Genomic DNA, 144,179 nt, shown 5'->3' with positions numbered 1-144,179 from the left:
CCCATCTTTGTTTACAGTTACAATCCTTCATTCATGCTTCCTTCCCTGCAGGGGCCCTGGAGGCTCAAGGAGAGGTGGTGAGATGGCAGGAGCAGCAGCAGCTCTGGTTGGCAGGAGCACCGGGAAGTCTCCAGCAGAGTAAAGAGTTGGGATGGGTTTTGGAAGTGTGGAGCATGGCCATGTGAGTGGAAAGTAAGAAGACCTCACAGAGGCAGCTCTGGGTAGTAAAGTATGAGAGGATGGAGCAGGCAGAAAGTGACTGAAGACTTGGAACTCTGACCCATGCTGTCATGGATAAATGTGGGGTAGACTGGAAGCACTGATGCGTGCAGATCCAGAGGGTCCTGGAAACCCTGAGGCTGTGGAGCAAGGCATAGAGCGACGGGGGTGGCGTTTTCTATGTATGACACCCTTGCCCCCACCGCCGTCTTTACAGGGTATGGCTGGTGAGCACTAGGGGCTGAGGTGCTAAAGTGGGAGAAGCCAAGGAGGGATGCCCAGTGTGCAAGGGGCCAGGAGGGATGCCCAGTGTGCAGGGGCCAGGAGGGATGCCCAGTGTGCAGGGGCCAGGAGGGATGCCCAGTGTGCAAGGGGCCAGGAGGGATGCCCAGTGTGCAAGGGGCCAGGAGGGATGCCCAGTGTGCAGGGGCCAGGAGTCCACAGCAGGCACGCCCTTCAGGTGTGGTATTCACCTCCTCCTCCCCACAGAAACTCCGTAACAGGTGCTCGAGTCCCACACGGAGATGAGGACGCAGACAGTTATCAAAGTCAAGGAATTTGCCAGAAAATGCACAGGTAACACACCAGGACGTGTGCTTGGGTCTGACTCCAAAGACCGTGTGTGTCCATTACTTCATAGGGAGGTCTTAGAAATTAAAAACACACACACATGTACATACAACTTGGTGGCTGATTAATTGAAGTGGCAAAGAAAGAAAAGAAAAATGTCTTAAAATGGAATAATCACTCAGTGTATAAAGCTCGGGAAGTTCAGGGTGGGCATTTATTTGGGGAGAAGGTCGTGACCTGGATAGTAAGCATGTGGGCTTCATGACAGAAGAGCAGCATTTATCTGAAATGGACGGATCAGGATGAAGGTAAGGGCACATCTCGGCAGCTTAGGAAATAAATCACATCAGCTCAGGGGCTACACTTTGGAGACGGGGACACAGAGGTTAAGTTCACAGATCTGTGCCTAACAGGTCTTCCAGGGTCAAGGTCACAGGGGAGTTTCTGAAAAGAGGAACTGGTGCATTGTATCAAATGTCTCAGAGTTCAGGAAGATTTTAAAAGAATGTCCTTAACTGATGATTTTTCCTCTTTCTGAGTAGAAAGAATTCGTGACCACCCAAAGTATTTCTTTTAAAACAGATTTGTGGATCACAGAGAAAATCAACAAAGCCGACATGGGTTTCCAAAATTCCACCTGCAAATACTCCTCCTCCAGGAGTGGGTCTCAGGCCTGCCACCCCAAAGTGCCTTCCTGAGTGTGGGCTGCACCTCCAAAGACAGAGGATGGGCAGGGAGAGATCAGGTGTGGCGCCCTCCATGCCTTTGTCTTTGGGGAGGTCTCCATTCCACAACTGAGGCAGCAGTGGCCATGTTTGGTGGGTGGGCTGAGGCCCCATGGCTGTTTTGCGTGGGACCTGTTTATTACAGTAACTCATTCCTTCCCTCAACCCAAGGTCTCTGGATTACCTCCTTGGGCCAGGTGTCTCCGGGTGTCTGATTGACCCACGGAACAACCCCAGTTTCACTGAGCTATGACCAACCCAACAAGTACCTTCCGATAAAAACACAGATGACCAAAAAGTGATGTTCAGCACTGGGGAGCCTTTCTGACCCCCAAGAGAGTCAAAGCAGGTACGTCTCGGCAGCATCCCCATTGTGCAAAGAAATCCCATCTCCTGCTGGACCGGAGCTTCATTTCATCCTGCATCCTGCCACGGTCCACTGCGATGACATTAGGAAATGACAATAAGTGCCCTCCTCACCTCCACTTCCATCCTGTCTCCAGCTTTTTAACTTGACTGATACTGAGTTCAACTCTACAAATTCCAGGGACCCTTGAATGAATGGCTATAAGATGCTTAATCCACAACTGAGCAGAAGCCTTCCTTTCTGAATGTTCCATATCATCTGAGCATCCTACATGTGGAGGCACAAACGGTGCCCCAGCCTGACTCCCCAGACCTCTGTTTCTCTCTGCCTGGACAAGGGGACTTGTGGGTGGGTAGGCTTCCATCGGGCAGAGTGAGCTGGACGGTCAGCAGGCTTCTCAGGGTGGCGGTCTCAGGTCGGCACGCTTGCCCATGTCTGTGTCAGAAACGACACCCTGCAGACGCCCCTTCCTGATGCCACTTGTTCACCAAAGAAGAAATCAAAGAAAGCGATGTTCTGAGTTCTTCCAGCTTCTCCACTTCTTTGGGCGTGCAGCAGAGTCTACAAGAGGCATGGCTGGAAACAAAATCTTTAGTCCAAGGGGTCCCGGGAAGGAAGGATCTGGAGAAAGCTGAGACAGAAGACGGTGCTTCAGTAGGTTCCTCACCCACCACAGAAGTCCTCCAGAAGCAGCAGCTTCTAAGGTTCTAAAACAGCTTGCTACTTACACTGTCCATTTAAGGAAACTTTTCCTAGACTGGTCTCATCGTGAAAATCTCCTGGGAAAGTTCACAAATTCAGAATCCCAGGCTGTCTCATGAAAGATGCTGATTCAGTCTTCAGTCATCATGCGAAGCCATGTAGTCACATGAGGCTGGAAATTTAAGTCATGGCCCTCGTGTTTGGAAGGACACTGCTCAGACTGAAGATTTCATTTTGGGTTATTTTCCATATTCTTCCTGATATCGACTATATACTGTCAACTTAAAAAATAGTCATAACCTGAAAGTTGAGAGTTATGTTTTATTCAGTGGGATCTTTTAAGACCTCATGCCTGGAATGTCACATCTCAGGTGACCCTAGGAGAACTGCTCCAAAGCGACGGTGGGGAGGAATCAGGTTATCTAGAAGTTTTGTAACAAGGGGCAGGTAGTCTGAACATCAAAAGATTACTGTTGATTAAGGAAAACCAGATATCTTATTAAGTTACGGAATTTAGCGTTTTTCTGGGTTGGGGACGATGCAAGGGTCTGGGCTCAGTGAAATCATTCCTTCCGTGTGCATCTCAGCAATCCTCGGCCAGTATCCTGAGTTTTTATACATCCTGAGTTCCTCGGGGCTCAGTGTGGCGGGTGGCTGCAGCCTGATGGCTCTGAGATCATAGGTATCATTCTCCTCCATGGTTGCCCTGGAGGGCTGGAATCACTGATGACTGTAACATCTTTGTTTACTGAGATGCCAGGGAATACTCCACTTTTCAATACAAAGTAACAAAGGAAAAGGCAGAATCACATCCCTTCCTGTCATTCTCTGTGTGTGAAAGACTCTGCCTGGCCATGCACAGGCACCAGCGGGTGTGGGGGATGTCCACCGGGAAAGCAGGGACTGAGAAAGCAGGTCTGAGGAAGCAGGGACGCACCAACGGCCAGAGTGGAAAGGAGAGGCGGGCAAAAGCATAGAAGCGTCAGAAAAGGGGCCTGTGTCCCCTGAAAGGGCTGCGGGTGCCCTGACTGCCCACCCACAGCACCACGCTGACCCACCACCCGCTGAAATTCTCAGGTCTTCTTTGTGAGGAATGGTCTAAGAGCATCAGTGACTCAGAAGCCTATTGCCTAGCAATGGTTACCCAGCTAGCTCCATCTCATCCTCCTTCATTCAAATATGCCCATCCACTGCTCCTCTGTGCTGAGCCAGAAACTGGGGGAAAACTGTGAACAACTTGTCTGTTGAGCTTGAGCTCATGGAGCTTCTATTTCAACAGAGGAGGATTCATTGAGCAAAACTCAGTATCCATTTGAGCAAACTCCAGGAGATAGTGAAGGACAGGGAAGCTTGACGTGCTGCAGCCCATGGGGGTCACAAGAGTCGGACACGACTGAGCGACTGAACTACAACAATATATAACTAAGACCCTAATGAAAGCTGAGAGGGTCAGTGCTCCAGGGGTCCTAACTAAGGAGGCTTTGAAATGCCAGCAAGGGCACTTCACTTGCGGTCCAGGGACTGAGACTTTGAGCTCCCGATGCTGCGGGCCCGGGTTTGATCCCTGGTCAGGGAACTAGATCCCACGTGCTTCAACTAAGGGTTCTCAGGCTCAACTAAAAAGACTCCACATGCCACACCAAGATTCAAAATCCCGAACGCCGCAACTAAGACCCGGAGCAGCCAAATAAGTTAATAATTTTTTTTTCTAATTTTATTTTATTTTTAAACTTTACATAATTGTATTAGTTTTGCCAAATATCAAAATGAATCCGCCACAGGTATACATGTGTTCCCCATCCTGAACCCTCCTCCCTCCTCCCTCCCCATACCATCCCTCTGGGTCATCCCAGTGCACTAGCCCCAAGCATCCAGTATCATGCATCGAACCTGGACTGGCAACTCGTTTCTTACATGATATTTTACATGTTTCAATGCCATTCTCCCAAATCTTCCCACCCTCTCCCTCTCCCACAGAGTCCATAAGACTGTTCTATACATCAGTGTCTCTTTTGCTGTCTCGTACACCGGGTTATTGTTACCATCTTTCTAAATTCCATATATATGCGTTAGTATACTGTATTTATGTTTTTCCTTCTGGCTTACTTCACTCTGTATAATAGGCTCCAGTTTCATCCACCTCATTAGAACTGATTCAAATGTATTCTTTTTAATGGCTGAGTAATACTCCATTGTGTATATGTACCACAGCTTTCTTATCCATTCATCTGCTGATGGACATCTAGGTTGCTTCCATGAATAATTTTTTAAAAAAGAAATGAATTATTAAAATATCCCAGCATGAACCTGAGGGTTGTGGTGGAGCCTTCCAGACAAGGAAACCCCACTGGAAAGTCATTACTCTACAGCCATTATTTTTTAAGATTCAGCAGTAACTGCACATCTGCACTAACTCTCGTGTGTGGTGGGGAGGATTGGCACAAGCCTTGTTTTATGGTTCACTTCCTTATATCACACCAGCTCTGACACCCTTTCCCTCACTTAAGATCACCCCAGTGCCCCAACTTTGCAGGGCTGAGGGCTCCCAGCAAAACTTGTTGAAGAGACTACTTTTTCCCACATCGAATGGTCTCAGCTGCCCTAGTCGCTCAGCCGTGTCTGACTCTGGGTGACCCCATTGACTGTAGCCTGCCAGGCTCCCCTTGTCCATGGGGATTCTCCCGGTAAGAATACTGGAGTGTGTTGCCATGCCCTCCTCCAGGGGATCTTCCCAACCCAGGGGTTGAACCCAGGTCTCCTGCATTAGCAGGTGGATTCTTTACCACTGAGCCACCAGGGAAGCCCAACGAATGAAACAACCTACTATTAAACCATCTAAACCCACTATTAAACCTACTAAAAAACCTGTTATTTCTCAGAACAACGTACTAGTAGTGGAATCACTGGGTACAAAGATATGCAAAATTCCCAAACTTTGAGTAGAGATTACCAAATTCCATTCCAGCTCAGTTTCTGTATTCCACTCTCTTTTGGCCCCAGAGACCCCAAGGACAGGGATCTCATCTTCCCTCTCCAATTTTGTTGAATATCAACTCTCCTTCATCTCAGTTTTTAAACTAATTTCAAATTTGAAAGTGTAACACTCCCTTTTTCCTTCTTTGGTCCAGAGATTGAAAAGACGAGCTCCCTTGAAAAAGCCTGAAAACCCCATTCCTCATGTGATGATCCAGCAAGAAATGACCTGATTGTCTCTTGCCTATCGACTCCACTGAATGCAGCTGAGATGATGGTTGGCATCCTTTATCTCAACTGAGTGATCTCATTGCTCAGTAACAGCCTGAGAAGAGAGATAATAGATTGGTAATGAATGGTCAAAGCTATTCAGCATAAATACAATGACTCACCTCAACTGAATTGTGCTGGTAAACAAGACCGTGCAAGCCCACAGGGCAGGGACGGCAGGACAGAGAAGAAAGCCTCATTGCACACAGGAGCCTGCCCTGCCTCTGTACACTCCGAGGAAAAACAATTCTGGAAATTCCCGCTCTGTGGCTTCACAGCATCAGAGTCACATAGGCTGTGAAGTTTTACTGAGACGGAAACAGCTTTCTTTGCCAAAGAACTCAGATTTGTGGTTGCTGACAAGCACGCAGAGAAAAAGAAAAGCGACCAGGACAGCTGCTGGGCAGCATGTGAAAGGCAGTCAAACGTCGAAGCTTTAAATATCTGATTCTGAGATGCATGCTGCAACTCAGAGGGTGCCAACAATGTTTCCTAACTGAGGTCTTTTCACTGACTGGAAACACTTTAAAGTATTCTTTTTAAGCATTAAGAGACAAAAGAATAAATGTCCCAGGAAGCTTCTTATGTAATTGAATCATGAACAACTCCAAAGAGGAAATTAACTAAGGTTGGCTTGAGTGTGGAGACTAGAATTCTAGCGCGCATGCCCCCACCCCCAGCTCAACACGTGCTCAGACATCACTGATTAGTAAGCAAACGCCTCCTGAGCGAACCAGTGTTTCTCCGTGGTGCTCCAGGAAGCCAGAGCCACCATTCTGAGTGGGCACAGGAGTCCACTTGGCCATGTCAAGACCAGACACTGCCCACTCCAGGTCGCACAGGACTGAGACACTGCCCACTCCAGGTCACACAGGACTGAGTCTCTCCTTTCCTTCCTGTCTCTATCTCTCTCTGCTCATATCCATTCCCTGTTGTCTGTTCACTTGCTAAGTTGTGTCCAACTTTGCAGAACCCCGTGGACTGGAGCCCACCAGGCTCCTTTCTCCATGGGATTTCCCAGGCAAGAATACTAGAATGGGTTGCTGTTTTCTTCTCCGAAAGATGTTCTTGGACCAGGGATGGAACCCATGTCTTCTGTATTGGCAGGCCGATTCTTTACCACTGAGCCACCTGGGAAGCCCATCCATCCCCCTAGAAAAGGAATATAGGAAAATGAGAGCAAAAAAGACGAGGGCAGAGGCAGACAGCTTACTATATTTTCTTGGTGTGATCATCCTGCCAGGTGTCCAGGTGAGCTGTATCTGAAGGGAAGCTTTCCATGCCAAAGAAGGACCATCCATTTCAGTCACATGGGCACTTTTGTGTTCAAGCCATAAATACCAGGGGCATCAGTCGGTAGCAGGGACATTCCAGGGTGCAGAGTTTCTGGAGTTTGCATTTACTTCCACGCACCTTAAAGAATGTCACGCAGAAGAGAAATTGGAAATAAGCAGAAATGTAAAAGACACCAGAAGCAAGAAAGATAATGAAAAGGTGCTCAGTTCAGTTCAGTTCAGTCTCTCAGTCGTGTCCGACTCTTTTTGACCCCATGAACCACAGCAAGCCAGGCCTCCCTGTCCATAGCCAACTACCAGAGTTCACTCAAACTCACGTCCATCGAGTCGGTGATGTCATCCAACCATCTCATCCTCTGTCATCCCCTTCTCCTCCTGCCCTCAATCTTTCCCAGCATCAGGGTCTTTTCAAATGAGTCAGCTCTTCTCATCAGGTGGCCAAAGTATTGGAGTTTCAGCGTCAGCATCAGTCCTTCCAATGAATATTCAGGACTGATTTCCTAGACAGAGTAACAGGAGAAGTGGTCTGTGATGAGCTCAGGGAGCAAGGTAAGTACACAGAAATATAGATCGACTCTGTTTTGTACTTTCACTTCACAAAACACTTTAACAGTCATCTCACATTCTCCCGTGATGCCTTGGGGTCAGGTAGCGTCCGTCCTCCATGTCAGCTGAATCAGTGTGGTCTGAGCAAAAGTCACAGAGCTCAGAGCTCAGAGTTCAGTAGTGGCAGGTCTCTGACTTCCGTCGGCTCATCAGCTAAAAAGACAAAAGTACAAGGAAGCACCCAAATTGGAAGCAGAGCAGAAGGGAGTAGGTAGAACGGCTTGGGGTAGAGGCAATGTTTAAACATGGAAAGAAGCAATGTGGAAAGAATCTCTGGGCAAAGGGGGAAAAAGAGAAGGTCGGGACAGAAGCAGGTCTTCATTCTGTAAGTGAATGACACAGTTATCCTGCGGATGTCAGGAAAATGGCAGCTGGGGGATGGGAAGAGTTTAGAGTGAGCTGGTTTAAGCCACAGAAGCCCAGACTCAGAAGGAACATGACAAACTCAACCAGTGATGAGGAAACTTCCAAGGGACACATGAAAAACGCAGCTTTACAGAGGAGAACCATGCTGACTCAACACGGAAAACGAGTCAGAGGTGACTCACACATCCAGGACTTTGATGGCACTTTCTAATCCTATGGGTTAAAAGAGTTTGCTGGTATCCCTTATTTATCCTCCAAAGACATTTTGAGTCAAGGACATGAAAGTTAATCCAAAGTGAAAGTGAAAGTCTCTCAGTCGTGTCCAACTCTGAGGACTTCCTTAAAGAACCAACTGATTGGCCACAACCAACCACTTCTAGTATCTGTATTTTAGGGGATTGCATTCACAAAACATGGCGATTCATTTTCCTTGGAGAAATACCAGAACAGAGTGGCTTTTAGTAGCCATTAATCTTTGTGACCTCATTCACTAGTCTCTTCAGAGAGGGCAGAAAACAGAAACAGATTTCAAATGGGAGCTGTTGTAATGAGCAGTGACAGAGGGGCGATTTGGGAGCAATGATCCCTGAGTCTGTGATCAGGCGCTCCGTTAAAAAGTGTCCCCTGATAAGACGGCCCTTGGAATCCAAACAATCTGCCCTGGCTTGGCTTCCTCTCTCCAGATAACCCTTCCCTTTGCCTGTAATTTCCTGCACCCCTCTCTGTCCCTTCCTTCCCTCCAAGAAAAAGGCCTGGAGGTCTTGGGAATAATGAGTCTGTTTATTTGCTCTGACCCAGTGGTTCTCAAGCAGAATGATCTTGCCTCCCCGGGAACATTTAGCAACGTCTGGAGATGCTTCCCATGATCACGATGGCAGAGGCAGCCTGGTGCTCTTTGCATCTAATGGGCAGAGGCCGGGATGCAGCTGATCATCCTTCAGTGCTTGGACCCTCGGACAACAATCTGGGCCACAAAGCCGGCAGAGCAGAGGCTGAGAAGCCATGACTAACTGGAAGATATGTAAAAAATCAGAGCCATCCTCTGCCACCTCTGAGACAGGAGCTGGTTCACAGTCAGATCCTGGGGTCTGCCTTCTTTCCCTCAAATACTCGAGTGTGCAAACAGGGATGTGTGTGGGTGATGCCCGGTTGCTGTCTTCATCTACTGCTGAGGCACTGTCTTCAGTGTTCAAGGCTGTAATTACACAGGGATGTGAAGCAGGGCGGGCTCCAGAATGTGTAAACGGTAGGGGGTGGGAGGAGGGGTCGCACTGCGGAGAGTAACCTGCAGCAGAGTCGCGAGTGTCCATTTTTCAGCGGGAATCCCAAAGGCTGACATTCTTACCTACATCCTACTTTCCAGAGGCCTAAAGTCTTGCAGGACATCACAGAAGCCTGTGACCTTCTGGAAGTCTTATCTAGTCCTGACTGTCGGAAAGGAAAATGAAGGCCACTCTTTAACTCCAGACACCAGGCTATAGAGAAAGTGGAGTCCAGTATGAACCTAGAATAAGAATGAGTTATGTATTTTTTTAAAAATCTGTAGCAAAAACAACAAAGAAAAAAGTCTTAGAAAAAAAAAAAAAACTTGCTTTTGCTTACCACAAAGCCAAAAAGTGGAAACAAACTCAAGAATTCATCAACTAATTGATGGATGGATAAACAAACTCAGTAAACCCATATAATTTTGGCCATGAAAAGGAATGAAGTACTAACATACACTCCAACATGGAAGAGTTTGAAAATATTATGCTAAATGAAAGAAACCATACACAGAAGGGCACATGTTACATATAATTTTGCTTATGTGAGATGTCTAGAATAAGCAAATGAATTGCAGTGGAAATATCTCAGTGATTGCCGTTTGAGGTGATGAAAACGTGGCACTAGGTAGGGTGCTGACGGCACAGCACTTTGAATGTGCTATAATGTTTACCTTCAAGTTTGTTAAAAGTGAATTTCATATTATATCAACTTTATCACAAATTCAAAAAATATTTTGAAGGACTTTCACTTGGGAAATCTGATGAAATGTATTCTTTTGAGTCGAAAGGAAGTTAAGTATGAAAAGACATTCAAAATCTAATGACTTACAAAAAAATAAAGCCAAGCAAACAGCAAAAATTATCACCCCGCCAGGTGTCTGTGGATGGTAAATTAAATAGTGCGTTCCCGTGGGCGCTGGGCTGCACGACTCTGGGACAGGATAAATGAATACACGACACAGAACATAAGTCATCCCCTGCTCATTAGTCAGGCGCATTGTTCTGCCATCCCCATATTTAATTGTTCCATGCAGTTTCATTTCTCTGTGACTCAGAGAGAGTTGAATGCAATTATGGTCAACACCAGCCTTTGGCACAGGCTTCCTGTCCATCAGGGCACTGAGATCTTCCTCCCAAAGCCGAGCTCCACCACTAGCATCTATGTGTCCCCAACCCTGGAGTCAAACCTTGTGGTCCTGGGGAGAAGACAGAGGGTCACGAGATGTCATCTGTGAAGTCTGCACAACACTTGGCAAAGAGAACGAGATCTGGGATGAGAGACCAGTTACCTAAATTGCAGTGTGCTTCCTACACAGGCTGAAATCACGCTGGGGACCCCTGAGGGCGTGCAGACTGAGGACAAGAAGGAGAAAAGCACGACCATTCTAAAAGGAGGAGATTCTAAACAAAAGAAGGCTGAAGTGGGCTAGGAGTTTCCCATGAGGGGTGGTGCAGCTCCTACCATTGCTTCATTTGTTCCACGTGAGCTCAGCCCCCACCCTCCTGTGATTGACCGTGACCTTCACCTTCACCCACACACTCCAGAATCTCCTTTCTTTTCTGATGCCACTTAGAAGTGCCGACTTCAGCCTTCCAGAATGTTCCAGCTACTTGTCAATCCCACAATCAAATTCACAGGGTCAGAGACACTGCAGGGCTGGAAGTGTCCAGCCCAAGGTGCTCTTTGCAAAGGAGGACAGGTTCTCCCACACGGTCAGACTTTGGACAGTGTTGCTCCTGCTCATTTCTGTCCCTCAGTTGCATGCGGACATGTTCTTGGCATTTGGCAGTGTTAAAAGATCAACTGGAGCGTCTTAAAATTGTTGAAAGTTTGAGAAAAATTGATTTGAATCAGGAAGCCTCCAACTGAGCAGGAAGGCAGGAGCTCTGAGGAGCTGTACAGAATGAAACACTTTCATAGGTGGAAGAAATGGAAACAAAGATGTTATTCTGGGGGAAAAAGAAAGAGAAAGCAAGTGGGTTGTTGCCAGGTTACTTTCCTTGAGGGGATGTCAGGCTCCACCAGGCGGATTCCCTAACCAGCGCTGATCAGGAGACGCCTGCTTTAAGCTTCCATTTCTGGGAGAGACAAAACTGTAATTAAATTGTCTCTGTTTAGGGCTCAGCTTACGCAACTCCCTTTGGGGCCTGTTGTCTTGTTTTTAACAGCAGACTTGGGTGTTTCCTCCCCTGATTTGTATCAGGGTTTAAAAATCACCATGGCCAACCTGAAGCTTTCCAACCATGAAGAAAAAAAACGATTTCCATCTTAGGATTATTTTAGGTGCTGAGATGGGTTTTGTTTTCAGTGTTCAAACAACAGCATAAGGCTTCAATAAAATTGAAAACAAAAACAAACTGACTAATTGATAAAGTTCTGAAAACTATGAATTGATTTCTAGGCTCCCAAGGTGTGGACCCCATACTTGTCTGGAGACACGTGGAGGGGATACGGAGGGGATACGGAGGGCCATCTGCCCCTCGGGGTCGTTCGGTGGTCACATAAGCAAAGCTGTGGGCCTTCGATGTATTGAGTGCCTGGGTCTCTGTGCTTGAGAGTGAGCAGTCGTCCTGCACGCGCCCTCCGCTGTCTGTCCACACCCACACGGCCGCAGGGAACTTCTCCCCAAGTCTGCTACCTCCCCCTTAGAAGCCTCATCTGTTTGGTGTTTTACACTGAGTTGTTACTTTATATTGGGGTATGGTTGTTTTACAGAGTCCAGGCAGCACTAGTGGTAAAGAACCCGCCCGCCAGTGCAGGAAACAGAGGAGACACAGTTTCGGGCCCTGGGTCGGGAAGATTCCCCTGGAGGAGAATTCCACTTCAGCATTCTTGCCTGCAGAAGGCCATGCACAGAGGAGCCTGGCGGCTACAGTCCACGGGGTTGCGAAGAGCTGGACACGGCTGCAGTGACTCAGCACACACAGCCGTTTTACTCTGTTGTGTTAGCTTCAGGTGTACAGTGAAATGGTTCATATGTATATATTTGCAGATTTTTTTCCCATAAAGGTTATTGTAAAGTATTGAGTAGGGTCTCTTATGCTACACAGTATGTGCTTCTTGACTACCTATTTTATATATAATAATGTGTGTATCTTAATCCCAAACTCCTAATTTGTCCCTCTCCCTCTTCCCCTTTCTAACCGTAAGTTTGTATCCATGTCTGCAGGTCTATTTCTGTTTTGTATGTAAGTTCCTTTGTGTCGTTCTTTCAGGCTCCACATATAAGGGATATAATATTTGTCTTTCTGTGTTTGACTTATTTCACTCAGTGTGATAATATCTAGGTCCATGTTGCTGCAAATCGCATAATTTCATTCTTTTTATGGCTGAATAATATTCCCTCATCATATGTACCATGGGTTCTTTATCCATCCATCTATCGATGGACAGTGAGGTTATATGTCCTGGCTATCATGAACGGCTTCAGTGAACACCCAGCTCTCTCCTGGCAGAGCTGGAGTCAGAGGATTTCCTCCAGGGAGAGGATAGGACCACAGCAATGCCCTCAAGGAGGCCCTTGCTGGGGGCATGGTCAGCCCTGCAGGACTCTCATCACACTCGAGTCTGTTGGGACGGTGCATGCGAGGCAGACACTGGAGGAGGGCGGGGTTGTGCGAAGGCTGGGGCTGCCTAGGAATCCAAGGTTGCTGCTCTGCCTCGGGGAGGGAGAGCAAGAGGACCGCCAGGACTTGGGGTGTGGGGGGCACTGTGGGACTTTTCTGTGTTGGAAGACTCCCTCAACACGTCTGCATATGTGTGCGGCTCTCGTGCATGACATATTTGAATACGTATAAACATGTACACATGTAAATCAAAAGACACTTGCTCCTGGGAAGAAAAGCTATAACAAACCTAGAAACATCACTTTGCTGACAAAGGTTCCTATAGCCAAAGCTATGGTTTTCCCAGTAGTCACATATGGACGTGAGAGCTGGTCCATAAAGAAGGCTGAGAACTGAAGAATTGATGCTTTTGAACTGTGGTGCTGGAGAAGACTCTTGAGAGTCCTTTAGACTGCAAGGAGACCAAACCAGTCAATCCTAGAGGAACTCAACCCTGAATATTCATTCAAAGGACTGATGTTGAAGCTGAAGCTCCAATACTTTGACCCCGTGATGCAAAAAGCCAACTCATTGGAAAAGACCCTGATGCTGGGAAAGATTGAAGGCAGGAGGAGAAGGGGATGACAGAGAATGAGATGGTTGGATGGCATCACCGACTCAATAGACATGAGTTTGAGCAAACTCTGGGAGACGGTGAAGGACAGGGAAGCCTGGTGTGCCGCAGTCCATGGGGTTGCAAAGAGTCGGACAGGACTGAGTGACTGAACAGCAGCAAACACGTCCAAAGACGGATGCGTGTCTAAGATGCATAGTGTGCCTGCCCTAGTCAGCTAGGACTGCCACACAGAGAGCCGCAAGCTGGGCAGCTCCAACAGCAGAAGTGTGTTCTCTCACAGCCTGGAGGCTGGACGTCCACGATCCAGGTGTCAGGGGCGCTGGTTCCTGTCTTCTGAGGCTGTGTGGAAGGATCTGCTCCAGACCTCTTCTCTGGCTTCTGAGGGTTTGCTGGACGTCTTTGTTGTTTCCTGGCTTCTAGAGGCATCTTCCCGATCTCTGCTTTCATCTTCACACAGCCTTCTCCCTGGGTGCCTATCTGTGTGCAAACAAGGACAGCAGTCATATTGGATTCAGGGCCCTCCCACTCCAGGGGGACCGTTCGTATGTGCGTTAGTCGCTCAATCGTGTCCAACTCTTTGCGACCCCATGGATTGTAACCTGTCTAACTCCTCTGTCCAAGGGATTCTTCAGGCAAGAATACTGGAGTGGGTAGCCATGCCCTCCTCCAGGAGATCTTCCTGACCATTTCAGGCAGATTCTTTACCATCTGAGCCACCAGAGAACCCCCAGAGGGACCTTATCCTCACTAAATACATCTGCAAGGATGGTATTTCCAAACAAGGGCACATTCTGAGCTCTGTAGGTTAGGTCAGAAGCTCATGAATTCAGAAGGGATGTAATTCAACCCCCTGACTATAAACACACACGTGAGTGCAACACATACTCAGACACATTCAGCCCACATCCTGCCTGCTTTCTTTCTAAAGAGCACGTACCAAATCCCACTCTGGGCACATTACCCTTCTTGGCCCTGTGGGGTCTCCGTGCCATGTGGCTACAGATACAAATGTCACAGCGATGACAAGCCTACACAAATCCAGAGCACACAGCTCACTCCTTGCTTTCTCCTTCACTTTTACATGTGTGTGAGTAAAACTGCCTCCTTGACTCAACCACCAATCCTGGGGTTTCAGCCACCCCAACAATTCTTTGATTCCATGGTGATGGGGAGTTAAGGGAGGCAACTTGCAGCATTGGAGGGGGCCCAGACACACACTCTAACTCTATTATTAATTAACGTAAAGAGTCACATTCCAACGTTGTGCCTTGATTTCTTCACCTATTTATGCATTGAATGGAATTCATTCATTCTGTTAAACGCTCAAAAAGCTCTGATGCACTCACTACATGCCAGTTACTGGGCAAAACCCTGGACGACAGACAGAAAGGAGAGGCATCCTGGGGGCATCAGCCCTCCACGGTTCTCCGTCTTCCAGGTCCAGTAATTCTGAGCTGGCGAAGTGGGAAGAATGGGTTTCAAACAGTCTCGTCGTTTGGTGGATGTGGCCACAGGCATCCTCCAAGCTCTGCTGCTTTAAAGGCTGCAGATGTTTCTTTCAATGCCGGAACTGAGCTACGGCTCACACCCTCCCCGGGACCTGGCAGAGAGACCGGGTTCGTGGGTTGCCGAGAGGAAGAGCAGAAGGACACGTGTTCCAGGCCTCTGGCCAGCTGGAACCTAACGGCCTCACCTGTGCTGGTCTCCCCTTGCTCCCCCATCGCCAGACCCTCTGGGCTGCTTCGATGGGGCCCCCTGGTGGCCTGGCTTCCTCTCTGGGTGCGGCCATCGTGTGGCACCAGCAGGGGACTGGAGCCGGCAGAGGGAGAGGGCAAGCTGACTCTTTACTCTCTGTTCTCGGCCCGTGTTCTGGCAGGGACTGCAGTCCTTCCTTCACCACTCCTGCTCAGATTGGATAAAACCCCTTCCTTCCTCCCTCTTATTAAGGAAACATTTATTCAAGGCACTGTTAGGCAGACTGTGCTCAGAGGGACTGTGGCAGTAGCAGTAGAAACCACCCAGCGGGATTTTGCAGTAACGGAGGGGCTGGGCGGGGGTGGGGGGGAAGGTCAGGCTCAACTCTGAATATGATGGGGAAAAGTGGGAATTTATAGCCAAGGAGTTGTTGTTGTTGCTATTATTGAGTCGTGTCTGACTCCTGTGACTCTGCCAGACTCCTCTGTCTGTAGGATTTTCCAGGCACGAATACTGAAATAGCTTGCCATTTCCTTCTCTAGGAGATCTTCCCAACCCAGGGATCGAACCCATGTCCCCTGCCTTGGCAGGCCGATTCTTTACCACTGAGCTACTGGGGAAATCCCATAGCCAAGGAGGGGTTCTGGCTAAACTGAGCTGATTGGATTCCTGCTAAAGGCAGGCGGGGGGCTCACTCATCACTTTGGAGTGAGGAGCCTGATCAGACACACACCATGATCAGACAGTGGGGTGAGCCATTCCAGATAAACCAACCTAGCAGAATTGCTACTAAACTTGGGTGATGTTCAGGTGGACACGAAGGTCCAAAGGTCAGGGTTCAGTTGGAAAAAGGGCTCTGAGAACCCTAAGCAGAGTCTGATGAAAGAGAAACACTCTACCACGCTGGCCCTCTGGGTCTGGGAGAGAAACAGTAATCTTTTTCTGTTTCCTTCCTGTAAGCCCACACTTCTGAGATCAGACCTTTCCTTAAAGTCTCTTGAACCATCTGAGTCTGATTTTCATCTTCTGTTAAGACCCCGGCAGACACAAGCCTTGAGTCTGGTCCCAGACTGTGTGCATCATCAAAATTCTTGCATCTCCCAACACGAGTTAAACTGTTTTGCTTCTGATGTCACCCTTCTACAGAGATCTCTCCAAGATCTCCTAACAAGACACAGATCCCACCTTCAAACTGGGGCACGTGAAAGGCACAAGTTCCACTCTGCAAGGTGCTTGCAAAGCCTCTCAGATGAGCCGCATGTCAGTCAGAAGGCTGTGTCACTGCCAGTCCTGCCGTGGAAACAACGCTGCACCTCGCATCAGAGAGCCCCAGAGAACAAAGTCGGATGAAACCGGATCATCAAGACAGCTGGAAAGGTGCACCTCGCATCAGAGAGCCCCAGAGAACAAAGTCAGATGAAACCGGATCGTGAAGACAGCTGGAAAGGCGGTGCCCAGCCGGAGTGAGGGCTGCATGCGCTCCTCCTCTGATGAATGCTGATTGCTTTCAGAGACGGCCTCTCTGTTCCACACAGCGGTGCCCACACTCCCATTCTAAGCCTCTTTTTGTCGCTGAGAACAATGCAACATGAGCTCACTGCAAGCAGTGACCCATCTTTTCTTGCTGAAAGGGCCCATCAGGACACGCGCATTAGGTAAATCTGAATTGGGAAAAAATGTGAAGTTAGATGCTTGCTGGTTCTCTCACACCCAGAAAGTAAAATAACATTTTTCTTCTATTAATCTCTTTCTTCATTGACTCCTACAGCTAAACTAGGTTAAATACTTTTCATTATGTTTGTTCAAAAGCCACCAAATGTGCCTGAAATTTCATTATATTTGTTCAAAAGCCACCTAAGGTGCCACCTGTATTTCACAGCCTGATATGAACCCTGAAGTTTACTTTTTTTAAGAGGAGCAGATGAGGATCCAGTGTTTTTTGTCTCTCTGGCCCTTCCAACGCCCCTTCTGTCCCTGACACTCATGTCCCCTGGGTGGTCTGTCTCATTTTGCTTCATTTTCTGTAACTCAGAGTCAGGTGTCTCCTTCTCGTGATGGCAGCTGTTGTGGTTGCCAGACGAGAAGGCACTTAGCCCTCACCCTCTCTCTGCTGCTAAGTCACTTCAGTCGTGTCTGACTCTGTGCGACCCCTTAGATGGCAGCCCACCAGGCTCCACCATCCCTGGGATTCTCCAGGCAAGAACACTGGAGTGGGTTGCCATTTCCTTCTCCAATGCATGAAAGTGAAAAGTGAAAGTGAAGTCGCTCAGTTGTGTCCGACTCTTCACGACCCCATGGACTGCAGCCCACCAGGCTCCTCTGTCCATGGGATTTTCCAGGCAAGAGTACTGGAGTGGGTTGCCATTGCCTTCTCCAACCCTCTCTCTATGTAGTAAGAATTTATGCTGAGCATCTGATAGACCAATCACCTTTAAAATAAGGACACTTGGAACCCTACTGAAGTTATTTTGTGTTCTAGAATTCAAAAGCAAGGCTGAACAAGGCCTCTATTAAGGAAAAACATGTTTGCTCCAAGGAAGATTTAAGTGAATAAGCCTGGCGCTCTGAAGCCTATGCACGGTGTTGGCTGGATATTAAATATCTATCTGTGTTCTGGAGTTTAGCCTGCATTCATGTGTATATAATGTGTATTCCTACAGTAAGGAGAGGAAAGTATGCCAGCTCACGTCAACCATCCTCCAGAATGAGGTGCTAGATCAGGGATCAGCTAATTATGGCCCCTGAACTAGCCCGCCTCCCCCCTGTTCTTGCAAATAAAGTTTTATTGGAACACAGCTACTCCCCTGGGTCTATGTATCGTCTGTGGCTGCTTTCCCACTCCAGCAGTGGTGTTAAATGGTTGTAATAGTTGTATCTGAGCTTCAAGGAAGCAAGGAGGATGTGGTGGGGGCAGAGCCTGCAGAGTTTACAGGGCAGGTGGGGACACGGGAGGGGCAGCCGGGGGTCCATGCTGCATTTACGGAGCCACCATCTCCATGCTGACTCCACAGACAATTAACACAAAACCCAGCTAAGGTGGCGGGACATCCAAGTGCCCTGAACACTTCAGAGCAAAGGGGCTGCAGTGCTGAGAAAGGAACTGTCTTTTTTTTAAACGTAATCACAGCAGTGGAGAAGAGGTTGGTGAGAAAGGATATTAGCTTGGTGGGTAGATTTAATTACTTTCTCACACATTGCGTGCAAAATTCCTGTGAAACAGATCTCTCTAATATATGGTGAGGATACTGCTCTATGGGCAAGCTCCAGCTCCACTGGAACCAGACTAATCCTTCCCAGTGAAAACCCCCGGAAGATCTGAGAAAGTATTGCTGAGATGTAGTTAAAGATGTCAGGAAATTAATACAGCAATAAAAAAATTACAGAACCGAGGTTTTATGAAAAAATCAAAAAGTGCATCTGGCATTTGTGCCCGTTTTACCCCCGACGCTCTTCTTCAGCTGAAAGGGGCTGTGGAACAGGCAGAGGTGGGCAGAACCTTTGCCAGCTGCCCAGAGTGGACACAGAAGCCAGAGCTCAGGGCAGCCCAGCAGGGAGGCAGTTCTGCTAAACTGAGTCCAAACATCAGAGGGGGTGAACCAAGGAATAAGGAGGGACCAGAAGAAGACAGACCCTCGGAGACAAACTGCAGTCAAGGTCTGGGCCATGCTCGTCCCTCTCAGAGACAAGGTAACCCCAGCTTTCTAACCCCCCGGTCTAGTCACCTTCCAGAAGTAGACAAACAGCCTGTGTAGGAGGCGAGGTCATCCAGAGCGTTAAATTACCTCTGAAAGTGAAAGCATTAGTTGCTCAGTCGTGTCCGACTCTTTCCAGCCCCATGGACTCTTGCCACCAGGCTCCTCTGTCCATGGGATTCTCCAGGCAAGAATACTGGAGTGGGTAGCCATGCCCTCCTCCAGGGGATCTTCCCGATCCATGGGATTCTCCAGGCAAGAATACTGGAGTGGGTAGCCATGCCCTCCTCCAGGGGATCTTCCCGATCCATGGGATTCTCCAGGCAAGAATACTGGAGTGGGTTGCCATGCCCTCCTCCAGGGGATCTTTCCGACCCAGGGATTGAAGCTGTGTCTCCTGCATTGCTGGCAGATTCTTTACCCCTGAGCCACCAGGGAAGTCCTATGACTTTTCACATACAACCATGCAGCCAGTGAAAAAGGACCATTCATGGGGAGTAAGGAAAGCACGCTTTAAAACAAAGAGGAACAGTTGACTTATAAGGGATTCAGACACAGGCTTTAAAATAACAAGGCTTAAGATGTTTAGGGGGGAAAAAAGGCCAGACAAAATTTTTGTAAAGAACTGGGAAAGATTTTGGTCCAGAACCTTGTAAAGAACTAGAAATTATTTTTAAAAGCCCAGCTGGGCATTCTAGAACTGGAAAACCACAATGATGCCATGGTAATGGATTTGACACAAAGTCATAGAAAGTTGAAGATGGAATTAGTAAACTGAAAGATAGGCCATAAAGGATTATCCAGACAACGTAACGAAAATAGGAGAAAGAACATAAGACACACAGGGGTGTGGGAATACGGTCTGAATTGCCTACAACTGAAATTCCAGAAACACAAGAAGAGAGCAAGGAGCAGAAGAAATAACGGCCATCTCCCAAAACCGATAAAAGAGCTAAAGCCACATATTCCATAAGCTGTACAGATTCAAAGAGGGTAAACGCAAAAACACCACAGCTAGGCACAAAACAGAAAAATAGTAAAAGCAAACAAGAAAGCAGACAGAGAAAAGACAAATTACTTCCAAAGTGATGTCATATGAGTTAAAAGACACGTGCTCCTTGGAAGAAGAACAAGGGGCAGACCTAGACAACACATTAAAAAGCAGAGATATGACTTTGCCAACAAAGGTCTGTATAGTCAAAGCTATGAGTTTTCCAGTAGTCATGTATGAATGTGAGAATTGGACCATAAAGAAGACTGAGTGCTGAAGAACTGATACTTTCGAACTGTGGTGCTGGAGAAGACTCTTGAGAATCCCCTGGACAGCAAGGAGATCAAATCAGTCAATCCTAAAGTAAATAAACCCTGACTATTCACTGGAAGAACTGATGCTGAAGTTCCAATTCTTTGGTCACCTGATATGAAGAGTTGACTCATTGGAAAAGACCCTAATGCTGGGAAAGATTGCAGGCAGGAAGAGAAGGGAGTGACAGAGAATGAGATGGTTGGATGGCATCACCAACTCAATGGACTCAGAGCTTTGAGCAAGCTCTGGGAGATGGTGAAGGACAGGGCAGCCTGGTGTGCTGCAGCCCATGGGGTCGCAAAGAGTCAGACACGACCTAGTGACTGAACAACGACAAGAATTAAAGCTGACTGCTTGCTGGAAGTTATGAAATCCAGGAGGAAATAAAATTACGTCTTCAAATAACAACAACAAATACAAGAATTTTAGTTTCTTTTAATTCTAGAAAAGTGTATCTCAAAAATGAAATAGAAGTGGAAACATCTTAGATCAAAATGAAGAGAATATTCAACGTAAGAACCACAATAGTGGAGATGCTAAGGGCAGTTCTTCAGGTGGAAAAAGACTCCAGATGAAAACGGAAAGAAGCAAGAGTGCAAGCTTAAACATGTGAATAAATCTAAGAGAATAATCTGTAAAAAATAACAATAATGTAGAATGCAAACCAGTGACTACAACTCATGTGGTTTATTGTTGTTTAGTCATTCGGTCGTGTCCAAATCTTTGTGACGCCATGAACTGCATTCCACCAGGCTCCTCTGTCCATGGGATTTCCCAAGCAAGAACACTGGCATGGGTTGCCATTTCCTTCTCCAGGGGTTTTCCCAACCCAGGGATCAAACCCACATCTCCTGCATTGGCAGGAGGATTCTTAACTGCTGAGCCACCAGGGAAGCCCAAACGCATACAGCAGGAGGAGACTACATAGAGTGAAGGCGTTCTAGATTTCCTGCATTGGGTAGAAATAGGTAAAAGGGCTGATTTCTATTAGACTTTGTAAATCAAGACTGCCTGCTGCATTCCCTAGGGTAATCACAAGCTTAAAAAGATTACATACCTATGAAGATAATATGGGCAGGGAATAGAATGATTTATAAATATTTAACCAGCCCAATAAAAAAGACACTCTTAAGAAGGAAAACAAGAAAGGAAACTTTCTCTTCCAGACATCAGGACTTACTGTAAAATGATCATAATAAGACGCACTGGTATTGACAGAAGGATAAACAAATTTTTAGAAAATGGAGTAACTATCTTTGGAAAATCATTTCACATTGGCAGCTAAGTAGGTTCATTTTCTGGATAGCAGAATGGTACCAAGAGTAGCGGCAGGGAGAATAACGGTCTTTTCAGTAAATGAGTCCATTGGGTGGACACACATGAAAAATAGTGAATTTTAAGTCCTGCCTGACACAGTACAATAAAATCAATTCCACGTGATTACAGTCATAGCTGTGAAATACAAAGCAATAAAGGTTTTGGAAAATAACATAGAAGAAAGTAGGAAAAAATAAAAAGAAAAAGGGTGATAAAAAGAGATGTTAGCTTAGGAAAATGTTTCATCAAAAAAGATACGACTAAGGGCGTAAATGAAACAGGAGGGAGGGACCAGGGCATAACCTTCTAAAGAACGACATAGCCACGGGACACGACAAAAACTGGTCAGAACTAGCTAGGTCCCAGATGGCAGAGGACCCAACCTCCAGGGGACCTTGAGCCTCATTGTAATATATTAGAGGAATGACATACCCACAGGTGCCAAGACAGTTCTGAGACCAATCATAAAATGTCAAAAAGTGGGCGGCGGCCCAGTTCCCAGAAATCTCTGTCCCTGCCCTCAAGTAGTCGAATAAACCTCCCACACATCTACCTATGACTTTGCCCAGCCCATAAAAACTAACCACACCATATTTCAGAGCCCTTGCCTCCTGAGGTGGCCCACACTCTGTCTGTGGAGTGTGTTTCTCTCTAAATAATTCTTACCTTTCACTTTGTCTCTCACTGAATCATTTCTATGATGAGACATGAAAACCTGAGCTTCATGACATCCTAAGATCAGGTATGTGATCTCAGTTAAAAGTCCATGAGTTTGAGTCCCAATCCGGGTTTTGGCTGGGTTCAAGTCCTGGCACGTGGGTTCAAGCTCCAATCTGAGTTGCATGGTTTCAGTTTCAATAAGGCTGGAGCATTATCATTGTTGTTGCTGTTCAGTCACTCAGCCGTGTCCAACTCTTTGCAACCCCATGGACTGTAGCATGCCAGGCTTCCCTGTCCTTCACCATCTTCCAGAACTTGCTCAAACTCACGTCCGTTGAGTCGTGATGCCATCCAATCATCTCATCCTCTGTCGTCCCCTTCTCCTCCTGCCTTCAACCTTTCCCAGCATCAGAGTCTTTTCCAATGAGTTAGTTCTTCAAATCAGGTGGCCAAAGTATTGGAGTTTCAGTTTCAGCATCAGTCCTTCCAATGAATATTTAGGATTTATTTCCTTTTAAGGACTGACTGGTTTGATCTGTCAATCCTAAAGGAAGTATTATCACATAAGCGCCTCATTGTATTATATCACATATACCGTTTATAGCCTAACTGCTAATGACCTTCATCCTGCACTCCTAGAGGATAACAAGGAAAACCCCCATAGGAAAAAAAAAAAAAAACAGAGGAGAGATTTGAACAGGCAATGTCACACAACAGCATACGGAAAGGGTTAGTAAACACATGAGAATGCATTTAATCTCACTGCTGCTGCTGCTGCTAAGTCGAGTCAGTCGTGTCCAACTCTGTGCGACCCCATAGACTGCAGCCCACCAGGCTCCCCGTCCCTGGGATTCTCCAGGCAAGAACACTGGAGTGGGTTGCCATTTCCTTCTCCAATTCATGAAAGTGAAAAGTGAAAGTGAAGTCGCTCAGTCGTGTCCGACTCTTAGCGACCCCATGGACTGCAGCCTACCAGGCTCCTCCGTCCACGGGATTTTCCAGGCAAGAGTACTAGACATCTACAAAAATGTATATTTTAATACCACAATGGAACACCATGATACACCCTCCAAAACAAATTCCTGGATTGACAGTGACAAGCACGTTGCTTGGAAATGCTTTTGCATCTTTTGAACAAATGCTTGTCCTATGTCCCAGCCGCGGTATTCTTTGGTTTGTATCCAAAGGCAGGAATGATAATACTTGTGCAGCCTTGTTCATAAAAGCCCCAAACTGGAAAAAACTCTAATAGCCATCAATAGCAATAGTATAAATAAATGGTAGAATACTAATACAATGAAACTTCACAAAGCAATGAAAATGAGCAAACTGCATCCACAGGCCGCAACACAGCTGAATCTCGCAAATGTAAGTTAAATGGAGGGGAAAAGTAATAAAACAATTACACTGTGTGATTCCACTTACATAAACTCAAAAACAGGCAAAATGATCTGAGATATCAAAGTCTCATGGTGGTTGGTTGTGATCAAGCGGTAACGTGAATGGTGCTTTTGCATGCCTGGCAGTGTTCCCTATCTTGACCTGGATATTAACGACATGGGGGTATTCAACTGGTAACAATTCATTGGCTGCACATCTGTGACTTGTACATTTCATGGACATGTCTTATCTTTTATTTAAAAGGGGGAATTGTGTGCTTTCAAATGTCAAACTTGAAAGCACAAGAACTTTAAAATTTGATAGTTGGAGCTGGCAATGTTTCTTGGAAGCCTCTAACTTACCCTTTTGATCAGATTTTGATATGTGATTCAAAACAGGTTCTGTTTACAGTTACCAGCATTTGGTACTCTAAAAGACACAAAGGTTTATGCCATAAATAAATGGAACCTTGAACATTTAATGAAAGCAAAAGAGAATATAGCTATTCTTTGGGAGTAGAAGGCAGATCCACACCAGGGAAGCCTCTGAAAAAAAACAGGTCCTTTATTAAATCGGCCACTAGAACTAATATTGAGCAGGACCCTGTGGGGCTCCTGGGCACAAAGCCTTTCTGTGTCCCTGATTTCTTGGTTACAGGAAATAGGCTTCATTCAGCCTCCGTGATCTTCCTTGAGTTCCAATGGGCAGGTTCAGACAGTTGCTAATTGGAGAAGGGAGGGGCTGCAGAGACAAGGGAGGGGTAGTCAAAGCAAACACCAGCGCATCCTTCAGGTCGGGTCCTGGGCCTCCCTCAAGGGGCATATCTAATAATGTCTTTGAGTTATTTTGCAGATACCGAAATCTCCACCAGATGGCAAGTTAATCGTGTGCTGCCCACAAGCCTGCGGACCCCAGACCAGTTGGAACCAGAAGATTGATGCTGACACCCACTTACCTCACCACCAACCAATCAGAAGAACGTCCATGAGCTGATCACAGCCTCTGAGAACCACCACTATGAAACCTCTCACTACCCCCTCCAGGTGGGGACACAGTTTTGACGGCATTAGACCACTGTGGCCCTCTGTGTCGGACAAAGCAGTATAGCTATTCTTCTCTACTTCACCCGAAACTCTGTCTCTGAGTTGTAATTTGGTGTTGGGGTACAGAAGCCGGATTCAGCTACAGGACCTTGTGGACTGCCGAACAGGTGTGTCTTATGGCCTCAAGGCCAGCATCTGGTAAGAGGATCCCAGCTCCCTCATAAAGTTGGACTTCTTATCTTGACCTCTGCTAGAGAAGGGTCATCTTGAACTATGATATGAATATATATAAGAGGCAGATTTTATTTTCATGGGCTCCAAAATCACTGTGGACAGTGACTGCAGCCATGAAATTAAAAGTCGCTTGCTCCTTGGAAGGAAACTTCCAATCCTTTGGCCACCTGATGCTAAGAGCTGACTCACTGGAAAAGACTCTGATGCTGGGAAAGATTGAAGGCAGGAGCAGAAGGGGACAACAGAGGATGAGATGGTTGGATGGCATCACCAACTCTATGGACTTAAGTTTGAGCAAGCTCTGGGAGAAGGACAAGGAAGCCTGGAATGCTGCCGTCCATGGGCTCACAAAGAGCTGGACACGACCTAGTGACTGAACAAATGTGAATGTATTTATTTTTTTCATGAATTAGACAAAAGAATATGGAATTTTAAATCAAAACACCTACAGTTTAGTTTCAATGCAGACATTAAACTAAGTTTTTTAGAAGACCTAGAAGGTAAAATATAGATCATTATATTATTCTATAAAGTAAGCATGAAACAATACAATTCCAAGGCTTTTTTCACATAGATTTTAAATGAAGTGTAGATGGTTGTTTCATCAGAACTCCCACTGGTGTTGGGAGTGAATGAACCACAGAACTCAAATCTGATAAAGAATCAGGTGTGTCAAATGTCCTTCAGAGTTTGCTCCAGATGAGGCATTGCTGAGATCTAGAGTGATTGAGAGGTCTTCAGAGAGACCATAAGGGGTCCCAGTGCATCTTACAGCTCCAGACTTCTCAGAATAAGGATGTAAACCTGGCTCTGCTGGTATATTCTGGAGAATAAGTGCCCTGAGCTCGGACCTCTCCCTGTGGTCTGTCAGGAGAAGCTCTGTCCAATTCAGGTAACATTAAAATCATGATCAGCAATGATTCCTGCATCAGTCCACACCCTCACCATAACTCTGAACGGGCCCATCTAATCTTGGATGGCATAAAGCACTGTGATATTCTGGCAAAGGCTGGTGTACTAAGCCCTTTTCATCCATCCTCAACCTCCTCTTAAGATTTTGTCTTTAGTCTCAACCTCTGTAACTCACAGGGTTAGTGACAGGAGCAGTAGTGAGGGCCCTTCCAAAAACGCACATCATGGCTTTTCCAAGAGAATCATCCCAAACAGGAGGAGTAAGACTTCATTAAGGAGAATTTCCAAGCCAACCAAACCAGGCTAATAATAGGAACTCTGCCCTAGGGCTTGAGGCTTAAGTTAGATTAATTTAGAGGTAGGTGACTGAAACAGAGTATTCCCTATTAAGATAGGCCTCACCACCAGCATCCCTGACATCACTGTCCTCATCACCATCGATACCACCATCACCGTTGTCATCACATCACTGTTATCCTCACGTCATCACCACCACCATCACCACCGACACCATCATCGTTATTGTTATCACCACCATCATCATCACTCTCATTGTCATTGCAGACATCACCATCAGCGCCCCACCATCATCATCACCATCGCTGTCAGTGTTATCCCCGCCATCAACACCGTCTTCATTATTGTCGGCAGCAGCAGCACCATCATCACCATCACCGTTACCCTCACCGTCACCACTGACACCATCATCACCACCATCACCACCACCATCACCACTGACACCATCACCACCACCATCATCATCGCTCTCATTGTCACTGCTGTCATCACCATCAACGCCCCCATCATCATCATCACCATCGCTGTCAGTGTTATCCCCGCCATCAACACTATCTTCATTATTGTCGGCAGCAGCAGCACCATCATCACCATCACTGTTACCCTCACCGTCACCACCACCACCACCATCACCACCATCACCACCACCATCACCACCACCATCACCACTGACACCATCACCACCACCATCATCATCGCTCTCATTGTCACTGCTGTCATCACCATCAACGCCCCCATCATCCTCATCACCATCGCTGTCAGTGTTATCCCCGCCATCAACACCGTCTTCATTATTGTCAGAAGCAGCAGCACCACCATCATCACCATCACCTTCGCTACCATTGTCATCAACATTAATGCCATCATCACCACCACCAGCTTCATCCCGGAGCTGGTAGACTGCCTCTGCCTTCTTTGTGTGCCACGCCCCATACTCCTGGTGCTCCACTGCAGACGTGGATCTAAATGCCCCGACCACGCCCATCACAGAGGCACTGGTGAAGTAGTGTGTTCTCCCTTTCTGACCACGTAAAAATGGCAGGGATACATGTCAACAGCCGGCTCTGCAGTGTGTGGGACAGAAACCAGGAAGCGTGGCTTTGAGCTCAGTGGACACAGAGCACAGGGGCCCCGGTCCCGGGAGGCAGTGTGACTGGAAGGCTGAAAATAAAGATATTAGGAAACTGGCTGCCTGTGAGCTTGAAGGTGCAGTGACTTGTGGCCTCAGGGAGCCTTTCGGAGACTCTTCTGCCCTGATGCTTTGAATGAAGCTCATTGTGATGTATGCCTGTTCCGCTTATTTATAGCGATGAGATGAAACCCAGGTGAGTTATTTGGCAGCAGGGAATGCTGCTGTTTTTAATCAAAGCACCTAAAAAGACAATTTCTTTATTGAAAAGATGTATCCTCAAGGCCTTTTACAGATGGCAGATGTGTGCACCTTAATCTAACATTCCTTTGAAAAGACTACTCTCCTGAAAAGCAATCTATATGTTCCTAATGTCATGATAAAACACTCGAATAGGCCTGTCTTTCTGAATCAGGAAAGAAAAGAAAGAAAAAGAATAATTTCTTTGTGAGTCAGGAGCCACTGAAAAACACAGGCCCTTGGAATTGGTGATGTTGGTGTTCAAGGGTCAGAGTTGAACTCTCCAGAGTTTAAGACCACCAAGTCTGACACTGCTAAGAGGCAAATTTGATTTCCCAACTTAGACATGAGAAGCCAAGACAATGAATAAGACATGAAGGCACAAAAAGATGAATAGAGGAGCAGAGCCCAACGTGTCTGAGAAAGTGCAAGTGTCCATTTACTCAATGTCAGAAGACCTCACACCACGATTAAAGGAGAAGTCGCCCGCCAGCTGGTGTATCCCATGCAGCCACAATGGCGAGTCGAGGCAAGTCTTGAAGACCAGTGAGAAACACGTCCACCTCAGTGATTTCTTACGAAGAAATCTGAGACAACAATGCCAGAGAACAGCTCCTTCCCAGGCTGGAGTGGACAGGAACCAGTAAAACTTTTCATACCAACCAGCGAAGAGGGATGATCTGTTTGGTGACATTGCTAAAGAAAAACATTTGTGTTCTTAAAATATTCAGGTCGCATGATTTTATAGAAGACAGATAATGTATGGAAAACATACATTGTCTCTGGATTTCTAATAAGGTTTTTTCAACCAACTAGGTGAGGAAAAATAAAACATTTGCAAATTACTCTTTATTTTCTTTAAAACAAAGAGTTTTAAAACTCTTTTATTTAACAAGTTTTACAACTCTTTTGTTTAACAAAGGTTGTTTTGTTTAAAACTGGTTTGTATGAGTGCAGACATAACTTTGCCTTCTTCAATTGTTCTACTATTTTCAAATGACTCATGCCATAAAACCTATTAATATCTCAAGGAAGTATTCAAGACAAAAAGAATAATTCAGTCAGAGAAGAACATAGCTGAGAGGCATCAGAACCTGGGGTCTGAGCTTAAGAAGATAAATATTTATAAGGTATAGACGGGGTAGAAAAATGTCTCCCTAAGACCCCTGTCTACCCTAAATCTCCTACTGTGACTTTATTTGAGAAAGGGGGCCTCTGCAGATAGAGTGAGCTAAGAAGTCATTCTGGATTAGGCTGGGTTCTAGCTCAATAACTACTGTCCTTGTTGACTTAAAAATCAGTCACAACCTGGAAGTAGAGAGTTATTTTATTTAGTAAGAATGTTAAGGACTCTGAGTCCCAGAGACAGCGTCTCAGTAGCTCTGAGAAAACTGATCCAAAGAGGCAGGAAAGGAAGTCAGATTACATACAAGTTTGCAACAAAGGGGGCAGGCAGTCTGAACACCATCTGTATGCAGGTCAGGAAGTAACAGTTAGAACTGGACATGGAACAACAGACTGGTTCCAAATAGGAAAAGGAGTACGTCAAGGCTGTATATTGTCACCCTGCTTATCTAACTTATATGCAGAGTACATCATGAGAAACGCTGGACTGGAAGAAACATAAGCTGGAATCAAGATTGCCGGGAGAAATATGAATAACCTCAAATATGCAGATGACACCACCCTTATGGCAGAAAGTGAAGAGGAACTCAAAAGCCTCTTGATGAAAGTGAAAGTGGAGAGTGAAAAAGTTGGCTTAAAGCTCAACATTCAGAAAACAAAGATCATGGCATCTGGTCCCATCACTTCATGGCAAATAGATGGGGAAACAGTGTCAGACTTTATTTTTTTGGGCTCCAAAATCACTGCAGATGGTGACTGCAGCCATGAAATTAAAAGACGCTTCCTCCTTGGAAGGAAAGTTATGACCAACCTAGATAGCATATTCAAAAGTAGAGACATTACTTTGCCAACGAAGGTCCTTCTAGTCAAGGCTATGGTTTTTCCTGTGATCATGTATGGCTGTGAGAGTTGGGCTGTGAAGAAGGCTGAGAGCCGAAGAATTGATGCTTTTGAACTGTGGTGTTGGAGAAGACTCTTGAGAGTCCCTTGGACTGCAAGGAGATCCAACCAGTCCATTCTGAAGGAGATCAGCCCTGGGATTTCTTTGGAAGGAATGATGCTAAAGCTGAAACTCCAGTACTTTGGCCACCTCATGAGAAGAGTTGACTCATTGGAAAAGACTCTGATGCTGGGAGGGATTGGGGGCAGGAGGAGAAGGGGACGACAGAGGGTGAGATGGCTGGATGGCATCACTGACTTGATGGACGTGAGTCTGAGTGAACTCCGGGAGTTGGTGATAGACAGGGAGGCCTGGTGTGCTGCGATTCATGGGGTCACAAAGAGTTGGACACGACTGAGCGACTGAACTAACTAACTAACTAGTAAGGAAAACTGACAGAGGATGAGATGGTTGGATGGCATCACCAACTCAATGGACATGAGTTTGAGCAAGCTCCAGGAGGTGATAAAGGACAAGGAAGCCTGGTATACTGCAGTTCATGGTCACGAAGAGTCGGACGTGACTTGGGGACTGAACAACAAGGAAAACCAGATATCAAGCTAAGGAATTTAGTGAAGATACAAGGCTCTGGCTTCACTGAAGTCATTCCTTTCACACGCATCTCAGAATTGACTGGTTTGATCCTCTTGCAGTCCAAGGGACTCTCAAGAGCCTTCTCTATCACCACAGTTCAAAAGAATCAATTCTTCAACTCTCAGCCTTCTTTATGGTCCAGCTCTCACGTCCAGACATGATTACTGGACAAACCACGGCTTTGACTAGACAGACCTTGTGAACCCAATGACCAGTCTGAAAAGGCAAAGCAATAAAGCTCTTGTGTTCTACTCCATCCAAAACTCTGTCTCTGAGATTTAATTCTGTGTTGGGGTTCAGAGATGGATGTGGCCCAACACCGGAGTGTTCTTTATGTGTAGCAAGGGCAGAAGCTCCCAGAGTAGATTAAGCACTGCTGGCCTGAAGTGACCCCACTAAGGCGTGGGGTTCCGATGGACGCCGATTCCTTCTGTGCGCTCTGTCCCTCTTCCACGTGGGATGCGTTTCTTTTACTCTTGAGCAGGCTTAGAGAAAAACACTCTCTCTTTCATCATCCAACCTGCATTTTCAAAGGCCTGGGATGTCTTTCAGTTGACAGTGCAGGGTTTTCAGCTGAGAGTCTGGAAGTTCCGCCTGGTGTTTGAGGCTGCCCCAGCCATCCTCTGCTCCCTGCATCCCCTTCCTCCCCAGCCCTCCTCAGGCTCTGCCTGAGCTTCACCGAGGCTCCTCCCACATACACAAGGCCTCCTTCATCCTCGCGCCTTCTACCGTGAATATCCCTCCTTTACCTCTTCAGAGTGGGTGTGCCGGGTCCCTAGGGCTGCAGTAATGGTGCTGCAGACTTGGTGGCTTAAATCAGCAGAATGGTCTTCCCTTGTAGCTCTGGAGGCCAGAAGTCTGGAACCAGGGGGGTCAGCCGGTCCCCGGAGGCTCAGGGGGAGAATGCAATGCCTGCCCCTGGTTTCTGGAGTTGCCTACTGCTCCCAGCATCCCTTGGCTTGTAGCTGCATCCCAGTGACCTTTTCCTGTCACCATGGAGTCCTCCTGGTATGCCTCTCCATCCCTGTCTCTCTCCCCTCCTCAGGCAATGGGTTAGGGCCATCCTGTACCTATGTCTGGACCTCACCCTCCCTTCCACAGGTCCCCTATGACCTGAGCTCTCCACGGATCCCCAGGCCCTCCCTCCTTCCGGTCGGTCACTTGTCTGGGCATCACCACCAGGGGCCATCTCTCCAGACAGAGACCTGCTGACCACCTGCACCTGCTGGGCCTCCACTGACTCCTGCAGACTCTACAGAAAGCCCCCGAGTTTCTGAGCCCAGTTGGAACTGTTCTTCCAAATCTGGACCCTTCCTCCTGGCCCTTTCTCTTACTTTGCTCAGCACCCAAAATTTGCATCAGTCATTCAGGACAGCATGGGGACTGTGGCCCAGAGTGACATGTTTCATTGGACACTTTGACTTTTCATTTTTCTTCCCTTCTCACTAGGGGGAGAATGGTAGAGTTCTTCTTTCTGCCTTATCTCCTGGCTAACTGTTTATACTCTGCAGGGCCCAGTGGGGCTCCCAGGCACAAGGGCTTTCTGTCTCCCCGTTTCTTTGATTATAGGAAATAGTCTTCATTTAGCCTCCATGACCTTCCTTGAGTTCCAATTGACAGATTCAAGCAGTTGTTAATTAGGGAAGGGGAAGTCGAAGTGTTAGTCGCTCAGTCATGTCCAACTCTGTGAACCCATGGACAGTAGTCCACCAGGCTCCTCTGTCATGGGATTCTCCAGGCAAGACTACTGGAGTGGGTTGCCATTCCCTTCTCCAGGCAATCTTTCTGACCCAGGGATCAAACCTGGGTCTCCTGCATTGCAAGCAGATTCTTTACTGTCTGAGTCACCAGGGAAGCCCAGTTAGGGAAGGAAGGGAAAGTGAAACCAGGGAGGAACAGTCAAGAGCAGCCTTTAGGCAGGGTCCTATTTCCCCATCAGTGGATACACACACAACAAAATATTTGAGCTGTTTTGCGGATAAAGAAAACCCTTCCAGTGGGAGAAGTCAGTGATTAACGATGACATGCTGCCCACAAGCAGGCAGGCTCCAGAGCAGTTAAACTTGAAGGTTGATGATGCTGACCCTACTTACCTCACCACCAACCATCAAAAGAATGTTCACAAGCTGATCACACCCCCGTTCACTGTTAATACAAAACTTATCACTATCTTGGTTCTGAGGGCATTAGCCCTCTGTGTCCCCCCTTCACCTGACAAAGTAATAAAGCTCTCCTTTTCTACTTCACCCAAAACTCTGTCTCTGAGATTCGGTTCAGCACTGGTGCGCAGAGAAGCTGAGCTTTCAGCATCAATTTCATCATTCAAGCATTGAAGACCAAGTGCAAGGCCAGTCAGCAGGAAGCCCTCTTAGCTCTTCCCCCAACCCAAACTGGCAGCAGAGCTGTCTCTGGGCTCCAAGAACCCAGTGAGCATGGTCAGCTCTAAATGCCTGCCCGCCCACCCATCTCCCTCCTTTGTCTGGGGTGCCTTGTGGTTCCCAGGTGGGCAGACGCAGCCCCTCAGTGTGTGGACACTGGGCAAGGTGAGCTGAAGGACAGCCTATTTCTCCTCGCCCCCCATCCCCCACCGCCAGGCCAGGGCAGTGCACACAGCCTCCTCTGCTTGATGCCAGGCTCTGCTCCTCCTGGGGGCCTATACTTGTCTTCCAAATGAGGACTGCGATTATCAGCTCCTTCACAACAGTGGAGGGAACCCAGACCTCCCTCGCCACACTCGGCTCTCAGCCCCTTGGCCCCTCAGAAGACACAGGTGCCTGTCTTCATCAGGGGCCCACCTCCTGGGAGGTCAGAGTTCACCAGAGCCCTCAGCTTAAAGAGAAAGCACAGTGGGACTTTAATAGGATCGGGCCACAGGCTACACAGACCCAGCTTTAGACTTCTGGGAGTGAATATCCGTATCCATAAACAAAAGTCAGTCATCTGGAATGCTGACAGCCCCCCAGGGCCTCTCTGGGTGACAGCCGTCCCAGACCCCACGTGTCCCCAGCCTGAGCTGGTGCGGCCAGCATGAGGTGTTCAGGCCAGAATGGGAGCGGAGCTGGGTCAGCAGCAAAGTCGGAGCCAAGCCATGAGGACTTTCCATATGCTCCATATTCCTCCTTAGAGATCGTCCACCTCTCATTAAGGCATTGGCTTCCCAGGTGGCTCAGTGGTAAAGAATCCGCCTGCAAATCTAGGAGATGCAGGCAACATGGGTTGGATCCTTGGGAAGATCCAGGAAGATCCCCTGGAGAAGGACATGGCAGCCCACTCCAGTATTCCTGCCTGGAGAATCCCATGGACAGAGGAGCCTGGTGGGCTACAGCCCATGGGGTGGCAAAGAGTCAGACACGACTGAGCGTGCACACACACACACATACATTAAAACAAACTTATTTAAGTTTCAAGCAGTGATTGGGGCAGAATGAGGTATTTCAAGATGTACCTAACCTCAAACTTAAAGTGAAGTTGCTCAGTCGTGTCTGACTCTTAGCAACCCCAGGGACTGTAGCCCACCAGGCTCCTCCGTCCATGGGATTTTCCAGGCAAGAGTACTGGAGTGGGGTGCCATTGCCTTCTCCAATACCTCATATACCTTATACCTAATAATGTGTTTTCGGTAGGGGGGGAAACCTTTAATTAAGAAAGTAAGATGACAGATGACAGAAATGCAATCAAGCAAGTCACCCTTCAGAGCCTCATTACCATGTCCTCTCCAGATCCAACCTGGAGCATAGAGTTGCTGATAGGTGTGAATGGAAGGCTTGCTCGGGATTGACCAGCGCACAGCACCCAGCCCCAGCCTGGTCACTTTCTGGACCCCATCAAGCAACCTCCTCAAAGGGCAAAGAGGTGAAGAAGGGCAGCTGGCTGTCCGAAGTGGAGGGGCGGGGCCGGGAGCCGCCCCGTATGAACAAACAGAGATGTGCTCACAGACGCGGAAGAGCGGCAAGCTCTGTGCCCGGGGAGTAGCTCTGCTCACTCAGAAGCCACACTCCCTAAGACAAGTTTATCTCAGGGGCCGCCGGCACCGTGTTGCGAAAGATCCTGAGGCTGAATCAAGACCGATGACGACGGCCCGACTGTAAGGAGAGGTACCAGCCAGAGTGCGGGGTAGGGCGAGCAGCCTGGCAGGTGCTGTGTGCTTGCGCCCTCTCTTATTACAGAGTGTGCGCAATGACAGCTATTCCATACATTTCCCCGCATGTCAGGGAACATCAGCGTTTTCTCACTTGTTCCTAAAACAACCTCATGATGGAGGCAAGACAGGCAGTACCAATCCCATTGTTCAGGTGAGAAAGCAGCATTTTAGAAGGTAACAGGATCCGACACATCGCTCCCATTTTTATGTAATTTTCTCTCTCCTGCTAGGAAGACAGTTGAGCGTCTGGTGAGCAGGTTAAGATGTGGGTGATGCGACAATATTTATAGCATTGCTCTCGGAAAGCACAATCAATACTCCCTAAAGAACAGCAAGCTCTCCTGTCCATTCGTGTTAAGACGTGAGGCAAAACATAATTAAGGGGTAAAACTTATGAATGATCATGAGTATGAACTTCTTTGCAAATGAAATAGTATTTGAACTTATACACAGATTTTTTTTTCAGTAAATATGGACTGCAGTACTACACAACCCACGGTTGGCTGAATTCACTGATGTAGAACTGTATATACAGAGGGCCAACTGCAAAGTTATATGTGAATTGTTTACTGCACTGGGGGCCGATGCCCCAACCCCCATGTTATTCAAATGTCAACTGTAGGGCTCATTTATGTTGACGTTTGACAGAAAATTCTGTAAAGCAATTACCCTTCAATTAAATAAATAAATAAAGGTCAACTGAAGCTGATGCCCCAACATGAAAGGAAATATAAAAGAGATTGAAAATCCTGACTGCTAATTTCTGTGCATGCCCAAAAACAAGGCTGGAAAAGAGCAGTTAAACTAAATTAAGGGTATATATTTGAGTCACATGCTAAATGCATAGAATATGCTAGAACATAATCTAGTATGTGTTAGATTAATGTATGCATGCGTATGTGCTAAGTCACTTCAGTCACGTCCGACTCTTTGTGATCCTATGGGCTTCATCCTGCCAGGTTCCTCTGTCCATAGGATTCAGGCAAGAACACTGGAATAGGTGGCCATGCCCTCCTCCAGGGGATCTTCCCATCCCAGGGATTGAACCTACATCTCCTGCGGCTCCTAAATTGTAGGTGGACTCTTTACCACTGAGCCTCCAGGGAAGCCCATTAGATTAATGTATAAATAACTAAAATCCAAGACAGGATATGATACTTGCCATTGGAGAGACACAGAGAAAATACAATGGGAGATCATTGAGTCAGGAGATATGGATGTAAACATTCAGCATGATTACTGAATGAATTTTTATAAGTATATAAACTTTACTTTCAAATTTAAGAAACCAAAAAGAGCGTCTCTCTGAGTTTTATGGATTAACTCTGACTCTCTGTGGTTTTCTTTTTCCTGGATGAGGAGGTGGGTATGAACAAACCCAGTCTATAATGTATTCAAGTCCATTTCCTGAAACCTTTCTAGGATCATATATAATGAGCATTTGATAATAAACCAATTTAGCTTGGGACTCGTGACATGGATTTCAATTTCCGCTTATAAATTTTGAAAGGTTAGTAAAAGAGCAAATAGAGCTTCTACAAATGAACACAGAAATCAAGAATTTGATGTAATTCCTTTCACCATTAAATAGAAATGTTTTTAAACTATCCAACAGGGGCTATGACCCGTCCTATTCCTTAACTCTCCTGGAAATGAGAGACCCTCTGCTTATCTGGAGGCTGAGCTAGTCCACTCCAGGCAGAGGGTGAGGGTCTTCTATGTTATTAATTCCTAAAATCTCTGATCATGGACACTCTTAGGAGTGACATCTCCTCTATCTGCTATGCCTTGGTGCTCAGGTCCTTGTGGGCAAAAGAAAAAAGGTCCCAACTTCTTTGACTTTTGCCCCATCAAGGGACTGAGACTGTGTCCTCTCCCCTCAAGTCAGGGCAGGCTTGAGATAGCTTCGGTCAAGCAGTATGGTGGAAGGGACCCTGTGTCTTCTGGAACAAGGTCTTAAAAGTCATACTGCCTCTATGTGGTCCCCTGAAGCCAGTTCCATGCAGTGAGAAGCCCAAGCAGGGGGGAAGCCACATGTGGACACACCGCTCAACCGTCCCGGGGAGCCCGTGCTTCAAGCCGTCCAGCCCAGGTAACACATGTCTGGGTGAGGAAGCAACCAGATGGTTCCAGCCCCCAGCCTCGGGCCAGCCCAGCCATTCAAATCTTTCCAAATGAGACCCAAGATCTCCTTTCTGTGTTCCATACTGTTTCCTGACCCACAGTATTTGTGAACATAATAACATGATTGCTATCTTACCCCCACAAAGCCTGGGGTCATTTGTTACGCAGCATTCAACCAGAACGCCCACCATTACTTCTGCCCATGTGGCTCAAACTTGTCCTGAGTTCACCTCTCAATCTACTTCTATCCTGACTACGGGCTTCCCCAGTGGCTCAGTGGTAAAGAATCCCCCTGCCAGTGCAGGAGACACAGGAGACGTGGGTTCGATTCCTCGGTCAGGAAGATTCCCCTGGAGGAGGAAATGGCAACCCATTCCAGTGTTCTTGTCTGGAGAATCCCATGGAGCCTGGCAGGGTACAGTCTGTAGGGTTGCAAAGAGTCAGACATGACTGAGTACACATGCATACATACATACATACACACAACCCAACTATGAATTCTCTGCCAGTCCTAATACAAACTTTCCATCTTAACACTCACCCAACTTTACACTAATATTCTTCTCATCATAATTTTTTTTTGTATTTATTTCCAAAACATATTTGTAAAACCATTTTACTATCATGGGATGTTTTCATTCTTTTCCATTATAAATATGCCATCATAAACATCTTTGTATGTGATTTTATGCTTGAGTTTCAGATTTGTTTTGAAGGGTAAATTTTCAGAAGTTCAATTACTGGGTTAAAGAGGATTAACGACTTTAGGCTCTGGAGACATACTGGCAAATTTATTTTCAGAGTTATAACAGTTTAGAGTGACACCAATAATCTATGAGCATGTCTGTGCTGCTCTGCCCTCTCCAGTTAAATTAGGCTTTATAATTAAGAAAACACTAATTTGAAGTGTAAAATTCACGGTTTTGTTATCTCACAAATTTATTTAGAGGTGGGATGACAAGGGCAGCTAGAATCATAGGTATGTCACAGCACGAGATACAAAAACAGACAGAATATGGTTTAGAAGAGAAAAAGCAAAAGGAATGATTGCTGAGCCCAAGGTGGGGCAGAGAGAGAAAAAGATGGTACAAGAGGAGACGGAAGAAGGTAGCAGAAGGGACCCTCAGACCATGGCAAGACCAGATGCATGAAGAAAGAGGAAACCAAAAAGAAAGATGAATTCCAAGCAGCTGTGTGGGTCACTTTGTGGGTCAGAGCTCCCTGGGGGTCAGGTAGTAGACAGGTCTCCAGGGGTTTTCAGCTGTGTCTGAGAATCAGACCAAGGTATTGGAGAGACCCAGATGCAGACTCTTTTAGAGAATAAGAAAAAAAATTCTGATCAGCAGGGTCGTTATGATAAAATGTCCACTTGTTTATCACCGCACACTTTCATCAGAGAGAAGCAAGAGGATAGAACACTAGCTTTAGATAAACAGCAATAGGAAAAATGTTTCAATACTCAAAATATTCCAAATAATATTTGGAATGGGAGTGAATTTAATTCAAATACCCTTACTGTTATTTTCTGAAACAACTAACAATCCATCTTCTCCCAGTTAAATGCAGTTCCTTAAACTAAGAAATGTATAAGAAAATTCCAAACAGTCTTTTCAAAGAGTGTATTTTTTGAAATCGTGCTGTTTAATGGTCAGCTTGTTGCACAGTTTTATTTATTTCTTCCCAGATACCAAGGCTGGTGATAAAAGCGTCTGGTCTGTGAGCCTGTTTTTGGCAGCAGCATATTATGTAAATAAATATCTGCTTAAAAATGCATCACACAATTGCAACTGATATCATCAGCTATCCAGTTTTCTAAGAACAATATGAGATAAACCACAATTAAGTCTTCTAAACAAGGAGAGTGACAGTTAAAATAGTCGGTTTCATTTAAGCTCTGCTCTGGACTGGCATTAGGACCTGTGTAACTCAGGACACTGCAGGCTGCTGGACTTGCAGAAAGAAACATCTTTCCCCCAGACCACACTCAAGGGCTTGGCACAGACACCTCACATGTGCAAGCAAATCAATATTTTATTTCCTGCTGAGCCAGGAAATAGGTAAACTGAACACTACTTCATAGTATAAGTGATATTTACATGTCAGGTGTGATCGCTTATATTTGTACACTGACCTACAACACGCTAAGGTGATCCCCTTGTTATATCCCATTACATTATCACAACAATTCTAACAAAAAGCTATTAGTATCCCCACTTTTTTTCAAAAACTGGTGCTAAATAAATCCGGCCGCTTCCCTACATGTGGGGAGCTCAGTGCTGAGGGGAGAAACTATACAACTGCCATTTGATGCAACTTAAAACCAATGTTTCCTGTTGTACCTGGGCCCGCAGACCCACCACACCCGGGTGTTCAGACCCCATCACACCTGGGCCCTCAGACCCCCACACACCTGGGTGTTCAGACCCCACCACACCTGGGCCCTCAGACCCCCACACCTGGGTGTTCAGACCCACCACACCTGGGCCCTCAGACCCCACACACCTGGGCCCTCAGACCCCACCATACCTGGACCCTCAGATCCCACCACACCTGAATCCCCAGATCCCACCTCACCTGGGCCCTCAGATCCTAATCACACTTGAACACACCACATCTGGATCCTCAAAACCCACCACACCTGGGCCCTCATACCACCAGCCCATGCCGACCTCACCTCCCACCTCACAGCGGGGTCTGGGCCCTGCCTGAGGACCCACCAGGTGCCAGCTGCCCTGCCCTGCTCCGCACGGCAAGCTCTGCGTGACTCTGCGTGACTCCACGTGACTCATGTCCGACTCTGTGTGACCCCACGGACTGTGACCCGCCAGGCTCCTCTGTCCAGGAGATTCTCCAGGCATGAACCCTGGAGGGGGCTGCCGTTTCCCTCTCACAGTGTCCACTACAGTTACCAGGCGCCCCTCCCCATGAGCTCTACCACCTGCCTTTCCAGGAGCAGACCTACCACAGGCCAGTGACAGGCAGAAGGCCCTGTGTCTGCAGGGCCTCCGGGTCCAGGGACCACCTGCCTTTCCAGGAGCGGACATACTGCAGGCCAGTGACGGGCAGAAGGCCCTGTGTCTGCAGGGCCTCTGGGTCCAGGGACCACCTGCCTTTCCAGGAGCGGACATACTGCAGGCCAGTGACGAGCAGAAGGCCCTGTGTCTGCAGGGCCTCCAGGTCTGGGGACCGCCTGGAACACCACTTTCTGGAGAAGCCCCTCCTGCTTACACCAGCACTCCACAGGAGCAGCAGGCCTCCCTCTCATGTCCAGAGGCTCTTTGAAGAGAGGCCTGCTGTTCTCCAACCTGCTTTCCCGCCACGCGGCTGACACCCCCTCTTGGGAAACGAGGATTTCTCCTGAGGGCCTTGGGAAAGCACAGCAGGTGGCTTTTCTCACAGCTGTAGGGTGCTGCTTATGAGGCGGGGGCCCGGGGCGGCCCCCAGGGGTCCTGCAGTGGGTCCCAGTCTCTGCAGCTCAGTCAGTCTTCACAGACGAGGCTGGGAAATGCGATGTGGCAGGAGGGGGAGCTGGACTCAGGCCAGCAGGCAGGGTGGGTCCATCCTGGGGTCTCGGCTGGGAGCCCAAGGGCTTCAGTGATGCTCTCGGTCAGCAGGGTCCGTAGAAGCAGACCCAAGATGAGGGACAGAGGCATGTGATGGGATGGGGTGTGGGCGGGAAATGAATGGTGTGAGGTCCCGGCTGGAGGAGAAGTAGGAAGCCATGAGGCGGGCGCGGCTCTGGCCTGATCCTGAGGGGCCCCAGGTGTGAGTTATCCCCCAGCACAGTTGCAGCCCAGAGCCAGGAAGCTTCAGACCCAGAACCTGGCCACGTCTCCAGGGTTGTGGTGGTGGGGGGCAGGATGGCAGGACCTAACCTCTGGGCACTTTCTGTCTGTGCAGGTGAAGGAGGGGTCAAGGTCAGCGCCCCACAGAAGAGCCACAGCTCCACTGGGGAGGTGGGTGCAAAGGCAGGAGGGACCTGAGGGCTTTTGAATCAAGCACCAACATCGACCTCCTCAGGTAACAGGTATTTAATTGCTTAATACTCGGGCTTCCCTGGTGGCTCAGGCGGTAAAGAATCCACCTGCGATGCAGGAGACCTGGGTTCAATCCCTGGGCTGGGAAGATTACCCTGGAGGAGGGCATGGCAACCCACTCCAGTGTTCTTGCCTGGAGAATCCCAAGGACAGAGGAGCCTGGCGGGCTACAGTTCATAGGGTCGCAATGAGTGGGACACGACTGAGTGGCTAACACTAACATTTGCTGCCAGCACTGTTCCTGAGTGGATTCCCTTTGCCCTCCTGACAATCCCCACTGTCCTGACTTCACAGAGGGGCAACCTGTGCATAGAGAGGTGGTCATACTGCCGGTGACAGAGCCTGGCCCTGGATTATTAGGCCGGTATTAGGGCCTGTGTCTGCACGTCTCTTGCACAAGAGCCTGTTTCCTCCTCTAAAATACAGGAGCAGCTAGCCGGGAGGATTGGAGACAATCCTTATTGATTATGACACGGCCCTGCCTTATGCCGGGGCGGGAGCAGGGAGAACCAGGAAGGGGAGCAGATACCTGCAGCCTGGTCAGCTCCGTGTGGGGTGAGCCTCTGGCGCCCGCGTTCACTCTGATACTGGCTCACAGACAGAAGGGGCTCTCCAGGTGTCTCAGTGGTAAAGAACTCGCATGCCAATGCAGGAGATATGAGTTCAATCCCTGGGTTGGGAAGATCCCTTGGAGGAGGGCATGGCCACCCAATCCCGTATTCTTGCCTGGAGAATCCCATGGACAGAGGAGTCTGGCGGGCTAGAGTCCTCGGGCTCACAAAGAGTCAGACACGGCTGAAGCGAACTGCACATGCACTCATAGGTGGGAGCGACCACGTGCATTTAACGCCATTCTTTGAAGACCTCGGTACGAGGGCACCTACTCTATCCTGTTTCACAGGATGTAACCGACCACTCCCGTATTACATTTGTGCATTAAGTCACCTCAGTCGTGTTCGACTCTGCAACCCCATGGACTGCAGTGCATGCTCTATGCTGACTGGGCCCAGTAGCCCAGTTCAGCAAGCCCTGGTCCAGGCAATGATATCCTTGGTGCTCTGGTTTGTGTTTGAACCCCGGGTTCATGCCAGGTCAGTGCACCTGAGGAAATACATGGCCAGGTCCTGAGAGCCTCTCACCAACACGACTTTGTCAGCAGATCAAAACCGAACCTGTATTGTGTGTGTTTCTGTTTAAAGACACTTATTTAACATATGGTTGAGTTATGAGCATTGAATTCAAGCCACCATCTCTGGAGCTTGTGTCTGAGTGAAGCTCATCTAGCACGTGTATTTTCAGAACCTCTTGTTCTTAGGATCCTGGGCAGTGTTTCAGCATGATGCTTGAGGGAAATTTTAAACAATAAAGTCACCAACCAGAAGCCTAAAAATGGGGAAAATGTGTCACTAAATAGACTGTGAAAAGGCCGCTTGTTTAGTATGGGAGCCGAGACCAGGAGGCAGAGTGCCTTGGATCCCCCTCTGCTGGGACTGTGTGTGTGTCAGGAACTCAAATTCCCCACTGCTCTGGGGTTAGACGGATAAACGCATGAAAGCACCAAGACAATTGACCTGGGGCCACAGATGAATGTTAGCAAGTGGGTGAATGCACAAACACAGAATCTGCAGCTACCGAGGACAGGCTGTGTGTGAGGTTGGCCACCAGGTCACCTTCACGACGAGAGATGTCGTATTGGAAAAGCTCCGTGACTGTAATGCAGACATCACCAATGAGAACGGATGCAGGTCCTACAGAACCGATGCTCTGGCCCTGAATTGCTGCAGGAAACACCAGTGCTTCTACCAGCCGAGTGCCAGCTTCCAGCTGGAGAAGGGCTGGTGGACGACTGGTGCTGGCCAGGCCCTGCCCGCAGCCTCTGCCAGCATTGCTGGTGGGGATCCACAGTTCTGCAGACCAGAGGTTTATGACACGCTGCTCAGAGGAGCAGCATGTAAGTAGCTGTATTATCCACAGAACTGGGATCCTAAAAGCCCTGCCCAGGGCCCCAGGGGGAAACCTCATATACGTCAACACAGTGAGTGACCAAGCCTGGGCCCCTGAGGCCTAGTGTCCTGGGTAAGTGACCGTGGTTTTAGGGTGATGTGGCCTCTGGCAGGCTACTTAGCCACCCTGTGCCTCAATTTCCTGACCTCAGGCACCCATCCCAGGAGCGGAAGGGGAGAACCAGAGACCCCCAGCCTCCGAGCGTTGTGTGGCTGGTGCTGTCTGCCACCTTTGCTGTGACGGCCCAAGTGCTTCCTCTCTTCTCATCCTGTAAAATCCTGATTAAATGAGCTGTGTCTGCCATTCCTGATCTCCGTCCTGTTCCATTTCACACTCGGAAACCAAACATGCAGCACTTTGTCCAGTTATAGAACGCAAGCTGAGGAGATGCCGTTCGCGACAATACGCGTGCACCCAGAGGACATTACATTCAATGCAATAAGGCAGGCACAGAAAAACAAGTATCATGTGGTATCACTGATATTGAGAACCTAAAGAGGTCAAATTCATCGAGACAGAGAGTAGGTAGCTGGTTGCCAGGGGCTGGGAGAAGTGAGAAATGGAGAGAAATTGATCAAAAGGTACAAAGTTTCAGTTATAAGATGAATGAGTCCCAGTGATGTACTGTACGGCATAGCTGGCTAGAGTTAGCCCTACTGTACTATGTACTTAGAAATTTGCCAGAAGGATAGATCTCATGTTAAGTGCTCTTATCACACACATACAAATTATGTTAGGAAGGAGGAGGAGGAGGAGGGGAAGAGGCAAGGAGAAGAGCAAACTCTGGGAGGCGATGGCTATCTTTACACACAGATGGCGATGATGGCTCCATGGGTGTTTGTATACTCCAAACTCATCAAGTTGTGCACACTAAGTATGTACAGCTGTTTTCACGTCAATTGAAGTTGTTCAGTTGCTCAGTCGTGTCCGACTCCTTGTGACCCCATGGACTGCAGCACACTAGGCTCCTCTGTCCTCCACTATCTCCCAGAACTTGCTCAAATTCATGTCCATTGAGTCGATGATGCCATCCAGCCATCTCATCCTCTGCTCCTCCTTCTCCTTTTGCCTTCAGTCTTTCCCAGCATCCAGGTCTTTGCGATGGGGTTAGTGTCCTTCAAAGAAGAGACCCCAGACCTCGCTTCCTGTCTCTCTCACTTTCTCTGCCACGTGAGGACACAGCGAGAAGACCACCATCTGCAAACCAGGAAGGAAGTTGCCCTTGCCCAGTCTGCAGACACTTTGATCTCCAGAACTGTGAGAAATTAAGGTCTGTGCTTAAGCTGCCCGGGCTGTGGTGTAAAGGAGCAAAAGGCAGCCCTGGGGCCTTGCGCCCCATATAGCACCAGCATGTGATCCTTTCCCCAGGCTCTGATTTCGGGAGGATGGAGTGTTGGTTTCAAGTGTTCAGTTTTTAAGATGGAGATTGAAAGATCTATTTCGCACGCTTGTTGTGAGCACAAAATCAAACATATGGAGAGTGAAATTACACCACCTGCATAGTCATTGATTGGGCATTAACCGTTGACAGAGACTGTGCTAAGACTTTCACAGGCACAACCTCTGGTCTTCAAACGACCTATGAGAGAAGCCCTGTGGTCACCTGTTACCCAGATGAGGAGAGGGAGACAGAGTGATTTGAAGAGGTTTATCCAAGGTCAACATTGCAGTGAGGTCAGGAACTGTGAGGGACTTCGTACTTGGAGATCCAGCCTGGGGGTGGCACCTCCTTACCCGCTCCGCATGGTTAGTGACACTAGGAAGACAGACCAGCACAGGGAAGGGGTTTACAGACGGCAGCCTCTCTTTCCCTCCGTCTGTCTTTATAATCAGCGTGTAACATAAATGTCATTATTTCAGCATAGTTTTGTAACATGCTGCTGCTGCTGTTGCTAAGTCGCTTCAGTCGTGTCCGACTCTGTGCGACCCCATAGACAGCAGCCCACCAGGCTCCCCCGTCCCTGGGATTCTCCAGGCAAGAATACTGGAGTGGGTTGCCATTTCCTTCTCCAATGCGTGAAAGTGAAAAATGAAAATGAAGTCGCTCAGTCGTGTCCGACTCTTAGCGACCCCATGGACTGCAGTCCACCAGGCTCCTCCATCCATGGGATTTTCCAGGCAAGAGTACTGGAGTGGAGTGCCATTGCTGGTAACCCCAAAATGCATGTTTCCAGCTGTGGGGAGAATTAGTCCTATGACATCCCCTACAAGCACTGGGAACTGAGGTTCAGAAACAACAAAATGAATGGACTGTAGAGCATACACCGTAACGTTGTCCTGCAAGATCCTTAAAAATGCATGAGCACCCATCCTGATAATCACTTATCCTTGGAAGCTGGTGGCTGTTTCTGAAACACTTGCAGTGTTTTGATTTGTGATACAATACTGAAAAGTTATTCAACTGTATTATATTAGGTTCTTTGTGATGGTGATTGTGCAAGCAACTTTCTGATCCGCCTTCCCCCCTCACCAAAAAAAAAAAAAAAAAAAACCAGATGAAAGCTGGCTCTGGGTTTGGCACAAACCACACTTGAGTTTGGAGCCCCTCACCTTGTCTCCCCATAAGGTTCACGTGCAGCAGAAGTGCCGCACGAGGTGTGCAGTCCACCGACCACTTTCTTTTTTGGCATTAGAGGATGTCATCTTCTCTGAAAGGAAGCCAGCCATGGTGCGCATCTTGCAGAAAATTTGGAACCGTTATTGGAGAAAGCAGTGCTCTACTCAGGTCCTGGGCCTGCTCAGGTGCACACCTGGTGCACAGTCCAGCTGAGGCTGCAGGAGAGCAGCAGGTCCGGGAGGGGAGCAGGTGAGCCCTCCAGGCCAGAGCTGGGGGCCCAAGTGCAGGGTCTGGGGCAGGGCAGGAGACAGCCTCCTCGGGGCAGGGAGAGAAGAAAGCAGCAAAGAGGGCACATTTCAGCAGTGGATGGGGAAATCTTAGTGCTTGTCCGAGAGACAGAGGGGGAAGGGACTCCCTGGGTGATAAATCCGGTTGGAGCACACCCAGCAGGGTGTTTAGGACAGGTGAGTGGGGATGGGAGCTGGAAGGACAAGGCTGGGGATGTAATGGGCAAGTGACATAGCCTTCCCCTGGGCCTTTCAGTCATCCAGAATGACAGGTAAGACAGAGCAGGTGATGGTGGAGGCAGCCAACTAAACACAGTTATCCAGGTCCAGAATGAGGCTGCGGGCTCCCTGAACAGCAGCTCTGAGGCCAGGGTGTCAGTCCCACTTGGGTCCCTCCATGCCTGTGAAGAGGGAGGAGAGAGAAGAGGTGGCAGGGGGGCACAGGGCAGGAGCACTGGCGCCTCTGCCTAGTGGTCAGCAGTGGAGGTGAGAGCGGAGAGTGGACATCAAAGTCTGCAGGAGTGTCCTGATGAGGGCAGCCTCCTCCTCAAGCCCCCGCCTCAGGCTTCTGCTCTGCAGCCTGCATCCTATCCTAGCTTGGAAGCCGCCCCCTCTGATACACTGAGGATCACAGACTGCCGCTGAGACCCAAGGTGGGGTCCTAGGGTCTGCACCGCACACCACATACGAGACGGAGGGTGCCATGGTTTCAAAATTACATGGTTAGGTGACTACAGAAGGAAGCTGATCCTGGGACAGAGAAGCAAAGGGCTTAGTACACCCCAAGCAGTGGGTGGGGTGGGGATGCCTCCTTCCAGCATTGTGTGGTCCTATGGGTATGGTCCAGGAGGGGTGGACAAAGCCCCCTGCCCCCTCACCGCCTTCACTCTGGGGTCCCAGTCACACTCAAGCAGTTAATCCCACAGTGACTCTGAGAAGCTGACCTTCACCCACTGCTGAGTTCATGGTGGAGCCCTCAACAGCGTAACAGTCAGCAGAAAGAGGCACGTTTTGATTAAAAAGCCCACAAACCCCTGGAGAATAGATTGTGGTGTAACAATTTTGCACCTGACCACTATTTTTCATGGGGGAAATAATGAACAGGTACATCAGGAAGAATTATGTGATGAGCACTCAGCACCCCGTTCTAGGGAATCTGGATTCAGAAATATGAATGTCCTTGCCCCCAAACATGCCAGCTGGCAGACACCCTCATCCATCACTCCAGTAATGTTTTCTTCTAAATAAACGACCTTTCACCCTGGGCCACCTGCTTCCTCTGACTCAGGTTGTGGGGCTGGTATGGAGGGAAATACAGCCAGGAGTTAGTCTGGGTTCTCCAGGGACACTCAGTATAGGACACATTTGTCATGGAATGTGGTTCTGAGTCTCTGGAAGACCATGCTATGGTGATGGATGGATGGTGGATGGATGATGGATGATGGATCGATGGATGGATGATGGATGGATGGATGATGGATGGATGATGGATGGATGGATGGATGGATGGATGGATGATGGATGAATGGATGGATGATGGATGGATGATGGATGATGGGTGGGTGATGGGTGGATGATGGATGGATGATGGGTGGATGATGGGTGGATGCTGGATGGATGATGGATGGATGATGGATGATGGATGGATGATGGATGGATGGTGGATGGATGGATGGATGATGGATGGATGATGGATGGATGATGGATGGATGATGGATGATGGATAGATGATGGGTGGATGATGGGTGGATGATGGGTGGATGATGGATGATGGATGGATGATGGATGATGGATGGATGATGGATGGATGGTGGATGGATGGATGGATGATGGATGAATGGATGGATGATGGATGGATGATGGATGAATGGATGGATGATGGATGATGGATGGATGATGGGTGGATGATGGGTGGATGATGGATGGATGATGGATGATGGGTGGATGATGGATGGATGATGGATGATGGATGGATGGATGATGGATGGATGGATGATGGATGATGGATGGATGGATGATGGATGATGGATGGATGGATGGACAGATTGATAAGTAGGATTATAAATATGATCTCTCTCTCTTTATATTTATATATATATTTCTGGATACATAGATATATGTATAGATCTCTATATCAAATATCTATATATGCATGCACATGTGCTAAGTTGCTTCACTCATGTCCGACTCCTTGCAAACCTTTAGATGTAACCCACCAGGCTCCTCTGTGCATGGGATTCACCAGGCAAGAATAGTGGAGTGGGTTCCCATGCCCTCCTCCAGGGGCTCTTCCCAAATCAAGGATTGAACCTGTATCTCTTATGTCTCTTATGCCTGCATTGGCAGGCAGGTGTTTGTTTGTTTGCTTTTTTACCACTAGCACCGCCTGGGAAGCCCCTATCCACATATGTCTATATAATCTATGGGAATCTCTGGTGGCTCAATGGTAAAGAATCCACCTGCAATGCAGGAGCTGCAGGTTTGATCCCTGGGTCAGGAAGATCCCTTGCAGAAGGAGATGGCAACCCACTCCAGTATCTTGCCTAGAGAATATCGGGGACAGAGGAGACTGACAGGCTATAGTCCTTGGGGTTGCACGAGTCAGACACGACTAGGCGACCAAACCACCACCATGTGTGATCTATGCCTCTCTGTGTGTATGTGATCTCTGCTATTGGTTTCTTCTTTTTCATTTATTCCAGCTCTAATCTTTATGATTCCTTTCCTTCTACTAACTTTCGGCGCTTTTTGTCGCTGTTGCTGTCTTTTTATAAATTGCTCTATGTGTAAAGTTAGGTTGTTTATTTCAGGATTTTCTTGTTTCTTGAGGTAGGGTTGTATTGCTGCAAATTTGCTTTCTTAGAGCTGCTTTTGCTATGTCCCCCAGTTTCTGGGTCGCCATGTTTTCATTGCCATTTGTTTCTAGGCATTTTTTAAATTTCCTCTTTGATTTCTTCAGTGATCTCTTGGTTATTTATAACTCATTGCTTAGCCTCCATGTCTATGTGTTTTTTAGTTGTTTTTTTTCCCTTAATTGATTAATTGATACTTAATCTCTTAGTGCTGTGGTCAGCAAAGATGCTTGATACAGATTCAGTTCTCTTCATCTCTGGGTATAGATATAGCTATATAGAAACAGGGATTTATTTTAAGCAATTGTCTCACGTGATTATGTGGCCAGGAAGTCTGAAGCCCATGGAGCAGGCTGGGAGTTCAGGGAAGAGCTAACACTGCAACCTCCAGGCTGAGTCCCGCAGGGCCACCAGCTGGAACGTAAGGAAGAGTTTCTAAGGCTGTCTTGAGGCAGAATTGCTTCTTCTTTGGGAAATTTCAGCCTTTGGCCTTGGGAACTTCAACTGATTGGATGAGGCCTACTCACACTATTAAGTGTAACCAGCTTTAAAGTCAATTAATTGCAGATATTAATCACATCTAGAAAGGACTTTCACAGCAACACGTGGACTGATGGTTGATCAAAGAACAGGGCAGCACAGCAGAGCCACATTGACCCCTAAAGCGAACCACCCCAGATGGTATCAGCTTCCTTCTTTCTGGAACTCCCTTGGGATGAACAGTCATCTTTTCCCAGAGGCCAGCTGTGCTCTTGGATCAGCTACCTGGCCGTCCAGGGACCAGAGAGAACTAGGGTGACAGGAGATCACACAGGGAGGAGCAGAAGGAGTTGGGTGCTCTGTGATGCTCTCAAGATCAGCTTTTGTCCCCCTCTAGAGAGAATCCCAGGGACAGAGGTGCCTAGTGGGCTGCTGTCTATGGGTCGCACAGAGTTGGACATGACTGAAGCGACTTAGCAGCAGCAGCAGCAGCAGCAGCAGCAGCAGCAATTTCCTTGTGAAGGCAACTTCAGGCACCAGGTCTGCTCTCTCTAGGCATGGCAAAATGCCCCAAAGTCACACAAGTAAAATGCTTTTGAATATAATTTACACACATTGATGTGCTCAGACATCAGGTGAACTATTTGACAAGATTTCTATGAATATTATGAAGGCACATAACACTTTCACCAGCACCCACACTCCCTTCTCAGCGCCTCCCTCCCACCCAGAAACCGTGGGTCTCTGTTGCTTATTCTTGACTTTTTACCTATTGAATTATATAATATGTATGTCTGTGTTTGGTTTATTCCAGTCAGCCTATTATTCTGAGACTTGTATCTATTGTTTGTCTATCAGTAATTGATTCCTTTTTTTTTTTTTTTGTATGAACAAGCACAGTTCAATTCAGTTCAGCCACTCAGTCGTGTCCAACTCTTTGTCACCCAGTGGACTTCAGCACGCCAGGCTTCCCTGTCCATCACCAACTCCCAGAACTTGCTCAAACTCATGTCCATCGAGTCTGTGATGCTATCCAACCATCTCATCCTCTGTCTGTCGTCCCCTTCTCTTCCCACCTTCAATCTTTCCCAGCATCAGGGTCTTTTCAAATGAGTCAGCTCTTCGCATCAGTTGGCCAAAGTATTGGAGTTTCAGCTTCAGCATCAGTACATCCAATGAATATTCGGGACTCATTTCCTTTAGGATGGACTGATTGGATCTCCTTCAAGTCCAAGGGACTCTCAAGAGTCTTCCCGAGCACCACAGTTCAAAACTATTAATACTTTGGCACTCAGCTTTCTTTATAGTCCAACTTTCACATCCATACATGACTATTGGAAAACCATAGCTTTGACTAGACAGACCTCCATTGGCAAAGTAATCTCTCTGCTTTATAATATGCTGTCTAGGTTGGTCATAGTTTTTCTTCCAAGGAGTAAGCATCTTTTAATTTCATGGCTGAAGTCACCATCTCCAGTGATTTTGGAGCCCAAGGAATAAATTCTCTCACCATTTCCATTGTTTCCTCATCTATTTGCCATGAAGTAATGGGACCAGATGCCATGATCTTAGTTTTTTGAATGTTGAGATTTAGGCTAGCTTTTTCACTCTCCTCTTTCACTTTCATCAAGATGCTCTTCAGTTCCTCTTTGCTTTCTGCCATAAGGGTGGTGTCATCTGGGTATCTGAGGTTATAGATATTTCTCCCAGCAATCTTGATTCCAGCTTGTCCTTCATTCAGCCTGGGATTTTGCATGACGTACTCTGCATATATGTTAAATAAGCAGGGTGACAGTATACAGCCTTGATTTACTCATTTCCCAATTTGGAACCAGTCCATTGTTCCCTGTCCCATTCTAACTGTTGCTTCTTGACCTGCATACAGGTTTCTCAGGAGGCAGGTAAGGTGGTCTGTTATTCCCATCTCTTTAAGAATTTTCCAGTTTGTTGTGATCCACAAAGTCAAAGGCTTTGGTGTAATCAATAAAACAGAAGTAGATGTTTTTCTGGAGCTCTCTTGCTTTTCCTATGATCCAATGGATGTTGTAATTTGACTTCTGGTCCCTCTGCCTTTTCTAAGTCCAGCTTGAACATCTGGAAGTTCATGGTTTATATACTGTTGAAGCCTGGTTTGGAGAATTTTGAGCATTACATTGCTGGTGTGTGAGATGAGTGCAATTGTACAGTCGTTTGAACATCCTTTGGCATGGCCCTTCTTTGGGATTGGAATGAAAACTGATCTTTCCCAGTCCTGTGGCTACTGCTGAGTTTTCCATGTTTGCTGGCATATTGAGTGCAGCACTTTCACAGCATCATCTTTTAGGGTTTGAAATGGCTCAACTAGAATCCCATCACCTTCACCAGCTTTGTTCGTCCAGCTTTGTTCATAGAGATCCTTCCTATGGCCCACTTGCCTTTGCATTCCAGGATGTCTGGCTCTAGGTGAGTGATCACACCATTGTGGTTATCACACCATTGTGGTTATCACACCATCGTGGTTATGAAGATCTTTTTTGTATAGTTCCTCTGTGTATTCTTGCCACCTCTTCTTAATATCTTCTGCTTCTGTTACGTCTATACCATTTCTGTCCTTTATTGTGCCCATCTTTGCATGAGATGTTCCCTAGGTATCTCTAATTTTCTTGAAGAGATCTCTAGTCTTTCCCATTCTATTGTTTTCCTCTATTTCTTTGCATTGATCACTGAGGAAGGATTTCTTATCTCTCCTTGCTGTTCTTTGGAACTCTGCATTCAAATGGGTATATCTTTCCTTTTCTCCTTTGCCTTTTGCTTCTCTTCTTTTCTCAGCTATTTGTAAGCCCTCCTCAGACAGCCATTTTGCCTTTTTGCATTTCTTTTTCTTGGGGATGGTCTTGATCACTGCCTCCCGTTGCAGTGCCATGAACCTCCACCCATAGTTCTTCAGGCACTCTATCAGATCTAGTCCCTTGAATCTATTTCTCGCTTCCACTGAATAATTGTAAGGGATTTGATTTAGGTCATATCTGAATGGTCTAGTGGTTTTCCCTACTTTCTTCAATTTAAATCTATCTGGTTTATAGGAGTTCATGATGTGAGCCATAGTCAGCTCCTTGTCTTGTTTTTGCTGTCTATATAGAACTTCTCCATCTTTGGTGGCAAAGAATATAATCAATCTGATTTCAGTGTCGACTCTCTGGTGATGTCCACGTGTAGAGTCTTCTCTTGTGTTGTTGGAACATGGTGTTTGCTATGACCAGTGAGTTCTCTTAGCAAAACTCTGCTAGCCTTTGTCCTGCTTCATTTTGAACAAGCACAGCTTATCCATTAAAAGATGCTTTCTCTTGGGACAAAAAGCTATGACAAACCTAGACAACATAGTAAAAAGCAGAGACATCACTTTGCCGACTAAGGACTGTATATTCAAACCTATGGTTTTTCCAGTAGTCATGTAGGGGTGTGAGAGTTGGACCATAAAGGAGGCTGAGTGCTGAAGAATTGATGCTTTTGAACCGTGGTGCTGGAGAAGACTCTTGAGTGTCCCTTGGATAGCAAGGATATCAAACCAGTTAATCCTAAAAGAAATTAATCCTGAATATTCATTGGAAGCAATATCGCTGAAGCTGAAACTCTAATACTCTGGCCACCTGATGCAAAGTGCAAGTCCATTGGAAAAGACTCTGATGCATTTCTATCAGATGGAGGGCAAGAGGAGAAGGGGACGACAGAGGGTGCGATGATTGGATGGCATCACCAACTCAATGGACATGAGTTTGAGCTAACTCTAGGAGATAGTGGAGGACAGAAGAGCCAGGTGTGCTGCAGTCCACGGGGTCACAAAGAGTCGGACACGACTGAGCAACTGAACAACAACAATTCATTGTGTTGATCAATAGTGAAGATTTCACTATTATAAAAGTCTGATAAAGTGCTTTGCATGGACACACACACACATTTCTTTTGCACACACACCTCGGAGTGGAGTTACTGGGGAGGCTTCCCAGGTGCTGCTCGTGGCATTCTTGCCCGAAGAATCCCGTGGACAGAGAAGCCTCGTGGGCTACAGTTCATAGGGTCACAAAGAGCTGCACGTGACTGAGGAGACTTAGCACACACACGCGCGCACACACACAGTAGATTGAACACTTCAAGAAACTGACACTTTGCCAAAGTGGCTGTACTGTCTCACTCTTCTGCCAACAGCGTATGCAGGTTCCGGCTTCCTCAGAGTTCTTTCAGATTTGCTATGGCCAATCTCCTGTGTCTTAGACTTCCTAGCAGAGCATGTATAACGTCTCACTGGGTTCTTAGTGTGCACTGTCCTGGTAAATAATGAAGCTGAAGAGTTTTTCATGTGCTTATTGACAACTTCATATTTTCTTTCATGAGGTGTCTACATGCCTTTGCCTCTTAAAATTGAGCTGTCTTCTCGTTATTGATTTTCAGGAGGAACACATCCTCATGTGTTCATAAAACAAAATATTTCTATCCAGCACCTACAAAGAACTCCTGAAAATCAATAAGAAGAAGACAGCTGAGCCACAAGGGAAGCCCAAGAATACTGGAGTGGGTGGTCTATCTCTTCTCCAGCAGATCTTCCTGACCCAGGAATCAAACCTGGGTTTCCTGCATTGCAGGCAGATTCTTTACCAACTGAGCTATCAGGGAAGCCTAATAAGTGAAAGTCGCTCAGTCATGTCCAACTCTTTGCAACCTCATGGACTATATAGTCCGTGGCCAGAATACTGGAGTGGGTAGCTGTTCCCCTCCCCAGGGGATGTTCTCAATCCAGGAATCAAACCCAGATCTGCTTTACAGGCAGATTCTTTACCAGCTGAGCCACCAGAGAAGCCCAGTTTGAGACTGATTTACCTTTATTTTTAAGGCTATTTTTGTAAGATATGGACTTCTAGGTTGACATTTGTTCGTGTATGAGTGAGGGGAATGTGTGTGTGTCTGCTTTATTTTTCCTGATTGGTGTTTTCTGAGCTCTTTGGATGTGTGGGTTGACATCATCAACAATTTCATACCATTCTCAGCAAATATTAAATATTTCTTCTTGTTCTTTTTTCTCTTTCTTGGGCTCCAATTATGGATATGTTGGACCAATTGATCAGTTCAGTTCAGTCGCTCAGTCGTGTCCGATTCTTTGCAACCCCATGAATCGCAGCACACCAGGCTTCCCTGTCCATCACCAACTCCTGGAGTTCACTCAGACTCACGTCCATTGAGTCAGTGATGCCATCCAGCCATCTCATCCTCTGTTGTCCCCTTCTCCTCCTGTCCCCAATCTCTCCAAGCATCAGAGTCTTTTCCAATGAGTCAGCTCTTCACATGAGGTGGCCAAAGTACTGGAGTAATTGATATTGTCCCATAAATTAAGAGACTCTTATTTATTCTGGTTTTTTGTTTTGTTATGTTTTCTTTTGTTCATTTATTTTTGATTTGCTATTTTTTTCTGAATTCACCTGTCCTCAGGTTCACTCATTATTTCCTCTGCTGAATCATTATGCTATTAAAACAAATTTAATTTTTTATTTCTTATAGTGCATATCTCATTTCTAGCATTTCTACTTGATTCATTTTTGTAGTTTCTTTGTGTTTGCTGAAATTATGAACTACATTCCATTACTACAAACTTACTGTTTTAAATTTCAAACAAGACTGTATGTTTTAAAGAACAATGCTTAACAACTATTTCTAATTTTACATTACTTGTTGGGCAGAAATATACACTTAAATAATGACTAGACATTGTCTGGTGTTAACTGTGCTTGCATATTTTTTGTAAAAGGTTGAATAAGTCTGTGCAAGCTTAACTTAGAAGGGAAGCATATAATCAAGCTGGAATTACACAGAAATGTTTTGAGATAGTCTGGGGTAAAATGTATCTGATAAAGTGGAAGTAACTGTGACATTCTTAAAACGTTCTGTTTTCCATTTCTGCAGATAAGTAATCTCACATGTTGTTCAGTCGCTCAGTCATGTCTGACTCTTTGAGATCCCAGGGACTGCAGCACTCCTGGCTCCTCTGTCCTCCACGATCTCCCAGTTTGCTCAAATTCATGTCCATCAAGTCAGTGATGTCACTCAGTCATCTCATCCTCTGCTGCCCCCTTCTCCTTTTGCCTTCTATCCTTCCCAGCACCAGGGTCTTTTCCAATGAGTCAGCTCTTCGCATCAGGTGGCCAAAGTATTGGAGCTTCAGCTTCAGCATCAGTCCTTCCAATGAATATTCAGGGTTGATCTCTTTTAGGATTGACTGTTTTAACCTCCTTGCAGTCCAAGAGACTCTTACGAGTCTTCTCCAGCACCACAGTTCGAAAGCATCAGTTCTTTGGCTTTTGGCCTCCATTACAGTCCAACTCCTACATCCGGACAAGACTACTGGAAAAACCTAGCTTTGATTAGACTCACTCCGGGGCAGTGAAGCCAGGCAGGCTCTAGATTGAAGCCAGAGACTGGTTTGCACCCTCCTGCTGCTGCCATCAGCTCTGTCCTGCAGGGTCCCCGACGCTGTGGACCAGGTGAGACGGGTCATGGAGAAGCCACTGCAGAGGGCCGCTGAGGGGACGGTGCCCTGGCCTGGCTCTTGCTGCCCTGGCTCCTCTGCCTCGTGTGGTTGGTCAGCTGGCTGTCTTGCTGTAATGGCAGGGGCTATGCCAGCCTCCTTCTTCTCTAGCCAAGAGACAGTGAAGTGCCTTTACACCAGTTCTAACCTTTCTGCCATCTTTCGTCAAATCTGCTCTCTGCTCAAGGTGAAATGCTCGATCGGGGATGTGGAAAACACACTTCATCCCTGGACGTTAGAGACCTCCCGGGATGCGAAGAGCAGCCTCGGGTTTCTAGGGTCCCACTCAGGGCTCCCTGCAAGCCCATACCCTATGGTGCTGAGGTCGCCGTGCCCTCCTGTGCCTAGGTATGCAGCACTGCCTGAGTTTCAAGCAGGCTCCCAGGAAGACAGAGATAGAGCATGCCTCTCTGGTAGAAGTTTTTCTTGACAAACTACCAAGTAAAACTTTTAAAGCTAGCCAGGTGAAGTTAGCAGCCCATCATTGCTTCGATAGTTAACAAAGAGTATTGTGATATTTGTGTAGGAACTTGAACACTTAAAGCAAATTCCTTCTCTCCCCTCACTCTAGCTAAAAAATACCCTTCAGAAACAAGAACATAATAAAGGTGAAAGAAAGGGATCAAAATGATTTTACTTCAAAGGTGAGCTTCGGTGTCAACCAAGAGAGCAGCAGGGCCACTACTGAATTACTGAGTGGAACGCGCTCTCAGCTAAGATGTCTCCACAGGCTTATGTCTCCTGAGCTCAGATCCTCATCACCTGCGTGGGCATTCATGCTGCAGGAAGGGGGACCCATCCCTTCCGGCCTGAGAGTGGGCTCTTGTCTAACACTCAGGAATGAATTAAAAGAGGAGACACATGAGCTGACAAAGCAAGAGGCTCTATCGGGAAGGGGCGCCGGGGCAGAGAGCAGCTGGCGAAGGGGACCCAGGAGGACGGCTCTGCCACGTGGCTCGCTGCCTCGGATTTTATGCCTAGGGGGTTAGTTTCTGGCCTGTCTCTGGCCAATCATTCCGACTTGGGGTCCTTCCTGGTGGCGCAGGCATCGCTCAGCCAAGATGGCTGCCAGCGAGGAGGATTCTGGGCGGCGGTAGGACGTGTGGACCGGCAACGACTCTCTTCTTTTGACCTTCCCTGGCTTCTTCCGGATGGTGGTAGCTCGTTGGTTCTGTGTTCCTTACCAGGACCTCCCCTTTAAGATAACTCACGCAAGTGGTAACTACGGTGCCTGGTCAGGGCAGGCAATTTCAATCAGTGGTTCCGCTAGCATTCCTAGGGGCATCTGTCTGTATTTTCTATAGGGGAAAAAAAAAAAAAAAAGTTTTGAAACCTCACCGACATTTCTTGGTTGACTTTAAAATACCATCTATGGGATACCTGGCTTGTTTCATCACTGCTACCCTGAGACAGGAGACAAGGCCCAGGGGTGCAAGGAGCCACGCGAAGCCACAAAAGGAAGGCAGATGTTCCCCACTCAGCCTCCACCCGAGAGACTCCGGGTCAGCGATCCCGGGTGAGCTGCCCTGCGATCGGGTAACAGGCGAGGGTGGACTTGCCCAGTGCTCCCCTAAAACCTGGGAGCTGGGGACCCCTTCCAAGGCCCCTCGGAAGCCTGGCCACCACCAACAGATGCAGCCTTTGCCTCGTGGAAACTTCTTCCTTGCAAGACACCGGGAGCATGTGAAATATGCCTTGATACCCTCCGGGTTTTTTCCTCTCCTAAACCTGTGTTTCTGTGTCTGAGTGGATGCGTGGGTGGTTCTGAGCTCAAGACCAAGGTGTAGAGCGCCACCTGCTGGGAAGGTTAGGCGGATGCAGACCCCAGCTTGAAGTAGAGCAAGGGAACCGATAAGGTCAACGTGTTTTCCATTGAAAACTCTGGCATGGAATGAAAAAGAAAAATAGGTATGTATCAACTCGAGCCGGGCACAAGGGTTTTATTATCTTTAGGTTCAGTTCTCTCTCTCCTTTCTCTCCCCTTGGTCAGATTGTGGAATTTGAATGGGAAGGAACGCCAGGTAAGGACAAAATGCAACACTCGACCTGTGAAAAAAAAAATCATTCATGATAACATGTCCCTTTTCTTAAGTTCATTGAAAGGGGGATATGCACAGTGCTATATTTAACATGGATCACCAACAAGGACCTACTGTACAGCACAGGGAACTCTGCTCAATGTTACGTGGCAGCCTGGATGGGAGGGGAGTTTGGGGGACAATGGATACAAGGATACCTGTGTCTGCTGTCCACCTGAAACTATCACAACATCGTTAATCAGTGATGTTGCTATTTAGTCCCTCAGTCATGTCTGACTCTGTGCAACCCCATGGACTGGTGCCCACCAGGCTCCTCTGTCCATGGAATTTCCCAGGCAAGAATACTGGAGTGGGTTGCCATTTCCTTCTCCAGGGGATCTTCCTGACCCAGGGATCAAACCTGTGTCTCTTGCATTGCAGGTGGATTCTTTACCACTGAGCCATCAGGGAAGTCCTATTAACCAGCTATTGTTGTTTTTCAGTCGCTAAATTATATCCAACTCTTTTTGACCCCATGGACTGCTGCATGCCAGGTTCCTTTGTCCTTTATTATTTCCCGGTGTTTGCTCAGATTCATGTCCATTGAGTCAGTGATGCCCTCTAACCATTTCATCCTCTGCCACCCCCTTCTCCTTTTGCTTTCAATCTTTCTCAGCATTTGGGTCTTTTCCAATGAGTCCGCTCTTTGAAATAGGTAGACAAAGTATTGGAGCTACAGCTTCACCATCAGTCCTTCCAATGAATATTCAGGGTTGATTTCCTTTAGGATTGACTGGTTTGTTCTTCTTGAAGTCCAAGGGACTTTCAAGAGTCCTCCAGCACCACAGTTCAAAAGCATCAATTCTTCAGCGCTCAGCCTTCTTTATGGTCCAAGTCTCACATACGTACATGACTACTGGAAAAACCATAGCTTTGACTATACCTTTGTCGGCAAAGTGACGTCTCTGCTTTTCAATACACTGTCTAGGTTTGTCATAGCTTTACTTCCAAGGAGCAAGTGTCTTTTAATTTCATGGCTGTGGTCACTGTCTGTGGTAATTTTGGAGCCCAAGAAAAGAAAAAACTGTCACTGTTTCTACCTTTTCCCCTTTGCCATGAAGTGATGGGACCAGATGCCATGATACTCCAATATAAAATAGAAAAGCTTTTAAGAATGTGATATTTAGCTAAAGAAAGCCAGAAAAAAAGGAAGCAAACCTAGTTTCTGAAATTGTATTTTTCATTTTACCTTAGTTTTTCCTATGCCAATATCCCTATTTAGAAATTAAAGTCATGAACTGCAAAATTGCATCCAAATCCAGAAAATTCATTTCCCTGTCACTAATCAAACAGTTTTATGAGGAGAAGACACATTAAAAATATTCTGGATGATCTGGCAAGATCATAGGAGCTAAATTTCAGTTTCTTTAAAAATATAGAATAGGAAAGGTCAAGAGTGAGTGCTTTAAAAATTCTATTTTCTGCTCCACTGCTGATTTAATAGACAGATTTTCAATGTGCACATCAAGGCTGCTTCCCAGTTGCAGATATTCAGGGCAAAGGCTTGACCCTGCAAGCAGCCCTTCGGTTCAACCCAGGTTCCCTGAGTCTCAGGCAGGAAGAACAGCTCTGACCCGACCTGCAGGAGGCGTGGACCACACTTCATCAAGCACTCCTGCAGGATTCTAAGGCAGGACACGGTCCAGTCTGGTTTTCTCCCTCGGCCGATGACACAGCTCCAGAGCAGATACCATCACCCTGGAGCAGGCTGATTCCACTGCAGAACCCAACCCTGCTTTTTTAGATGTTTCCACAGTAACAAGACTCCGGAGGAAGCAGACACCCTACATGGGCAGGTTCTCTCCAATATCTGAGGGTGACGGGAGAACAGAAGACCTGCCGGCCTCGGGATGACTGAGGGGAAGCATCTCAGTGACAGGGCTGGAGATCCAGGCCCCTTGGACCTTCCTCTGTCTGGTCGGGAGTGAGAGCCAGCAGCTTGCTTCACTTAACAAAACAAAATGCCTCCTTGTGAAAACTTCCCCGCACCCCCCCGTCCCCCCCCTCCCCGGTCCCCACCCCCCACCCCCGCAAAGTTGAAGTAAAGGTTGAAAAACATACAGGGCTACGGACGGGTCAGGAGACCTTTCTCCTGCAGAAACACACAGACACTTACCATGGTTCCCTATGAAGGATGCTTCTGGAGGTCAGTCATGGGTTCCAAGTCCAAACACTTGCAAAGGACTGCTGTTTTCTGGCAGGCCGAGCCGGGGCTTTGCCCATTGCATGTGGGGCAGGTCCTTGACCTCTGAGGGACAAATTGGGTGAGGTGCCCGGGGTAGGGCTGACTGCCTGGCACTCCTGTGATAGGCCTTGTCTTGTCAGTTGCCCCCCACCCCCAAGTCCCTCCAGAGTCCACATGACTAAGGTGACTTCAGTACAGGGGGAGCAGATGGGTGTAAATGGACAGACAGCATCTCAGCATCCCCACAAATAAGGTGACCCCACCAAGGACGCAGTGATTGCCTGTATGCCCTAACCCTGGAAACCTCACAGGGAGCTTTTCCGTAAAGACCTGTCCCCAAACTTTAAATGTGGTTGTTACTCAAAAATCCCAAGTATTACCTCCTTTCTTCCCTGGTGGCTCAGATCGTAAAGAGTCTGCCTGCAATGTAGAAGACCTGGGTTCGATCCCTGGGTTGGGAAGATCTCCTGGAGAAGTCCTGGCAACCCACTCCAGGACTCTTGCCTGGAAAATTCCACGGACAGAGGAGCCTGGTGGGCTGCAGTCCAGGGGGTCACAGAGTTGGAGACGACTGAGTGACTTCACTTTTTCACCTCCTTTCTGGTTTTGCTGCATTTTTTACTAACGATGGTTTTAAGGATCTGTTAACGACTGGTGTGGGCTTGGACTGTAGGGAACCATAAAGCAAACACCTACCGAGTTGGGAGCTGAGGTGTGCAGGCCGCCTGGGGTGACAGCTGGGTGGAGACCCGACAACACTGGGCTGGCCCCAGGTGCACCCCCAGCAAGCTGCAGGCTCAGGGGAGTCAGTGGAGAGCAGGGCCCCGCGGAGACCATTCAGGGGGCCAGTGGGCAGCAGCCCCAGGGCGCTCCGGGACCACTTCCCCAAGCAGAAATGCACTCTGGAGACAGCCAGTGCCTAGTCAGCTGCTAACCCCAAGGCCATCAGATGGAGCAGAGCAGAGCAGGGAAGGTCCCTGGCATCCCTAGTCCTCCACCGGAGCCGCGCCGGGGGTCTCTGGAAGGAAATCCAGAGCCTGCTCACAGGGCTGCCTGGAACTGCAGGACCTGGGTGACGGGGTAGACAGTGTATCAGCTGTTTCAATGGTTAATTCAACTGTAGTTGTAGGTTACAACTCTAACTGTACGCTACAAAACTAGCGTGGAAAGATGAGACACAACCAAAACACACTAGATTACCATTTAAACTATCAAGGTGGACGTTTAATAATGCTAATTTACTTATAAAACCATGGCAATCAAGAGGGGGCCTCCTGTGAACACTGAGGGTATGGTGGGGTCAGGGCTCACTTCTTCAGCCACAGTTTTTTTCCTCTTCATTTTTGTCATCTGAACACTCACAGTTTAGGGTGAGATAGTCTCTGAGTAGCAATCAATGATGATTTGTTAGGAACAAATTTTTAATTAGAAAAAATAATGTTCTTAAAAACAACATAAAGAATGAAAAACAAGGGTTTTGCTGGTGGCTCAGGGGCAAAGAATCCGCCTGCCAATGCAGGAGACACAGGTTCGAGCCTCGGTCCAGGAGGAACCCACAGGCCAGGGAGCAGCTAACCCATGTGTCACAACTACTGAGCTTGTGCCCTGGAGCCTGGGACCACCAGCGCTGAAGCCCATGTGCCCACAGCCTGTGCTCCACCCCCCAAAAAAATGAAAACAAAAAAGCCAGAGTCTGAAAAAAAGAAAAATGGGCAGGGACTAGATTCAGCAGATTCCTCTCAAGCTGGACTCAAGACTGCTGGGAGAAATATCAACCACCTTAGACATGCAGATGATACCACTCAATGGCAGAAAGTGAAGAGAACTAAAGAGCCTCTTGATGAAGGTGAAAGAGGAAAGTGAAAAAGCTGGCTTAAAACAACATTCAAAACAGCGAAGATTATGGCATCCATTCCCATTACTTCATGGCAAACAGATGGGGAAAATGTGGAAACAGCGTCAGATTTCATTTTCTTGGGCATCAAAATCAATGCTGATGGTTACTGCAGCCACGAAATTAAAAGATACTTGCTCCTTGGAAGAAAAGCTATGGCAAACCTAGACAGTATATTAAAAAGCAGACATCACTTTGCTAACAAAGGTCCATCTAGTCAAGGCTATGGGTTTTCCAGTGGTCATGTATAGATGTGAGTTGGATATGCTTTTGAACTGTGGTGTTGGAGAAGACTCTTGAGAGTCCCTTAGACTGCAAAGAGATCCAACCAGTCCATCCCAAAGGAGATCAGTCCTGGGTGTTCATTGGAAGGACTGATGTTGAAGCTGAAACTCCAATACTTTGGCCACCTGATGTGAAGAGCTGACTTATTTGAAAAGACACTGATGCTGGCAAAGACTGAGGGCAGGAGAAGGGGATGACAGAGGATGAGATGATTGAATGGCATCACCGACTCAATGGGCGTGGGTTTGAGCAAGCTCCAGGAGATAGTGAATGAAGGACAGGGAAGCCTGGCGTGCTGCAGTCTATGGGGTCAGAGAGTCAGACACAGCAACTGAACAACAACAAAGACTCATCTCCTGATGGTAGAAGGCGGTCAACGTGCTCACCTCCTCTTCCTCCCAAGTCCCCACTGAATGGGTCACAAGGGGGCCAAGGCGAGGCTGCCTGGAGAGTGGAGCTCTGAGCTGAAGGCAGCGTGGACGGGGCAGCAGAGGTTGCGCCTGGAGTCTGAGCTGTGGGTGTCCAGGGCAGGTTGGGCTCCTGGGCTGCGGACCACATGCCTCTCCTGAGGCTGGTGCACATGGGACAGCCCAGTCTGGTGCCCAGTGTGTTCCGGGTGAGGCTGTACCATCTGAGAACCACTGGTCTGGGGACCAGCCCGCCAGGCATCTCCTGTCCCATCCCCCTGGGCACAGACCCTCACAGGTGCGAGGTACTATCACCCTTCCTGGCTGGAGAAGCAGAGCCTCCCTCGAGGGCTGGATCCAAGCACAGGCAGGGAGCCCTGGTTCTCAAGTCGGGCACAAAAGCCCAGAGTCCTTCGTAAAAGCAAGAGGCTGCCATTTTCATAAACTGAAGCATCCCTCACCACCACTCTTTACTGGTAATTCTGTCTCTATCGACATCGTTAGAAGCACTTTTTCTGTGCTGAACAAATTTTTCATAAAACTGAACTGAAGCATCCCTCACCACCACTCTTCACTAATTCTGTCTCTGTTGACATTGTTAGAACCCTTCCTGTGCTGAACACACTGGCCGCAACACCGTGACGGCTGATTCATGAAAACAATCCGAGCACATAAGGACAGAAACGTCCTGCTATGAAAATAGGGCTTCCTTAAAACCCTTCCTTAAAAGAGGCAAGAAAAGGAACTTCCTGCCTGTTCCACCATGAAACAAGCATGCTCAATTTCTCTGAGAAAGCGTCGGGTGAGTGAAGGAGATGCAAGTGGGAGGTGTTTAGCTGGACGACTCTTCCTTTCCAAAGTCCCCTCAATTCCTAGAGCATTCCTCAGGGAGACTTGTGCGGCATCATTGGCCTTAATCAGGCAGGTTGACCAGATTCTGGGTCACGGCTCTCTGCACCGTGGTTCTTCACGAGAGGACGTGCTCCTGGAGAACGGAATGCATCCCGGGGGGGCAGGGGGAGTTATCCACCTTTATTCACGGATTCGGGCCACATCACACGACCCTCCACCACACCCATCATCAGCACCGCCCATCTGGCACATTTTATTTTTGTCAAAGTATTTTGGTTTAGGATCATTATAAAATATCCAAGAATCTGACCAAACTGGCAAATATTTGCTTCTTTTTTGGTTGTGGTGGTGGGAGGAGGAAGGAATTACTGTGATCTTGTTGTTATTCAGTAGACAAGTCGTGTCCTACTCTTTGCGACCCCATGAACTGCAGCATGCCAGGCCTCCCTGTCCATCATCACACGTCCATTGAGTTGGTGATGCCATCCAACCATCTCATCCTCTGTCGTCCCCTTCTCCTCCTGCACTCAATCTTTCCCAGCATCAGGGTCTTTTCCAATGAGCCAGCTCTTTGCATGAGGTGGCCAAAGGATTGGAGCTTCCGCTTCAACATCCGTCTGATGCTCTTGAATACCATCTATTTTACAAGTTATCCTTTCCACACGTTTTCCCCACTTAACTCCTGGAGAAAAGGGTCCAGGCAGTAAAACCACCTCCTTTCAAGGCCGCAGATGTGGGCAGCCGTCTTCAGGAGAGCTCAACGCAGCCCAAGGAGCCCTCTGTGTCTGGGGCCCTGCGGTTCGTGGTGGGGGCCACAGCGCCCTCTAGTGGCACCACACTGCTCCTTCCCAGCCAGGAACAAAGCCCCTTTCAAGTTTCTACAGGAAATTTGTGAGATATGCTGTCTCATCCTATTTAAAAAACCCAAGTAGGCAATGTGACCAAGCATTCCTCGGCAGGGGGATTACAGCCTCAAGTGTCACCTCCAGGCTGATTCTGAGCTCTGAATGAAAAGCTGGGGCCTCCCTAGGAGTTCTGGGGACAAGTACAGTAAGAGTGCTGGCCACCTGTAGGCGGGGTGGGATGGAGAGGGAGGTGGGAGGGGGTTCAAGAGAGAGGAGACATATGTGTACCTATGGCTGATTCACGCTGATATATGGCAGAAACCATCACAGTATCGTAGAGTAACTGTAATTAAAAATAAAAAGTATTCTAGTTTCATTCTTTTACAAGTGGTTGACCAGATTTCCCAGCACCACTTGTTAAAGAGATTGTCTTTAATCCATTGTATATTCTTGCCTCCTTTGTCAAAGATAAGGTGTCCATAGGTGTGTGGATTTATCTCTGGGCTTTCTATTTTGTTCCATTGATCTTATTTCTGTCTTTGTGCCAGTACCATACTGTCTTGATAACTGTGGCTTTGTAGTAGAGCCTGAAGTCAGGTAGGTTGATTCCTCCAGTTCCATTCTTCTTTCTCAAGATCGCTTTGGCTATTCGAGGTTTTTTGCATTTCCATACAAATTGTGAAATTATTTGTTCTAGCTCTGTGAAGAATACTGTTGGTAGCTTGATAGGGATTGCATTGAATCTATAAATTGCTTTGGGTAGTATACTCATTTTCACTATATTGATTCTTCCAATCCATGAACATGGTATATTTCTCCATCTATTAGTGTCCTCTTTGATTTCTTTCACCAGTGTTTTATAGTTTTCTATATATAGGTCTTTAGTTTCTTTAGGTAGATATATTCCTAAGTATTTTATTCTTTCCGTTGCAATGGTGAATGGAATTGTTTCCTTAATTTCTCTTTCTGTTTTCTCATTATTAGTGTATAGGAATGCAAGGGATTTCTGTGTGTTGATTTTATATCCTGCAACTTTACTATAGTCATTGATTAGTTCTAGTAATTTTCTGGTGGAGTCTTTAGGGTTTTCTATGTAGAGGATCATGTCATCTGCAAATAGTGAGAGTTTTACTTCTTCTTTTCCAATTTGGATTCCTTTTATTTCTTTTTCTGCTCTGATTGCTGTGGCCAAAACTTCCAAAACTATGTTGAATAGTAATGGTGAAAGTGGGTGCCCTTGTCTTGTTCCTGACTTTAGAGGAAATGCTTTCAATTTTTCACCATTGAGGATAATGTTTGCTGTGGGTTTGTCATATATAGCTTTTATTATGTTGAGGTATGTTCCTTCTATTCCTGCTTTCTGGAGAGTTTTTATCATAAATGGGTGTTGAATTTTGTCAACTAGAACACTTTCTAACACCATACACAAAAATAAACTCAAAATGGATTAAAGATCTAAACATAAGACCAGAAACTATAAAACTCCTAGAGGAGAACATAGGCAAAACACTCTCTGACATACATCACAGCAGGATCCTCTATGACCCACCTCCCAGAATATCGGAAATAAAAGCAAAAATAAACAAATGGGACCTAATTAACCTTAAAAGCTTCTGCACATCAAAGGAAACTATCAGCAAGGTGAAAAGGCAGCCTTCAGAATGGGAGAAAATAATAGCAAATGAAGCAACTGACAAACAACTAATCTCAAAAATATACAAGCAACTCCTCCAGCTCAACTCCAGAAAAATAAATGACCCAATCAAAAAATGGGCCAAAGAACTAAATAGACATTTCTCCAAAGAAGACATACAGATGGCTAACAAACACATGAAAAGATGCTCAACATCACTCATTATCAGAGAAATGCAAATCCAGACCACTATGAGGTACCATTTCACACCAGTCAGAATGGCTGCGATCCAAAAGTCTACAAATAATAAATGTTGGAGAGGGTGTGGAGGAAAGGGAACCCTCTTACACTGTTGGTGGGAATGCAAACTAGTACAGCCACTATGGAGAACAGTGTGGAGATTCCTTAAAAAACTGGAAATAGAACTGCCTTATGATCCAGCAATCCCACTGCTGGGCATACACACTGAGGAAACCAGAAGGGAAAGAGACACGTGTACCCCAGTGTTCATCGCAGCACTGTTTATAATAGCCAGGACATGGAAGCAACTTAGATGTCCATCAGCAGATGAATGGATAAGAAAGCTGTGGTACATATACACAATGGAGTATTACTCAGCCATTAAAAAGAATACATTTGAGTCAGTTCTAATGAGGTGGATGAAACTGGAGCCTATTATACAGAGTGAAGTAAGCCAGAAGGAAAAACACCAATACAGTATACTAACGCATATATATGGAATTTAGAAAGATGATAACAATAACCCTGTGTACGAGACAGCAAAAGTGACGCTGATGTATGGAACAGTCTTATGGACTCTGTGGGAGAGGGAGAGGGTGGGAAGATTTGGGAGAATGGCATTGAAACATGTAAAATATCATGTATGAAACGAGATGCCAGTCCAGGTTCAATGCACGATACTGGATGCTTGGGGCTAGTGCACTGGGATGACCCAGAGCGATGGTATGGGGAAGGAGGAGGGAGGAGGGTTCAGGATGGGGAGCACATGTATACCTGTGATGGATTCATTTTGATATTTGCAAAACTAATACAATTATGTAAAGTTTAAAAAAAAAAAAAAAAAAAGTAAAAAACAAGACCGCTGGCCACACTGCTGCACATCCTCCTTGCCCCACCGCCTGCCCCTCGGGCTCCGGAGTCAAGTGTGTGGCTGCAGGCAGAGGGCTGGGTGCCTGCTTCCAAGGGGCGCCCAGCACCCCTGTGCCTCCCGGATGCCCTGATCTAGTCCGGCCCAGAGCCCCATCCCACTCCAGGTTCAAATGTTTACCTGCATTTTTGCCTGCATCCTTTTTTTTTAGTGATGAAACTCTACAACTGTGTTCTGCCCGGGAACCAGAAACGATCAGTTTACCAACAGTTTAAAACTGCTTCCCCCTCTGAGGGGGTCACAGTAGGATGGGCCTGCTCAGGCATGTATATTCTCAGGAATGATGCCAGCCTCCTGTGGGCAGAGGGGCAGCCCTGTCAGCACCACCTGCTCCCCACCAGCTGAGAGCACATGGGACTGCGGAGCTCAGAACACGACCTGAACCGTGGTAGTCCAGTCACTCAGCCATGTCCGACTCTTTGCACCCCATGGACTATACAGCCCACCAGGGTCCTCCATCCATGGGACTCTCCAGGCAAGGATACTGGAGTGGGTTGCCATTGCCTTCTCCAGGGGATCTTCTCAACCCAGGCATGGAACCTGAGTCTCCTGCATTGGTGGGAAGGTTCTTTACTGTGAAAGTAAAAGTCACTCAGTCCTGTCTGACTCTTTGCGACCCCATAGACTGTACAGTCTATGGAATTCTTCAGAATACTGAGGTGGATTGCCATGCCCTCCTCCAGGGGATCTTCCCAACCCAGGAATTGAACCCAGGTTTCCTGCATTGCAGGCGGGTTCTTTACCAGCTGAGCCACCAGGGAAGCCCAAGTATACTGGAGTGGGTAGCAGTTCCCTTCTCCAGGGGATCTTCCCAACCCAGGAATTGAACCCAGGTTTCCTGCATTGCAGGCGGATTCTTTACCAGCTGAACTACCAGGGAAGCCCTCTTTGCTGTGAGCCATATGACAAACCATGTGACGCCAGACAAGTTCAACCCCCACTGTGTCCCCAGATCTGCCCTCTCCTCCTTACCCCCTTTTACTCTGCAACCCTCCAGGCTCAGCACGCCCCTACAAGCAGCAGAAACCACCCACCCTGGCTGCTTCTCCGGGACCACGGACCTCACGGCATCCAGCAGCTCAGAGGCTGCTGCCTGCCCTCCTGCTCCCAACTCGGGCCAGGGCGCATGCACCAATGCGATTCTCAGCCAGCCCCTCCTGTCCCACCTGGTGCTTCCTCCTCCGCCCCCTCCCAGGCATCTTCAAATCACAGGAGACGCTGAGAGAGGGAAGTGACTTGTCCTAGGTGACCGCTCGCTTTAAACACCCTCTGAGCTCTGTCACCTTTCTGACCTCCGACCCAGCTTGTCCCAGCTCGACTCCTGCTGGTACAGGCTCCCGGCTGCCTCCACGTGGATGTCTGCATCCCAGCACACGCCCAGGGTTTGTGGCTCCTATCACCAACCTGGAACCCCCGTCTCCAACTCAAAACTGTGGGACCCCCGACTCCTTTCTGTCCTTTATCCAACTCAGCACTGTTTTCAGCCGCAAGATCCGTGTGACATCCGCCCCCTGCCCCTGCTGATGGTCTGTGCCCACCAGCGTCAGCCCCCTGCCCCGTCACACCTGCTCAAACCTCCCTCGGAGTGTGACTGAGCCCAGGGCTGCCCAGGTCCCAGGGAGGGGCGGGGCATCCTGCTGACACAGGGCAGGCCCTTCCGCTCTCAGAGCCAGCACACCTGTCCACCAGGACCATTCCAAGGTCCCTCCTCTCAGGGCTTAACTCACGAGTGACCTCCTCAGGGGGACCCTCCTGGGCCTGCTACCCTGCTCCAAGTCCCCGTGTCCCCCTCACTGCATGCAACCAAAGTTTGGGGTGACAGATCACAGAAGTCTTTGAAAACCTGGCCACTTTCTTTACCAGCTCCTCCCAGCCAGGCTCTGGCCCGGACCACGCGCTCCTGAGACAGAGGGAGAAAGAAGGAACACACAGACAAAAAGCATCCAAAGGGCAAGGCAGAGGTTTCTTTTTATAAATCTCCGTCTGTTATAATTCCTTTAAAAACAGGGGGAAGGAATAACAAAATAGTTGTCAGAGGTAATTTTTTAAGGGGAGCATCTCTAGCTAAACGAAGACATCCAACACTGAGCGCCAGGTAGCGCCGGCATGGGGTCTGCCATCCCCGAAAGCCTTGGAGGATGAGGCAGCGAGCACCCCCCGGCGTCCCTGCCCATGTCTGCAGAGGAGGCTCCCAGGCGGCGGCTCCCGTCTTTGGTCAGCACTGGGCACTCACTTCATCTTTGGCTGGAGTAGAAGGTGGGCAAGGGTCACTCTGTACTCACCAGGACTCATGTGCATGGCTTACTTTCACTTTTTATTATAAAAACACATACAAGAATTTTAAGAAATGATGACTAGCGGACAAATCAGGACCAGGGTGAATTATTAAACCCATTTTTCTCTGTACAAATACTAAAATTCCAAAAAGTGGAATATCATCAAATGTGAGACACATTGTCGGCTGTCCGTATATACAGGGCACACGCGGGGGCCTGCCTGCGCTGGGCTGGGTGCGGACCCTGGGAGCCTGGACTCTCTCTCCTCCCGGGGCTGAGCAGCGGGAGAGGCGCCCCAGGTCTCCACCCTGAGCAGCGGCGGCCCCTACCGGCGAGGACGCTGGCAGCGTCTTCAGCCTCCGCCTCAGCCGCGCTTCCTCCCAGTCAGTCGTTTGGGCACAAGGTCCAAAACTGGCTCAGGAACCAAATTAATGTTTTTATATTAAACTCATTACAAAAAGCCACTCAGTTTCAAAAAGCGACCAAAAAAAAAAAACCAAAAAAACCACGACACTTTCTGCAGCAAAAAAGGGCTAAGTTCAAGTTTCTGTTGTTTGACCAAGACACACAAACTCCAGTCCAAACGTCCGTGCTCACCACAGCTGGAAGGGAGACGTGCGCAGCTCGGGGCCAGCCCCGGTGTCTCGGCCTCGGCCCAGGGGGCGCAGCCCAGCCTCTCCCCGGGGCCCGGGGCGCATCCTGGAGGCCAGCTGCCCCGCGGCCCCGAAACATGTGAAGGCACTTGGGCGGGGCGCTGGCGCTCAGCCTCGCCCCTCCGCGCACAGTGCGCCCACCTCGTCCAGGGCGCCAAGTACCGCAGCGGGGACGCTGCGCGCCGTTTCCCTGCGCCAGGCCTCCAGGATCTTGGAGATCTCCGCTGGGTTGCTGGGGCTCAAGTCGCACAAGGCATACACGGCGGCCAGCTGGACCCCCCACGGGATATCTGAAAAGCATTTCCATATCAGTCATCACATGAGAAAAGCTCTGCTATTCACAATCTTAATGTTGTTAATCTAGTGAATCACTATTCATTTACTTTCTGCCAGCAATGAAAACTAATAATAACAAAAACAAAACCGACAATGAAAAAAAAGCTCATTTAAGTCCTCCTAGGAATGGAAGAAGCAAAACGGAGCCCAGTCTCGACAGGCCCCTGGTGATGCTGGCACCCCGGGAGGGCGTGCGGGGCAGGGGCACACAAGGAGTGCCCCTCCTCCGGACCGCAGCGAGCTCTCCAGGGGCAGCTCCAGAGGGACCACACTGGCACTTAAGGTTCGATAGAATGTGGATCCCAAAGCATCCGTCAAATAAACGACTCCATTATACCCACTGCGAGTACTGACACATGGACTTTGGAGAGGAAAAACATAATGAAATGAGAGCAAATGAGAAACTGGTTTTCAGTATGACCTTCTTTTTAGGTCGTAGTTTTTAGTTTTTAGTTTGATCTTCTTTAGTATGATCTTCAGGGGATCTTCCCGACCCAGGGATCAAACCTGGATCTCCTGCTTTGTCTGCATGCTCTTTACTGTCTGAGCCACCAGCCAAAGCCCAATATAGTACAGCAAACGCTCTTACACACTAGAGCACAGTGCACGATCACAGACACGGCATTTAACTGTAGGCTAGAGCTAGCTTAGATTATGGTATGTAAGAGTTCTCATTTAGCCTGCGTTTATTTAGGAGTTATTTAATTAAAGTTTAATTTAGTTCAATTTTAGTCGCTAAGTTGTTCCCGACTCCTGCGACCCCATGGACGGTAGTCTGCCTCTGTCCATGTGATTCTCCAGGCAAGGATACTGGAGTGGGTTGCCATTTCCTTTTCCAATTTTAGTTAAATTCACTTAAATTATTTAGTTTAAGAAATTTAGGAGTCATTTCTTTAAACTTATTAACTATACACTGTTAGTGATGCAGTGTGTTCAACAAGGCAAACAACAAGTGTTTACAAATAAACATCACAAAACCCACAGGTTCAGATGGTGATGCTGCAGATGCAGGTAGCGCTGCACCAGCTTAAGAGTCACTTTCCCGTTGAGAAGGGGACACAAGACTAAAACAAAAGGCCTAACAGAGGAGTCACACAGGGTGTGAAAGCCACTGTGATGAGCAGGAGTGCGTGCACGGCTGTGGCTCTGACCTCAGGCCTGGCTGTGAGCTGGCAGCACTATCCAGCTCGAGGTTTCTCCTGGGGCGTCAGCTTCCTGAGCATAATGCAGTCAGCGCCGCCTGGGAGGGCTGTCCAGGGACCCCGTGCTGCACTGGCGGCAGGCCCGAGTGAGTCCCCTCGAGCCTCCTTCTGCTAGGAAATGTCTGAGCTGGCGGCTCTGGGGACAGTCCCTCAGCCACTCTCCAGCAACTCTAAGATGACAACACCCCATCTAGATGGGAAGGGAACACGGTCCAGACGGGAGGGGAACATGGTCCAGATGGGAGGGGAGCACCATCTAGCGCAAAGGGAACACTCTCACGGGCATTATCTCAGCAGATCAAAGAGAAGTTCTCAGCAGCTCAACCTGCCAAGCCTCACCCTGAAAGAGGACAATCTAGAGGTTAAGCTCATCTGGGACACAGATTTCAGATGTCACTGTGCGCTCCTGATGGAATCCTGATGGAAGTGGCATCACCCCTTGATGGCACAGTATTCAAATAAAAACGAGAGGGACTCACTGCTTCAAAGGGTCACTTTTTGAGTTTTAAGCTCTTCCCAAATAAGACTATAAAATTACATGCTCTGCGGTATGCACATTAAAGGAATTAGGGAGCGTGAAGACTGGCTCAGAGGTTTCCAGTCTCCGAGCTATCCCGGGTGCTCTGGACGGACACCCAGGCCGCAGTGGAGCTGCTGCTTCACACGGGTGACCCCACTTATCATCAGGACACACCTTCAGCCGGGCACGTGGGGGCAGCGGGGGTCACGGGGCGGCATGAAGCCAGAGCCGACGGCTGCTGAGACAGAATGCCAGCACCAGGTCAGAAAGAGTCCCTTCCTCCTTAGGGGTTCACTGCCCAAGGGCATGAGCGGCGAACACGCAAACTGCAGGAAACCCACACAGGTTCTAATCCCGGTGCTGAGAGCACGGGCAGAGTCTGGCTTCGTCAAACTCATGCCCGAGCAGTGGGAGACGCGCAGAGCACGGCACATGGTTAAGAACACGAGAGAGACTGGATGAGAGGAATGCAAATGATCTGAAAGTAAGCGTGATAGACAGAAGCTGTACCTTCATCCTGGGCATGCTGGATAAACATACCAATCACCGTACTAATGTTCTTCACCGCAGACGGGAACCCTTCCTTCAAACCCAACTGACCTAAACGACCTAGAGGGGAAAAAAAAAAACGGTAAACAACCTTCGGTTAAATGCTAACTTTTCATAAGAATTTAAAACTTATGTTTTCTTTTGTTCAACATTATGTGCACTGAGCTTCAGGATCTGAAACCGGGTGGTTGCTGCTGCTGTTGGTTTAGTCGCTTAGTCGTGTCTGACTCTTTTGAGACCCCATGGACTGTAGCCCGCCAGGTTCCTCTGTCCATGGGCTTCTTGAGGCAAGAACACTGGAGTGGGCTGCCATTCCCTTCTCCAGGGGGTCTTCCTAACCCAGGGATGGAACCCGGGTCTCCTGCATTGCAGGTGGGGTCTTTACCGCCGAGCCACCAGAAAGCCCAGTGTCAAAGAAGTACACCCACAGTTACTCCAACAGGCTATTAAAGTACTCCTCTCATCAACTACAGATCTGTACGAGACCGGATTTTTTCCAAATATCTCCACCAAAATAACGTACAGCCACAAGAGAACGCAAAGCAGCTATGGGAAACCAGACAGTGAAGAGGCTCTCGACAAGATACGGTTCCATTCTATTTTTGTTTGGAAACAGCTGTTTTTCATTAAAAATGCCATTTACAACTACTAGTATCATTTTATTAATTTCCAATGAATAGCCAGAATTTTTTTAAAGTCTGAGCATGAGTTCTAATTTCAACTACAGTCACTGACACACAAAACCTGGGCTGACAACAGCTCTTTGGGGGTCTCACCAGGACAATGCTCCTCGCTGGGCCGCGACTCAACTGGGGGCACCAGCCTGCTCCAGAGCGGGACACCTCCCTCCCCCAGGGCCAGGCTGCATGGCCTGACCCCTTGCACGGGAGGGGGTTCTGGTGCACGGGAGGGGGTTCTGGTGCACGGGAGGGGGTTCTTGGGCGAGCCCTGGATGTCGCTGGGCCCAGGGCCCCTTCCCGCGCTCTTGTGGCTATGTTACCTTGCGCGGGCACCACTGTGCCCACCTGCTTTCTCAGTACTACAGACAGCCCGCAGGCTTGTACGTGAACCAGTCTACTTGCCCCTCTGTGTTAGACACGGAGAAACTGAGGCACGGGGTACCACAGGAGCTCTGTCACTCTGTATCCCCTGTAGGGGCTCACAGTGCTGGTCACATGCACCCTGAGCACTGCGACAGACACAGTCCTCCAGGAAATTCCTTCTACCAGGGACTCCCCGGATAAGGCCTAACCCGGGGTGAAACTGTAAACATCTGGATCATGTCTCAGGCAGTCTTTCACTGAGGCTGAAAAGTAACGGACTTCAGAGATGAGAAAGGTCAAGGCACCGTCACTCTTAAATACCTCCTTGCATGAGGTCAAAGTGCTAAGCGCCCGTCCCCAGCCCTGTCCTCTGAGGCCATCTATGAGGAGTGTTCAGTGCACGACTCACAGCAGAGAAAGGGGTAGGGTGCATGCCTCCACAGCTGTGGGACCATGTGGCTGTGTCCCCAGGAAACACATTGGCTTCCCTGGTGGCTCAGTGGTAAAGAATCCGCCTGCCAATGCAAGAAATGTGGGTTCAATCCCTGGGTTGGGAAAACTCCCTGAAGAAAAGAATGGCAACCCGCTCCAGTGTTCCTGCCTGGAGAATCCCATGGACAGAGGAGCCTTGTGGGCTACCGTCTATGGGGTCGCAAAGAGTTGACCACGACTGAGCAACTACACCATCACCACCAGATAACACCTGACTGCATTATATTGGATCCTTTTCTTTTAATTAAAGATGCTTAATGAATTGGGTTTTAGAAGCTATCTATCAGAGTAAATCAGAGATACAGTAAGAGGAACTCATGAGTCTGAGGTATATGGTTTAGGACTTAACACTTGCACATATGATGACCTGACAAAGACGATGGACAAATCTACTAAGAGATAGGAAGAAAAGTACCCCCACGGAAGGAATGTGGGTGAGTCCAAGGCAACTAGGCCACAATGAAATTCAAGTAAGAAACATGGAGGTGATCTCAGATCAAAGACAACATTTTCCACACTCAGGGAGGCCTGAGGAGAGCTGACGGTCACAGGGAATGTGGCCTAGTCTAAAGGGCAGGGCTCAGAGCTGGAGAGTCACCCAGAGCTCTCTGTCACGGTTTTATACGCAGGTATGGTAAGGAAAGGATGCATTCGTTAAGACAGTTCCACAGAAAAGCTGAACGACGTGGCAAGACCCTGGACAGAAATCAAGCGGGACTGCCTACTGCAGGAAACGTGCAACCCTGGCAGGAGGAACAGGGCCGTCTGAGCTCGGGGCTCCGCTGACCCCAGCCAGGCCGTTTAAGAGTCAGAACACTCTGGGGGCAGCAAGTGGTATAACGTGGCTCTATACGCCCCTGTGTCCAGCGGAGGCCGACTTCCGGCCTTGCTCCACTCCCTTTCGACTCAGGACCTCAGACGCGCTCACCTCTCCCCACACCCCAGCTCTGCCAGGCTCTCTGGTCCTCCAGAGCCCTGGGCTCCACTGGCATTCAGGCAGGTTAATAACCAGGCATGCCCACGGCGTGTGCTCACGGTGGTGTTTACACCCCAACCCTGCACCGATGGCTCTGGATCGTCCTGCTTTATTTCCCAAGGAGCAGAAAACCCACTGGGATTTACACATTTAGAGTTAAGAATACAGACGATTCCTGTTTCATGAACGCCTGCTGTGTGACTTCATTTATTATTATGAAGTCATACTAACCAACTTAATTATTCGGTAAATTCTTTAGTAAATGTCAGCTTCAGAAACTGTTAAGATGCTTCTCCAATGCTTTCTTCTCAAGAAACGGCTCAAACTCCACCTGAGATGAGTGCACGGGAAGGACAGCACCTGTCCCGCCCTCAAGCTCTCGCAGGATTCCGCCCCGTCCCCAGACTGGGCCTCACCGGTGCCCAGCCCCAGCCCCCAAGCTAAGGAAGCCCCCAGCACCCGCTGTGCACGGGGGTCAGGAGAGCCTTCAGTGCCAACAGACACCGAGCGAAGCTCACTGAGGTCCTCCTGGAACGGCCCGGCGGCCCCCTGCCCTCTGCACACCAGCCTTTCAGGCACGTGAGCTCTACCTGCGCTGGTCCTCCTGAGACACGCAGCGTTCACAGTGTTCGCAGGTAGGCTGGATTCTCTTATTTTCCACATGACACTTGCTTCCTCATTACCCTCCCTTTGAACTACATTTACTTCTACGTTATCGTTTTATTATACAGTACTGTTAACTACATATTAATTATACATTATTAATTACTCCTCTGGGCTTCCCTGTGCTCAGACAGTAAAGAATCTACCTGCAGTGTGGGAGACCGGGGTTCGATCCCTGGGTTTGGAAGATCCCCTGGAGCAGGGCATGTCAACCCACCCCAGTATTCTTGCCTGGAGAGAGTATTCTTGCATGGACAGAGGAGCCGGGTTGGCTACAGTCCATGGGGTCACAAAGAGACGGAAATGAATTATTCCTATAAGATACACAATTGCATTATACGTCACTTTTAATTATATAAATGTACATATATTACTCTAATATATCATCAAATCTTATGAACTATCTTCTCAAGTGTTAGTTGCTCAGTCATGTCCAACTCTTTAACCCCAAGGACTATAGTCCGCCAGCCTCCTCTGTGCATGGGATTCTCTAGGCACGGAGGAGAATTCTCAAGAGGTATGAACAATTCTTCTTGAATCCGTAAGAGAAGCTGCTACTGCAACCAGGGTTTCCAGACACACTGATGCCGTCATGTGACGGCTAGAAACGCAGCTACTGGCCTGTCCGTGTTCTGGTGGCCCCGCCTGGGACACTGATCTCACAAGCTCAGGAGAGCCGTGCCCTAAGAAGCCATCTCCACTCCCACACCTCCATGCTTTCCTATTTGGAATCTCAACTCCAAGTATATGTTGGGTTATCTCCAGTGAAAATTAGTAGATGTCCATGTTGAAACCAGGCTGTTGTCAGGACTCAGCTTAAATATTCATTTACAACGTTCCTATGTTTGCAGGTGAATATGCACAGTGCATGTTAGCAGACACAGCAACAAAATCAGTCGGAGCTATTATATTTCTTACTGTGATCCACTTACAAGACTGATTTACATGACTTAAAAATTCTTAAACCTCATTTCAAATGGTATTATCTTTGAGTTTTAATTAAATGCCAAAGATACAGAGAATGAGACTTCTTCAACTCTTTGTGACCCCATGGACTGCAGCACGCCAGGCCTCCCTGTCCTTCACCATCTAACTGAGCTTGTCCAAACTCATGTCCATTGAACCAGTAATGCCATCCAGCCGTTTCCTCCTCTGTCATGCCCTTCTCCTCCTGCCTTCAATCTTTTCCAGCATCAGGGTCTTTTCCAATGAGTCAGTTCTTCACATCAGGTGGCCAAAGTATTGGAGCTTCAGCTTCAGCATCAATCCTTCCAAAGAATATTCAGGACTGACTCCCTTTAGGATTTACTGGTTGGATCTCAGTGCAGTCCAAGGAACTCTCAAGAGTCGTCTCCAACACCACAGTTCAAAAGCATCAATTCTTCCGTGCTCAGCTTTCTTCACAGACCGACTCTCACATCCATACATGACCACTGGAAAAACCATATCCTTGACTAGACGGACCTTTGTCGGCAATGTAATGTCTCTGCTTTTTAATATGCTGTCTAGGTTGGTTATAGCTTTTCTTCCAAGGAGCAAGAGTCTTTTAATTTCATGGCTGTAGTCACCACCTGCAGGGACTTTGGAGACCAGGAAAATAAATCTGTCACTGTTTCCACTGTTTCTCCATCTATTTGCCATGAAGTGATGAGACCCGATGCCATGATCTTAGTTTTTTGAATGTTTTAAGCCAACTTTTTTACTCTCCTCTTTCACCTTCATCAAGAGTCTCTTTAGTTCCTCTTCACTTTCTGCCATAGGGTGGTATCATCTGTGTATCTGCTGCTGCTGCTGCTAAGTTGCTTCAGTCGTGTTCGACTCTGTGCAACCCCATAGACGGCAGCCCACCAGGCTCCTCCGTCCCTGGGCTTCTCCAGGCAAGAATACTGGAGTGGGTTGCCATTTCCTTCTCCAGTGCATGAAAGTGAAAAGTGAAAGTGAAGTCACTCAGTCGTGTCCAACTCTCAGCAACCCCATCAACTGCAGCCTACCAGGCTCCTTCGCCCATGGGATTTTCCAGGCAAGAGCACTGGCGTGGGGTGCCACTGCCTTCTCTGCTGCATATCTGAGGTTATTTATTGATATTTCTCCCTGCAATCTTGATTCCAGCTTGTGCTTCATCTAGCCCAGTATTTTGCATTATGTACTCTGCATATAAGTTAAATAAGCAGGGTGACAATATACAGCCTTGATTTACTCCTTTTCCTATTTGGAACCAGTCTGTTGTTCCATGACCAGTTCTAACTGGTGCTTCTTGACCTGCATACAGATCTCAGGAGGCAGGTTAAGGTGATCTGGTATTCCCATCTCTTCAATAATTTTTCAGTTTGTTGTGATCCACACAGTCAAAGGATTTAGTATAGTCAATGAAGCAGAAGTAGATGTTTTTTCTCTTGCTTTTTCTACGATCCAAAAATGTTGGCAATTTGATCCCTGGTTCTTCTGTCTTTTCTAAGTCCAGCCTGACCATCTGGAAATTCTCGGTTCACGTACTATTGAAGCCTAGCTTGGAGAATTTTGAGCATTATTTTGCTAGCGTGTGAAATGAGTACAATTGTGTGGTAGTTTGTACATTCTTTGGCATTGCCTTTCTTTGGGATTGGAATGAAAACTGACTTTTTCCAGTCCTGTAGCCACTGTTGAGTTCTCCAAATTTGCTGACATATTGAGTGCAGCACTTTAACAGCATCATCTTTTAGGATTTGAAATAGCTCAACTGGAATTCCATGACCTCCACTAGCTTTGTTCACAGTGATGTTTCGTAAGGCCCACGTGACTTCACACTCCAAGATGTCTGTATAGTCATGATAACTACCTTCAACGACCTGAAGGGCCCTGACACAGCAATTGGGTGAACCCAGTTTTGTTTGCTCCCAGGAGATGAATACATGGCAGAGAGTCAGTTCATAGTAAAGACAGCCTTCTAATAATGAATATATCGTATCAATGATAATGAAATAACATAAGGGATGGAGAGCAGTTTGTCAGAGATGTGGCATAAAAAGGAAGAAAATAAGTCAAAGTGAAAAATAAAGACTTGTAAGGTGCAAAGGAAGCAGCAGAACTAAAGGGTCACTGAGGTCCTCTTTAGACCTGAGATTAAAAACGATGTTTCATTTAAAATATTTTTAAGCAATGATTTAATTTGTGTATATTCAGCTTAGAATTGTAGAAACAAAATAAAACTAGTTCCAATCATGGAAGCACATCGTCATCCTTACTGAGCAAGTTCCAAAAAAAAGGGTGAAAGTAGGGAAGATATACTTATTTTATAAATCAAATTAGACTACAACTTATAGCAATTTATGTATCCTGCTATGTATATGTGTATATCTGTCTGTATATTAAAATTAGTATCTGAGAATCAAGAGTTCAATTATAAATAAAATGTACTAACAAGAAAAAGCTTGACTCTCTGACAAAGTTGAATAAAATGTTAACTTATAAAGAGAATGAGTAATGAAAATTAATTTAGTGCAAAAGTACCTACTCTAATGGCTATAAGGTCAGTCATAGTGAAGTTTCAGTCAACATTTATCATTATTCCACACGTACTCTCCCGCCAAGATAGCATCAATAACAAGAACAAATTCAGTACAAGAGACAGCTCACCGATGAGCCTCAGTACTGACGCTACGATGATATCGGGAGTGTAGGCGACGTTCGCATGTCCTTTCCTATACTTTATCCACTTATCCATTACAGGCCACAGCTCCTTGCTGCAAAATAAAAACAAATATAGACATGTATGTATGTAAGTATGCATGCCCACCATGGCTCAAATATTAAGAACCTATCTAAAAATGGTGCATAAGTGACAATCCCTGAAGAAGAGGAACTTCTAAAGATGTAGCATTTTTGGCTAACAATAGAACAGACTCTGAAAACTGAGACTTTCCAACTATTCAGGATCTCAGTGCGCAAAGTGGCTTTAAAAAAGCTGCAAACACCCGTGCTGGCATCTTTATTCTGTGTAAACCCTTTTCACAAGGCAAAGTACCCAGTATCGTCCCCAAGCTGCAGAACTGGAAGCAGCAGAGTCTGGATTTTTATGTGGACCATCTAGACATCAGGAGGACCTGTGTTCTAGAAGCCTTGTTTCCCAGTTAGGAACAAGGACAGGCTGTATTTCACAAAAAGAACTAAACCAGAGGAAATGAACCACAGTTAACAGGGATTAAAGAAACTTTCTACTGATCAGTGGCAATTTCTCTTTGCTTTCTCGTTTCAAAAATGTATTAACTTCTTACATAGCATTTATAACATTAGAAAAGTTTAATACAGACAAATGAAAGGAAAATGTAAATTAAAAGCACCCCAAATAACACACTGTCAGGTAACTATCATTCTTTTATTTTGGGGCTTTGCCTTCCACACACGTCTATGCCTACATTTATATAAAAAACACGGACAGAGCGACCACAGAGCTCAGGAATCAGGGTCACAAGCGGCTTAGGCAGAGATCCTGCTATCCGCCCCTCTGCCCACTCCACTAGTGGGGACCCTGGATGAGGCGCCTCTCCCTGGCACCGCCCGCAGTGGTCTCACCTTTCCCCGGGAGGAGGGCCCTGCCCCCAGCTCCTAGGAAGAGGGGACCGGGGGTGGCCTCTCGCTTGTCATCACACAGCACGGAACAGATGGCCCTGGCACTTTCTTAGTAACAGACTACAAAACAACTTTCATCTCAACACATACAGATCTATGTAGTACGGCTCTGAATTCTACAATGGCTGTACCTCATTATACAGACATCCCAGAATTAGTGATCTGTTGCTTGACATTTAGATGTATCATCTTTTTCCAGTATTAGGAGAAAACAAGAACAAGTTTCCACAGGATATCAAGATACATGCTATCAATCCTTTGGGGACTCCTTTTCAATGTCACAAGCCCCTTTAAACCAGCCTTTCTCAGTCAGGGTTGTAAGAAAATTAAGGTTATATTTAACCATGGAACAATTATAAATACTTGACTATTTTTCCATTCTCCAAATATGCTGCATAGTTGATGCACAGAGAAAAGTTAGCTCATTACGCAAAACAGATGCCTGAGCGTATCAGACTCTGTTCTCTCCTGCAACCCCAGTGAGAAGAGCCGCCAATGTAGAATCCTGAACAGCCTTGTTCCTATGGCCCTTCCATAGCACCTGAACGTTAAGACAGTGATCACGGCATTCCACCTACACGTACTCGCTGAGCGCCTCGCTTGTGTAGGCACAGGTCTCCACATGCTGGGGAGGCCAGGGAACCAAAGGCCCCCCACTCATGAGACTCATTTCCCATTGGGAGAGAGACAGTAATGAGAGAATACAATGAAAAGTAGTGAAAGGTACCGTAAAAAAAAAGCGAGGGGATGTCACAGCTACACTGGCATTTTACGAGCAGTTTTATTAATTCCTATCCAAATCAAAATGTGCATTCTAAACAGTTCAGCTGCCTTAAAAGCAAAAATGATTCAAACCACAACTCGGCAATCGCTGAAAGGACTGCTTGACAATACAAATAGTCCAGCCTGAGTCAGGAAAGCAGCCGTACCTGATGATGTTGTCGTGCGTCCAGACCCACTTCTGATGGCAGCAGAGCAGGTCGATGGCACATACGTACTCCCAAGTGCTGTCACTCAGGTCTTCCCCAAACCTCACACTGGGCTGAAATTCTGTTTTTGGACATAACTGTATGGTCAAAAGCAGCTTAGAAACCATGAAGCCAACATCTACAGGTGCATTCTGGCAAATAAAGGGAAAAAAAAGGGAATTTAGAATTTCAAATGCAATGCATCTTCTATGGGTGATCTTAAAGCACGTAACGAGCATCAGATGAATCATCATGTAACTTTAAAAGACACCCTTTGAAAGCTGGATTTTGAAGAGGGAACTGTGTTTACCTAGGCATAGCACCTGTCCTAAATGATTATGCAATAGCAGCAGAGAGGCCAGATAAAAAGCTCCAGGCACAATGCAGAAGCCAGCCAGGCTAGAAAAGACTCCGCAATCCACATAGGAATGCCAAGTTTCATTAACTCAAATCAGAGAATTAAAGTTACAAATAAAAAAAGTTTTTAATATTTAAAAAGTTCTTTAATAAACTCATTTGGCCATCTCTCTGACCGTATGTATCAACCTGCTTTTTCCAGAAATTAAAAAAACTGAACAAGACTGCTGCACTAGAGTCTTTCGTCTGCCTCCTTTTACAGCTGTGCGCTGTCCGGGTGTCTTTCCACGTTCTGAGTGCAGAGAGACTTTCAGCTTGCCTCTCGCTGCTGAGCAGGGTCACACCACGGTCTGGATACACCAAAGCACGGATACACCACGGTTTGTCCTTTCACCTACTGAAGACGTGTGGGTCACTTACAGCTTTAGGCTACAGTTAATAACGCTGCTTTGGACATTTCTGTAGAAGCCTTTTTGTGGACATAAACTTGAATTCCCTTAGGTTCACACCCAGCCGTGGATTTATAATGTTCTTCTCTTTCTTCAGTTTTTTTTTTTTTATTGGGTTTTGTGATTTAAACTGAACAAGGAGCTTTCAATCTCTGATGACTGAAAAAGACTGTAATTAATTGGTTCTTTAAAGATAAGATTTAATGTTCGGGTGACATCTATACACCCTTCTTGTATACTAAGTTTCCAATTATCTTTTCAGCCTTTTGTAACTGAAAACTGGCTTACTGCAGTGTTCGACCCTGAAGCCAACTGTGACGTGTGTATACCGCTAAGCGGCCGCCCGGGTCTAGGGCTGCCTCTGTGGCGCTGCAGGCAGCAATCTTCTCATTTTTCACCCTCTGTCTCTACTCACAACTCCTCTCATCCTGAAATCTTGAATATTTTTTGCTTTGCTCTTTTTATAGTCATCTGAACTGAGTTATCTGTTTTATTAGCATTTTTTTAAAGGCAGTGGTTTTTTTTTCATTCTCAACTTTATTACTGTTCCTTTATCACATTCTTTCTTCCCTAGATTCCTTCTCAAATTTTTAATTTTCAAGATGGTTATCAAAGAACTTTGTTTCTGTGTTTAATACTGAAGACATTTAAACTACCGCAGTGAGTGTGAGTCTTCCAAAAACGAGAGGTCTCTGCTAATGCAGGGTTCCAGATACTGCGATTTTACTTTGAGTTTCTGTTTGTTCACAGACCGTCCAGAGACTGTGCATCTCAATCTCTGGGAAATTTTTATACAATTTTTAAATCATTTATGTCTAATTTTACCAAATCATTACCAGACAATTTTGAGTGTAGAATATTTACTTTTTAAAAATTAAGGTTCTTGTGTGGCCAAATCTATGACTGCTTTTGCAAATGTCACAGACACGAAAAATAGCCTTCATCCAGTTTACTTTTTTGTTGTTGATTGTGCTATCTCTCTACTTACTTTTGAGTATCACACCTGTGGAGTTCTGTAAGAGAATATGGACGTCTTAGACTATAATGGTATTTCCCCCCCAGGTATTTCTCTCTCTTTTTTAAATAACTTTGAGTTTATATTTTTATTTGATATGATACAAATAAAATACACTTATTAAAATTCTCCCTTCTTCGTTAATCATGGCTTTTACCACCCTATCCTATCTAGCTTCACCCTGAAGGCTGGAGGAGGAGACCCCCAGGGCACAAGCGGGAGGATTCAGCAGGGGAGGGTGCACAGGTAACCACAGAGGGCGGGACGCACCCCGGAGGGCTCTGCTAGCCGCCAAGGGAGCACAATCAGATGGGACCTCACACAACACACTCTAGACTGTGGAAGTGGGCTGATGGAGGGCTGACTGCAGACCCGCTGTTTAAGACTTCCCTAACTTTTTATCCACCAAGCCCTTCCCTTTTCTAAGGAAACTGAAGTCTAGTTGACAGTAACACCAGAAAGCGCTGAAAAGGAAAGCATGATGGCACATAAGCACCGTCCACAGGCGTGAGCCAGCCTCCTTCTAAAAAGGACAGTAATACCGTCCTAAAAAAGGCAGAACAGAGTGAAAATCAACCTGTCACTGACTTCAGTGCCTCTTCAATACCTCTTCTTATAGTGTATCACTATCAATTCAGCACCCAGGGATTCTCATTAGAGAAAATCTATGAAAAGAACACCAATCTACATATTATATTAGCACATCAGTCACTAAAGAAAATAAAAGAAAGCACATAATACTCCAAAAACTACAAATTTCATCAATTGGGAAGAAGAACACAGATTACATTCAGAAAAATCATCAAAGGAAGGAGTTGGGATCTCAATTTTCTCACCTAAGTACCACGTGTAGAAGCAGCGGTCTGCATCTTCTCGGGGCCCCTACATATGTTAAGCACGCGTATGGATTTCACCAGCGGCAAATGAGTACCCAAGATAAACTCTGCTCAGTGGACATACTTAATGAACAAAATGCACAAGCTTAGACTAAAATGGTATTCTGAAGGATCTAATACGAAGAATAATAGCTCTAAAATGCTCACGAACACAAAACCAAATAAAACATTTATATAAGGTCTATGTGTACATTATTGCACAAAATAAAAAGAAACCTCACCTTCTCCCAATTGAGGAAGGCACGCAAACAGTTCAGAACTTCTCCCTTGGCGCGCTGCCTGGCTACCAACTGCATGGCCTTATTAATCACCGACTGAGAGATAAATACATCATGCCACATGTTTGCAATGAACAAAGTCAATTTCTCAGACTCTGGAAAATCTATGAGAAAGAAAACAAGATAATAAACCTTCACGTCTGATTAAGTGAGTAAATTACAAAGCAAGAACATATTTAAACAATGCCACGTGTGCGCAGCAAGGCCGCCTACACCTGAAGAAGAGGTGGCCCCCATGAGGCCGCAGCCCCAGCTGCCTCAAATCCACTCTGTCCCTCCCGCCTGCCCCTCCCGTCCTCTCCCCCAGCCTCCAGCCAACTTTACCCTTCGGCATAGTTTCTTTAATCAAATTTGAAACCCAGCATAAGTATACACCACTATAGAGAAGAGCAATAAACTCTAAAACAAGCAGAGAAAGCAGACGCCTTGTCTCAAGAGTCCACACCCAGAACCCTGCTACTAGATGAGTGTCCTTTCAGGCCATCCCCTTGATGGATCACAGCCTCGTTGTGGCGAGGGTGCAGGGCCACCAAGATGGATGGGTCATAACGTAGACTATGGACAAACCATGGTCCACTGGACAAAGGAAGGGCAATCCACTCCAGTATTCTTACCACGAGAGTCCCGTAACCAGTATGAAAAAGCACAAAGATATGACACCGGACGATGAGTCCCCTAGGTCAGAAGGTGTCCAATATGCTACTGGGGAAAAGTGAAGGGTAATTACTGATAGTTCCAGAAAGGATGAAGGGGCTGGGCCAGCAGAAATGGCGCTCAGCTGCGGAAGCGTCTGGTGGTGAAAGGAAAGTCCGAGGCTGTAAAGAACGATATTGCATAGGAACCTGGAGTGTTAGGTCCATGAATCAAAGTAAATTGGACATGTTTAACAGGAGATGGCAAGACTGAACATGGACATCTTAGGAATCAATGAACAAAGATGTACCAGAATGGGGAAATTCAACTCAGATGACCATTATATCTACTTCTGTGGGCAAGAATCCCTTAGAAGAAATGGAGCAGCTCTCAGAGTCAACAAGAATCCGAAATGCAGTACTTTGGTGCAATCTCAAAAACTACAGAACGATCTCAGTTCATTTCTAAGGCAAACCATTCAACATCGTAGTAATCCAAGTCTATGCCCCAACCACTAATGCCAAAGAAACTGAAGTTGAACGGTTCTATGATGACCTACAAGACCTTCTAGAACTAACACCAAAGAAGATGTCCTTTCCATCACAGGGGATTGGAATGAAAAAGTAGGAAGTCAAGAGATACCTGGAGTAACAGGCAAGTTTGGCCTTGGAGTACAAAATGAAGGAGCACAAAGGCTAACAGAGTTCTGCCAAGAGAAAGCACCGGTCAGAGCAAACACCCTCTTCCAACAACATAAGAGGTGACTCTACACATGGACATCACCAGATGGTCGACACCGAAATCAGATTGATTATATTGCAGCCAAAGATGGAGAAATTCTATATGGTCAGCAAAAACAAGACCTGAAAATGACTGTGGCTCAGACCATCAGCTTTATATTGCAAAATTCAGGATCAAATTGAAGACAGCAGGGAAAACCAGCAGGCCATTCAGGTATGATCTAAATCAAATCCCTTATGATTATATAGTAGCGGTGACAAACAGATGCAAGAGATTAGATCTGGTAGACAGGAGTGCCTGAAGAACTACAGAAGGCGGTTTGGAACACTGTACAGGAGGCGGTGACCAAAACCATCCCAAAGGGAAAGAAAGAAATGCAAGAAGGCAAAGGGGTTGCCTGAGGAAGCTTTACAAACAGCTAAGTAAAGAGGAGAAGAGAAAGGCAGAGGACAAAAGGGAAAAATATACTCAACTGAATACAGACTTCCAGAGAATAGCAAGGAGAGATAAAGAGGTCATCTTTAACAAACAATGCAAAGAAGAAGAGTTTCCTCTGAATGGGAAAGACTAGAGATCTCTTCAAAAATATTAGAGATACCAACATTTCATGCAAGGATGGGTACGATAAAGAACAGAAACGGTAAGGACCTCACAGAAGCAAAAGAGATTAAGACAAGGTGGACAGAATACGCAGAGGAACTCTACAAAAAGATCTTAATGACCTGGATAACCACGATGGTGTGGTCACTGACCTAGAACCAGACATCCTGGAGCGTGAAGTCAAGTGGGCCTTAGGAAGCATTACTACTAACAAAGCTAGTGGAGGTGATGGAATTCCAGCTGAACTATTGCAAATCCTAAAAAGTGATGTGCTGTACTCAATATGTCAGCCAATTTGGAAAACTCAGCAGTGGCCACAGGACTAGAAAAGATCAGCTTTCATTCCAATCCCAAAGAAGGGCAATGCCAAACAACGGTCAAACTACCACACAACTGTGCTCATTTAGCAGGCTAGCAAGATTACCCTCAACATCCTTCAAGCTAGGCTTTACAACCAGTCTAAACAAGTCAATCCAAAAGGAAATCAGTCCTGAATATTCATTGGAAGGATTGGATGCTGAAGCTGAAAACTCCAATAATTTGGCCACCTGATGCAAAGAACTGACTCACTGGAAAAGATCCTGATGCTGGGAAAGATTGAAGGCAGGAGGAAAAGGGGACGACAGAGGATGAGACGGTTGGATGGACTCCATGGACATGAGTTTGAGCAAGCTCAAGAGTTCTTGATGGACAGGGAGGCCTGGTGTGCTGCAGTCCATGGGGTGGGAGAGTCAGACATGACTGAGTGACTGAACTGAAGTGAACTGAATGGTGAACTTTCAGAGGTACAAGCTGGGTTGAGAAAAGGCAGAGGAAACACAAATCCAATTGTCTACATTCACTGGATTCTAGAGAAATGGAATTCCAGAAAAACATCTACTTCTGCTTCACTTAGTACACTAAAGCCTTTGACTATGGGGATTGCAACAAACTGGAAAATTCTTTAAGAGATGGGAATATCAGATCACCTTATCTGCCTCCTGAGAAATATGTTATGTGGGTGAAGAAGCACCAATTTGAACCTTACATGGAACAATGGACTGGTTCACAATTGGGAAAGGGGTAGGAGAAATCTGTATAGTGTCACCATGATTATTTAAACTCTATGCAGAGTACATCATACAGAATGCCCATCTGGATTCATCACAGTATGGAGTCAACACTGCCAGGAGAAATATCAACAACCTCAGATATGCATATGACACCACTTTAGTGGCAGCAAGTAAAGAGGAACTAAAGAGCCTCTTGATGAGGGTGAAAAAGAGTGAAAAAGTTTGCTTAAAACTCAACATTCAAAAAACTAACATTGTGGCATCTGGTCCCATCACTGATGGCAAATAGATGGGGAAAAAGTGGAAACAGTGACAGACTTTATTTTCTTGGGCTTCAAAATCAGTGCAGATGGTGACCGTAGCCATGAAATTAAAAGACACCTGCTCCTAACAAACCTAGACTGTATTAAAAAGCAGAGACATCACTCAGACACAACAAAGATTAGTATCGTCAAAGCTATATTTTTTCCAATAGTCATGTATGGATGTGAGAGCTGGACCATAAAGAAGGCTGAGCACCAAAGAATTGATGCTTTCAAACCGTGGTGCTGGAGAAGACTCTTGAGAGTCCTTTGGACTGCAAGGAGATCCAACCAGTCCATCCTAAAGGAAATCAGTCCTGAATATTCAATGGAAGGACTGATGCTAAAGCTCAAGTTCCAATTCTTTGGCCACCTGATGGGAAAAAGTGACTCACTGGAAAAGACCCTGATGCTGGGAAAGACTGAAGGCAAAAGGAGAAGGGGATGACAGAGGACAAGATGATTAGATAGCATCACCAACTCAATGAACATGAATTTGAGCCAACTCCAGGCAATGGTCAAGGACAGGGAAGCCTGGTGTGCTGAAGCCCATGGGGTCCCAGAGTGTCGGACATGACCTAGCAACTGAACAATGACGATGATAAATTAATGTTTAATTTTATAAGAAACTAAGTGTTTTCAAGTGGTTATACCAGTCAACACAAATATCTGTATCCTGTTTGGCATGAAGTCATATCTTTTTCATTTTTCTCTGTTCTATTTTATCTAATGCTGCAACGTGTTTGGAAGGAGAGTAACCCAAAGCATACACTCTCTAGGCTACTTTGACGTGTTATTCGGGAAACTGCTTATCCGGTCACACTTCCTCTTGTCCCAAGACATTACAGGTTGTTCCCTCCGCCTGGAATTCTCTCCCTCGCTTCTGTCTTCACATCAAAGCTCACAAGTCACTTTGACAAAGAAAGCGTCCCAGGCCTGAGACTCGCTCAAAGCCACCTTCCACTGTACCTGTCGTTCATTCAGTAGACACTGAGTGGGAGCACACAACACGTTTTTCCAGGGAGAGGATGTAACAGGAACAAGAAAAACAAAACCGGTACTCTGACGGGATCTAGCGGAGAAGAGACAACAAAGGGAAAGGAACAGTCTGACCAGCATCTAGTGGAGAGAGAGAAACACTTCCCAAAAGAGAAACGGTTACAAAGATCCGGAAGGGAGAGTGTGCTGGGTGCATCTGAGGAAGAAACAGAGACCCAGGTGGTCCTGGCCGCCCCGCAGGGCTCTCCTCCCTGCCGCCCTCACCGGGAAACTTGCTGGGTACTCCCGTGAGGTCATGGTCATGCGTGCACCACTGCAAGGCCGTACCAATACCTGGGCCGGGTCACCATCAAAGCCTTCACACTTATGTACACCCTGTAACTATTTGCTAATAAGTCAGTGACTGAAAAAATAAAGAAAAACAAAGTGGGCAACCAACACAGCAGCCTCACGCACAAGTCTACACGCGGCAGGTTCATCCCGATTCAAAAGTCCCATAAACATTGTGGTGACACAAGGTTATCAGCCTCTGCGATCTAGATAGGATGGATGCGATACTCAGTTGCATTTCGTATCACGTTGCTATTTAAATGTTTCCCTGACGACCTGATGTAAAGAACGAGGCCCGTCTGCTCCCCATCAGCAGACTGAAGACACAGCACTGAAGGGAAAGACTCGAAGGGCAGCACTCCTCCCCACATCTCCCTGAAACTGCTCGTGAGCCTGTGACTCCACCAGTTTCTGCCATTTCCAGCCAGGAACACAGCAGAGCAGTTGCTGCGTCACAATGACTCCGTCCTCTGTGTCGACCACGTCTGACTCCAAAGCAGCTGCACAAGGAATACCACCAAGAGGCAGTGGGGAGAGGCCCTCCCACACACAGCAGGGATGTACGTGCTGACCGAGGCAAGCGTCAGTCACGTAAATCCTCCCACTGCAAACCAGGGAGATGCACAAAAGACACACAGCAGCAACTCAGCTGGAAATCCAGAGGCACATGTAAGCAGGTAAAAGAGCAAGCCCCTGCTTCTGAGGCTAGACCGCCACCACCCACAAGTACCTTCCTTGAGCAGGCCGTAGCAGAAGAGGCGCGCCCTCTCCAGATCACCCAGCTGCCGGCAGACCCCCACGTACACCCTGCAGAGCGCGTGGATGTAATTGTGCTCCACGGACATCTTCTGACTCTTCAGCTCTGAGAGGATAGAGTGAAGCAAGCTCTCTGCTAAATGCTGAATTGGGGGGGAAAAAAAAACAAAAAGGCAATGTACATTCATATTTATCGTTAGCCTACTATGGAACAGCTACAAGTTACAAAATCAAGTCCTTGGGAAAGCTGGAAAAATAAAAGGGGCACTGTCTCGGACAGAGGCCAGCTGCCACTGCAGTAACCCCTCAGCAGGGAAGCCGGGAGGCTCTGCGGAGAAGGGGGCCCCCAGCGAGCAGACGGGCAGTTCAGCAGAGGTCAGCAGGGCACAGGGCCTATGGCTGGTCCAACTCTTGATGCTCGTCACTATCGCCACTCCAACAAGCTGCTATTTTTTGGCTTTTACTAAAATAATCTCTGTGTATGAAATCCACTCTAATTCTACTGCCATTCTTGTTTTCTGAACTGCAATACACTCTACACATTTATCCTGTTTAGATGTTAGAATACTGGGTAACAGTTTCCTTACTCAGGTAAAGAAGTACTAAATAACCTGATATACTCAATCACGTGAAAATAAACATCCTTCCAAAGTTACCTGCATTGCTCTTTATGCTTTCTGAAATGAACAATAAACATGTATACCACTGTGATTCCAGGCATATACAGACAACCAATAATGTTAATCCAGGGACACTGGAAGTCACCCACCCACTATCAACATGAACATGGAAAAGATAATAACCTAGCAAAGTCCTAAGAAACCTTGTATGCAAACCTACACACTTCTCTCTCCACCTCCTCTTGAAACTAAGTGTGTGTTCCTATTTGACTGGTGACCTGCATTAAGTGTGGGGGGCGAGGGGGAGACCCACACACTAACCCTCTCTCAAAATTCTCAAATGTGTATGTGACACTACTGACAAAAGGGCTCTATTACAGAGCAACTGATGCTCTGAGGCAAACCATTTTGAGCCATTAAACATGCCAGAACCAACAGGAACTGTGCAATTTAAGTCCTGACGGGCACCTTTTTTTCCCTTTAAAATTTTAACTCATCTAGTGAATATAGACCACCAAGTCTCCAATGTCTGACCGCTTCTCAGATGCACAAACTCCTGGCTAGAAATAGAGCACAGGTCCTGACGCTTACAGGGGTGACTGTCCATCCTGGACAATAACCTTCTATTCAGGGTCCCCCTCGCTGGCAGGAGGCAGCCTGTGTCTGGGGACAGGACCTTCTGTTCAGGGCCCCCCTCGCTGGTGGCAGGCAGCCTGGGTCGGGGGACGGGCAATCCCAGCGCTCTCTGAGTGGAGCCGCGTACCTTTTTTGTGGTGCTGAACTCATAGACAACGTCCTTCTCCTGGTCTCGCATCACCGGCTTTGTGGAGACGTTTCCCACGTACACGTGACTCCGGATGACAGGTAACAGGTCAAAGGTCGCCTCCCCGATCTTTCTCAGGGCCTCTGTGATGGCTCTGTCGGGGGACTCCGCGGTTTCTTCAGGGCTGGAGGGGGACTGCGAGGCCGGGAGAGGATGCCTGTTGTCCTCTGTGCTTGGGGCTGCAGCCTGGGGGAGGTCCGTCCAGGGGCTGCAGCCCATGCCCTCTGGGGTGGGCTCCGGCTCTGGGGACCCGTTGTCCAGGCGCAGCCTCTTGGCGCTCCTCGGTGCACTGGCAGATAGTGTCCGTTTCCCAGCCGGGTCCTGCGGAGGCCCCAGGCCGCCCACCTTGTCCTGCTTGCCATCACTGCCAGAGCTGCCCCCTGCCTTCACAAAGGCGGTGGAGCTGGAAGCGATGGCTTGGAAGCCTGCGAGGGCACCCACGGGCCCCGGCAGGCCCTTACGGTTCGCCGGAGGGCCACGTGTGAGCTGGATGTTCCCTTTGAGGATGTTGAGGGTGCGGGCCCGGGCGGACAGCTCTGGGTACATGGTGTCCAGGATCTTCACAGAGTTCTCCGGGGGCGCTGCCACCGCAGGATGGGCGGGTGCAAGTGGGGGCAGGCGGCCGGGCACTGGGAGGGCGTGCTTTGGGGTCGCTGCGCAGAACTGCAGCGGGGACGACAAGACCCTGTCCCCGGCCGGCGCAGACGACGGCGACGGGGAGGCACACAGAGGAGAGCAGGGCCCCGGCTCCTCTGGCAGCGGGGACGTCACAGGAGGCGCCGGGGGCTCGGACGACGGGGACGTTGGGCAGAGCGGGGACAGTGGAGAGGAGGGGCTGGAACTGGAGATGAGGGGAGATGCCAGGCGGGACGTCCTCGGCGGCGTGGCGATCAGGGGGGCCAGCAGCGGGGGCAACGGGGGCCCCACCTCCTGCCGGATCTTGCTCAGCGTGTCCACGCAGCAGTCTGCGGGTGTGGACGTGTCGGCGGTGGCCAGGATGGTGTGCGTGTGACTTCTTTGGGGTCTTCCATGACCTCTGTCCCCTGAGAACGACGGAGAGACTTCGCGCTCAATGGTCTCAACGCGGCCTGATGCCGGAGTCCTGACTGGCTTGTTGGACTGGTCTCTGTTTGAAACCTTTGATCGATTCTTATTTTTGCCCAGTGGCTCCAGTTTCGAGTTACAGTAAGTGTGATCGAACGGAGCAGCCTGCGACTCGAAGTTCTGATCATATATCTCGGAGCTGATCCTCACGCTGGGTTTAACGGGTCTGTTTCGCAAACGACTTTTATCAAAGTTACCACTCTGCCCGCTGCTTGAGATATCCTCCTGGGTTCCAGCCGCACTGCGGCCACATGGGGGCTCCTGAAGAGGTGAGCCGGGGCGACCAGCCTCTGGAGACCTCTCCACGGGAGGAACCAAAAGGAAACCAGCTGCCAGCTCTTCCGGATGGGTGGAAAGGGGGGCGGCCTCCGGGGCGTCACACAGGATCACCTGGCCCAGCTCCGGCATGAGCGTCACCCCATTGATGATGGTCCAGTTGTCCCCTTTCTCAATGACTAGGTTCTGATCCTTGTTGATGAGCACATTGATGACCTCAGAGGTCACCGTGGAGATCTGACATTGGAGCCTCACCTCTCCAGGCCCCGCCCCCGGGTCAGCGTTGGGGACCGAGGGCTCTTCGGGTTCTGACTGGACCTCTTCCCGATTGCCCGCCGGCCTTACCGCGTCCACGCGGCCCTCAGGAGTGCTTTGCGTGTTTTCGCGGCCAGGTTCAGCACAGGTGGGAGACCCGCCCTGAGTGTGCGCGCTGGCCCTCGGCGTGGGTGAGGCGGTGATGGCTGTGTCCAGAGGTGGAAGTTGCTGCTGGAGGTGCTCTGCCGTCGCGCTCTCAGGCCCTCTGAAGAGGAGCAGCCCCGCGGCCTCCTCCGCCTCGCTGTCCTCCTGGCTGGCCTGCAGCTCCTGCCCGAGCCTGGTGAGCACCTCGGACAGCGTCTCCAGGGAGCAGCGAGGGAGCTGACCCCGCAAAGGACAGTCGTCTTCCTCCGACTCCACCCACTCTTCAGAGGTCTCCAGTGCTTCCTCTTCACAGAGCTGACTTCCATACCCTTCTCCTGATGGTCCACTGGGCTTCAATTCCTCTTTCATTCCTCTATTCAGTGTTCCTTTGCTAGAACATTCTGAAACGGAGTCCGCTGAACTATAATCTCTCAGCTGACAGCTTTCAAGAAACATGACGACCTCGGACGTGGACAGTCTGTCCATCTCAGACAGCGTGCTGATGTTGAAGTCCTGCAGAGCTGAGGTCAGGGAGCCCACCTCGATGGAAGGCCCAGCCTCTGCAGGCCCTGCACCCCACCCGCGGGCCCTGGGGGCGCTGTGCAGGTCCAGCTCCGGAGCGGGGTCGGGCTCGGGCTCCCCCTCGCTGCTGCTGGGCGCCTCGCTCTCCTCCACCTCGGTGTCGCCTCCGCCTGCCTCCCGGATGCCGCTGTAACAGCACGGGGCAGGGCGTGGAGATGCGGTCTCGGCAGCACCCAGGCCTTCAAGAGGCGCGCAGCCAGGACTCTCAGACTCCAGGAGCAGGCGTTCCTTCAGGCCACGCTGTAGGGCAGGTGGGGCCTGTGAAACCGCCAGAGCCGCCCCAGGGCACCTGACTGCGTCTCCAGCAGGAAAACCTCTGGAGAGAGTCAGGTCCGTGTCTGGACATTTATCCACATCCAAGCTGGCCGTGTCCACGCCTGTGGCCAGGAGACCAGGGCTCTGCTTCTGCGCCTCTTCCTGCACCGCGGCGCCTGTCACAGCATCCCGGTTTGGGACCGGGATGTTCTCAGAAAAGAATGAGGATTTATAGTCTGTAGGATGATGGGAATTTTCTACTGGGAAAGAACCACTTGGAGCATCAAAATCTAACCTTCCCCAGGAGGCGGGGGCTCCTGAGGCAGGGCTCCGGGCGCTGCTCTTCGTGTCCCCCCTCTCCCCGCCATGCTGCGCTCCACACGCCAGCCAGCTGGCCCGGGCGTCACCGTGGGGCGCTGGGGGCTCTGGGCGGGCAGGCTGCGCGGGGCCAGGCCGCGCCTGCCTGGTGATCACTGATACTTGATTGGGCAGCACGGACGTGGGGGCCCGGGGAGCAGCGGGACCACGGTCCTCACTGGTGAACACGGACGCCGACCCGCCGCCCTCTGAGGACCATACGGCCCGGGGCCTCGCCTCACTGCCCCGCCGCAAGAGGTCACTGTGGTGCCAGGAAGCGCTCCTGCCAAAGCCGAAGCCGCTCCTGACCAAGCTGGACACAGGCCCCGGCGACGCTCTGAAACCTGTCCGAGCCGGCTCGAGCTCCACTCTCAGTGCCTGCCCAGCAGCCAGCCCAATGCCAGCGGCTCCTGGGAACGCTGAGCGCGGGGGGAACAATGAGCGTGAAGGGAACTGAGGCTGCGGGAGCAAGCGGGCATCACTCAAGTCCTTCACAAAGGCTGCGCATCCCAGTGGGCCGCTCCTCTGACCAAAAGGATCGGACGTGCCCGACGTGCTCAGAGTCGGGAAGCTGCTCTCGAGACGGGCCCCTCCTGAGGAGCACCCCGGGGGCTCGGGGGGCACCTCCACCGCAGTCACCCCGGCAGCGGGCGCGGTCTGCTCTGAGCCACAAGGGCGGGGAGGGCCAACTGCAGGGGGAATGGCGGGACCACCGCCATCCTCCAGCCCCGAGGGAGACGGGGGGTGGCCACAGCAAGGGGAGGCGCCTGAGGCCGAGGAGCAAGACCAGGCATCTCCCAGGCTGAGCCCCGTGGTTCCTGGGGTGGGGGGCCCTTCTGAAACACACCCCTGCGTGGCTCCTCTTTCCTTCTCCAAGGCTCTAGGCTGTCCCTGGAAATGACCAGAGGCTGACTGCCGCCCCGATTCAGAAGCAGTTCCATCAATGAGTGTCCACCTGGCCAGCTCTAACTTGGGTGATTCGATCCATGGGGACAGCAGGGTCTTCCCATCAGGTGCCCTGGGCTCCCTGAGCGGCTGCAGTCCCAGGGGAGGGGGACGCGGGTCTGACCGACCATGAGCCGTGCCCTCCTCTCGAGCTAGGCCGCCCAACAGCGTCTCAGCAGGCTCGCCGCCCGGGGCTCTGGGACGTGTCCACACTGTGGGCACCAACCTGTCCTTCTGTCCGACCTCTCTGTGTGTGCCCAGCTTGTCCACAACGCCCTTCTCTCTCCCACTCCCGAGCTCAGAGGACACGGTCCAGAGCTGCTCCCGAGCAAAGGCGAATGAAGCTGCGGGCTCCCGCAGGTTTGCTGCGAAGGTGCCAAAGCCGAGCGTGGTCCCTGCACTGAGAGCCAGGGTGGCCTCGTGGGTGTGGGGCTGCTCCTCCCAGGCTCCAGCTCCTTTCTTCTCTCCAGATAAGCCACAGCGGTCCTGGGCCTCAGGCGGATCTTCTTTGGACACAGGCTCCGAGTTCCTACATGGGGCTGACTCATAATCGCTGGAGTTGGCACCCTCTCCAAAGGGTTCCTTAAAAACAAAGGAATTGTATCCATCAGTTAAATACCACTTAAACCAACTACACAGTTACTGATTCAATGCACTGGACACGGACACGCTCTGGAAGCGTCTGAGAAAGGCAGGCCACCCTAGGCGCCCCATGGGTAGGTGGGCGGGGGTTGGGGAGCCAGGGCCCTCCCCCTCTCTCCTCAGAGAAACCCCCCAGCGCTCCACACACGCTCACTGCTGCTCCCCAAGAGGCGTCCAGGTGCTGCTGCACTCGCAGCTGAGGGCTTGCTCTGTCCTGACTGTGAACCGTCCTCAACTCAGAAGACCCACTGCAGGCAGCCGCCCAGCTGTCCTCTCAACCTCCACTCGCCCCTCCCGGTCCCCCCAGCCCGACCCGTGCTCAAGGGGCTGCCCTGTGAGCCCCTCTGCCCATACCTCTCACCGAGGCCACACCCCAGCTGCAGTTATCCCCGGACCCTTCAAGTTCCCCTCCGTGTACGGACTACTCCCCTTCCCCATGGCCCGTGACCTTCATGTCTGCTCTAAAAGCCCTCCTCGACTCCCAACCAGCCCCTCTCTTCCGGAGACCTTCCGTGACACCGCCGGCCCCAGGCCCCCGCTGCCCCCCGGCACCCCCAGGGAAGGCCTGCCCACCCCTAAGGTGGACCATTTCCCACCCAGAGAGGCTCTTCTCTGTGTTGTCTCCAGCGTCCCTGGCCGACCCCTCCTCTCACAGCCACACTGCAAATCTCACCAGGCTCGCTGCTCTCTCAGCCTGGAGACCTTTTCCAAACCAGTGTCTATCAGTTAACTCCAGTGCGGCTACTGGGTCCAGGGGTCAAGAACGCAGGACACTGGTGATCCCAAGATTCCAGTCAACGGTCCTGCCTCTCCCCGGAGTCTCCCACTTTCTTCCCATCCCCACCGCAACTCAACGGAAACTCTCACGTGGAACCCGACCTTTAGGTCCACTTCTCTGGACCCACTGACAGCTCCCCATGCTGTCAGGAGAAAATGCCAAGCCCTGAAGACTCACATGGGCTTGGGTCTGGTCTGGGTGCACGCTCCCCGTGTCCAGAGTGCCACACCTCTGTAAACAGCACCAGACACCCGGCACCTCCTCCACGGCTGGCCAGACGCCAGCATCCGGGGGCCTCTCCCACTAGGTGTACGCCGGCCTTCCACCAGGGTGAGCCCCTAACCCAGCCCCCGGCAACGCAGACGCCACCACGGCGCCCTCATGGGCGAGCACCCAGGACCCAAGCAAGAGTGACCAGGTCCTGTCACCTCTGTGCCCGCAGTGTCCAGCATCATGTCCAGAACATAACAGATATGCATTACGGTTCCTAAATGAAGTGATTCAAAGGAGCCATTAATTTCTTTCTTCCTTAAGTCAAAAAGCATGCAAATCTGCTCTGTCAAGACTAACTTCCCCTATATGTAATTTGGTTCTGTGTTTTCCAAGTCTCCTAGTAAGTGTGTTGTGAAGTGAAAGTTGCTAATTTGTGTCCAACTCTTTGTGACCCCTATCATTTTCACAATTTAAACAATAAAAAGGAAAGAGAAAAAAAAGACTAACTTCCTAAGAAATTACATAAACCATTCTGCAAATACACAGAGATGATGAATTCATTGCATGAAGGTGGAGAATGCAGCAACCTAAGTTAACAGGCGTGCATGCCATACACGGACCTTCTGTCTCTGAAACACTCCAGGCAAACACCTGTGTAACTCACTCATTCCATCCCTGTTACGTGTCTAAAGATAAGAGTAAACAACTAAGACACAGTCCTCCACAGGAGACTTAAAACACACTGCAGATGAAGACAGTAACAATGCACCCCCAGCACACAATGAAGGCCACGACATGTGCGCACGTGTGTGTGCGCTTGTGTGAGTACAAGATACGGACCCCGGGGCAGTGGCGTGCCTCACGAACTCCCGGCTTCCTCCCTGACACTATGCGGAACGCGCTCACACGTCAGGGTGGACAAGGTGGCCACCTGGGGAGGCCAGTGCAAAGTGTCCACTCACAGGTGCAAACAGAGAGGGTGAGACACCCAGGTGAGGCGGCGATGCCAGCGGCGGGGAGGGCACTGGGGACAGCAGAGGCGGGGGCAGCCTGAAGAAGTCGACCGCAGCCTGGAGGTCCTCGTCGAAACCAGGGCCCTGAGCCTCGCTCCTCCACGCCACAGCCTTGGGACTCGTGTCCTCTTGAGAGAGGCCGTTGTCGCGACCTGCTGCTCCACCCACATCCTCACAGGCAGAGAAGTCACCCTCAATCTCCATGGACAGTTCTGCCAGGCACGTCTGCACTGCCGAGGTGCGGATGGGACTGCCACCTGCTGCAGGGGGCACCCCATCTTCCCCGAACTCTATGGATCTGCAGTATTCTCGGGCAGGTTTTTCTGCAAGGGGAAAAAAGTGAATATCAAATTATTTACAGTTATCAATTAAAAAAAAAAACCACCTATTTTAACACTTCAAAATGCTTGTATTAAATCCAAGTAGAAACATTTTTAAAAGCCAACAATCCCTTCCTAAAGAATATCCTATAAAACTTAAACACATTCCACAAAGTACGCTTCCCTCAACAAGTAAACGAGAAGACGGCCGGGGGAAAGGGTGAGATGCCTTTGTCCACGGGCAGCAGGGTATGCCTGCCAAAGCTTCCGTCCGTGGCCAAGGTGACAGGCCTCGATGACACACTCGTTCTCTTGGGAAGTCAGCAGTATTGGGGAGAAACAGCCTTCTGCCACAAGGCGACAAGAAACAAATTTCTCCTTCTAAAATCAACTTATACCAGGCCTATTCCATGTAGGGCTTCCCTTGTGGCTCAGCTGGTAAAGATCTGCCTACAATGCAGGAGACCTGGGTTCAATCCCTGAGTTGGGAAGATCCCCTGGAGAAAGGAAAGGCTACCCACTCCAGTATTCTGGCCTGGAGAATTCCATGGACTGTATAGTCGATGGGGTCACAAAGAGTCGGACACAACTGAGCAACTCTCACCTCCACCCCATGAAAGTATTTGTACAATACTCTAAGGAACCTGACTACATCACAGAAATACTTTGCACTGTAACACAACTGAAAGCTACTATGAAATGCCGGTTCTCTTTGGGTTTTGATTTTGGTGAACAACAGCAATGCTAATTGTTAGTAAAAATACTGTGTCCTGGCAATTAACTGGAAACAACCACTTGTCATATTTGAAAGCTATAAAAATATATGAAAGCTACAAAAACACCTTTCGTAGAAGGCCTCAGGGCTCCCTGGAGCAGTGGCTGATTACAGGGCTGGGGAGGGAAAAAGACAAGCTGAGCCCGAGACAGTTTGCAGAACCAGATGTAAAGACGGACATGCCTAAGAGGCCCAGATGGTCCCAGTGACTGCACCTGGGGCAACCTGAGCGGTAAGATGACTAGTGAAAGTACCGGATTATGATGCACAGAATAAAACAAGTGTCTATGAGACCACACTGACAGAAGTGAATGCAAAGTGAATGAATGAGTGAGTGGAGAAAAATGACAGTTCTTCCTTACAGAAGAATTGCAGTTAATACCTTTAGGAAAACAAGGGAATTGCAAAAGCCACTATTTGACAAAGTAGTAATCGCAGCCTACAAGATGTACCAGCAGAGCTAAAATCAGTGGGCCAGGGCTAGAGAGAAACAGATATGTGCCATGTCACAGCGCCTCCCTCGGGGTGGTCACTGAGTCAAGAAGCAACAGCAGTTTCACAGGAGGAACCGGGCCGACATCACCTTCCACAGAGATCAAGGTTAACAGCCCCCAGGACAAGGCCGACCACACGCTCTCTCCCCAGCACACACTAGGAGCTCTAGTGGAAAATACACAGCCTCACTCTAATACAAGAAAACATGCCACAACCCACAGGGTTTCTACCCAATGATCTGTACTCTCCAAAAGGGTCAGGAGACAAGGAAAGATCTGTAACTGCCAGAGCAGGGGCAACTAAAGGCAGAAAAAAATGAGAGTGGAAGCATGAGTTGCTCAGTCATGGTCCAGCTCTTTGCAACCCCATGGACTGGGGCCCGCCAGGCTCCTCTGTCCATGGAATTCTCCAGGCAAGAATTCTGGAGTGCATAGCCAATCCCTTCTCCTGGGGATGTTCCTGACCCAGGGATCGAACCCAGGTCTCCCACATTGCAGACAGATTCCTTACCATCTGAGCCACCAGAATTAAAGGAATCCAGGGAAGGTGACATGGGCAGGGAAACGGTGAAACCCCGTCTCCACCTGCACCAGCCACACACACTCCCTCTACGAGTCCTTCTGGTTTCCCAGTGGATGTTCCCTGATGAAGCAGCTATTACAAAATTCAAAACCAGACGCATTCAACGAGACTAGAAATCATGCTGGAAGGAACAGGGTTTTGGATGATGGCAATGGCAAGCGCCCATCTCAGTTTATTTCACTCTTTCAATGAGAGATTCGAGAAATTAAAAACTAAAGACGTACAACGTCCACAGTAAACACCGCTGCTGCTGTATGAAATGAAGCTCTGGAAGCTTCCCCCTCACCTGGGATGTATCTGCCAGCCTCACCCGGGAGTCTGTGTGTGGTGTTGATGCACAGCCAGAGCTCCTTCAGAAGCAGTTTTACCTTCCCTGTGGAAGAGAGGCAAGTGTTAGTCATGTCATTTGGCTCATTCAGCCCAAGGCCAAAACACACTCCTGGGAAATCGGGATTTATCAGGGAATTAGAAAACTAGGTAACTTAAACCCCCTTCCCCTCCTTCCATCACTGAACACAATTCAGCTGGCTACTAATGTGAAAGCATGTTGACTGAAGGCTGAACACAAGCCTGGGTTTTGCTTGGAGGGTGCGGAGCACACAGGGCAGGACTCAGAAAACCCAGCGTGCTTGTTGGGAAAGGTCTTCACCTCCATTATGCACGCACATGACAAACAAATCTCTGGTCTCTGCATTTTCCACAGACAGTGACGTGACTGGGGAGCGCAGGGAGGAAGCCCAGCTAGAGGGACCGGTATAGATCACCGCTCCACAGATTCTACACAGAAGAAACAGTATCAGCTCAGTTCCATGAGGTCATCAGAAATGCCACCAGAGGTGACCAGGCGGTAGTTAACTTAGGGGCTTCGTGGGTCTTGGGAAATTCTTTTATGGCCTTAAGGGGAAATGAGAGGAGATCAACGTGCGGGTATAGACATATGGAGAGGGAGAGAGAGTCACCCACGTGAGCAGACACACAGAAGGAAGCATCTACGTCTATATAAGCAAAGTGAGAGCTTTGTAATTTTTGAAAATTTTTTTCAAATGGGTCTGAATTTCTAAAGTGGTTAAGAATCACTGGTTCAAGTTGAAAGGCAAAGGACAATTGTAACTAAATGAAAGTCATATAACATTAAGAATATCACACTGTGGTTTTAAAGTAAATTTAACATTAAAAATACAAATTCCTCAAAATGTTCCAAGCAAAAAACATTCATCAAAATATAAATATGAATAGTTTGTGTCAAATACATATAAAAAGACAAGCCACATTACTTAATATTTAACTGAAAATAATTATTAAGTACCTGGTAATTTCAAGTCACCTCAAAATTCTGTTGTAGCTCACTTGAGGTTATTAAACAGAATCATGTCTTGAAAACACTGAAATCTTTAATCCAGTTCTAGAGAAGTTAAAAAGATCAATCTTCTAAACTAAAATATCTCCAAGGAATCACAAATTTTGGAACAGGACAGCCCTATTTAATGGCAAACTACATCTATAGTAGAATTCCATAATGAATAAATTAATTCCACAGAAAAAGGACCAGGACAAACGGGGCAAATGTACAGAACTTGGGAAATGTGGGCATTTCCAGCCTCTCCTGACCCACATTAGCCAGTCGCTGGTGAGGTGCATCCATATTCAAGTTGCAAAGTTCTATAATCAAGTAGTTTATCTACACTGTAGTTAACGCACCCAAAGCCTGCTTCCAAATACCATGACACCCTTTGCTTAAATGACCTGACCAGGATCTCTGCTTATTACAAATACCCAAAGCAGCAAACAAGGAACCTGAAAAAAAATACACAAGAAAGTTCCTTCTCTGTTCTTACAGAGGCTATTAACCAGAGCTATGCCTATTCCAGCTAAGCGCCTTCATTACTTCCAGTCTGACACGAGAACTATCCGATACCAGCAAGCAGAAAACAGCCTACATCCTGGCACTTTCGGGACTTGGTCGTGAAAACCTTTCGGCTGAACCACACGCCTTCCCCTGACCCTGTGACAGACGCCTCCTTTATCAAACGCCAGGCGTCTCCGAGGACAGCGTTTCTAGACTTGCCTACTCCACTGACTTGTCAGTGTCCACATGAATGGCACGCATCCTTAATCACAACAACCTTGTAACTATATTTCAGTATCTGTGCTAGCATGACCCTGGCTCAGGATTAAATTGTTATTACGGGTCTATTGCTTCTGATAAACCTTCCCCATCCAGTCTTAAGAATATATATTTATACATACATGGGGGTAAAATTCCCATCTCTATGCCTTCACTGTTTACATCCAGGAACACAGCATTTGTGTGCATGTTCAGTGGTTTTAAAGCTGTCTTCACAGAGGCAGGCATGCTGCCTTCAGGTACTTCCCTGGGCGTCAAACCGATCTGCGGCCACCTGAGAACGGACTGTTCTTATGCCATCTGTTCTGACAGACTAGTGAAGACCCACCGTGCGTCCTCACTGTAAGCACCAGCGCTCGCCCGAGCTCCAACACTGCTATCTTCCTTTCTCCACCTCGTCAGTGCCCTCATTTCCAATGACAGCAATCTGACAGCTCCTGCGCTGTGAGTCCACTCGGGCGCATGGCTCAGGTCCCCAGCAGACACAGAAGGGTGGAGGAGCAGGCTCGCCTCGTCTCTGATGCAACGACTAGGCTCTCAGTGCTTCACATTTCTCAAGTGCGAAGTGCTTTTTCCTATTATTATCTCGTCTTTTTTTTTAATGAGGAATGGATGCTGAATTGAGATGACCCTATCATGTCCCTCTTAACCAGCTGTTGTGGTAGTCCTGAGATAAATCCTCAGTCATACTTTGTCCGTATTCTATATTACTAACAGATGTGAGTTCTTACAGTTTTAGTATTTTCACAGCTTCACTGCTAAGTGACAGTTCTGAGTGCTGAAGACAAGTGTGCGCATTTTCACGCACACAGTTAGTTTTGGCACACGGTTCTGCTAGTCAGAAGAACAAGACAGGAGCAGTCCTAAAGCAAAAACAATAATAAAGACATCAGGTTTTCACTGAAGATCTGCTCACCTGCAAGCCATCCAGAGCTTCCATAGTATTATCTTTAATTTTTAACTTTCTTACGAGTTATTTCTCTGTTCAGGATATTCCAACAACTGCTCTATGTCAATCTGAGTGTGTTTTCCTACAAAACAGTCCATTTTACAAACATGATAAAATCTGAAATTTGTGAATTCAGAAATTCTCAAGATGTAGTTTGACAGCTTCCTCAGTCCTGGTGCTATGAAGCTTTTCTGCCTTCCTTTCTTGGTCAGCTTCACCAGCACTGCAGAGACCCAGCTGTTCATTTCAACGGCCCTAAGTTAACTGCTCTGTTTCCTATTTCATTCATTTATGTTTCCTTCTTCATCAGTTCCTTCCTCCTATTTTCCTTGGGTTTCTGTTGTATTTTGCTACCTTCTTAAGTCATTCATTTTCTGGAATTCTTGCTTCATTTACGGTAATTCCTGCGTCCTAGCATGGCTTACCAGGTACTGCTAGCGGTAAAGAATTTACCTGTGAATGTAGGAGACCTAAAGAGACTCTGGGTTCGATCCCTGTCTTAGGAAGATCCCCTGAAAAAGGGCAAGCCAACCCACTCCAGTATTCCTGCCTGGAGAATTCCACAGACAGAGGAGCCTGGCGAGCTACAGTCCATGGGGTCACAAGGAGTTGTATGTGACCGAAGCCACTTGGCACACAGGGTGTGTCTCCGGGACCCTTCCTCCGAGGCTGCCCTGTGTCTATCCTCACATATCCTCACAACATCGCTTACAACCATGGATCACTCACTGAATACTGGCAATATCTCAAAGATTTTAATAAATGCTGCCTTGCCACTGCTGCTAAGTCACTTCAGTTGTGTCTGACTCTGTGCGACCCCATAAACGGCAGCCCACCAGGCTCCCCCGTCCCTGGGATTCTCCAGGCAAGAATACTGGAGTGGGTTGCCATTTCCTTCTCTAGTGCATGAAAATGAGAAGTGAAAGTGAAGTCGTTCAGTCGTGTCCCACTCTTCGAGACCCCATGGACTGCAGCCCACCAGGCTCCTCCGTCCATGGGATTTTCCAGGCAAGAGTACTGGAGTGGAGTGCCATTGCCTTCTCCAAAATGCTGCCTTATTTTTGTTAATTTCCAAAACTGCTTAGTATTTCAGCTTTTATCTTTTCTGTTATCCAAGAGCAGTTTATTATGTGTGTTCGGTTACCAGTTTTTCAGGAAGGAGGTAGGAGAGGTTTTTATTAATATCTTTTGAAATATCTATAACCTAATCTCAGATTGCAGCTTTTTATTTAGTAGTCAGCTTTTAGGCATGTTTGACAAGTAGTTCACAGAATTCCCCGGGCTTTGAGAGTCAATGTAAATCACCCATCCTGCAGTCATTATTCCCATTCCATCTCCCATTTGTTTGCTTTTACTCTCTGTTTCTAACAAACACACTGAAGTCTTTCGTGAAGTCAGATGTGGCTCTTTCCCCTAGAATGCCCAGGCACTTCACCTAGTGCACTTTTATGCCTGAAGGTCACAAGAGCAGGATCTTCTTGATGAACTGTACTGCTGACCATTCTAAACAGTTCCTTTTAATCCAGGCAAATTCATTCCTAGGCGTGAATTATTCTTTTGCATTATACAGTTGGTTTAATTGCTAAGTCGTGTCCAACTCTTGTGACCCCATAGTACCAGGCTCCTGTGTCCATGGGATTCTCCAGGCAAGAATACTGGAGTGGGTTGCCATTTCCTCCTCCAGGGGATCTTCCCAACCCAGGGATCGAACCCAGGACCCCTGCATTGCAGGCAGATTCTTTACCAACTGAAATACAAGGGAAGCCCTTTGTGTTATATGACTGCTTTCAAGTTAGAATTTGCTTGAACTGCAATTTCTATATCCATCCCCCTCTATTCAATCTTTCTGTGTCATTTGTTTTTAAATTTATTTCCTTTGAACAAGTCAGGGATGGAGACTGTACATAAAAATCATGCTCTACAGTTGACAGGCTTTTCTAATGTAACTATCACATCAGGGTCTTGATCTGGGAAATTTTCTATCGTTTCTTGATCACACTCTCTCTGCAAACAGTAGCTCTGTTCTCTGCTCTGGGAAGTCCTAGGTGACCATCACAGCACCTGGCTCTATACTCCAACATCTCAGATTTTCCCTAACACCTTTTATTTCCTTATCTTTTTATACCACATATTGAGAGATATCCACAATTAAATCCCTTGGCTCATCAAAGCAATCTTCTACTTGCCCACTCAGCAATCCAGCCTTTCCAGGGGGTTCACCTCTACAATCATGTTTTTAGTATCAGAGAACTGACTCAGACGTCACAGCAGTGGCCCATGGCTATGCCCTCAGATGCTCTCTAAGGACACGACTTGGGCTGGAGACATTTCTCCCTGCTCACGACTGACCACTGTTCCCTCGGGGCCTGCTCGCTCCTGGTGGTTTTCTCTCCTGTCCCTGCCCTTCCCCAGGACAGGAGCACCGCGCACAGCCAGAGCACATCTCCTCAGCCTCCATCTACAGTGCTCTTCCTCTGGCAATAAACGCAGGTCCTTGTGCCATGAACCTGCAGGACATGCCTTCATCAGGAGGGCAAGCGAGCAAGAACAGTGAGGAGCCACAAGGTGCACACATACCTCTCTCTCTGGAAACAGGGGGAGCTATCCTTCAAAGCGGCACCATTAACCCAATTTTCTGACACCCACAGCCACCCTGGGTTCTCCCGTGTCCTAACTCATCAGAAGACTAAACTTGGGCCGTGGCCTGCAGCCAGTCTGGGTCACAGCCTGTGACAACGTGCAGCCAGACAGCAGCAGCCCTCCCACCCCATCAGTCACACTGTTCCTCCTCGCCCCCACACCACCCCCAGTCTGGGGATGCCAGGCTCCTGCAGTCAAAGCCTGCTTTTGGAGGGCTGCGATTTTCTCTGTGACTGGGGATTTCATCACCAATTGCCACCATCTGCTTTATATCTTCCTCAATAATTGTTAGCACTTTTTAGCTATTCTTTTTTTTTTTTTTAATCTTCTGCCATCTTTAGATAAGGAACATGAAAGAAAGACAGGCCAACACAGGACTCAGGCAGTCTTTTCAAAAGTGAAGCCGGCCCAATGCTCTTTCTAACTCATAATGTCCTTCAGAAGTCCAGTATTAACAGAGGAAACTGTTAAAAGATATACTTAAGCATTGGGAATTAAACCCATCAAGCTCCAAGCTAAATAATCAGCAGATTCCTAAAGACTTCATTTGGAAAAATTAAAATAAACAAGATCCTTTCCCTTACAGAGAAGATATGTTAAAAAAAAGATTTTACTAGTTCTAGTAAAACTATCAAGTAGTTCTTTGACGAAAAATCAGAACGTGAGGCTAGTGAGCAACTGTGGAAGGGGGTGAGGGTTCTGTTTTAAACAGGAGGCCTGATAACGGCTGACTCCTAAAACTGAGACGACCAAACCCAAGAGCTGGCTGTCAGCTGGCAAAGCCAAGCACTGCCCAGCCTTCGCTTTCTCTCAGCAGCACCAGTACGCAAGAGTCTCCACACCTCGGAGCAGGAAGAGCCACAGACACATGGAACCATGTATCAATGATGATGACAAACGGGGAATCGGGGCCCAGGCGGCTGAAATGCGCCAACTGTTAGTCTAAGCTGAAGCCTTGAACTGCAGACTAAAAAAAATAAAGGAAGGAAAAAAGGTAGAGGAGACTTCTGAAGACACACTACATACCTGCACAAAACGTGTTTTTAATAATTTCCATTTGGAAAAAACATGGATGGATGACATGAAAATACCATTACTTACTTATTAATCATTTTGAACTTATCTCTATCAAAAAAGTATGAGCTAGCACAGCAGAAATTCATACCTTTTTCAAAACTGAGAATGAAAACACACAGACGGGAAGTACACGGCCAAAGGTCCCACGAAAGGTGGAAGTGGTGATGTGAGCCCCAGGTCTCCACTTCTCGCATCGTGCCTCCACCCACGTGGTGGTGGGCACAGCAGGCAACGAGTAGGGCGTGGGGCAACCCTTCTCCCAGAGGACAGCCGCACCCTCCGTGGGACGCCCGGCCTTCCCCAGGTCTTCTGTCTGCCAAAACACCCTGGGGGTCTCGGACTCCATGGTCTCCCTGCCTGCCTTTAGCCACTTCCATATACCTGGCACCTAAGAAATCGAGCGTTAACTGGATAAACTGTTGCCAAGTGTGGAAGTTATACCTCTCCCAGCTTTTTGGCTCTTTCATTCACTGGACTGTTTTATCCGACAGCAAGGTTACAGATCTAATCATGACAGGAAACAGGAGGGGTCTCTTCTAACAAAAATCATCTATGAGCCCTAGAATCCCCATCATTATAGGTGACAGTAACAATCAACCTCCCAAACCACTGAAAGAAATGCACAGAGATTAAAACCAAATTTGTAATATACTCACTTTTATCGATGCTTCCATAAGAATCACTTGAAATTTGTGTTCCAATATGTCTCAGTTCTAAAATGTGGGGGAAAAGAGTTAGAATAATGTGTGTTGAAACAGCATTTTTAAGTAAGCATTAACTGAATACTCACCCCTTTCATTTTTCTGTTTAGAAAATTCATCAAGTCTTTCCTGTGAAAACAAAACAGAAGCAGTGTATGCAGTGGATGGGAGGGCAGCTGTTTTGGACGGGATGCACGGGGGCAGCCCGGGGCACCCCTTACTGCCCTTGCATCTGTGGGGCCTCTGACTCTGCATGATGGGGACCCCCTGTGCTGAGAGAGGACACGAGCAGGCCTGGAGAGAAGACCCGAACACAGGCGGCACTGCTGTGATCTATTACCTGTGTCTTCTTAAATTCCTTTTCAAGTATTTTCTTTTCATTCCTTAATTGCTTGAAGTCCTGAGTTTGCTTGACAGCAGCCTCTTTATTTAAAGAGTACAGTGAAGTAAAAGAAAAAAATTATTTACCAAATTTATAAGTACCATTGATAAAATACTCAAAAAACCTACTGAGAGCTTTTCTCATTTTTTTTCAAATTTGAAACAGATTTTGTAAAGTTGTCATTAAAGTATTCTGTCAGAATCAGGAATAAAGGCAGAAACACTTTTGATTGAACTATTATCTACAGAAATGAAGAACTGTCATAGGCCTTAAGAAACCTTTCCAATCCCAAACAAGCCAACCCAATCCCTTCAGTCAGGCAAAAGGCCCACACGCAAGACCTGCAGAGGAGAGGCTTGATGTGCACACTCTTCAACAACCAGCAGCACTCTGGAGCCAGACTCGGGCGTATGATTTGCTCGGCAGAGGTTCAGACCCTGCTCCTCGTCCAGGGGAGGGACAGCCTTCCTGGTGTTCACTACTCTGCTGTGCCTGCCTGCTCGGAGTTACCCTGCCTCAAGTCACCTCACCCCAAGTCCCGTAACTTTATCACAGAGGCACTTCTAACACGTTTGTGTAGCTCCCCTGTGGACCAAGAGCAAACTCTTCACTCAAGTTTTTGGCTCTGAAGCACTGAAGGGTTCAACTACACTATGAAGAACCTGACCAGTACTGATTGCATCCAAGTATGTTCACAGACAATTGCTATGAGAAGTAAAATCCTATAAACACCATAGAGACAGTCCCCTCCTGATTCCTCTAACAAACTTGTCTATTTCTTCACCTGATTTCTATGTCCTATCACTGAGAGAGTCATTTCCTAGGCAGGTTGATAAGGAGTCTAGGGGTCCCCAAGGAGAGAGGGGTCTGGAATTCTCAAGGAGGAAGAAAGGACAAACCTTTTTTTCCTTCTCTACATTTCTTAGGATTATATAACAATAATGTATCCTGCCTGAGGACAGTCTCTGGATTAAACCTTTTGGCTAATTCTGTTATCTTAAAATGTAAATTATGGGAGTAGGTCTGGTGAGGTCTTTATAACCTCCAGACATTCTTTGGATTCATTGCAGAGTATATAACTTCATTGCTAACACTAGCAAGCGGGTACTCTTTCTGCCCCCTTCTGATGCCCATGTCAGAAGCCTTTTCTATCTCCTTTATATTTTAATAAAACTTTATTACACAAAAGCTCTGAGCGATCAAGCCTCATCACTGGCCCTGGATTGAATTCTTCTCCTCCGGGGGCCAAGAATCCCAGTGTCTTCACGATTCAACAACAACCTTTCATCACTTACTAGAAACATGTTTTTGTCACATGAAAAATATATTTTTGATTCAAAGGAAGTTTGTTGTAATAGCTTCATACACTCTCATAGGCACTTTGGATCCCTTTAAAACATGTCTTTAAATAGACAGTTATCCCCACACACTAGCGAGAGGTCATCTGGGAAGGAACACAGTGATGTTGTACTTACTGCCACAATGCTTTTGCAACAACCAAATCAGGGGAAAAGTTGTTACCAAAATACTTAGAGCTTAAATCTGAAAAACTGGGCTCAATTTAGGCAAGTTAATAATTGGAAACATATTCAGCAACGTCTATTCAAATTCTCAATTCACACTCGAAACTAAGCTGTTCTCTGACGGACTCCTGGTTGCCAAAGGGGACGGAGAGAGAGGCGGTGTGAGTGTGGGGTTAGCAGATGCCAACCAGTATACACAGAACGGACACCAGCAAGGTCCTACCACACAGCACAGGGACTAAACTCAATCTGCTGTGTGAGCCGTAATGGAAAAGATAAAAAAGGATGCTTATTTTAAAAAGAATGTTTATATTACGTGAGTCACTATGCTGTATGGCAGAGATTAACACAATGCTATACATCAACTATACTTATAAAAAATTAACTAAAAAAAGTAAACCGTTCTCTGAAGCAGAGCACTAGTGGTGTGGAAACAGGGCAGTGCAGGCTCAGGAAGGCCCACAGTAAGAGGGCAGCCCGGCCCACACCGGGCTGAGCGCGCAGGGGACCAGGGCCAGGGAGGGTCTGCAGGGCCCCCTCGTCTCTACTTGATGCTGTCTCCACATCACAGCCACTGAGTGAATGGGGAAAAACAGAAGGGAAGATCTCAAACTCGACTCCTGAAAGGGCTCTTGGTTGCCACAGGAGGACAGAGCAGACCCCCCTGTGTGGCGTCCGCACCCCACCTGCTCAGTGCAGACACACGGCCCTGACCATGTGGTGGTGGGGCGGGACGGGGGTGGGTGGGTGGACTGTCAGGGACAAAGCGGAAAGCCCCGGTGCAGGGAACCTCACAGAGATCTCTCCATCACGGGAGTCATGAACATCCAAATACTCTTGAGTTTCTGAGTATTAAAAGGAGTATCTTTTCCTACTAACCACTGATTTCATCACGAAAAAATGAGAAGGCCCCATGAGATTCAGCTTTCAAAATTAACTCCTTTGAATGACTGCTGCTTCTTACATGGAACTTGTGAGCTGTGTTCTGAGTGAACACGACAAGGACCTGCACGTCTGTTCAGGAACTGAGAGGAGCGTGGTGCTCACCCTTCTGCCTAAGGGTACCCTAAATGTGCTCTCCCAGGGATACGCCGTCACAACCAGGACGGGACCGGCTGACTGAGAACTGCAGCCCTGCACAGACACCAATCGCTCGCACAAGGGTGATGGCTCCCACCAGCGGGGTAACAGGGTGCCAATTACCTTCCAGCTTCTTCACTTTGGCTTCTAGCTTCTTCTTCCTGATAACACAATTGTACATATTAACATGGTTAGGGAAGTATTAACAGAAAAAACGTATTACAACCTCACAATCTGTGATACATGTTTTTTTAAAGTACTGAGATTTATGTAACAAAACGTTAGCCACAACAAGCATCACACACCCACCACTACCACCACCAACTGTTCAGAAGGCAGAGCAAACCACAGAAACAACGGTACGCTATTTTCACGCAGTGTTTGGAAAATGGATTTAAAATTCTGTTTATCAGGCATGCCACGCCTCAAACTTAGGTGAGCGTGGTTCATCTAAGTCACGCTCATGTGTCCAGGTGATGTACTGATCAGGTGAGGTTACTTTAAGAAGCATGTCTGATGGAAACAGTCACACCACCATTTTATAGGAGACAGTGGCTAGAAAACTACAATTTTTCAGTTTTAGGAAAGATTCCTGAGTCAGAGAAGGTAGGAAACCCTCTGAGAAAGTGTCCTGAGTTACTGTGAAATAACTGTACGTGTAGTTCACAAGCTTTGTAAATGATGTGAACGTAGTATTAGACTTTAAAACAGTTAACTGACATTTTGGAAGAGCCCTTTGCCTTAATGGGACAAAGAGACCCATTCCACATAATACATGTTAAAGGACTGGTTAAAAAAAAAGGAGATGACAATTGTTTTCTCCATGAAAACGTAGCACAGACACACACGCATATAGACATAAAACTTTTATGGAGTTCCTTCTTTGTGTAAGCCCGCAACATACGACAGGGTATTTTATCCTATTAATCCTTTAACACAGAATTTCCAGACATGCGGAAATCAAGGTTGCGAGACTAGTTCAAGATCACCCCATTAATTATGGCGAATAAACCCAAAGACAGAGAGAAGACAACACTACTCATATAAGCACTACACAGTTTCCAGTTTGGACGCCTTATTTTCACAGTAATTTTTAAATACGTACTGAGCATCAGTTTTTAAGCATTCTTCTTTCACACGAGCATATTCCTGATGAGTGTCCTGATACAACTTTAGAGAACTCTGGAAAAGAAATTTTATATATTGAAATGTACATATTGATTGACATTCACCAATGTGAAAGTCACTGACCATGAGTGATAACTGATTTTGACTTTGGTAAGCTAAAGCACTATCATTTAATAGTATGAAATTAACCAAATGAATAAAATGTTTAGGCAGGAAACCAAAGTACAATTCATTGAACACTTTAACAGATATAGCCAAACTCTCAATAGAGGTATCATGATTAACAGTCTAGTCAAACAGAGCTATAAAATTTAAAATATGCTAATTTTAAGGTAAATCCAAATCTTCGTAAATTTGAATAGCTAGTATTTTTGTCTCAACCAATTAGAATTCAACAACCCTAGAGCAATTTTCGAGCTTAATAAATGTAAGTTACTATTGCCACTGGGCTTCCCCAGGTGGCTCAGTGGTAAAAAAATCCACCTGCCAATGCAGGAGATGCAGGTTCAATCCCTAGGTCAGGATGATCCCCTGGAGTAGGAAATGACAATACACTCTAGTATTTTTGCCTGTAAAATCCCAGGGACAGAGGAACCTGGCAACAGTCTATGGGGTTGCAATGAGTCAGATACAACTGAGCAACTACACAACAATTATTACCACCGTGCAGAAATATCAATCATTACCCTACCTGGTAACCAAGGGGGTATGTTCACACCAACCACAGGCACAGCTACAGGCATCATGGGATGGGAAAGGAACATACTGAGCCTAGTCACATAGTCCTCCTGTGCACACGGTTCTTCAACGGCCAGAGCTCGGAGAGACAGTCTTCATGACCCCTTTTTTACAGATGAGGGGCCTGAGGATTCAGAAGCTGAGGAATTCTTTGAAAGCCAAACTAAGGGATTGACTGTTGAGGGTTTATTATTCAACTCTGACTCCAGTATTAATGTTTCCTCTCAGGTATGATTGATGACATTACTTTGTCATCAGGGGCAGACAAAATTCAGCACGATTGTTTTCTTTCACCACGTAGATAAATACATAATACTTTCTAAACGAACAGGAAAATCAAGCACTGTTAAAGTAGAAAAACCTCAAGGAGGCACACGGCATGACCTTACGGCACGACTTGCAGACTAAGAGGCACAAGTGCTACCAGGTCAAGGAGACAGGCAGCAGCGTGGCTACCACTCGTCTCACACTAAACACCTACCTATCGGCTTCAGAGTTTGTAATGTGGAAAAGCCATGAATTCTCTTCTAGAGCTCCAATAAGAGTAACATGAATTTTATATTAAAAAATAAGTTTACAGCACTTAAAACTGTTTTATTGAAACCGGGTTTTGAAACAGAGAACCTAATTTTTTTCCTAAGTTTAATAAAGTTTGAACTTTTGCATGTTATTTTACACTTATGTGCTGTGCTTAGTCGCTCAGTTGTGTCCTATTCTTTGTGACTCCATGGACTGTAGCCTGCCAGGCTCCTCTGTCCATGGGATTCTCCAGGCAAGAATACTGGAATGGGCTGCCATGCCCTCCTCCAGGGGATCTTACCAAACCAGGGATAGAACCCAGGTCTCCCACATTGCAGGCAGACTGTTTACCGTCTGAGCCACCCCAATGGCAGAAAGAAAAACAGAGAAAGCAAGCTATGCAGGACACAAAGTCATACAAATTCACAGCTAAAAGGTGGTTCTACTAAATCTCTCAAAAAGCATAAGCAACTAATACTGCTGCTGCTAAGTCGCTTCAGTCGTGTCCGACTCTATGCGACCCCATGGACTGCAGCCCACCAGGCTCCCCCGTCCCTGGGATTCTCCAGGCAAGAACACTGGAGTGGGTTGCTTCTCCAATGCATGAAAGTGAAAAGTGAAAGTGAAGTCGCTCTGTCGTGTTCAACTCTTTGGGATCCCATGGACTGCAGCCTACCAGGCTCCTCCGTCCCTGGGATTTTCCAGGCAAGAGTACCGGAGTGGGGGCCATTGCCTTCTCCAAAAGCAACTAATACAGCATTACATTAATCACTAATAACTACTGTTAAGGACTGAGCCATCAGTCAACTAGTTCAGTGTTCTCTAAGGATAGCAGCACACTTAAGAGTCTTAGCACCTCTCTCTCCTTGTTAAGTAAGATACACAACGTCCCCTTATCCCAGTGACAGGAAATAAGCAGATCTTACTTTACCAAAGATAAACCTTTATAGGAAAATTACTTTAGGTACCTTTTTCTCTTCTAATTCAGCTTTTAAAAATCCCAGTTCTTCCTGACATTTCTGTAGAGGAGATATTTTCTGAAGCATCTGCTCCACTTGGTGATGCAAAGTACTATTCTCTCTAAAAATGGACAAAGCATTAACGTTATTATGAGAAGTATCTATGATGAATTATTAAATATATCTACTGGTGAGTTTCAACTTTTTTTTTCTAAAAACAAAAAAGAAAATAAGAATCTCTTTTTAAACACGTTCTATTTATTTTGGTATTTTTAAATACCAAAATTATTTACATATCACTTTTTATTTCTTTGACATGACTCTATTTCTAATAAAAGTACATCAAAAGCCATCTGAGAAGCAAACACCACAGGCTCTCAATCCACTGGAGAACATAAGAATACTGGGACTGTCTATCAAGTGATGTGGCTTTTCCAATAATAAACTCATCACCACTGATTTAAATTAAACGACAGGCAACTTTTTGATTCATTTTATAACTACACTTTGCCTTCTTCTAATTGGTAAGTGTAATCAGTAGCATTGTATACAACACTACTAAATTCTAAGTAAGATTATTTTAAATTGTTTAAAATATACACAGTGAACCACATTAAACTGTCAATTCAGAGACAGTAACTGATAGCAATAAGCTTCAATTCAAGCCACATGGTCAGTAAAAGTAACTGAAAAGCCAAACCCTAGGCTGTAATTTAAGACCTCAGTAAGAATTCATTTAGACAATTTAACAGGAAGGAAAATGTACATCTTTTATTATGAGCACTCAAAAAAGCCTACATGATGGGTCAATGCTATGTGGCACTTTGCTGAATTTGTGTAGAAATCCAGTTCAGTAAATGTCTACCCTGCATTGACTGTGAAAACAGGTAGCTTACCTTCTTGCAAACTGCAGCTGTAAAACTGGTTAAAGAAAACTGTGACCACTTTATCTACAGGTACCAGGTAGTGGGTCTGAAGATAAAACTCCCTTTAAAACTGTAATAATCTGTGTTCAATATACATACAGGTGATCATAATTTCTAGAAAACAACATTCAAAGTTCCACCTATAACATATGATAAAAAGCTTTTCACTGAGCTACTCCTAATTTACAGCATTACAGTAAGTCGAAATATATATTTCTCTAAATTAAAAGATTCTTGATTAATTGTATGATTAATATGAAACTCCAGACAAAAGCAAAGACAAAGGAATAAACAACTAACAAAAACGACCCTGAATCCCCACATGTCCTGCCTTTCCTTTCTCAGAGTCCAGAGCACAGTTCCAGCAAACAAGAGTTCTGTACTTACTAAAATCGTATACATATATGTATCTATATGTTTAATGAATACAGTTGGCTCAGATGGTAAAGAATTAGCCTGCAATGTGGGAGATCTGAGAAAAGAAATACAGGCAGAACATAAAATCTGAAAAACCTTTCACTTTTACAATCTGCACAATTTGATAACATCATTTCCCATCATGCTGCCAGTAAAATATTACCGAAGACAGCAGTTTCATCTTTAAGTTTCATTTCTGTAGAACCCTACTCTCATATCACAATATAGAAATGCCTATGGGTCATAACATGTCTGTATCCTCCTCTATTAGAACATAAACTTCTAATGGAGTATATGTTTTTCATCCTAAATTACTGCAGTCTTTGCAAGACAGACAAATTCACAAAAATTTCTGATGAAATAAAATATACTCTCTGCCCTATAGAAAGAGAAACTGATAAACAAGAAGATGGCCAGAATGACACAAAAGAGTACAGAAAAGAAACTAAGCGAGGTGAAAAGACAACCCTCAGCATGGGAGGAAATAACAGCGAATGAAACAACGGACAGAGGATTCATTTCCAAAATATACAAGCAGCTCATAGAACTCAATGCCAGAAAAACAACCAAGCCAATCAAAAAGTGGGAAAGACCTAAACAGACATTTCTCCAAAGACATACAAATGGCTAACATACACATGGAAAGCTCAACATCGCTCATTATCAGAGAAATGCAAATCAAAACTTCTATGAGCTATCACCTCACACTGGTCAGAGGGGCCATCATCAAAAAGTCTACAAACAATAAATGCTTAAGAGGGTGTGGAGAAGAGGGAACACTCTTGCACTGTGGGTGGGAATGTGAACTGATACAGCCACTGTGGAAGACGGTATGGAGATTCCTTAAAAAACTAGGAATAAAAACTAGGTCATACGATGATATGACCCAGCAATCCCACTCCTAGGCATATACCCTGAGGAAACCAAAATCGAAAGAAACACATGTATCCCATTGTTCACTGCAGCACTACTGACAATAGCTAGAACGTGGAAGCAACCTAGATGCCCATCGACAGTGACTGGGTACAGAAGCTGTGGTATATATACACAATGGGATAGTACTCAGCCACAAAAAGGAACACATTTGAGTCAGTTCTAATGAGGTGGATGAACCTAGAACCTGTTACACAGAGTGAAGTGAGTCAGAAAAAGAAAGATAAATACTGTATTCTAACACGTATATATGGAATCTAGAAAAATGGTACTGAAGAATTTATTTACGGGGCAACAAAAAGAACGAGACAGAGAACAGACTTGCGGACACGGGGAGAGGGGAGGAGACGAGTAGTGGGAGTCCACTGCCGCCGCTGCTGCTGCGTCGCGTCAGTCGCGCCCGACTCTGCGACCCCAGAGACCGCAGCCCACCAGGCCCCCCGTCCCTGGGATTCTCCAGGCAAGAACACTGGAGTGGGCTGCCATTTCCTTCTCCAGTGCGTGAAAGTGAAAAGTGAAAGTGAAGTCGCTCAGTCGTGTCCAACTCTTAGCGACCCCATGGACTGCAGCCCACCAGGCTCCTCCGTCCATGGGATTTTCCAGGCAAGAGTACTATGACTCGGCAGTATTTATTACTCTCTACAAATCACAAAGCTAATGAACAAAAGTTAACCTCCCAACATTCTGATACTCCTACAGTTTATTTCTTACAGAAACTCCCAAATCTTCTCGCAGCATCATCTCAGCTTCACATTACTCCTAAACCTAAAGAATATATGTGATGTCCTCAGTGCAAATGAAAAAGACCGACTCTTTAAAAAGCTTACAAAATCTGAGAAAATCAGCATTAATGACAAAACCAAAACATTCTGTAAGGAGGAGATGAGCAGCCTTGATTTAGCATGTGTCTAGAGTAGAAGACAGCTGCTCACTGAGCTTATTAGAGGCACTTTCTACTTTGAATCTGTAAACAACTGCTTCCCAAAGGATAACCATGAAAATTGTCACATTTGTTTATTCTTAAAAATTCAAAGGAAAAAGCCAGTAAAAGGATATCATCACATTTCTTCTGATATTCTGTTAACAAATTACTGCAACAAAGAAAAGAGTTATGTTAGTTTTCAATCTAGAAAACATACGTTTCAAGCATATTTCAAAATATACAAAGCACTCTTCTTCCTAGGTTTCCTGCAACATATTTAATTCATTAAATATATGTGCACACGCATATACACCACCTTAAATTCCTTAGAAGCTCTGCACATATATGAGTTTTTAATTTAAAATTCCTTTGATCTAAATATTATCTTTGCCCATAAATTCCTGTGATTTTTAAAGGATTAAAAAAACAATCTCACACCATGACCATGAACTACCACAGGAAATCTATCCAGTCCTAAAGCTAAGAAAGCTTTAAAGAATTTTTAAAGTTCTTAGAATTTTTAACATTTCCAGCTGAGCAGAAATTATGTCCTAGCCCCTGAGCTTTGCTGTAAAGGTCTGAGAGCACTGGGAGTTCCCTGGTGGTCCAGGGAGCTAAGACCCTGCAAGTCACATGGTGTGGCCACACAGCAGAGAAGTGTGCACACCCGTAAGACCAGAGGCCTCCCCGAGGCCAGGCCAGGCCCCGAGGAGCTGCACTGCCCCACAGGCCACGCAGACCCCGGGCGAGCAACCCCAGGTCTACCCTCAGGCCAAGGCGCTACCACCACCACCCGCTCCAGTTTGTATGGCAGGTTCATGGAGTTCAGCCAAACACACGAAACATACTCACTCTGTGTTAATAATTTTTTGCTTCAAGGTAATTAATGCGTCAACGTATTCATTCAAATTCTGCAAGAAAAAAAGCTGCAGTTAGCCATTTGTTTTTATAATTTAAACTTTTCTGTAACATTTATGATAAAATACACACATACAGCTCACTATATTCTACAAACTCAGAAATATGTGAGTCTATTATCCACATTGCACATAACCCCCCAGGGATATTCTGTGTGACCCTGGGCCCTTGCTGCATCGCTTAGAAGCTCCTTCTTTACCTGAACAACCACACACCAACAGCAAGATGCTCTGACTGGGTGTGCTTTTTCACTGCGAGAGCTCAATAAGTAGTCAGTTTTAGTTCACTCACACACTTCAGTCTGCATTATTTCCAAAAGGACTTAATCCAAAAATACACATAAATTCTTAAAAACAGCAAACAATGAAAAATAACATGGAAAAGATGAATAGGAATATTAAAATAGGGTCAAGAGTCAGTGAAGTTTCTTCTTACAAGGATCTACTTTATACTTTTGGGACAACTACAAATTTGGCTCTAAATTATTGCTACCAATTTGATGGAAAAAATTAATTGACTGTTCAAAATGTTTCTAATACTTAAAATTGAACAGATATTTTTTAAGTCACTTTTTCCTTTAATGTCTCCTTTTCTCATTAACATTTCAGAAATAAGAACTTATTTTTCATTAATTATTCCCAAAATGTCTTTACTAACTTATTTTGAGAATTGCAGGACAATTTCCCTTTACACTAACATGTGCATTTTCTTTGCAATCATACATGTAACATTTACTGAAATAAGAAATTAACACATTAAAAAGTATGTACCTTCTGATAATCTCAACACCTGTTGAAAGTCACTCTTACTTTTTGCATATATCTTTTCAGAACTGTCACTGTATATTTAAAACATGTTTGGATGTATTCAATTCACCATTTTCCTACTGAAGACCAGGCTGGGTCCTTTTCAGTCTTTACCGTATTGTTAATAACACACTGGGCAATATATTTCTTGCCCAGTCTTCTGGTAGACACATCTATTTTCAAATCCAAACAGGCTCCCTGCATTAGTGATAGCTGGAAGCGCGATCATCTCAGAGCCGTGTTTTTCATTTATATTTCCTCACGAGTGAAACTGAGAAATCACCCTTGTCTCTTGTGGCCATTCTTAGAAAAAATTTTAGAAGCTCTTAAAAATCAGAAACAGATAGCCACTAGGACGGCTAAAATCAAAATTACAGAAAATAACAAGTGCTGGCGAGCACACAGAGAAGCTGGGATTCTCCTAACACTGCTGGTGGAACAGGAAATGTACAGCTGCTCTGGAAAATAACTTCACAGCTCCTCAAAATGTTGAACAGCTGACTATATGATTTAGCAATTCCACTCCAAGGTATACACCCAGAAGTGAAAACATATGTCCAGGCCAGTTTGTACACTCTTATTTAAAGCACCTCCCAGGTGGTGCTAGGGGTAAAGAACTTGCCTACTAATGCAGGAGACATGGGTTTGATGGTTTAATCCCTGGATAGACAACGTATCCTGGAGGAGGGCATGGCAACCCACTCCAGTATCCTTGCCTGGAGAATCCCACAGACAGAGGAGCCTGGCAGGTTACAGGCCATGGGGTCACAAAAGAGTCAGACACCACTGAAACAAGTTGGCATTTAAAGCAGCATTTATTCACTAGCCAATAAGTAGAAATAAACTAAACATCAATTGATAAATGGATGAATCATCATCTGATGAAGGAAAAAATAAAATGTGGTACAGCCACACAATGTCAATATCTGACAATGAGCAGAAATGAATGGCCCATGCTACATCATGGATGAACACTGAAAACCTGCTAAGTGGAAGAAGCCAGTTACAAAAGGCTAACGCGGTATGCTTCATTCATGTGAACTGCCCATAACAGGCAAAGCCAGAGAGCCAGAGAGCAGACTAGAGACCACCAGGGGCTTGGGCTGGGGAAGCGGGATGACTGCTAGTGCTTAACGGGTTCTTGGAGAGGACACACGGGCAGGAAAGACATGTTTAACAAGTGGTAACCGGTTTCCATAACTGTGAATATACTGAAAACCACCTAACTGTACATATTAAAAGGATGAATTTTATGGTATGTGAATTATACTTCAACAAAACTGTTACAGCTAAATTAAAAACAGGAAAACAAAATAAAAGACTCAAAAAATTTGGTGGTAAAACTGGAAAAAAAAAAAAATGTCCTCCAAACCCCTCCCCCCAAAAAAAGCAGACACATAGGAAAGAATTCAGAAAAATAAAAGCAATCGGTGTGTCAGTGCAAGAAATGTCACCTGCCTGATAAGAGTCTCAGGGAAGAATGGAAAAGATAGGGAGATCATTAAACACTGAAAGTCAAGAAAAACCCAGAACTGCAGCCAGAGTTGCCAAACTGAAAGGGTCCAGCACACGGATTCCAACTGGATCCAAACCAGGAAACAGAAGCACACACTTTCAGAACACAGTTCAGTTCAGTTCAGTCCTCAGTCGTGTCCGACTCTTTTCGACTCCATGAATCGCAGCATGCCAGGCCTCCCTGTCCATCACCAACTCCCGGAGTTCACTCAAACTCGTGTCCATCAAGTCGGTGATGCCATCCGGCCATCTCATCCTCTGTTGTCCCCTTCTCCTCCTGCCTCCAATCCCTCCCAACAGCAGAGTCTTTTCCAATGAGTCAACTCTTCGCATGAGGTGGCCAAAGTATTGGAGTTTCAGCTTTAGCATCAGTCCTTCCAATGAACACCCAGGACTGATCTCCTTTAGAACAGACTGGCTGGACTCCTTGCAGTCCAAGGGACTCTCAATAGTCTTCTCCAACACCACAGTTAAAAAGCGTCAATTCTTCGGTGCTCAGCTTTCTTCACCAGTCCAACTCTCACATCCATACATGACCACAGGAAAAACCATAGCCTTGACTAGACGGACCATTGTTGGCAAAGTAATATCTCTGCTTTTTAATATGCTATCTAGGTTGGTCATAACTTTTCTTCCAAGGAGTAAGCGACTTTTAATTTCATGGCTACAATCACCATCTGCAGTGATTTTGGAGCCCCCCAAAATAAAGTCTGACACTGTTTTCACTGTTTCCCCATCTATTTGCCATGAAGTGATGGGACCGGATGCCATGATCTTACTTTTCTGAATGTTAAGCTTTAAGCCAACTTTTTCACTCTCCACTTCCACTTTCATCAAGAGGCTCTTTAGTTCCTCTTCACTTTCTGCCATAAGGGTGGTATCATCTGCATATCTGAGGTTACTGATATTTCTCCAGGCAATCTTGATTCCAGCTTGTGCTTCTTCCAGCCCAGCGTTTCTCATGTACTCTGCATAGAAATCAAATAAGCAGGGTGACAATCCACAGCCTTGACGTACTCCTTTTCCTATTTGGAACCAGTCTGTTGTTCCATGTCCAGTTCTAACTGTTGCTTCCTGACCTGCATATAGGTTTCTCAAGAGGCAGGTCAGGTGGTCTGGTATTCCCATCTCTTTCAGAAATTTCCACAGTTTATTGTGATCCACACAGTCAAAGGCTTTGGCATAGTCAATAAAGCAGAAATAGATGTTTTTCTGGAACTCTCTTGCTTTTTCCATGATCCAGCGGATGTTGGCAATTTGATCTCTGGCTCCTCTGCCTTTTCTAAAACCAGCTTGAACATCTGGAAGTTCACGGTTCACATACTGCTGAAGCCTGGCTTAGAGAATTTTGAGCATTACCTTACTAGCGTCTGAGATGAGTGCAATTGTGCAGTAGTTTGAGCATTCTTTGGCATTGGAATGAAAACTGACCTTTTCCGGTCCTGTGGCCACTGCTGAGTTTTTCAAATTTGCTGGCATATTGAGTGCAGCACTTTCACAGCATCATCTTTCAGGATTTGAAATAGCTCAACTGGAATTTCATCACCTCCACTAGCTTTGTTCATAGTGATGCTTTCTAAGGCCCACTTGACTTCACATTTCAGATGTCTGGCTCTAGGTGAGTGATCACACCATTGTGATTATCTTAGTCATGAGGATCTTTTTTGTACAGTTCTTCTGTGTATTCTTGCCACCTCTTCTTAATATCTTCTGCTTCTGTTAGGTCCATATCATTTCTGTCCTTTATCGAGCCCATCTTTGCATGAAATGTTCCCTTAGTATCTCTAATTTTCTTGAAGAGATCTCTAGTCTTTCCCATTCTGGTGTTTTCCTCTATTTCTTTGCATTGATCGCTGAGGAAGGCTTTCTTATCTCTCCTTGCTATTCTTTAGAACTCTGCATTCAGATGCTTATATCTTTCCTTTTCTCCTTTGCTTTTCTCTTCTCTTCTTTTCACAGCTATTTGTAAGGCCTTCCCAGACAGCCATTTTGCTTTTTTGCATTTCTTTTCCACGGGGATGGTCTTGATCCCTGTCTCCTGTACAGTGTCACGAACCTCAGTCCATAGTTCATCAGGTACTCTATCAGATCTAGGCCCTTAAATCTATTTCTCCCTTCCACTGTATTATCATAAGGGATTTGATTTAGGTCATACCTGAATGGTCTCGTGGTTTTCCCTACTTTCTTCAATTTAAGTCTGAATTTGGCAATAAGGAGTTCATGATCTGAACCACAGTCAGCTTCTGGTATCATTTTTGCTGACTGTATAAAGCTTCTCCATCTTTGGCTGCAAACAATACAATCACACAAGTCACATACAAAGAACCTGGAATCAGAATATCTTCCGACTCCAAAAATCAACTAGAGACCTGAGAAAGCAAGCCTTTAGCATGTTGGGGGAAAACGAATTCCAAGGTAAAATTCCACACGAGCTATAAATCAATCACGATGGAAAACAGACATTCTAACACTTGCAGTCTCCGCAAACTCACTCCCCAGGCGCCCCTGCTCAGGAGGTACCCAAGGACGTGAACAGAGCCCACCCTAATCATGAGATAAAAGAAGAGAGGACGAGGCAGGCACAAAAGAGAGGTCCAGAGAACCCCACAGGGGAGCTGTACACCAGTCTGGGGCAGGCCCAAGGGCTCAGAGGGGATGTTTCTCCTTAAGGATAAAACGACAGAAGACCCGGTAGAACGAAGGCATTAAGCTGTTCTGACTGACAGAGAGCTGCAAGGGAACACGGTGTCATTGCGCACTGAGATGGATTACTTTTTAAAATAACCTCTTTCCACCCACCCCCAATTCTCTTTCAAGTTCTTTGCAAGTCAATCTCATCTTCCCAGCCTTTCTTCCGGGGGCCATTCTGTAATGTCCAGAACTGTGCCAGACACATTCCAGAAACCTCAGGCTCTGTGGTTACACACAGCTGGGCTTAAATTCCTCTTACGCCACTTTCTAGAAGGGTGCATTGGGCAAACCAACTTAACTTGCCCTGCCTCAGTACGATCTCCAATTTTACAGGCAAGGAGACTGAAACCCTGGTTTGTGTGTGTGTTTGGGGGTGGGGCAGGTGATGTACCTGGCATGCTATCAGGATTAAACAGAAGGAGTCATATAAAGCATTTAACTTCATCTCTGCCATATTAACATTTTCAAGATTAATCCACTGAATTAAGGATATAGCTATTAATCAGGGAAAACACTAGAAAACACACAAATGAGGAAAAATAACTGCAATTTACCCCATATTTGGCTCTAACAAACAGTCATAATGATGTCAACTCTGAATAGTGACCTAAGGGGCATCACAACTACACTGAGAGGATTGTTTTTTCCACTGGGGGTGCGGGGGGTGATGGGTGCAGCTCCAGCCTCACCCTCCAAAGGCAGAAATAGAAAAATATGTCTGAAACTGAAAAACAAGAAGTAGCCACATACCTCTTTTATTCAACAATATGCAAGAGTGCAAACAAAACTGGTGTCTCTTGAGAACACGGACAGGCTGGCTGGGGGCTTAACAAATATGGTGCGTCTACCTGTCTTTCTAAACTATGCTCACACAGATTTTAAAAACTTAACATTTTAAAAGCTTAAAATCACAAAGCACAGCACTACCCAGGAAAGCAGCACACAGCGGGTGAGGAGTGCACCGTGGTGGCCGCCGCGCCCCAGCCCCTACCTCCTTCTCTGCCCGGCCGGCGGGTCTGCCGCTGCCCTGACCTCATGGAACAGTCTCCGGTGCTTCTCCAACCCCGCCCGCGGTCAAGGCCGCGAGTGATGCGTCTGGGAAGAGTGACCGCGCGTGAAGCAGAGGGCGGCAGGCCCCGCTGACCGATCGCCCGCGTGCGCACGCCGCACCCTCCCGGTGCCCAGCCTCCAGGGCGGACGCGGTCCAAGGTGAAGGCGGGGGTGTCCTGAGACCACTCTCCTTCCGCGGCCCGTGCTCTCCTTCTGGGACCCCATTCCCGCTGTCTCTGTGCTAACACAGCTTCCTCTCCTTCGGGGACTGCTGCCCCAGCGTCCCCTGGAAACCTCAAGTCCCCGCAGTCCCCTCTGCTGTCCTAACTCCCTCCTTCGGCTTTCCTCGGCCTCCAGCGCGCGCTCCTCCGGCTCCATCGTGCTCACTCCCGTGCTCGCTGACCCAGCCCCCAGAGCAGCCCCTTGGGTCCTGCAGCCTGCTCCACAGTGAGCGGTTCCCATCAGCCAGGTCCCAGCCCTGAGAGTCAGTGAGGACACAGAGAGCCAAGGGAAAGGGGAGAGAAGCAATCCTCTCCAATTCCCGTCTTCCCTCAACACAGCAGCTGTGCACGCGGGGCGGGGGGCACCGAGGGCCCGGGGCTGAGAGGCGGGCGGGGGATGGCCCTCGAGTTAGGCAAGTGGTGTTACAACACGCAGACATCAAGCAAATAAGGAAACACACGGTTGACAGCGGGCTAAGTAAACTGCCTGAGTCAGCCTGTGAGCACTGATGCTCGGGGAGGGAAGGTTCTCAGCTGACTCTGGAGTGCCCTTCCCGCCGTGGGAGGCCTGCCACCTTCGCGGTCACTCCTCACCCCATGGCCAGAGGCTGTCCACCCCCCAGGGCTGGTGCAGACCAGAGCCCACAGGGCAGGCCTGAGACTGCGGTCCTCAGAAAGGCCTGCTTGCGAGGAGGGGGGCCTTGGCTGGCATCTGGGAACCTAGCTTTCTGAAGGGCTCCCACCATTCCCCAAACCGTTAAGAGTGGTACCTAGTGGCCCAACGATGCGACATGGCTGCTGCTGAAAACTGCTTTCCTCCCGGGAGACTGGCACCTGGGCACGTAGGCAGGCACGACCACGTGGCCATGTGACCACAGCAGCCTCTGGGCTCGGAGTCTCTAATGAGCAGCCCTGCCGGACAATACTTGACATGCGTCACAACACACAGCTGCACAACCCTTGAATCAAGCGCTCAGCTGGCTTCCTCCACTGGCATCTAGCTCGCCTTTCCTGGGTCTGCTTTCACCGCAATAAACCACTAACCTAACCCTGGATCAGCCCCTTATGGGCGTCACCAAACTCGGGGCAGTTGTGGAGCTCGCTAATACAGGGTAACCGCCCAAACGTCTCCAGACCCGGCCAAGTGTTTCGCAGAGAAGACAAGGCTGTACTGGAACTTCCCCGCACACGAGAGAGAGACTGACGGAAAAAGGCAGAAGACACGACAACATAACGATACACCTCCCTGATGGGCTCTAGCACCAGGAGGGGAAGCCACACCTGGCCTAATGCAGGCCCCTCGGAGGGGTCTACAGATAGTGACCTGAGGGAAATCACAGCTACATGGAGAGGCCAGAGGGAAGTGGGCATGAAGGCTTCTGGCCCGATGGGAGAGCTGAGGCTCTGCTGGAAAGCGCTCAGATCTTGAGGAAGCACACTGAGTGTGGAGCGGGGAGAAAGTGTGTGTGTGTGTGTGTGTGCACGTGCGTGTGTGTGAGGGAGTGTGTGTGTGTGTAGATCAACGAGAATGTGGAGCGGGGACAAGTGTATGTGTGTGTGCACATGTGTATGTGTGTGAGGGAGTGTGTGTGTGTGTGTAGACCAACGAGAATGAGGAGCGGGGAGAAAGTGTGTGTGTGGGGAGTGAGTGTGTGTGTGTGTGTAGACCAACGAGAATGTGGAGCAGGGAGAAAGTGTGTGTGTGTGCGTGTTTGTGTGTGTGTTTGTGTGTGTAGACCAACGAGAATGTGGAGCAGGGACAAAGTGTGTGTGCGAGGGAGTGTGTGTGTATGTGTAGACCAATGAGAATGTGGAGCGGGGAGAAAGTGTATGTGTGTGTGCGCATGTGTGTGTGTGTGAGGGAGTGTCAGTGTGTGTAGACCAACAAGAATGAGGAGCGGGGAGAAAGTGTATGTGCGAGGGAGTGTGTGTGTGTGTCTATGTAGACCAACGAGAATGTGGAGCGGAGAGAAAGTGTGTGTGTGTGTGTGTGTAGACCAACGAGAATGTGGAGCGGGGACAAAGTGTGTGTGTATGTAGGAGTGTGTGCGTGTACAGACCAACGAGAATGTGGAGCGGGGACAAAGTGTGTGTGTGTAGGAGTGTGTGTGTGTGTGTGTGTGTAGACCAACGAGGACCTGAACACAAACATCCTGACCACCTGTGAATAGGATGAACAGAATATCAGCCTTCTCTGTACTCTTCTGGCAACTTTCCTGGAAGTTCTAAACTATTTCAAAATAAACTCTTTTTAAAAACCACAAATCTCTCTGATTGCTGTGCTGTGGGTGACTTCGCTAAATGACCAGCTTGAATCCTCTCCAATGAGCTGTGTTTCCTCCTCCTGTTTGCTACCTTTTTACCAACTGCGGCTGAATGGAGTCTGGTCGAGCTTCATGAGGGCTGAGCCTGTCCCCTGAGCGGTCAGCCAGGGCCCCAGGTGATGCCCCCTGGCACAGTGGGAACACCTACCCCTCCACCTGCACCCACCCTCGGGGGCCGCTGAGCGGCTCTGGCTCTGGGGAGGGCAGGCTTCAGCCTCGAGGGCCTCTTCTTGGGGCTTGATCATTCAGAGACTCCGCCGTTCCCCTCCTAGTCTCTGCCCAGGATGCCTCCTCTGCCCACACCACTCCCCTTCCATCTCTTCCCTCTCATTTACCACAAATGGTTCTTCAGGCCTAGACTCACTTCCTCCATGAAGCCTTCAGCTGCCCCTCCTGGATGCTCCCAGAGCACCTACCCTGAACGTCCCCTGGAAGAGAACAGTTGACCTCTGACCAACACGGTCTGAACTGCGTGGGTCCCACCTTTTACTCAGATTTTCTCAGTAAGCACTCATTACAAGACACGTACGCTGTGGACGCTGTTTCATTCATCTGTAACCTCAACCACTACACACACTCTACGCCTCCTCTGTTCACACTCAATTCCAACACACACCACAGTCTCACAAACATGGTGACGCTCGAAAAACATTCACTGACCGAATCTCGACTCTGAGAATTTGCTGTGACCACTCACACGTCGGTATGTATAGATGCAAGCACGTTTCAAGTCGCAAGTAATGGAAGCCGGAAGCACTGGCGATTGTCAGCGGGGGTCCAACGCCGATTCATACAGACAGCTGGCTCGGCCGCTCCAAGGACGGCCGAACACCATTTATTCTGAATCTATTCTGGTTACACAAGCCGAACGGTGTAACTATGCGCTTCAAACTCTCATCTGGATTCTCCAGAGAATTAAAATGTTTTGCTCTGCAATAACCAAAACTGGTTAAAAAAAAAAAAAAAAGGCAGGGAGGTGGGTGGAGAGGCCCTCTCCTTCACCAGAAAAAAGGGGCTTCCGCCAGCTTGAGTTAAAACCTCTCAGCGTAAGATCTGTTTAACGGTACATAATATCACCAGTGTGAGGATCCACACAGGTTTAGGATTTCCAAAGTGTGGCAACCCATACGGACACTGGGCTACAGGTCAGTGATCAACCATCGTAACCAGTAAGGGTGAGAAGACAGATGACGTGATGTCAGAGGCTAGGGAAAAACGTGGTCCATCTATAAACTTCTACATCAAGCCACAAAAGCAGTATCTCTGCACCTGCTAAAGAAAAAGAGGGCAGGGAATTCCCTGGCAGTCTAGTGGTTAAGACTCCAGGGTTTCAGTTCTGAGGGCTCGGGGTCAATCCCTGGTCAGGGAACTAAGATCCTGCAACCCAGAGGCATGACCAAAGTAAGAAAGAGAGAGAGAGAGAGAAGAGGGCCGGGAGGAGTGAGACGGGGAGGAAGCCGAGCAGCCCACACAGAGCACCGCTCCATGGGGACAACCGGCCTCCACGGGGCTCAGGAGGGAGCCACAGCGCTGGCTCGGGGGCTCCTGCAGGCAGACACCCCTGACGTGCGTGGTAAACTTCTGCAAGACCCAGGAGTCTCGGTGCACCAGAGCTCACAGCAAAGTGTGCTCTCTACATACCCTCTCTCTCTGAGACACACAACGAGCTGTGGTACTACGCAATCCTGCAGAAACGTCTTTGCTGCGGGGCCGACCGCAGGCCTGCTGACTGGCAAACGCCTGTTCTCACCCTCGGGGCTCCCCCATCCTGATCTCCCACACGCGTCCTCTTTACCTCCGTCTGTTTGCTGCTCCTGGCCTCATGACCCCATATCCACCTTAGAGACCAGCAGGCATGGACAGCACACACTCCTCCACTCTCCTGTCCCCACTTCTCCCCAACTACGGTTCTCACAGTGAGCTCAGAGCCCATCTGACCTAGCCGCTTTGCTTTTTCCCCGGAGGGGATCGTGGTACCTGGAGGCTCCACGTCCAGACACGAACACAGCTGAAACCCCTTGGGGCTTCAGTCCACACTTTCAGTGCCTGTCCCATCCCACAAACAAGGGTTCCCCCGAGCATAACCACACCCATCCCTCCAGTGCTACCCGTGGGTGTCTCTACACTACACAGGCTGAGCTGAGTGTCGGTGAAGGAGACCACAACACCTAACTATTTACAATCCTGCCCCTTTTGGAAAAGTCCTGCAGACTCCTGTACTTAGAGACCTCAGAGGACGACCCCTACGGCTGCTGGCTGGCTTGAGAACCAACAGAAGAATGTGGCGCAGCAGGAAGGAGGGAGGTGCCCAGGAGGCGACTGCAACAGCTTCTGGGCCAGAGATCACAGGGGTTCACATGAGAGGGGAAGCAGTGGGGAAAGGGAGAAACGGGTGGACCAGGAGAAGAACTGACAGTAAGCTGATAGGCTGGACACAAGGTGTGAGAGAAAAGTGAGGAACCAAGGGGGACATCTAGTTTCTGCCCGAGCCACCAGGAGGATGCAGTTGCTACTCTGAATGAAGACCAGGTCTTTGAAGGAGATTCGAACCCACAACTGGACAGTGGGTTATTTACATTCATCGTCCTCCTACAGAAAAGCCTGTGACTCACTGTCCTCTTAGAAGAAGAGCCAACATCCTTATGACAGTCTCGAAGGGCGTCCCCGGTCAGCCTCTGTTCTAACTTCATCAAATTCTGTAGGTCATCGTGCCCCCACCAAATTCATATACTGACGAATAATCAGCAATAGGACGGGCACAGCAGGGTGGTCCTCTGCTGGGTAAACAGGTCAGAACGGCACAGCCTTTGGGGATGGAATCTGTGCTCTTACGAAGGAGACCCCAGAGCACTGCCAAGTGAGGGCACAGCAGGAAGGAATCAGAGAGCAGATCCGCCAGTCCCTGGATCCTGGACTTGGCGGCCACCGTGACTGTGAGGAGTGAATCCCTTGTCACCTGGCCAGGGCGGCCCCAAACCGACCAAGACCCCAGCACACGCTCCACCCCAGCTGCTGTGCCTCCACGTCTTCCCAAGCACATGAGTGAATGGCCACCACAGCGACCTCTCTGCCGTCTGGGGTGCTCCTCTCCAAAGACATCTCCAGAGCTTATCCTCACCCTCTCTGCCCAAAGACAACCTCCCTGAGGCCTCCAGGACTCCCTACTTAAATTCTACCAGATACTGGCCCTTTCTTCAGCCTTTTATTCCTCTGCCTCCTTTCTCTGCTCAATTTATTTCCAACATGTTTATTACCTTCTCACATAACTTGTTGACTATCTCCTCCCCCTACCTCCTAACACAGAGGCTCTAAGAGATGAAGAATATTTGCCTTTTCACCCACTGCTGTACCTGTACTTCCTAAAACACAGGAGGGAATCAAAAAACATTTGCTGAGTGAGTAAACAGCCCAAAGAACAAATACAACTTACAAAAGATTCAAGAGAACTTCCCTCATGGACCTGGGTTTTGAGGGAAAAACAAAAGCACATTATGAATGCCTCCATGAGACATCTCAGCTCAGACAGTGACTTTCCCATTAGTTCCTCCTCTATTTCAGAGTGCCAGGGCAGGACTTTCTTCTCTCCCTCCCTGCTCCCAGCCCTTAAAATGTCTGGTATTAGCTCATAGATGATGCTGTTAGAAAAATAAAACCCCAAACCCTCAGCTTCTCTGATAGCCTCGGGGCCTACACTCCTTCCTGCCTTCACAGAGCTCTGCCTCTGCCCCAACCGGAGCTCCTCCAGTTCCTGACACCTCGCTCCTTTTCACCCCAAAACTCGATCACCTGTCAAACCTTCTACCTAGGAAGCTCCTCCCACACCTTTTCCAGTCTGCTTCTCATCATTCACGTGTCCGAATGTCACCAGCTCAAGAGCAACCTGCCCTCCGGGCAGCCCCCAGCGGAGGAAAAACCACCACTCCAACTCCTCCTCTATTTTCCTAACACTTCAAACCTTACGTCCACACATACACCTTATCTACAAGATTACTGTTCACCACTACTTTATTCACCACTATGTCCCTAGTGCCTACACCACCAGGTAGAACAGGAGTAATTTAATTACGTGTCAGTACCGTGCTGGACTACAACCTTCAGATGGTAAAGAATCCACCTGCCAAATGCAGAAGACACAAATTCGATCCCTGGGTTGGGAAGATCCCCTGGAGAAGGAAATGGCAACCGCCTCCAGTATATTCCTGCCTGGAAAAAAAAACCCCACGGACAGAGAGAGGAGCCTGGAGGGCTACACACACAGCCCATGGGGTCACAAAGAGCTGGACGCGACTGAGGACACAGGCACAGGCGGTGCACAGCACTGCTTTACCACTGAAAAATATTGATGACAGCAGCAAAAAGAGAGACTCCTGATATCAGACAGCTGCGAGAAGTCCAGCTGGGGAGGAGCACTCCGCAGGACCTGAGGCAGACGCTGGCAGCGGCTCCTCTTCTGCCAGGGGCACGCACACTCCACGCTACACTTCAGAGACCTGCATTGTCCGCCTGCCTTCGGGGAACGAATGACCCTCCTGGCCAACCCGCAGGCCACATGAGCACCCGCCCCCACCACCCCCACAAGCAAGAAATACGGAAGGACGGCCCGGCACAGTAAAAAATCAACCACCTTCTCCTGGGAGAGATTAGCTTCCCTTGGCATTCTGACCACCACTCATCTCCCTCGGAGTCAGCCTTGGGGGAAACACCGGGATTGGAGAAGGGAATCTCGGGGGGCCCCCCAACCCTCCACCAGCGCTGCATCTAGGAAATGAATCCCGGATTCTAAGCCTGAAGAACGCAGCGGAAAATCGCTAAGACATGCCCAGTTCTTGCAAGCCCATGGACTGTACCCTGCCAGGCTCCTGTGTCCATGGGATTCTCCAGACCAGAATACTGTAATGGGTAGCCTTTCCCTTCGCCAAGGGATCTTCCCGACCCAGGGATCGAACCCAGGTCTCCCGCATTGCAGGCAGATTCTTTACCACCTGAGCCACCAGGGCAGTCCAAGAATACTGGAGTGGGTAGACTCTCCCTCCTCCAGCGGATCTTCCCGACCCAGGAATCGAACCAGAATCTCTCCCCTGCATTGCAGGCGGATTCTTCAACAGCTGAGCCACCAGGGAAGCCGTAGCCATTCCCAATACGGGGAGGGGGAGGGGGGCTTCCGCCCGACCCTCACCCCCACTCCCGCCCCCGCCCCGCGCCCCGCACGGCCCTGCCCAACCTCTCCGCGCCCTCGGCCTGAGGGGCAGACGCCTCACCTGCTGCAGAGAGGCGCAGCCCTGACAACGCGAGAGGTCCGCCGCCGTCCCCGGCGCCGCCGAGTGGGTCTCGCCCGGCATCATGGTGCCGCCGCCGGGCCCGCGGAGCCCGCGCGCCTCAGGGGCCGGCGGCCTCGGCCCCGTCCTGCCTCTGCTGACGCCGTCGGGGCCGTCCGGCCCTATCGGGCCGCTTCCCGCCGAGTCCGGGCGGGTCCATCCGTGCACCGAGGTCCCCGTGGAGCCGGGAGAACGGCTCTCCGAGCCAGAGCCACCTCAGGCGCTGCAGACAGAAACGATACACCCGGCGCGGCCCCCCGAGCGTGCGACGCCGCTCAGCCAGGACCCCGCCCCGCCCCGGCTCGTTCCGCCCCCATGCCGCGGCTCGGGGCTGCCCGCGCGCCGCCTGAGGAAAAACAGGGCGCGGGGCTGCGCCTCGGCGGCGGGGGTACACCGCCCGAAGAAACGGCACAGGGCGGAGAGGCGTCGGACGGGTCCCCTCTTTCGCCGTGTAGGGTTTAGTCTTCCTTTGCCGGCTTGCTTTGTAGACGGCTTTCGATAGACGCCAAAAACCTTCGCCGAGGGGGGAGGTGACCTGAGGTGACGTCACTGCAGGCGCCTCCTGGCCCTGAAGGACCCCGCACGCTGACGGGCCGGTGCGCGTGTTTTAACTGGAGCGGCGCGCTCCGTCAGACTGCGGCCGGGCCCAGGCGGAGACCCGAGGACTACATCTCCCGGCGGTCCCCGCGCGCCGGGCGGACCCCGAGCAGTTCTTCCGGCCGCCGCGGGCGCGCCTGAGGGGGCGGTTCGCCTCCTTAGGCGTTGTCGTCGTCGCCGCTTACCAGCCCTTCTTCTCAGACGTCTTTCTTCTCCGCAGCTCCTTCTCCTTCCGTGTCCACTTGCCTTCCGGCCCCGCGCTCCTCGGCCTCTTTCCCCTCCACCCCCCGGAAGTCCAGCCAAGCACAGCGCCTGGCCGAATCCTGAGCGACCCCGCCTCCCGTCAGTGGCCGGCTGCTACCAAATCTTTTTAAAATCTCTTCAAAGGGGAAAAAAGAGAAAATCTTCACTTTACAGCAATTCCCGGATACCCTGAAGTCCTCATCCTCTTGTTTGAATCGAAGTTTTCCCCAATATCCGCTGCCACCAGAATCTTTTTGATAATCCCAGCTTGCCATCGGTTACCTTGCTCGGAAGCCTCAGACGTCGGTTCTCGACGTCTGGTTAGGAACTCCGAATTCTTAGCGTCCCATACAAGAACTGCATGCATTAAGGAGGCGTCCCAGACCCTATCAGCTCCTTCCTAAATCTTCAGGATGGAAATTGCAACTGAAAACACGTCCCCTCCCTGTCCGCCCGGCCCCCCCCCCCCCCCCCCCCCCCGCCTTCCAAGAAAGCAGTCTGTGCTCCTCTCCAAACGCCGGCATCCCTGTCCTTGCTTGTACACGCTCTGCGGTTGAAGCTGGCTGTGAAGTGGAGGGACCAGGTGTCCAGCAGTCGCTTAGATCGCCTGTCCTTGGCACTGAAGACACGTCTGTACTCGTCCGAGGGGCTACTGTGGGATGTGCAGAAAACAGAAGTAGGGTTAAAAGTGAAAGGAGAAGCGAGAAAGAGCAGAGGAACCCCTGTGGTCCTGATGACTTTCCATGTCTGCCTTCCAACCTCGGACAAACAGGTCTTAACAGTAACTTCCTTTTTATCTAAGGTTCCCCAAATGTAGTCCCCCCCCCCCCCCAGGGTATCTTAGTTAGGGAGGCACCAGCTTATACTCCAGCATTGGCTCCCTCTGCACTGTCCACCCGCCTACACGACATCCCTACCCCTGCAGGAACTGGGAATTCACTGCTGCCTTCCTGTCCCCTGCACCTGCCTGGAACGCCCTTCCTGCCAGCTTGGCATTCTGTAACCCTCCTGTCCTTCCAGGCCGCATGTTTTACCTCCACGACCACAATATGTATGTCCTTTTTTGTCCGCTTGTTGTTGTTTACTTACTATGTCATATCCTAACATATGTGACCCCATGGACTATAGCCCACCAGGCTCCTCTGTCCACGGCGTTTCCCAGGCAGGAAAACTGGAATGGGTTGTCGTTTCCTTCTCCAGGGGATCTTTCTGACCCAGGGATTGAAACTGTCTCCTGCCTTGGCAAGCAGATTCTTTATCGCTGAGCCGTCAGGGAAGCCTGTTTTTGTCCCTTAGCACTAATTTTTTTTTGAAATTAATACCACATTTTGACTTGGATAATGGTGGTCTTTATGTCTTAGAGGTGAGTTTTCCTTTGAAACTCTGCAAAGTGCTGTACACAGTAGGTGCTCCATGAATGTCAGAGTGAGTCAGATTTGCTGCAGCTAATTGAAAGTGAAAAATAATAAGCACTTCCGCTCAGAAGTGAAAGTGCATTTGCTCCATCTTCTCCATTTCTCATAAGATATTCAAAGGGGGAAAAAACCCAATAGCAGCAGTCCGTTTTGTGTAATGTAGTGTGGGCAAACTTTCCATAAACGGCCACACAGTAAATATGTTAGGATTTGGGGAACATACTGGTCTTTACTGCATATGTCATTTTTTTTGTTTGTTTGTTTTTGAGGAACCGTCTACAGGTGTAAAAATCATTCTTACCCGGCAGGCTGTGCATAAACAAGTGTAGTTGTAGTTCATAATGGAAATTGGTGTTGGCCACTGGTTAGGGAATGCTGGAAATGACATTTTTCCTCTCCTGTAAGAATGGCCACCCGTACTGTGTCATACTGTAGCCCCTGATGTGAAGAGCCCACTCCTTGGAAAAGCCCCCGATGCTGGGAAAGATTGAGGGCAGGAGGATAAGGGGACCACAGAGGATGAGATGGTTGGAAAGAATCACTGACTCAATGGACACGAGTTTGAACAAACTCGGGGAGATACTGAAAGACAGGGAAGCCTGGCATAATGCAGTCCATGGGGTCACAAAGAGTCCAACAGAACTTAGCAACTGAGAGACAGCAACATTGTGTCATTGTGATGGAAGCAAACAAGCATATGTCTACATTGCAGAAAACTGCAAGCAAAGGCTTTGGAACCATGCACCTGGCTTTAAACTCTGAAGCAAGTGATCTCTTTGAGCTGCTATTTCCTTACAGAGGAGTAGCTGTAATTTAAGGGTAAAATGAAAAGGGCAGGGCCAAGCCCATAGGCTCTACCATACAGTGAAGAGGCATTCACAGTTTATTGATGGTGTCATCTAGTTTGGAAAATAGATAATATCTCCATCCAACTCACATAAAAAAAATAATAGAAAAGGGAAAAAAGAGGTTTGGTTTGGGTGTGTTTTTTGGGTTTTTTTTTTTTTTTTTTTGCAATTTTTTAAATTTTGATCAAGCTTCCAAGGAAAACTGTTTTTCTGTCAGACTGTCCTAAGACCTGGAGGATGTCTAGATTCTGGTTCTGATTTTGGGGACCCCTGTGCCTGGAGTCCAGGAAGCTACTTAGAGAATCCAAGTATAATAGTCTCAGTTCTTGGCCCACACCCTCCTCATCACCCCCCATATCCTTGGTAGCTTCTCAAAGTTAATGCTTTGAAGAATAACAAAATAAAGTTTAATTGAATTGATTATTTAATTTATTAACATGATTCCACTGAAATGGCTAATAGGTTTTATCTAGAAGTCAAGGCTTATATCACAAGAACTCAAAGTGCAAAGCTGTTTGTTCTTTGAATGTTCTGATATTTTGCTTTATGGAGAGCTATTCTTTCACCTGCTGCATTTGCCCATAAGCAAAATAAACTGTGTTTCTTCCTTCTTCTAAATTCCTGAGAGGTGTGTTAGGGAATAATGGCAACTCTAGCAGTCTGCAGTTCAGTGGTATTATCTAAGTTGTGCCAGTTTCTGCATCTGCAATGTAATGCTACCATAAGCCCACAAGATGGCTGTCTTTCCCTGTCTGTGGTTTAGACCCAAATGGAATTTCCAACCATGTTTATGACTTACTAGCAGCAGCAGCAGTACTTTGGCCACTTGATGCAAAGAGGCAACTCATTGGAAAAGACCCTGATGCTGGGAAAGATTGAAGGCAGGATGAAAAGGGGATGACAGAGGATGAGATGGTTGGATGGCATCAGGGACTCAATGGACATGAGTTGAGCAACTCGGGGAGACAGTGAAGGAAGGGCAGCAGTTCTGCAGTCCATGGGGTTGTAGCGAATCAAACATGACCGCGGTTGAACAAAGCAACAGTCCCTTCTGGGTGGGGAGGGATGTTTGAGTTTTCTCCGGGGATCAGTGGTGGGCTCTATGCCTTTGCTGCTTTTTTAAAAACTATTTATCTATTCGGCAGCAGTGGGTCTTAATCGCAGCACACGAGATCTTCGTCACATTATGCAAGATCTTTCGTTGCAAACAGACATTCTTCAGCTTTGGTGTGCAGATTTAGTTTGCTTTGCAGCACATGGGGGTCATAGTTCCCTGACCAGGGATCAGACCTGTGTCCCCTGCATTGTGAGGCAGATTCTTAACCTTTGGACTACCAGGAAGTCTCTTTCCCAGCACTGGGGTTTTTTCCAATGAATGGGCTCTTCACATCAGGAGCTACAGTATGACACAGTAGGGGTGGCCATTCTTACAGGAGAGAAAAATGTCATTTCCAGCATTCCCTAACCATCGGCCAACACCAGTTTCCATTATGAACTACAACTACACTTGTTTTTGCACAGCCTGCCAGGTAAGAATGAGTTTTACATCTTAAGTCAAGGGGTCTTACCTGAAAGATTGAGTTTACTCAGAAACCTGAAGAACCAGTTTTTGGAAGACACCCTGAGGCTGGGAAAGATTGAAGGCGGGAGGAGGAAGGGACAGAGGACAAGATGGGATAGACATGAGTTTGAGCAGTCTCTGGGAGTTGGTGAAGGACTGAGAGCCTCTGCAGTCCATGGAGTCACAGAGTCACACATGACTGAGCGACTGAACAACAACCTGGAAACCTGAAGAACCAGTTTTTGCTTTAAAACAAGCGTGATTTGGAATAGAAGGCAGAACTGATACAGCTGATACAGATGAAGCGCAATTTAAAGGACTTTCCTGGTTGCTAAAGCCCTCTGCAGGGGAGTGTGAGGTGTTTTGTGAACATCTGGCAGCTGTAACTCCTGGTCACCTAGGACTCTTCTGTGGTCTCCAGGATTTGCTTCCTGAAAGTTCCCACCCTACAGACCCAGTAACTTCTGGCCCCTTCCAGCACCAGGATCATCTACACAGTTTTGGGGGCCAGATATAAGATGAAAATGCCAGACACCTTGTTCAGAACTTCTGATGAATTTTAAGATGCAACAACAAAGCCTCAAACAGGGGCGGGCCTCTTGTGAGCGAGGGTCAGTCTTGACAATGGGTAGCGCACTGAGAAAGTGGCCCCGCTGCCTCCCTGTCTGGAACCAGACCTGCCCCCAGCTCCCCTCGCCTCCCGCCGTGGTCCACCCTCCCACCCTTGGAGCACAGAGCTGTGTCCTCCCTGCTCCCACACTCAGCCCACCAGGTGGTCCTCCCTTCCTGTCCTAAGAGACAACAGAGTCCGACCAGTCCAGAGACATCATGTGTGGACCTCTTGCTTCGCCGAAGGCTCTCATCCCAGGCCTCGCATCTCTCCTCCCTGTCTGTCCGTCTGTCCAGGCCCTTCATGATCCTGGTTGCACATGGTCTCAGCCACCTGTGTTGTGGGTCACTCCTGTCTCCTATGGCTGTGATTGTAAGACTCCACGGAGCCCTGGGATAACTGCAGGGCGACCCCAGGAAAAATCTGAAGGAGGGCTCAAAATGTTCTAACTGTCAAAGAAAAAAAACATGCTATTTCCGACACTTGGCAAAGAACAGCAAAGCCCTTATTTATGCCCTGGTGACAGCCATAGGGAGCCCTGCTGGGCTTTTGAGGCAGGAGAGAGGGCTTGGGCTCTGAGCCAGCGACCAAGAGGGAAGGTGGGGATTTGCAGCCGCAGCACAGAGCGGTGGGCGGGGTGGGGGTGGGGCAGGGGGCAGAGCATTTCTAAGAGAAACATCCAGCCTGGGGGTGGGGGAGTGGGGACAGGGATCCTGGCTAAAGCTTCCTGACAGGACTCTAGCTGCAGGCAGGCAGGGTGGTCAGACCTCATGTCGGGGACGTGGAAGATGGCGAACGTGATCACACGTCTCCGGGTCCTGTGCCCAGGGTGGGGCCTCCTGGTCCAAGTGACTGAACAAGACTCTGGCTCAGATCCAACCAGGCAGGGATGAGCCCTGAAGCCCGGGGGTCAGGGCCACACTGAGAGGACAGCTCGGAGGAGGCCTATGCAGGGGAGACCTGGTGGGCAGCAGCAGCCGTGCTCCCGGGGTCTGCTCCGCCCGCCCCTCCACATGTCACCTGAAGCGAAGCGCTCTCTCCCGGAAGAAGCCTGGGGACCTGTCTCTCAGAGCCACCACTCAGCCCAAGAACGAGGGGAGCTCTGTTGAGGCCATTCCGTGTCATGTTAGTTGCTCAGTCGTGTCCGACTCTTTGTGACCCCGTGGACTGTAGCCCGCCAGGCTCCTCTGTCCATGGGATTCTTCAGGCAAGAATACTGGAGTGGGTGGCCATTCCCTTCTCCCGGGGATCTTCCTGACCCAGGGGTCGAATCTGGGTCTTCTGCATTGCAGGCAGATTCTTTACCACCTGAGTTACCAGGGCAAATCCACCAGGGCATTTCTGAATGAGAATAGCCTTCCCTGTTAGCACTTCAAGCCTGCCTGCCAGTGGGTCCCAGCACCAACGACAGCAAGGCTGGACGCACGGTGAGAGAGGGAAGACAGAGGTCACCACAGGCCACCCGTGGCGCCTTCTGACCCCTGATCCTTTCGGGCAGATGAGAGGGAGGAAGGGTCTCTGGCAGACACGGTCTGAGGGTAGTGGTGCTCCTTTGAGACAGGCTTCCTTTTTCCATTTCATGGGAATCAAAGCTGATGCGGATGCAGCATCCCCAGGCCCTGGGAGGCTGTCCTCCCAGCTGGACGTGCTGCGGGCGCCTCCCTTCTCCCCCTGGCCCTTCACACTCGACTGCTGGCTCAGTCCTCACCCTGGAGTCCTGCCGGCACCTCCGTAGCAGGCACGTGAAACCCTCTGCCCCGATTTTTGCTGCAAGTCATACCGTGTCCCACTGTTTTATGGAGACAGTGAGGGATCCACCCCCTCCTGTGCCTTCTCTAGGGCCACAATTCCCTCCCGCCCTCTTGAGAGTCTGCTCTGAGCTGAGGTTTGGTCCTCACAGTCCCTGCTGGCCTGGCCTGTATCCCTGAGCAATCGGGGAACAACTCTGGGAATGGCGTGTTATGCCTGTGATCCCCGTGGCCCCTGTGCTCTTAGCATCCTCGTCACTATTTAAAGGGGCCCATCCTTGCTAACATAGCCCGAACCTCTCCTAAACTGGCATGTGTGTTCAACGATGTTTCACCATCATCTTTTCGTGGTTATTAACTATGAGGTCCGGTGAGCCCCACTCGAGCTTTGACGTGACACTGCCCCTTGGTGGCCTCAGTCCCATCCTGGGAAGTGTCTTTACGCATCTGTGAGCTTGCTCTGGGCCTGGGTCCCAGCTGGAGCCTGCTCTGAGGGGCACTGGGTGTCAGCTTCACACACTGCAAATTCTCACTCTACGTCAGAGTTTCCCAGCCTCACCAGCTGCTCTCTTCTTTAGTTGCTGAGTCATGTCCAACTCTCTGTGACCCCATGGACTGCAGCCCTCCAAGCTTCCCTGTCCTTCACCATGTTCCAGAGCTTGCTCAAACTCATGTCCATTGAGATGGTGATGCCTTCCATCCATCTCATCCTCTGTTGCCCCCTTCTCCTCCTGCCTTCAATTTTTCCCAGCATCAAGGTCTTTTCCAGTGAGTTGGCTCTTCATATCAAGTGGCCAAAGTATTGGAGCTTCGGCTTCAGCAACCCTGGGGCTGGGTAATTCTGGAGAGTTGTGATGGTGGGGCCTTCCTGTGCCTCAGGTTATTAAATGGCAGCCCCCAGGCTGTATACCAGAAGCCAGGAGCCCCTCACCCTCTGTCACCCTTGAGAAAACCAAAACTCCCTCCAGACCTTGCTCACATCCCCGGGGCGGAGGTGGGGGGCGGTACAAAACCACCCCTCCTTGAGAACCACTGCACTACCTCACGGAAGTTGTGTCTTTAATTTTCTTGGTGGCTGGAAGGGAAAACGTGGAGATGAGGGAGCGATTTCTTAAAGACGGAGGATGCGCATCTCAGCCTGCACCGCTTTCCTTTGTCGTAGCTGCTGGTCACCCTTTCCCCCTTCCCTGGGGTCTTACTGGGGTCCAGACACCCTCTCCCCTGGACACCCCCCATCCCACAGGCTGCTCCTCGTCAGTCTCTCTTACTGGCCCCCCAGACTGCCCCTTACAGGGTGTCAGTGTGGGCACACCTGGAGTGGTCCGCCTCCTCCCCTCCCTCCACATTCACTCCCTGTGCGGTGAACTCCTCCATCTGCCCGGCTTCCAGTCCCAGCTGACACCACGCAGCCTGGTCCGCTGGCCTGAACTCTACAGGAGCAGGTCCCCTGCCTTGGTGCGCTCTCCCGCAGCGGGGAAGGGGCGTCCTGACCATCTGGCCGGGTTAGCTGCCACGTGTTCTCCACTTACAGGCCCAGAGCCGAGGAGGCCCCTTCCCTCCTCTCCTCTCTCCCGCACGTCCAGCTCGCAGGCAGCCGGGCAGTCCAAGCGCATGCATCCCAGGCTCCCATCGTGCCCACCGTCCTCCCCCGCGCCTGTCCCCCTTTACTCATCCCAGCAGAGCTTTGACAGATGAGTCATCTCAGATTCCCCAGCGGACGGGTAAAGAGTGAAGTCACGGCCAACCTTGCTGCCTCTGTGTTCTCACTGTCCCCCGCCCCTCCCAGACATGCCCTGAGAGGCTCCAGGCACCTCTGACCCACTTCGAGAGGCTCTTCCTTCCCCTCAACATCTGTGGGCCCCCTCCCCCACCTCATTCACTTCTCTGCTGCAGAACCCCCCTCCCCCAAGCAGAGGGTCTGCCAGGGGAGTCTGTCCAGACCAGCTTGGCTGTCAGTCTTTTGAGCTCTCATCACCACCCGACATGACCTGCCTGTGTGCTGATAACTTCACTCGGCTGGAACTGGCACTTCCTGGAGAAGCACTTTGTATTCATTCTGGGTCCCCTGTACCTAGAGCTTGCCTCATGTGCCTAACATGCCTGTTATTCAACAGGTCTCACTGTGGAAAGAATTAATGAGTGATCAATTAACAATTAACTAATCACTAATTAACAAATGAGTGATTAATTAACAAATACCTGGATTTAAAAATATAGGTTAGATTAAAAACCAGGAACTCCACAGTTGTGCCCCGTGACACTCAGCTGAATGAGCTGAAAAATGCATGTCACCATGTGGGTATTCGTAACAGCTTTGTTCGTAATTGCTGAGACTTGAAAGCAACTCAGATGACCCTCAGTAGGTGCATAAATAGATAAACTGCGGTCCATCCAGTCAGTGGAATACTATTCAGTACTAAAAAATGTGTGTTAAGCCATGAAAAGTTCAGTTCAGTCGCTCAGTCCTGTCTGACTCTTTGTGACCCCATGGACTGCAGCACTCCAGGCTTCCCTGTCCATCACCAACTCCTGGAGCTTGCTCAAACTCATGTCCACTGAGTCAGTGATGCCATCCAACCATCTCATCCTCTGCCATCCCCTTCTCCTCCTGCCCTCAATCTTCCCAGCATCAGGGTCTATGAAAAGACATGGGGGAGACTTAAGTGCCCATTACAAAGTGAAATAAGCCAGTGTTAGTGAGCTACATCCTGTATGATTCTGACTCTTAAAACATTCTGGAAAAGGCAAACTATGCAGACAATAAAGGCTTCCCGGGTGGTGCTAGTGGCAAAGAACCAGCCTGCCAATACAGGAGGCTTAAGACATGCTTCCATCCCTGGGTCGGGAAGATCCGCTAGAGGAGGAAATGGCAACCCACTCCAGTATTCTTGCCTGGAGAATTCCAGTGACAGAGGAAGCCAGCTGGTTATGGTCCATAGGCTCACAAAGAGTCAGACAATACTGAAGTGACTTAGCACGCATGCATGGAGACAGTGAAAAGATTGTGGTTTCCAGGGCTTGGGGAGAGGGGAGGTGAACAGGTGGAGCACAGAGGATTTTTAGAGCAGTTAAAATATTTTTATGTGTTAGAGGATAATAACGGTCAGATGTCTTATGTTTGTCCAAATCCGTAGGCCGTTCATCACCAAGAGTGAACACTCACGTAAAGTACGGACTTTCGGTGATGATGACTCATCGGTGTGGCTTCCTCAGTTATAACAAATGTACCACATGGAGGGAGGTGTTGGCAACGGGGGAGGCTGTGTGGAGGTGGGGCGGGACAGGGGATACATCTGTACTTACCACTCTATTTTGCAGAGAACCTAAAATGTCTAAAAATTAAAGTTTAATATATATATGTGTGTGTGTGTGATACATATATGCAAGAAGTTTCGGTAGGACTCACAATAAGTCTCCGAGTCAGGGCCTCTGGAGTGCAGTGAGCCAGAGACCAGCAGTACTGATTAACTGGAGTGATGGTAGGGGCACAGACACACCATACAGAGTCTGGTAAGCCAGGGTAGAAATGCTTTAGATTTGAGGTGCAGTGGTCAGCCACTGGGCTTCCCTGATGGCTCAGATGGTAAAGATGTCAAGTTGCTTCAGTCGAGTCTGACCCTTTGTGACCCCATGGACTATAGCTTGCCAGGCTCCTCTGTCCACGGGATTCTCCAGGCAAGAATATTGGAGTGGATTGCCATGCCCTCCTCCAGGGGATTTTCCCCACCCAGGGATCACACCTGCATCTCTTAGGTCCCCTGCGTTGGCAGGCAGCCTCTTTACCTCTAGTCCCACCTGAGAAGCCTGATGAAAACACAGATGCTAAAGAGTCTGCCTGGAATTCAGGAGACGTATTCAATCTCTGGGTGGGGAATGGCAGCCCATTCCATGGGAAGTCATTCAGTTCAGTTGTGTCTGACTCTTTGCAACCCCATGGACTGCTGCATGCCAGGCCGCCCTGTCCATCACCAGCTCCAGGAGCCTGCTCAAACTCATGTCCATCAAGTCAGTGATGCCATCCAACCATCTCATCCTCTGTTGTCCCCTTCTCCTCCTGCCTTCAATCTTTCCCAGCATCAGGGTCTTTTCCGGTGAGTCAGTTCTTCACATTAGGTGGCCAAAGTATTGGAGCTTCAGCTTCAGCATCAGTTCTTCCAATGAATATTCAGGACTATTTTCCTTTAGGATGGACTGGTTTGATCTCCTTTCAGTCCAAGGGACTCTCAAGAGCCTTCTCCAACACCACAGTTCAAAAGCATCAATTCTTCAGCACTCAGCTTTCTTTATGGTCCAACTCTCACATCCATACATGACTATTGGAAAAACCATAGCTTTGAGTAGGCAGCCATTAAAGGTTTTAAGAAATGGAGTGGCCTGATAAGATTTACATTAAAAACATTTCATTCTGGCTGTCAAATAGAAATAGCTTAGGAGACTGGGTGTCCTTTCCTGAGTTGGGAAAGAGTAATCAGCTTTGGGCAGACAATCAAGTATGCGTTCCTGTAAAGACGCATGTAACTTAAGAAGTTGTTTATGGCTTTCACAAGAGAGATCACACGATAAAATTATCTGGGCCCCTGAATGACAAAAAGATTTTGAAAAGTAATATCTTGAGTTCCTTATGTGGCCTTTTTGAGGCCTTTACGTGGCTTCCCTGGTGGCTGAGCAATAAAGAATCCGCCTGCCAATGCAGGAGACATGGGTTCAATCCCTGGGTTAGGAAGATCTGGAGAAGGAAATGCCTACCCACTCCAGTATTCTTGTCTGGGAAATCCCATGGACAGAGGAGCCTGGTGGGCTACAGTCCATAAAAAGAGTCAAACACGACTTAGCGACTAAACAGCTACAACAAACTGGCCCTAAGAAGCCGTGATTCTCAAAACTTTCTTATTTCTGAACCTGAAGGTCCAGATTGTGAGTTGGGATGGTTTTATTCTAAGATCATGAGAATATAGCACATTCTGTAATTTATCCAGGCAGGAAAGGATTGCCAAGGAGGGAAAAATATATATCTTTCATTTAGAATAAATGTTGAGCAATTGTTTGAATGTTAGATAAAATGATACCAAACATCTTTGGCCAGAAATTTTCCTTTGGCCTCATCCTCAAGCCCTGACATAAGGAAAAATGGTGCTAAACTCTAACAATACATTCCAGATACATGGTAGAGGCTCCAAGTCTTGGAGATAATCATTCAACATATACTAGAGTGAAAAAATAGCTACATGTTCTTCCTTAAAAACTAGGAAAGTGTGAACTCCAAATGCCTCTAGGACATATCCTATTGAATTTGTTGTTACATTTTGAATTCCTAGTTAAAAAAGAACTTTTGTAGCCAGTAAGGAACTTTATAGCTTCTGAGGAAAAAAATTTTAAATCTGTTTAAGCACAGGTTGAAATTTCTTTGAAAATTCAGAAGTAAAACCTGAGAAGCGCTGTTATGAAGACAGATTACAGCCTATCTAACTCTGGAAGTAGAAGTTGCAGGCTGTCAAGTCCACCCTTGTTCTCAAGAACTAGGACATCCATTTTTTGTGGAAGGCAAGAGGCAAGGAGAGGGATGATGCTTCCCTTTTCTTTGCAGAAAATATAAGCAATTCTTTGGACTACAAGGAGATCAAACCAGTCAGTTCAGTTCAGTTCAGTCACTCAGCTGTGTGTGACTCTTTGTGACCCCATGGACTGCAGCACACCAGGCTTCCCTGTGCATCACCAGCTCCCAGAGCTTGCACCAGTCAACCCTAAAGGAAATCAACCCTGAATGTTCATTGGAAGGACTGATGTTGAAGCTGAAGCTCCAATTCTTTGGCCACGTGATACGAAGAACTGACTCATGGGAAAGACCCCATTGCTGGGTAAGATTGAGGGCAGGAGGAGCTGGGGGGCAACACAGGATGATATGGTTGGGTGACATCACCGACTCAGTAGGTGTGAGTTTGAGTAA

The 144,179-nt window shown here is 47.9% G+C and overlaps 1 protein-coding gene across 4 annotated transcripts; it reads right to left on the bottom strand.

Annotated features, from left to right (window-relative positions):
- Window positions 1-68,426: 68,426 nt before the first annotated feature.
- On the bottom strand, window positions 68,427-134,430 carry ICE1 (interactor of little elongation complex ELL subunit 1). Of its 4 annotated transcripts, XM_086362468.1 has the most exons (20): window positions 131,157-132,046; window positions 117,226-117,284; window positions 116,508-116,542; window positions 114,072-114,090; window positions 113,185-113,296; window positions 110,937-111,013; window positions 109,955-109,992; window positions 107,187-107,269; window positions 106,936-106,975; window positions 106,802-106,858; window positions 99,641-99,727; window positions 97,132-97,505; window positions 90,559-95,118; window positions 89,150-89,318; window positions 83,706-83,866; window positions 80,729-80,919; window positions 78,807-78,913; window positions 71,982-72,080; window positions 69,555-69,703; window positions 68,427-68,728 (listed from the first exon to the last, which is right to left on the bottom strand). In XM_086362468.1, exons 1-20 carry the CDS (start codon window positions 131,238-131,240, stop codon window positions 68,714-68,716), a joined length of 6,516 nt encoding a protein of 2,171 aa, XP_086218594.1. In that variant the 5' UTR covers window positions 131,241-132,046; the 3' UTR covers window positions 68,427-68,713. The 4 variants fall into 4 exon arrangements, with proteins under 4 accessions (XP_086218594.1, XP_086218595.1, XP_086218593.1 ...); XM_086362469.1 differs by lacking the exon at window positions 68,427-68,728 and having other exon boundaries at window positions 68,780-69,703; window positions 131,996-132,071; XM_086362467.1 differs by lacking the exon at window positions 68,427-68,728 and having other exon boundaries at window positions 68,780-69,703.
- Between the last annotated feature and the right edge of the window lie 9,749 nt (window positions 134,431-144,179).

This window comes from Bos grunniens, chromosome 20 (genome assembly GCF_055505025.1).
Source record: "Bos grunniens cultivar Pamir isolate PY7600 chromosome 20, Bosgru_T2T1.0, whole genome shotgun sequence".
NCBI classification, from domain to species: Eukaryota; Metazoa; Chordata; class Mammalia; order Artiodactyla; family Bovidae; genus Bos; species Bos grunniens.
The sequence above is the reverse complement of the archived record's forward strand: the minus strand, read 5'-3'. Positions and strand labels throughout refer to the sequence as shown.

Bases quoted from the DNA above. Each gene is read 5' to 3' on its own strand.
- ICE1 (XM_086362471.1), bottom strand. From the start codon at position 133,856: ATGTCATTTCCAGCATTCCCTAACCAGTGGCCAACACCAATTTCCATT. The intron at 111,014-113,184 runs GTACCTAAAGTA...TTTCTTTTCCAG, and splicing joins CTGAATTAGAAGAGAAAAAG to AGTTCTCTAAAGTTGTATCA. The intron at 78,914-80,728 runs GTACGGCTGCTT...TTTATTTTGCAG, and splicing joins ACGCACGACAACATCATCAG to CAAGGAGCTGTGGCCTGTAA.